Source organism: Cyprinodon variegatus, unplaced genomic scaffold (assembly GCF_000732505.1).
Source record: "Cyprinodon variegatus isolate N-32 unplaced genomic scaffold, C_variegatus-1.0 Scaffold28, whole genome shotgun sequence".
In the NCBI taxonomy this organism is placed as follows: domain Eukaryota; kingdom Metazoa; phylum Chordata; class Actinopteri; order Cyprinodontiformes; family Cyprinodontidae; genus Cyprinodon; species Cyprinodon variegatus.
The window spans coordinates 1,315,228-1,431,974 of record NW_015150481.1 but is presented as its reverse complement, the minus strand read 5'-3'; the positions used below and the strand labels follow the sequence as shown (position 1 = coordinate 1,431,974).

Genomic DNA, 116,747 nt, shown 5'->3' with positions numbered 1-116,747 from the left:
AGTACATGCGCCTTTAAAACACAATGTTACGAATGAGCGAGCTGCCTGTGGCAAGATGGCCGCCACGTGCGGACGTCGCCCCCCATTGGCCAGCAGCGCGGACGAGACATCTAGCCTTTATTATGGATATCTATGATTTAAACCACCTTCATCCATGTCACTAACCGATCCGTACCGGAACCACGATCCGTGCTATCGGGTCATTTGCACATGATATTCTTCCAGGTCGCTGTAAATAATGCAATTATGGTACTAAAATTACTTAGTTCTATCTTTAAATCACTAAAGAATGCTAATACAAATTTATTTTTATGACTTTCCTGAGACAATTTGATGCTTTTTACTATTTCTGCATTAAACAGCTTGTCTGACATCATCATCAGACATGCAAAGAGTAGTCTGGCAAAATATGATTAAACCCACCTAAATGCCACCTTTTTTGGGTTATTTCTCTCTTTACATTACGCACTATTTACCATAAAGTTAACACAAAAGGGAAAAATAAAAAGTAAAAAGACTAGATTTACGTTTAAATCCATAACCGAAAAATATAGCTCCCAGATGTTGCGTAGGATTCAATTTCGGTACAGATCCGGGCACAGATGATTGAGAAAAAAGAAAGGATTTCAATGCATTCATTTTCTCAGGAAATACATTATTAACCTTTAACACATTATAGTTTAAGTACGCTTACTATATTTTAGGAAGGAAAAACATAATTTTGGTCTTTTTTACAAAGTAAAATTGATGGTGACCTGTATGTATATGTGGTTGCACATGCATAAATGAGCTGATGGTACACTTCGGGTAGTGATAATCCATCATACCAATGTACACTTTATTTATCTTATCCTACAGTCATTTTTCTAGATTAAGGAGCCTTTCAGAACTGCCCCCTAATGGCATATAACTATTCCGACTTAATAAAGGCATGTTGCAGCCCTATCCAATTTTTGATTAACACCAGTGGTTATTTTTCACACTTTTTTCATCACTTTCAAGATGAGAGAAAAAAATATAGATGGGTCAAACCTATGTAACACATAAAAAAAAAACAATTGTCAAATTTATAGAGAAAATTACCTTTCTTAAAGAATTATTAAATTGTTGAATCTCTTCTTGGGCAGGCAGAAAATAACTTTATGCAACTGTACTGTTCATGCCAGTTTTGCCCCTTGGTATAAAAACCAACTTCACACAAACAAACTTAGTCGATAATCGAATGGTAAGGGACTGTATATTCTAGGAATAAACTGGGATATGAGCTGCCAGTGTTGGTCTGTAGGCAAGACCGTTCATGCTAATGCCTGCTTTGGGGAGTTGCGGTCTAGTGGTTAGGGCATTGTGCTAGGAATCCTGAGGTTCTGAGTTAAAGCCCCACTCCCATTGACTGCCACTCTGGGTCAGAGGCATAGCCAGAAAGGTTTTATAAGGGTGGCCAGGCAATAATCAATTTACACTAAGGGGTGGCCGAAAGTGGATAGGCGCCTGTACTGTTTAAACAGGAAAATGAATGAGCATCCATATATTTATTCTAATAATAATTTATATTCATACATATTTTCTAAACAAGCTATCCTTTCCTACAGCCTTTCCCAACAAACAGACACATATATTGAAACATCCGTGTTTTTTTAGATAAAAGGTAAAGTGAATACAATTCTTTGAGGTTTGAGTTCTTTTATTGTCATTACTTACCTATTTTTATCAATAATCATTGTGCATAAATTTGATATCTACAAGTACTAATATCTACATAAATTGATTATTTAATAAGTTTTTATTAAAATTGTTATTTATCTATGATTTCACTGAAGACACTTAGATGACTTGCAGAGACGCATAATTTACCCCATAAAACGCAAAATCTAGTTCTAAAAAAAGAGAATTAATTCTGTATTTATCACCTTTAATGTTAGTATATTTAAGTGCATAATTAACTGCAGTGCTTTTGTTGTCAATTAATTATTAATATATGAAAAATTAAAATGTTTTGAATATTCCTGTTGAGAGTATTACTGCTGCCACCGTCTGTGTCAGAGGGGAAAGCAATGGTAGGGGTGGCCAGTGATTGGCAAAGGGTGGCCATGGCCCCCCATCTAGCTCTGCCCCTGCTCTGGGTCCCTGAGCAAGACCCTTAACCCCCACGCTGCTCCCCGGTGCCACACAATGGCAGCCCACTGCTCCCCAAGGGGATGGGTTAAATGCAGAGAGTGAATTTAGTTGCTCTGTACTTGTGACAGTGTAATGACAACAAAACGCTGGAAAAAGAAAAGATATGTTAATTGGTTTAGAAATCTGGGAGTGTGTTTATTATTCTGCTGAGTGGGTTTGCTTAGTGCGGACAGGTGTGCTGACGGCACATGAACTACACTTGTGTGCACCTGGAAACTAACATTGCTCAGCAATTTTTATGTCCGTGGATCGTAAGACAGTAAAAACCGGGGCTAAAAAAAGCTGTCAGGAAGAAATACATAGGGTAGATATCATTTATAAAATGTCTGCTCACTCTCTAGATGATCTAATTGCCTGATATTTCCAGACACGTATGGAAAACACAAGAGGAGGTTCTCTTGCTTTTAATGTGTGTGTTTCTGCGTTAGTGGGAGTGTGTGAGAATCAGAGCACCATAAAGCTTGGCGTAAGTGGAAGCATTTACATAATGAAGCCATAAGTTAAACGATGAAGCATTTTACGATGGTTTCAGTCGGGTCAAGCGCATTACACTCAATGAAGCGCACCTGTGGGGGCAATGTCACCAGCTGAACACATAATGTATGTTTGCTGCGTACTGACAGTCACTCCCACTTTACCACTGCATTGTATAAAAACACTGAACCAGCTCCAGGTTCAATTCTTCACCCCTTTCAGCAAGAAGATTTATTGAAATTACAGTTTCTTCCAAAAGTATTTACACCCTTTTAACCTTTTCAGTGTTTGTTTACTTCAGTTTACTTTCATTGTTTGATCAATCAGCCCAAATTGGTAAATAATTATGAAGTGTAAGGAAGAAGACATGGTTTTTAAACTGTTTAATTATGTATAGAATATATAAAATTTGTAATGAGGTACACCTTTCAAGAGGATGAGAAAAGAGCGAGGGAAAATTTTTGTTTTTAATCTTAAAAAAAAAAAAAAAAGATGAAATTGTCCACAGAGCTGTTCCAAATGAAATTTCTTTTTGTTTAACATGTGAAAACAAAATGACAAATAAAATCTGTCTAAGTCTAAGTCTAAAAATGTAAAGGGCAAGATAAATATCAATAAAAACGTCTGCAAAGGTGTCTTAAGTTGTAGAGGTAAGTCATAACGTAATCATATTTAGGATTTGTATTTGTTGTATTTAACTGAAAGATATGTGTGCCATCATGTTTTATCTGTTAAAATACATGTTTAGGCTTTAACAATACAAGTACGTATCACAAATTTATGAGTATTACAACACTTGACGGAACTGTTAAAAAACTTACCAGGTGTTGGCAACTGCAAATAAACAATAGGAAGAGAAGAAGAGAATTGTTGGCTGTGTCCGACTGTCCGCCCTAATCACTATATAGGGGACTACAGTGGTGTGAACAGGTGTTTCCCCCCTTCCTCATTTTCTGTTATAAAGCCTCATGGCTTTATAACCCTTTCCAGACTGATAGATCTTAATTACTTTCTCAATTTTTCCTGAATTATTTGGATCTCGGCATGATGGGTAGCTTTTAAGGATCTTTTGGTGGACTTTACTGTGTCAGGCAGCTCCTATTTAAGAGATGTCTTGATTGAAAACAGGTGTGGCAATAATCAGACCTGGGTGTGGCTAGAGAAATTTAACTCAGGTGTTAAAAACCACAGTTATAGTATATTTTAACGAGGAGGGCAATCTTTTTTCACACAGGGCCATGATGGTTTGGATTTTTTTCCTCCTTTAATAATAAACACCTTCATTTACAAATTGCATTTTGTGTTTACTTGTGTTGTCCTTGACTATTGTTTAAATTGGTTTGATGTTCCGAAACCCTTAAGTGTGACAAACGTTCAAAAAAACAGGAAATGAGGAAGGGGGAAACACTTTTTCACACCACTGTACATAGTGAAGAACCTTCAGCAGAACCAGACTCAATGTGATTTGCCATCTGGGGTTGAAGAATATAGAAGCAAACATACAGAAAGAAGCAGAGATATAAAAGGTAACTTTTAAATAGCTCCACAGGTGCCCCCATGCAGGAGAGATTCTGCTAGTCGCAGTAAAGGAAACAGGACTGCACTGAAAACAAGCCAAGTTCAAATATGTACGGTATAAACAGAGATGTAGATGGCAGCAGCACAGCTGATATTTTAATGCAGGAGGGAGTCATAGCCGAATGGAGCAGACCAGATGAAGCTACTTTGACAAGGAAAAGAACATAAAGTCAGGAATGGAACTTGACAAATACTGCATAGTGGGAAAAAAGAATGAGGAAAAGTGGTTTCTACAGTATGTGATCCAGCAGCACAAACATAAAGCAGCACAATTACAGAAAATAGCTCAGGATGGTAAATGGCATGTACTTATATAGCGCCTTTCCTAAAGTCAGGAGACTTGACCAAAGCGCTTTACACTACATCTATTCACTCACACATTGATGGTGGCAAGCTACATTGTAGCCACAGCTGCACTGGGGCTCACTGACAGAAGCGGGGCTGCCGTACACTGGCGCCACCGGGCCCTCTGACCACCATCAGTAGACAATGCAGTTGAAGTGTCTTGCCCAAGGACACAACGACACTGAAAGTCGGAGCCGGGGCTGGAACCGTCAATCCTTCGATTTCACAACGCCACTGTCGCCCTACTAGGATGACCTAAATATTGTGGATGAGGTATAAGAAAGGTACAGCCACAATAGGGCAAGGTAGAGCCAATGAGCAATCTGTCCGGACTGAAAGCCTCTACCTCCACCTACCTCTCTACTCACCCAGCGATATTCTTTTTTTAACTTAACTTTTCTTAACTTGGGTTAATTTTTTTTTTACTTTATCGAAAAGGAGAATTGTAAGCCTAGCCTTAAAAGTAGACTGGGTGTTTTCCTCAGGGTAGGCCTTGGCAATAAACTAGATATGTACCTTTACCGTCACTCACTACGATAACTGGTCACAATTTTCATGTGATGTCACCATAAACAGAATGGTGGATGAGCCCAGTGAAGAAGCCATAAACAAAATGACATCAGTTAATGCTGTGGAGACATGTGAGCGTATAGATGAAGCAGAGAGCGTGCAGAGATCAAGGTGAGCGTGCAAAGATGTCAGAAACGCGGCAGCCAGGTTTTTATCGCGGGTGTGAGAGTTTAAATGATTCACATGGTTCATCGGTGGCACCAATATTACGCCATAGATGTTGAGCAATAGAACATGAAATGCAAAGTCTGTCTGAGAACTGTTGTGACCAACCAAAGTAAGACACAACCTTCTCCACCAACAATTACGCTGTTGAGATTTGCAAAAGGCTCCATTACTTTTGCACAAAAATATTTACGAGAGAGGCAACATTTTTCTCCTGTTTAATTGGACATTGCTGAATGTTTAAACTTGAATGGTTACAAGACTTTCATTTTTGTTTGAAAGTAATATGTGCTGTGATTTGGTCAATAAATAATTAAAAAATAGATCAGTTGCATTTCCTGCAAATGCCATTAATTAAAGATAAAGGAATTATTATTGTGCAATAATCGTTATTGAGATAAAACTGCCCAATTTATCATGATGTTGGTTTGAGGTCTTATCGCCCAGCCCTACTTCAGGGACTAAAATCATATTTCTTGTATAAGAGATATGATTTTATTATACGTATAAGATAAGGCTTGGTTATTTAGAGCTTTATAGGTGAGAAGGAGGATTTTAACAGAATAGAATTTGGAAATTTGGAAGCTGCCAAAACAAGTCTTCTGTAAGCCCTTCAACGATTTTATTTGGGTTAAAGAACAGCAGCTGATTTAAGTTATGCTTTTTCTGCCATTTTTTTGTTGATGTCGATGTGGCCTGTTGGTTGAACAACTTTCAATTCATTACTGCCACCAGGTGGTAAGGAGTATAACTGTGTCATCAGTTGTTGAAGATCTATATTCATGAATTTGGGATTGGTCTTGGTATTGTTACACAACTGTAACTTATCTCTAACAACTTTGAAATCGTTAAGGTCAAAACACTTGTTTTGATTTAGTCCATAAAGTCCTAGTTAAAATCCTTGATCTTCAACACTATGACAGTTGATGCTCACAGATGCTCTCTCTCAATTTTCTTTTTTTCGCTGAAAAGCTAGTTTTCAGTTATGTAAACCTGAATAACTGAGTGTTACAGAGAAAGACAATAATTTAAATCAGTTCAGAAAACCAAGGTAGTTCTAATCTTTATCTTTATCAAGTGAGTTGCCAGTACTTACTTTTTTAGTTATCGGTTATTTCAAAAGTTGCAAGCTCAGCTAAATTTGGTTCTTTTTTTGTGTTGAAAATATGAAATGTGGGAAAAACAACTGTTGGAGTGGGCCTTCTTTAGTTAGAGGCTCAATAATGTTCATTTTTAAATGAAAATTGCTGCTAAAAATATGCTGTCAATCAAAATTAAATTATATAGTTAAGTTCCCATTAATCAGAGATAGGAACTGCCATAGGGTGACCGAGCAGTTAGAAAGGTTTTCTTCTTTCAGCAAATATTAAGTTTTAAAACTTAGACTATTACTAAATTTGCTTAAGTTTCTTGTGTTAACATTTTAATTTTAAATTCTACCAAGCTTTCTTTTTTTTTTTTTTTTTTACAGTGTTTGACTGATGCTGGAGTTTGTTTTCTTTTCAAATAACTGTTGAAACTTAATTTTATTGTAATTTTTCAGCCCCAAACCAACAAATAGAAGTCTTCAACACACCTTAACTTTATTCTTTAATATTCTTGAAATTAAAGAAAAAAGCTAAAAATCTCCTGCCCTCAGTCCTTTAATATTATTACGGTGGTAACGCTTTCTTTTACAGTACACCAGTAACCATGTAATAACATGGTATTAAGATAGCAAGTCACACTAAATTACTTGGTAACAAGAATAACTTTATTTGGTAATAACCCCAAAATTAAGGTATATATGCAGGTAATTACCTGCATATTATTACAATTGTATGTTACTATATAACAATGGAGACTTTTGGTCTCCATTGATAAAGACTTGATAAAGGTTATGTTGTCACCTAATTACCATTAGGTGACAACATAACAGTTTTTATTATTGGCCACCTCCTACCAACACTTTACAAAGTAAATTGTAACTTGTGATCAGGTTGATAAAATCATTATACTGTATAACTGAACTCAAGTTACATATGAATAAGAGTTTAGTTAAGAAAATTGGCTGTGGGTGAAATGACTGAGTTACTGGTAATAACGGTTTGACATCTAAGAAGTCTGACTTTAGATTGTCGGCCTGAAATTTGAAGCACAGCACTTACCAAAATTCTCCATAAAATTTCTCGTTATCTAGTAATATAATGTTATTTGCTAAGGTATTACCATGTTATTGCATACAGTAGTTATTGATGTACTGTAAAAGAAAGCGTTACCATTACGTTTTCACTCCTTAATCTTTGTGCTTTCTTCTCCCCTTTGTAAAGCATGGTTCCCCCCACCCTGGACCCTCTGCTCGGTGGTATTTCCATATTCCCTCTTCCCCTCACTCGGAGCCTGTTGTATTCCCGTCTCTCTTCTCATCCGTTTATCACTGGCCCTTGTTCTGTTAATCCCCGAGGGTTTTGTTTATTTGTGTTCGAGCTGCTTTTACAGCTTGCAACTGACCCCACCTATTTTCTCACCAGTCATTTGAACAGCAGGGCTGCTTTGCAGCTACTCCACCAATTAACATAGCATTAGCATAATATTTGCATGTGTGCATTAGGGTGTTGATGGGGAGAGAAAATAACACTTTTACAGGGTTCTGGTTTTTAAATTTCTCAAAAAAAAAAATAAAAAAATCTATATTTCATGAAATGACGTTAAAGCGCCCACAGGCTGTTTCATCGCGTTTGATTTGCTGCTCTGCGAGCTCCGCTTCAAGTTAACTGTGAAAAGTTCTGCAGCCCACCTACACGCCAACATCTGATGATCGAATCAAATCACTTCAACTGTGTTAATTTAGGTTTTGATCGTGTTTATTTTGTGTTTGTTGTTTTTTGTTTTATAAATGCCAATACTTACACATCTTCCAAGTCATCTAAAGTATGAGGCAAAGTGATTCCGTCATCATATATAAATGATTATAGACATGTCTATAAACATGTAGAAATTGTTTAATTCCAGATGACTTGGATCACAGTGAAACATCCAGAGGAAAAAAAAAAATCTTATTAAAGCAGAAATTAAGGTACTTTGATGGAGAGAACAAAACATAATCCCAGCAGGGAGCTTCAGATTGACAAACTGTAATAAAGTTCATATATTTTGATGAAACCAGACAGCAAAAGATGGGTGAAACCAGGCCAGCTGCTGCTGCTGATGCAGCCTGCTAAGAAAGACCTGAGGGCGAGACGACATGTCTGGGGCATGGAGCCAGTTTCCCTGCGCCAATCAGGGATCAGCCTGCAGGCCTCGCTGTTCCACCGGTGTGCCACGCCTGTCCCTCATAAGCTGCCGCTCCCAGATCTGTCACATTAGGGCCGCTACTCAAACGCTGCTGCTGGTTTGGCGTCTGTTTCACTCACCAAAACCTGAGCGGCATCTACAGCCAGCTGAACGTAAAGCTAAACGCCATTGTTTTTAATCCTCCAAACCAAAAGGGGTCTCCAAAGGAAACTAGAGTTGCTGTACAAAAAAAGATGCAAAACAAAAAAAATATATATGCTTAACTAAAATATATAAAATATTTCCTAATTATGATTGTAGTGTAATTTGTACGTTTTAATTCCAAAAGCGTGTTCTCTGTTGTTCAGGTTTTTTAGTTTAGAGGAAGCGTAGAATAGCAATAAAATCTAGAGCCTTTTCTGAGCGTTACTTTATAGATTTCCTGATGTTTTGTTTGGTTTGTAATTGGAAATCTCTTTTCTTCCAGAATTTTTTCCAAAGCTCTTGAAGTGCACACAGAATCTAAAGTTAATATATATTACGAAAACTTTGTAAACGAATTGATGTGAAAGTGTTCTAATTACCACAAATTTGGTGGAAGAAAAAAGTAATAAGAAAATTTGCTTATATAAGGACACATTTTTTATATAAAAAACTTAAAATCCTTCCTATTGGAAGCCAGAGGAAATAACTGTGTATGCTCAATATCGCAACCACAGAGCCCCTCCCAAACCTGTTGCTGCACACTGACTTTAAGCTGGGCTATGTTAGAAAAAGGCAAAGGAAACTTAAAAAAAAAAAAAATGTGTAGAAACTAAAAGAGGGACACCCATCAGTCTCATTAAGGTAAAAACCCAAACAGCTGTTAAAGAAACAGCTGCAGATAGACTGACTAATGAATAAGCAAACTCTGGTTGGTATGTTTTCCTTATGAAAGAGCAGAATTTATAATTTAACTATAACTATAATTTTACTATAAAGTTTGTCTCAACAAAAACCTACAGACTTACTAAATATATTCCAGTTTCATAAATATAGGTATAAAAATCAAACTAATAATAATTATGTATAATACTGTGATTTTAGCAGTAATAGGAATAACTAACATTGCTTTTCTGTTTTTACATACACTGAGTTGAATATAAGTAATGCTGTGCATTTGGCAATCCTTTCTATTTGTCCATCATAAACAAGTTTATATTAGATACATAAACATTTAACATGGATAGTGAAGCGAAAGTATTAGTAGAGATTTAGGGACTGAAGGTAGATGAAATGCCCCCCCAACTAAAATGCATAAAAATGCACAGGGCCCTGTATAGTTTTGGACCGGCTCTGTCTATATATTAAAATAGACCAAACGTTTCTATGCTCCAAGAACAACTGCAATTTTATTCCAGGAGGAAACCAAATCTTTACATTAAATGACCTCTATTAAAAACACACTATAAAAAAAGAAAACAAAATAAAACAACAAGCTGCAAAAGTATTTTAAAATAACTTAAAATTTAGATTTAATTCTCCAAAATTTTAATGCATAAGAAACAACCTTAAAACTCCTCGCTCCAATTTTAACATAATAAAAACAAATAAGTGATGAAATATAACAGGAAAAAAAAAAGTCTTTCATAATTGCTAGAATCTTTCCCTTTGCTTTAACACTGATTTTAGGTTCTAGTGATGCTGCAGTTTGTGTATGCGATCGTACGGCGGTCCAGGGATTAGCAGAGCTGCCAGAATCAAAGATGAAAGAAAAAGAGAGAACTGCTTGGAGAAAAACACACATTCGTACTAATATCCCAGTTAGAGGCAAGAATTAATTTCTTTGAAATGTTTTCGGAACAGTTTGCAACTAGAGTCATCCAGAGAATGCAATGTTTGCACACAAAATCATAATCACAGTAAATATAAAGAAAATCAGATTTTTTTACAATTCAGCATAAATATTTTTACTGCTTCTCAAGATCTGATTCTTAGTTATTTTTAATAATAAATAAATTTATAAATTCCTTATTATTCTTTTATTATCCCCTCTGTATTTTGTGTAAGTTGAGTCCCAACTGTTATGATCTTGATCCATTTAGAAGTAAATTTTAAAACATGCATACATATCTATATATCTATATCTATATCTATATAGATATATATATAGATATATATATCTATATCTATATATATATCTATATATATATATATCTATATATATATATATATATATATATATCTATACAGTATGTATAGATATATATATATAATGATCTAGAAGGCCTTTTGGCCTTGGCCCCTGTGCTGCACTCAGCTCTAGCTGCTCTTGTCTCTGTATAATCCTCCTCCTCATGAATACATTAACGCTGCAGCCTTAACTCAGTTTAGCTGGCGGCTCAGCGTCACAGCACATCCTATTACCGACTTTAAATCATTAATGTGACATCGTTTTCACTCAATTTCCAAACACCCCCGGATGAAAGTACAAAAAAACAACCCTCGACATATTTCACCGAGCCGATGCAGGCAGAGTTGGCTGCTCTCAGAGCATGCTGTTGAGAGTGGGAATGAGTGTTTAACTCTTCTGTGCTGGTTACATTTGCAGAAAAAAAGTTCAGCTTAAATGTTCTAATGTAGAATAAAAACACCCTTTGTGGTAGTTTTCAGTTTTTGGTGTGTATCGTGATAAAAAAAAAGCCTGAAAAAATGTTTTTAGCTGAGCTAGGTCCAACAGGCCACCTTAGGGTGTGTGTGATTTAAATCAGGGTCTAACCACTGTTTGCTTCCTTCAGCGTTCCCATACTGCTGACAATAAAGAATAAAAGAATATCCATACTCCTTTTTTTACTCCTCAGCTATTCCCACACAAACCTTTTTCTCAGGTTTTCCCCTTTGGGCCGCCTGTAAAATATTAACATAACCTAGACTAACAGAGTCCTTCGCTTACTGTATTATTCTGAGTTTTTTTAATCTGCCCCCATCTTGCCTCTTTATTGCATCAAAAGGTTTTTTTTTTTTTGAGTGTGCACGTCTGTGAAGTTATGGTAATTAACAAAGCACATAAAATCTCGTCCTTGGAGTGCATTTAGCTTGTTTTTATGCGCCGAGCGTCAGGCAGGGCTGTGGGGGTTGATTGCGGAACATATGGACACAGATGGGGGACAGCATTTTAATGGGCACACTGAGTGGGGTTTGGTGTTTCTAACCCCTGAAAATGGAGGCAGGAACATCCTCAACGTCCATAAGCATGCATCTATTATACATATGCTTTTTTTTTAAACAGGTGACACTAGTTTAGTGGGAAGTAAATCTTTTTTTTCTTTTTTTTAGGGGTTTTATCAGCATTCGCTGCAGGCCCATCAGGTTCTGCAATAGCTTTTCACCCGCTGCATGTTGAACTGTTAAACTGGACTATGCATCACACATGGAATATTATTTTGCACCACCAACGTGTCTGAAAGTTTTATAATCCTTTAAAATATGACACAACTCAATGTCATACTGCATTTTGCACCATATTGCACTGCACCAAACCTTTCTAATGCACTGCAAAAACAATCTGAAATTAAGTAAAATTTCTTAAATCAACTGTATTTTCCCTTAATTTGAGCAGGTAAATAAGAGTTTGCCAATGGAATGACTATTTTTACACTTAAAATAAGTTAATTAGATAATATGCACTTGAAATAAGACAATGCAATTGCTTTTTCGTATTTTAAATGTAAATTGTCTTGTTCCTTTGGCAAAGTGTCTCATTTACCTCCTCAATTCACGAAAAAATGCACTTATTTTAAGAAAAACTTACTATAGATTTACATTTTTTGCAGTGTGAACGCCCTTTTTGCACCATTATTTTTTTTAACTGGTTTTCCTTTTCTCCTATAGTGTTTACATGATGATCCCTGCTGCATTTTAAACGCTAATGTTCATTTCACTGTTGGAAGCTGTAAGCAACGTCATTTTGTTTTGCATACACTCTGTGTATACAAAATGACAATAAAGTTTGTCTTGACTCTAAAAATGTCTCCTTCCCCCTCCCCTCTCCCACCCCCCCCTTCTTTTACTCCTTTCTCTTCCCTCATTGTGCTTAATTAGGTTACCGGGTTGCTAACGATCCATGATTCTTCTCTGCGCCTTGCAGCTGGCCCTCTGATTGGAGGTGCACGAAGGTGGACTTAGCATAATTAACATGTTGTTATGGAGATGATTGAATTACTCAGCCCCCTGTGTGATGGCCCGCATTGTTTTACAGGAGAGAAATTCTGAACAACCCAAATTAAATGTCATGTGGAAATATATTTTCATGTGCTTTGAAATGTAGAAAGTACGCATGTATGTAAACCTGTATGAAAAAAAAAATTTTGTTTTTTTTTTTGGGGGGGGGGATAAATGAGTAGGACAAGCACAAGTTTACTCAACACATTGCTGTCTTTATTAGAGCCTTGTCTGGCAGTAATACTGAAAAAAAGTGAACTTAGAACAGATGGTGGTGGCAGCCCACGGATTTTTTTTCCTGTTTTTCTTTATTTCTTTGATATTTTTTCGTCATTTTTTTGTGTGAGAGTGCTGTGACTCTTGCTTTTCTGTGGCATGGATAAACATCAATAAAAGAGACAATAGGGAGAGAGAGAGAGAGAAAAAAAAAGAAATATACAACTTATATTACACTGTGTTATGAACAAAATATAAATCTATAACTCTATGTTATATTTACATAATTATCTTTCTTGATTTTTCAAGTTGAGATGGTAAGATAGTTTTTGTTTGTAATAATTACTTTGTTTTGAGCTCCACTCGTGACTGATTGTCTTAAATAATATCATTTTCATTGTCTTGATATAGGGACAGACCTTGCCAGCAGGGATGATTGATGTCTTTAATGCCCCACATGCTCTCCTGATTCCTCTCTCCAGCATCAATGTGGCGATAAAAAAATAAAAAAAAAGGGTTGACTTTACAGCACAATTAAGACCTAGGCGCTTTTTATGTGGAACATTTATATAGTGATAAAAAAGATTGGGGATCACTAAGTGATGTCACACCTGAAGAGTAGTCATGGCTCCTGTAGCGTCGTGTGGAGCTCAAACAAAGCAAAGGGCTCCTGATGAGAAATGTTAAACATACTGCAGAGCCGCCTCACAACCAAACTCAGTGAAACACTGCTCTTCTATCACCATGACAAAAAAACACTTCTATTACTAAAGAAAAAAAAGCTTTTTATGTATTTAAAACAACAGCATATGATTTGTTTAGTTGCAACAATTTTAAGTTTTAGTATAATCAATATGAATGTCTGATTGGATGCATTAAGATGCATGTTTTTTTTTTTTCAGGGGATTCGTGTTTGAAAATAACATCATTAACTTAAAAAAAAGAAGAACTAGCTAAAGAAGTTTGGAATTTGTGCAGATTTAAGAAAAAATACATACATGTGGGTTTCAGGGATAGTCCTCATATCTTTAATACAGATAAAAAGGGAAGATAGCGGTACATAGTTTTAGGATAAAACTAGTTCTGATGAAAGTCTGGGATCATTTTCCTGGTGAACTAGGATGAAATGAAAAATGGTCACGTTCAAGTTAAGGTTCAAGAGATGGAGTGGGGTAGATCACATATCCACATGAACTTGGAGGGTTTGAAGCCACAATAGATGTCCTAAAACTTTAGAAATACCCACAGAGACTTTCATTTATCTCAAATCAACTGCTTGTTGGTTACAGAAAGATCCCAGACAGAAAAAAAAACAGACTAAGGTTAGATTTGCAGGATGAATTCAACTTTATTTAAATTAAAATATTGGGACCAAACCTTAGTGCCGTCTTTATGGTGGCAAACTAAGTATTTTAAATGCTGTCTCCCAGAGGAACAGGGATTAAACATTCTTATGGTTAAGCTTCAACCAACTAAAGAACATTTAGGAGGTGAGGCACATTTCCACCCTTTTAAATGGAGGAAAAACTTCAATAAATAGGTGTTTTAAAAGCTATTTTTTTTTGTTTAATTCAATCAAATGAAAAAAATGATCCAAATGTGTGATCAAAAGCTGAAAACTGACATGACATTCATGCTGATGAAGAGCATTTTAACGACTGATTGGGGCTGTATGTGCAAGGATCCAAGCAGATGTTGCTTCACTGCGTTTCCATGAGGCGGCTGAGCTAGTAAACAGGGACGGCTCTCTGTGTTCACAGAAATCCTTCAAATCATTTTCAAAGCACAAGAGAATCAAATGAAAAGAGGAAACCTTCACATTGTACATGGTGAAAAATGCAAATAAAATTATAACGATAATAAAAAATATTAATGTTCTTCTTTTTCTCTGACTGCAGAGAGTCTGAGTGCTTCTTAGAAATGGGCATGGACGTTAAAAAGGAGAAGTTTGCGGTCCTAACTCCGTCGCACATCCATCCGAAGGGTTAATACAAATCGAACAGATTAAGGGGGGAGGAGGAAAAAAAAAAGACAAACATAACAAAAACAAAGCAGGGTAAAAGAACAACTTCTGCTTAAATCTAAATACATACCCGCTAAATAGAATAATGTTTCAGCGGCCGTTTCGCACGGCCACAAAAACCTGATAAAGGAGAAAAAAATAAATTATACTGTACATAACTTACTAAACTCAGGAAACGCTGACCATCCTCTTAATTATGGTTAATAATATTATTAGACTAGAGGCAGTTTTAAAGAAAAATAATAATAAAATACAGAAACACTGACTGGCTGACTGCTCTCCGGCTCCACCCACTGGGTTACAGCAGGACGACGTTGATTGGAGGGAGCAGGGAAACACTTAAAAGACGCAACAATAGCTTTTTTGTGTGTGTGTGAGCGAGACGGTGTGTGTGTTACAGCGCATTAACAGCAGCAGAACAAGTTTCTTATTCTTCAAGATTTTGTTTTAGCTCCTTTCATTTGCTCTAAAATAAAAAAAAAATAAAAAAGTGCTGTAAACGACACACACTGACCCACACCTGTCGGATATTTCAGCTTTTTAAAAAATAGATGATATGGAGACGCAGACAGGAGAGATGGAGCGAGAAGAAAACTCGTGGATTGTCTCACAAACACAGTGCTTTCGATTTCGCTCCGGGGGGCGCCCCTGTTCGGGTGCCCATGCCCCCCCTCCCGTCGCCTCATCTCTGAAGGGAAGGGGGGGGGAGAAAGAGAGGCAGGTGGAGGCGCCGACAGCACGCTGCAAGGCTGGAGATTCAGTTAAAAATAAAGGTCTGATGTGTTTTAGGTGCTTTACAACAAAAGGGGAAAAAAGAAGTCTCTTTTTTCTATTATTATCCAAACTTGTAGCACAAAAACAACAAATCACATTCACAAGCCACTTATTGGCACCGTGTACCTGAGTGAGAATATTATAGAACCAAAGAACAAAAAAAGCTGTTTCTTAAAAGTGTCTCTTGATAATAAACAGGTCCGCCATCCTAAAGTGTCTTCTGTTAGCCTTTTGACAGGTCCGCTGTTTAGTGTTTCAGTTTAAAATGTCTCCTTTTCTCCAAATGGGAGCGAAAAGGGTTGATTTTTATAAATGTCTCCTCACTTGTGGCATTACACTCTTGCAGTAGTACTTGAATATTCCTCAGTGAGCTTTAAACTGGCTTCCTCCCAGACTCCAGCATGTGTAACAGTCAGTGTGAGTGACAGGTCCTGTGCTTCCATTAATTGATCCGATGCTGGTATCAGGACTCCAGTGGGAGGAGAGGGGGTTTGGCTCTGGTCAGAGAGTCCATGTTAGCCAGGAGAAGAGAGGGTGGGAGGTGTTTTTATTTTTTAAACTTGAGGTGATTGGCAAAATACAAACTCCTCTTCCTGACTGATGAGTTTAGAATCCTTAAAGATTTACCAGCAGTCACTGGCGCCCCCTTAATGGGTGATGTGGTTCTCGTTATCGCTGGTGTAGTCGGCCTCTTCGTCCTCGTAGTCGAAATCGTCGTACACATCACCGTTGCTGTCGTCTAGCCGCAGTTCTTCCTCCTTGATCCGTGGCTCGTCCCCCTTCAGTCCTTCAGGCATGTGGGGGTTCTGGTGGTTGGCGTTGGGCTCGGGGCTGCTGGACATGCTCGAGTGCTCTGAGGGCATCTGGGGGGAGGGCATCCCTGCCATGGAAAGGGCACCTGGGTAGACCATGCCTGCTGAGGATAAGGGCAGCTGGCCCTGCTGCCTGTATGCAGAAACACAGAGTCCAGTTAGGAGGATTACTACACGTTTCAATATCTACATGCTTAAATACTTCTCTTTACAGTAAAACCTGTCCAATAAAGCGGTATCTAGATTGTTTCAGCACGTGATTCAGTTTGGGGGAGTAAACATAAACGAGCATTATCAGCCCCAGACTGTTATTTTAAGGGTTAATTGCTACCTAAACATTTATAGCAGCATTAAACCCCAGGCCTGTTTAATAATAATAACTCTTCACATTATTATTTCTACCAAGCTTTGACGAGTTACCATCATTAGAGCTCCGATAAGAGACTATTACATCCTTATATTACTTACAAAAGAGAAACATTGAGAGTTTTCCGCATTTACATTAATGGAATAAAACATAAAATGTATTTGCTTTTAAATATTAACAATATATGAATGACTTTAAAGCAAAGTTAGAATATCTAGACTAGCCGTTAGCCGCTAACAATGCTAAATGTAGCATCTGCATTAAGGGATCATTGACCCTTTGTCAGTCTTTTCAATTAAAAGTTGTACGGATGTATTTTGTATTTAAAAGACATTTATATAACCATTTTTTATAATGTCTAGAAACCATAAAAAATGTCTATTTTATGGTTTTAAGAGGTAGATATGTTTCTATAATAAAGAACAATGATTATATTGTTTTGTAATGTTGAAATTTGTCATTATATTCAAAAATTATTTGGACCTATTTGGACAATTTGCTTAGCAGATCTCAGTCGGTTTGTTTCAATTGAAATTTAAAAGGACCTCACCATCTGTTTTAAAGCTTCGATCCACTAAAATTAACATCAGTTAATTACACATTCTCTCCGACTGCATTCAAAATGTTTTTCTTCTACATGTTTTACCTTGAAGCACATTTTGTTCTCGATCTAACTTCCTTTTTTTAACACCTCACTGAAAAATAGCTAAGAAAGCTTGCTCCCTTCTTACACCTTCCTCACTGAAGAGTGTTGGTGGTGGTAACGGTTAGGTATTGTTACGTTCACTGATCTTAAAAGGTCCCACAGGCTGGTTAAGTTTAAAAACCTCTTATTAGTTACCAGCCAATTATTAAAGTGCATCAGTGAGGAAAGGAAAAAAGTAATTTTTGAGAAAAATGCTCATTAAAAACATTCAGTCTCTGCTTTTAGAGCAGAAATAGAATGATGCAAAAAGTTTTATATATATATATATTTTTTTTCTCATTTATTTATTTAAAAGACAAACAAAATCCTCCTCAACCTAAAACTACCCAGTCCCTCACCCTACGCTGAAGTATTGTCTCATCTCCTGCCTGCGGGACCTCATGATGGCCTTGTACTCGCCGATGCGCAGCTTCTTGCCGTCCACCAGGCAGGTGCGTTTGGGCCGAGGTTTATACTTGTAGTCCGGGTATTTCTCCAGATGTTGTTTGCTGAGGCGAGCCTGCTCCTCGTAGTACGGCTGCTTCTCCAGGTTGGTCATGGCTTTCCACCTCGAGCCTGGACACACATGGGAACCAGTGGTTATGAACCGCTTCTCTTGGAAAAAAAAAAAAACCCAACAAAGGGCTTTTCTTTCATAGCTCTAGATCTAATTACTGATTACCACTTCTGACACATTTCTTTGAAAAACAACATGAGCATCTGCGTGCAGATCAGCCACACTGAATGATGCGCTGCGTCGGACGCTCAGCAAACCGTCTAAAGTGAAACACGCGAGGCTGCGCTTAACACACACACACACACACGATGCTGGAAGTGGCACCCGGAAAGAAAACGCAATAGAGAGCAAAAGAGGGTTAATGAGGAGCACCGCTGGGACGACAGGTACTCATCTCAACTAATGAGGACTTCACTTAACCTGCTGTCATCTCTCAGCTCGGTTCCTGCTCACAGATCTGTACCGTCATATGTGTATGTCGGGGAAAATCTTGTGCATGTCTTTCCGCTGTGTGTGCGCTTCATATCTGGTCTGAATTTGCACTCGACTACTGTATGTTTAATGGGTAAAAGCTGTCAGTGCTAGGCTGCTCTCTCCCCCTCTCTCTCTTTTTTTCTCTCTCTCTCTGTGTTCTGCGATCTGTTAGCAATCGAGAGCGCGGAGGCTTATTAAAACCAGATTTCCCTGTGTTATAAAACGCTTAGGAGCTCTTTAAAATGTCAGGGCCGATCCCAGCGGTCTGGGGGAAATGTCAGGCGGCCTCGCGCTGCTTGTTTAATGCATAATGAATTATATCATCATTTGTCGTGGCTGTGCTTCCCCCAGCCTTTCATTAACACCCGCTTACATAAACTCCGCCGTAGTAAGAAATCGGCATTAGTTTGTAATGCGCCTTTTCTGAGACGGACAGGAGGCTTGTATGACAAAGACATGGTGAGGGCCTGGAGTTGTAGAAGTGTGTGGGTTTACCGAGAATCTTGCTGATGTTGGAGTTGTGCATGTCTGGGAACGCCTGGAGGATCTTCCGCCTCTCGTCTTTGGCCCAAACCATGAAGGCGTTCATCGGCCGCTTGATGTGCGGCTCGTTGTTGTTCCGGCCGCGGGTTTCCCGAAATATTCTGGAGTCTGACACGCTGGGGGACCCTGAGGAGGATCAGGAGGGAGAAAGAAACAGATCAAGAAGAGAAAATGCAGTTCTATAAGAAATGCAGATGAGACCAGTGAAAATCTAAAGATTGTGTCTAAAGTTATGACCTTTAATAGCAGTAGCATAAGTGTTGAAATACAGAGACCATTCCTCGTTGCATTCCATAGAGCCTACTAAACCTCTCTGGTTCACCTCACAGGTTCTCTAAAAGTCTGAAAACTAAGATAAACTTTTCTTTTTTCTGGTACTGGCTATTTAAAAGTTTAAACATTCACAATGTCATGCTAACTCATAACATCCCCAAAGCCTCTGACATATAAGCAGTCCCACAGCATGATAGATCTACCTCCATACTTAAAAGAGAGCAAATGCCTTTCCACAAATGTATCCCGAATTTGATACAAAGCCCACACACAGTCCTCAAAGGGGCCAGTACGTCTATCTTAATTTAGAGGTTTCTGTTTGTGATGGCAGGACAAAAAAAAAAGGGGTTTTATTTGGGATCGCCCTCAATTAACATGTTAACATGAAAATTGAACACAATTATTTGCTGCAGTTCTCAAACAGGAAGTGTTTCAGATTTCATCCTCACTGCGTCATGCTACGAGATTAACCTGGATTAACGTCTGATGGGGATTACCCAAGTTGGGGTTGATTAAAACTTGACTGATCAGGGTTTTTTTTTATGTACATTACTAATGTTCTCTCTTTTCTAATTAAAGAATGGCAACAAGATATCAGACCTTTTTGTGCCTCAAGAAAAAAGAAAGGCAGCAATTTCCATGTAAAAAGCTCACAGAAACTGATCAAGAATATTAAGTTTAAAAAAATTTGGATTTTCTCAATTTTAGTTTAACAGATATTTTTAATTAAATTCAATGTTCAATGAAATTTTCTGTTCCATTCAATGCTCAGAGGCATTGTGAATGTGAGCATCCATCCTTGTTTTTTTTTTCTGAGTGTGTGTGAGGTTGTACCGTCAGAGTCTCCACTCATGGTGAAGTCCAGCATGGCGTGGCTAAACTTGTCGTCGGCCTGCTGCTTCAGCTGCTGACTCAAACTCTCCAAGGCAGCTTTCTCCTAAACGGCACAAACAGTTGCAGTCGGTCAGTGGCTGAGTCATATGTTGGAGTTGGAAATACATGAATGAATGAAGGAGACACGAAACCTGCACTTCTGACAAGTGGTTTCCATATGAAAAACATATGTATATGCTTTTAAGGTCTTTAGAAACTCAATGAATGAATGTTAAATCATGAAAAATATACAGAATTCCTATTTCTATTTTAAAAAAATGGCTTCTTGACATGTAAAAATGTTGCAGGCTTGAACACACATCTGTGTCTGAGTGCGCTTCCCTGTGAAAGAATGTGGGTTTTACTCTGATTCAGATATTTAACGTTAAGTGCGTGCACCGTTGGTTAAACGTGGGTGTGTGTGTGTGTGTGTAGCAGCTCCTGGCAGCCACCTGCGAGAGTGGAGAGCGGCGGCTTGCCTCTCTTGCAGATGCCCCCGAGGGTCGATGCATTAGAGGGAGAGAGAGCACGAGAGAGTGCGCCGCGGACGAGAGCGGGGCCACGCCGTGCGGCCCCCTGGGTATTTATTACAACCAATAAAAGGCTGATTTACTGAGCATTTACATGCCTAATGCAAGCAGCCGGCACACACTGCGCTGGAGCTGGGCTGACACGCACACACCGCACGGCACCAGCGCCAACGTTTTACGGTTTAATTACACGATTAGGAGCTCTACCCAAAACACGGCCGTCTTCTAAAACGACGTTCCGGAGAGTGTCCTCCTCCATTTACATGTGACCCTGGCGAGCCGGATGGCTGCATGGAGGGAGGGCAGAATGATAATGAAATGCATTTTGTCTGTTTTTAGTCCAATACAGTTTAATTGTTAGAGATAATTTTCCCTCCAGATTGGAATAAATATAGAGCAAGGGAAGAGAAAGAATAAAAGCTGGTGGCATGCAGCTCTAAATGTTTCCTTTGCAAGCCATTTCAAAAGTATGTTATTTTTAATTTCCTCCGCTTTTATAAATGCATAATAACCTTCAGTGGTTCGGAGCTACTCAGTCATTTTGTATGTAAATCAGAAATATTTTCGGAGTTTTCCCTCATTTTGCACTAATGAATGCCTCATTCAGTCCTCGTTTCAGAAACAGGGAGCACAAAGTGTCCTTCACACGTTCAGATTTTAAGATTAAATATGCGCTCTCAGATGGCTTTATGCAGCATGTGTGTGTGAGGAGGGATGAACGGGGAGACAGAGTGGATGACAGCCTAGTCTGACATTAAGCCCCGGTACAGTACATGGGAAAAGTGGATTGAATGGCTGACACGGGAGCTGAGACACAAAGTAGTGACAAAACTAATCCTCCGGGTGTGTCAGACACAACGCTGTTGTATCCGAGCGCACAGAGCCAAAAGGGGGCAGAGGAAATAAGAGAAATTATATAGACATCTAAAATCTACCACTTTGTTTAATAATATCTTGGAAAAATCTGATAGAATTTTTTTTTTTAAGCATTGGGAATATTTTTTTTTTAACATTTTATAATAAACTTTAGCAGCAAAAAGTATTTTTTTATCTTTATTTAAAGTGAATACTGCAAAAATAAGCCCTTTTTAAAAAAAAGTTAATTTTTCTTAAGTAAATGAGACACTTTGCCAATGGAATAAGACAATTAACATGTAAAAAATAATTGCATTGTCTTATTTCCAGTGCATTTTATTTAATTATCTTATTTTAGCAGTAAAATATTAATTCCATTGATAAATGATCTTATCTACTCAAATTAAGTTTAAAAACACTTAATTTAAGAAATGTTTGCCTATTTTTAGATCGCTTTTGTAGTGATAAATGTAAATAATGGTATTTCCTCTCTGATCAAACTCCGAAGCTGTTTCACATGTCATTTTTATATGACACATGATGCATATAAAGCATTTAGTTTGCATCTGTATTTAAATGGAAAAGCTCAACTTTTAAAAATTGTGAAATATTAAAATTTTCAACGATCCCATTCATCATCCGCTGTACTTAAAATTGTACAGAAGGGACTTTGTTTTTCTCCCTCACTTGTTCATATCAATCCTCCCTGAAAAGTTGGCTAACTAAAAGATAATATTTATAATAATAATGATAATAATAATAAACTTTTTGACTTATTACTAGTTTACCCTGTAAACTTAATAATAAACACTACATCCATCTAATTTCACTAATTTTAGACCGGTGTTATCCAATAATAAGCAGAAAGCGAAGCAAAATTTGCAATAAGTATATGAAAACAATATTGATTTCTTTACATTTTTTTAATGTTTAAGAAAATATAGAATAAAAAAGATCAAATGAGTTTAGATTTAGTAATCAGTTTCTATATTAATTAGCATTTCATACCCTATAAATACATAGATTTAGATATAGGGCGGCAGGAGGAATAATTGTTGCTTTGATCCCAAATAGGTTGAACAAATAATCACAGTTCAGCTGTGCTGCTGAGGAGCCGACGCCGTCGTTTCACATTAGCATCTCCCTGACGCTCCGCTGTGCCACACACACGCACACACACATCGCCCCGCAGTGTGCCTCACAGACGCACTCATTACCTCCAAGATGCCTCTGCTTTTTACCTTATCTGGCCCTCTTTAGCTTCAACACATTTTAGCGAGGCCATTGTGCGCCGATTTACCTCCTACATGGTGCGGCTGGGACGGCATATGGCAAGACAAATTATTGCACGCTGACAATGAGACGCTACAGCCTGTGATGACTTCAGAGGACTCAACTGGATTTATGCGTTTAGGTCACAGAATTTCTGAGGCCAAGATAAAAGATATTTGTTTTTTTTACGGAGCTCTGGATGATTGAGCGCAAATCATATGTCATAAAAAAATCCTACCACAATTACTGTTTTACCTACGGCAGAAAACATCTTTCTGATGTATTTATAAACACTGGATGCATGTATTTCAGGACACTTTTTTCATCTCTAGGAAATACACACTTTAGATTGAGAATTGATCTGACCATATAAATATATTAAGATATGTATGGCAATCCATTATATTAGTAAATAAATTATGTACACTGGAAGCAAGACATTCTGCCACAAGTGAAAAGAATTACAACATTCAATCCCCCGCTGACTGCATGTGAGAGGTAAGGTGTTATTTTAAACACTCGTCGGCGGTAGGAGAGAAAAAGGGCCTCACCTTGTCTGAGCGTCCGTTGTTGAGGCTGAGGTTGCTGACGGAGGCCAGCTTGGCGTCGAGGGCCTGCTGCTCCCCCTTCAGCTGCTCCTTCATCTGCCGGGCCTCGGCGAAGGCCTTGCTTACCGCCTCGTGGTCGTTCAGGTAGGCTGTTGAAGACAGCGAAGACAGCAAGTCTGCTGAGACACAGACATGAAGGTGGGGAGGAGATCTGTTAGTCGTACTGTTTCATTTTTTTTTTTTTTTGCATGAATAATCCAGGATGATGACATTAAGGGATACATTTTTTTTATTAATGGATAAACAAAAGAAAGTGTTCACTTTAGAGGTTTTCATCTAAAACAAATCTTCTGTACCATAAGGTAAAGGCATTAACATGCAGTTGATTAGTGGAGGGATTTTTTTTTTATATCTCCAACTAAAAGAACGACTAACCACTTAGCTGTGGAGTGGGGCGTGAGTCAGTGAGCCTCAAGCGAGCTCATCCACAGCCCCCCCTTTACCTGCTGCCCATCAAAGATAAATCTGTATTACAACTGAAACACATCTATTACTGTTAGATTATTTTCTGCAGCTCGGTTTGGGTGCCGCTATCTCAGCTCACTGTCAGTTGGGGTAGTTCTTAACAAAGAGCCACTGCTGCTTTATGAGTCCTTTATCTGCGCTAATCCACACCGCTAATGCCATCTCGGACCAGATTATCAGCTTCAGATTGGTAATGACAGAGCCGTGAACTCTTTCAGAAGTCAGAACCGGAAAATCTGGATGTGAGCGGAGCCCAAAGAAAAAAAAAAAAAGCAGAAAAAAAAGAGCGTGGTATGAGAGACAGGACAGAGGGGTGAGAACGGAGAGGAGGAGGTGAAGGGGGGGTGACAGAATTGGGTGGCAGTCAATTTTAATCTGCTGTAAAAAGGAGGGGGGTTGATGGAAATTCCTGCACACACATGATTGTGTGATTGCTTAAACTGACAGAGATGACAACCATCCAGACGAGCGAATGTGACCCAGATAAAAGGAGGGAAAGGTTGGAGGGTAAAGTATGTCTATTCATCTTATGCTGTAGTAAAACATCTTCTTTTCTCTGCAGATGCTGCACATCTAGAGTGAAATGGTGACACTGGGGGTGGAGGCAGAGGACTGCAGCTGGATGGATGGATGGACTTTTTCATTTTATTACAATAAAGAAGTCACAGCAGCAGATGACATCAATAATTAGCAAGAAAATATATATTTTTTAATATCCGGTCAAGACTAGAAAAAAAAAAAAAATACCTTAATAGTTTTTTCTAATATTGAAAAGAAAATTATATGGTATAGACAGTATTTATTATCTTTTTAGTTGTAGAGATAAGTTGTTTTTTGTTCAAAATAAACTACTGAATTATGATTTAGTAAAAAACTAAACTCTTATAGATATATTCAAATAACAAAAAACAACAACTCATTTAAAGTTACCTTTTATTATAATTACTTTGCAATAATTTACTGTTGGATGTTATTATGACATAAGTATCAACATGTTGCTTTTCTAAACTAAATTTGAGATTGGATCGGATTGAAAATGATGATTCTACATCCCTAGAGTTAAAATCAAATAGGTATTTAATCTTATTTTAACATATATGATGTCTGGAAAAAAACTAAAGAGGTAGGAATAATATCTGCGTTCTGCAATGAGAAGGGTTTAATCATTTATTATTCTTCCAATGTTGTTGTGATTGCGGTTTAAATATAAATAACCCAAAAAGAGCCTCATAATCTGCATCCAACCCTCCCTTCTTCCACAAACAGAATGCAAATCAAAACGACCACCACTGGACCCCTTTCCAGTTGGTCTGCCCCCGCTGTCCACTATGACTCCTAATGTAATACAGTAGGAGCTTGTGGCCAGGCTAAAACTCAGTGGTAACAGATGGAACAATGAGATCCAGCGTATCAGGGATCTAGCCTGCCCAGCGCAAATACATTCAGCATGGATCACACACAAACTTAAAACACTGTAATCCATTTTTCCCAACAAAAAACATCTGGGACTGAAAATCCACTAATCTGATATTAAATCCGCCGATTTGTTGAAAAACAGTGAGATTAGCCAGAAAGTCAGGGAAAAAAAAAAAGACAAAAAAAAAACTGCCTGCCTATTGCGTATGAGGAGGAGGTTGGAGTGTGTGTGTGTGTGTGTGAGCGTGAGCTTTTGTGTGAGTTTGAGTAAGCACTGAGTGTGTGTGCTGGTATTGTATGGTTAATGCTGGGTGTTTGCGCTGTCCTGGCTCATGTAAGAGGCTTGTCTAATCTCATTGGTGATACCTTCTGTCTGTCATGCACTCCTCTCTTTATTATTCCCCCCCACTTCATTGCTCTGGAAAAAAAAGGAAACACTAATCCTCATCTCTCTCTCCCCAATTCCCTCCTTCTCCTCAGTCCTCTGTCTCTCTCTGTCTGTTTTAGTCACTAATAAACACATAACAATGAAGCCGCCTGCAGGGAAACAGCAGCATGGAGAAAAAAACACAAACACTAATTATAGCCTCTTACATATGTGTAATATTTGAACTATCAGTGTTGCATGAAAAATGGATTAAGAGTAGAAAATAGTGATTCATTTATGTCATATTTTCTTTATGCGTGCATATGGCTGGGGAAGATTACGTTGAGGGCAGCATAGTACGGTGAGATAAACGCCACATTCTGCAGACACTTGTATTTAAAGAGGTTAAAGTTTTAAAGAGAAACATTTTTTTAGATGAAAGTATTTTTCTGCAGTAGAAATGTTGGCTTTTTGTTTAGAAAAAGACGGAGAAATTCACTTGTTACTGGAACTGCTCTATTTCCAAGCCTGTCCAGAGATAAGTGAAAAAAAAAATGTTTATCACATGAAATACACAAAAACTGCAACTATTTAGTGGAAAAACTGCAACCAATTGAAGCAAAAAGCTATAAAAACAAAAAAGTAAAAAAAAAAATAAAACATCAGATAACAGAAAGGTTAATTTGGTGCAAAAGAAAGATGCTCTGTTTTCCCTTTTCAAACTTTCAGTGACTAAGGATCGACATACTTAAAGGTATAGTGAAGGATGTTCTTTTTCTGGGTGGATCACTTAAATAAGTGGTCCTCCTAATTGTCAATCATTCTGGTGACATGTTTACGTAAGGCCGTCCTACGTGCTCGTCCCGTAAGCTATCTTTTTCTGCGGATTCGCACTTTTAGGCGTATATATGTGGTGATCTAAGTCTTCAGACAGTCATTGAAGCCTATTTCTCTCACTGTGGTGCTTTGAAAATGGATGAGGGTCGTAAGAGAAAAAGTTTCTATGAAGTGTATGAGAAGAAAAGAAATGCTTCAGAAGAGGCAGATATAGGCAGAATTCTTTGCGGAGAGCTATCCTCGCAAAGCATTATGGGATTTGCTCTCACGACGGACTGCTGTCGCCATAGGCTGTCACTAATCGACAGCGGCGACTAATAACAAAGATGGCGCTGGCACCGTGAGGTTGAGGAGGAGTTATGTGTCCAACGGGGAGCAAAAAGCAGTGATCGTCTGTCCGAACAGTAAGTTAACTGAGTTCACTATAAAGTTCACTATATAGTCACCACTGTCTATAGTGATTGAGGGATTTAGGGGTTAGGGTGTACGTTTAGGTACAGTAAGCTTGTATGAGCTATAATTGAGCCACTGTATTTCTTTAACTGTTCATTTTGACTAACATGAATAATAATAAAATAATAATAAGAATCAGTTGTAATATCATGTTACCTAAAAAATTTATTTTTAGCATAGTTTATAGGTCTAATCTAAATCTACCCTGAGAAAAGATGTTGAGTGTGTGGCTTGGTTAACTATTTTTAACTAATCCTTACTGCTGTTCTAAGTTTATATACTATCTATTATGTTGTGTTTTTTAATAAATTCCTTTACTTGGAATTAAGTGCAATCTTTGTTGAAGTATTTCATATTTAATTTCATACATCTTCTTTGCTCTGCTACTGTAAAGGTACATAAAATCTGCTTACCTATTGAGCTGACTCTGGTCGGCGGCGCTCCGATGCTGGAGGGCACTGCACTGTGCTTCAGGGAGCCAGCGGGACCCAGCTTGGTGGTGGCGGCAGCAGCAGCGGGAACCTGTGGGGAAGTTGGGGGGGAGTTGGGTGACTTGCTCTCGGATGCCTTAGGCTTGGCCGACAGGTTCAGTGGCTGTGCACCCTCACTGTCCTGCAAAAACCAAAACAGCACAGATTCGCCTGCTGTGTCCAGCGTAGAAATTTGGAGGCGGGAGGTCGAGGGGGATGCCCTCGCGTCTCCCTGATCAAGACCACGTGCTAATTCAACTGAAGCCCATGCACAGCAATCTGAGGAATAGCTGGCGGGATGAGAAGGTGACTGGGTGCATGCCACTGCCCGTCTTTATTTAACACATGATAAGCAAAGAATAACATACAAAAACCTCTGGGTGCAAACCACTGACATTTACATGCAAAACGGCCAACCACTTCTAACAGCACAGCCATTCCCCAAAACAGGGAGAACACAATACATGCACGTGCACAACCCACATGCAGGCTGCAAAAAAGCATGCATTTCAATGCCGCCTCATACAGAAATCATATGGCAAGCAGCAACACATACTCAAGGGAGAGGAACACCTTGATACCATGAACAAATATAGTTAACGCCTCCTGTCTTTCACAAAGAATAACACATCCTTTAAAGGTGTGAGAGTGCAAAGATACGGCTCCGTCTCAATGCATCAAACAGCCAGCAGAGCAGAGGACAGTCTGTCACTTCAAATCACTCCTGGTTCATCAGAAACGCAAACCTCCAAAAGGTCCAAAAAAAACAAAAGTTCATACCACAAACTCTAACGCACACGTGCGACTGCTGCAAGCAATTATTGTGGATTGTGTTGCAGCAGTTTTTATTTATATGTCAAACAGCACACTGACATTGATGCCCTGCAAAAGTTTTCACACCTGTTCAACTTTTCCACATTTTTTACAAAAAAGCAGTATTTCATTTGGGATTTAATGGAAAAGACAAAGTAGCACAAAACTATTTTGATCCAAAAATATAACAAACTGTGGTGTGCATCAGTGATTAGCTTGCTTTGCTTTCTTTAGTAGTCATCTTGATAATAAGTCACTGTGGATGTTATTTCACTGTGGATGTTCGGGGAATAACTTAAAGATTTGATTGAGAACATTATTGAACAATTATGAAGGTGAGGGGAAGTTTAAAGAAGAGTTAGCTTCAAAACACTTTCTGTTTATCTCACAATATAGGACACAGCAGGCCAGGGAATCAAAGCATTTATCAGATAAGCAGCCAAAATTGTTGTGGTAACTCTGGAGGAGCTGCAATTTAAGCGAAAGAATCTCTTAGCAAGATCTTTTTCACAGAACTGGGCTGTCCAAAAGAAAGCCGATGTTAAAAATGAAAGAAGAAGAAAAAAGCTGGTCGATTATTAGTTAAAAGACTGAAAAATTTATACATTTCTTTACGGTTTACAATAATGTGCTCTCTTATAAGACAGATTTTTTTTTTTGTTACAAAATAAAACGTGGAAAATTTGACAGGACATGAAAAGATGCATCCAGGTCTAAATCTCTGCAGCCTTCAGGTGCATCGACATGTGGACCACCACATGGTATCTGGTAAACCGTCATAGCAACATGACCCCTGCTGATGACCTAATCCAATCAGGGGCAACCTAGGAGCGTCACATGACAGGAAGCGGGGAATTAGATCAGAGACAGAGCAGATGTACAAAAACCACTCTGTTTGATTAAAACACCTCAATTAAAAACCCTGATGCAAAAATAGGACAATGATGACGATGGGGGCAGTAAAGGACAAACTGGCATAGTGTACAAATAATGGCTCAGAAATACAGTCAGGGTGTATTTAAAGGGTATCTGTTATTTAACATAATTAGAGATAACTTTCAGAATTGCAGGTGTGGTTCTATTGTAGGCTTTAACCTGATGTGGAAACGACATTATTTGTATTTTCTGGTCATTAGTCTAATTGCAGCTTAGGCAGTATAGAAATAAGGATATAGTAGGATTCAACAAAAAGAGAAAGTATTGTGTGTGTGTTGTATATTCACTCATTAAGGGCGACTTTCCCTGATTCCCTCTCCTTGAGTCACACTAAGCCTTATGAGCCCCTCACAACTCAATTAAGCCCTTCCAATTAAGCCCTTGCAATGTGTGTGTGCACATGTACGCTAGTAGTTGTGAGGCATCCTCATTGTGTGTGTGTGTGTGCGTGCAATGAGTCCTAACCGGATTGTCCTTCATTAGGGAGGTCTTTCTAAATAGACGGAGGACCCCCAAAGATGCCTTCAGCGAGACAATGGGCCGAAGAAGAAGAGGAGAGAAAAGAGAAAACTGAGCGGGATCTTCTCAATCCTGACCCATATTATGGCGGGCTTTGGCTGCGAAGGCATTTGAATATTTATTACAAATAGATAATGCCTCTTCCTCTTGTACAGTGGATGGGGGAGTTTCCTCTTTGCGCCAAGCCAAATCCTGTAGTGGGAAGGTGGCCAACCTGCATTATGCCAGTGTGGAGGAATTAGTTTATAGAGTGGAGCTGAGACGCTTGGACAGACTTGATGTGTGTGTGTGTTTCTGTGTGTGTAAGAGAGTGAGACAGACATTGTTCAACAAGCTCTAAACCTCATAAAAGTGTGTGTGTGTGTGTGTGTGTGTGGTTGGACTCTAAAGGCTCTGAATCTTCAATTAATACAATTGCTTTTGTGTCTCTCTTGGCTGATGGAACAGTCTCCAGCTTTGCGACAGAAAACATGCAGAGTGACAGCGAGAGCCAGAGGGACACGGAGATGGAGAGGAAGCAGAAGGGGAGAGATAATCTATGTGCGTGCGTTTGTGTGTGTGGGCTGCTTCTGCGGATGCCGGCATGTGCGAGTGACATCAGTGTTCTGCATCTTATTGCCGGTGCTGACGGTTCAATTAAAACGACATGTGCTGTGCCACCACCGTTTATCCCTGTCAGGTCTAAAGCAGAGTGTTCGTGCCGAGGTGTGCTACATTGGCCGTGTCAAGACCCTTAAATCCAACTTCTTCGTCATCCGCTTCTTTCCTCCGCTTTCCTATTCCTTGCAGCAATAAGTGTCTATTCATATTAATTATACTGTCATATCAAAACTTTATTAGAAAGCAAAGTTGAAGACACAAAAAGACATGAATCTAAATTGGATATGCAGTGCTTAATGCATGCTCATTTAATTTGTATACGGGAGAATCGATCGGTTGTTTTTTTAACTGGCTTAGTTTTTCTTAGAACAGCACAGTGTCAAGCTTGATTAAATAATATGGTAATGTGAATGAGGGTGAACAGCCTTGGTATGTTAGGTGGACGGTGAAGAAAGACGGCATTACAACAGCCTCCAACATCTACAGCACCTTAAAGTACAATCTTTGGTTATTTTGTGATGTTAGAGTAAAAACACATGCTTTCAGCACGTTTCCTCGCCTCCTATGGGTGATCAACAGTACTACAGCTCTCAGGGCGAGATTTATGCAAACAAAAATGGCAGTGCCCATAACATTTAGGAACCTATGTACCTGGTTATCGTCCTCCACCCAAATTTCAATGAGAGTGTCAGTCTTGGCGTAATCTCAGGTCGCACCACGCTCTTTTAATGCCATTTATTGTTAATAAGTCATTTACAAAGCTGGGGATGACGGACAACCAGCAGAATGAGTCAGCTGACTGTAAATAGGAGATGACGCCTGCTCATGCGCTCTTTGTTATCAGAGAACTGTGCCACAACCGAACCATGCTGAGCCCTGCTGTTGAACTACTAGATTTAGCGCGGCTCGGTTGTGTCTTGCACGGTCCAGTTCAGTTGCGTTCCATTTACACTCAACAGTTATCTTGGTTACCGTCCTCTGACCGTTATCGCCACGGTTTCAATAGGGTAGTTTAAATGGGGCTACTGTGTCTGTCTTCTGTTTTGGGTTTTCCTCTAATTTGAGGATGATAATACAAAAAAGTTTGCATTAAGTTGAAAAAAACAGCAGCTGTCAATTCAAAGACTAAACTGATCAACTACAACACTTGACGTGTGCTTTGGCTCACTGTGTGAATCTGTTTCATGTTCATGAAGGGCTGCATATGGTAAACTATTGTGTGAGCGTGCATGCCTGCATCTCGAGATCCTCTCGAGGATAAGAAAGCGCTATGCAGCCTGCAGTGATTGGAGCACTGAGGGTGTGCATGTGCTGGTGTCGTGGTCCACACCTGGACCAGTGCATTTTATAGTGTGCGTATGTGTCTGTGTCTCACCCGAGGGTAAAGCACTTAAGCGGTGTGTGCCTGAGTCCAAACAGCTGTGAGCATAGCAAGGCATTGAGTTTCTAAATGACTGGAGACCTGACATAGAGCCCACATGGGGAGGACACCAATGAAATATACATGTCACTTGACTAAAGAGAGAATGACAAAGAGAAAAAGTTTCTTGAGGAAGCAGTGAGGGGGTTAAAATGAGTGGGGGAAAAAAAAACAAATCAGAATGTCTCGTAAATAGACTTTATGGTCTGTTAGCAAATTTTAGTTTTGTGGAAACTGTCAAAGTCCATACTGGTCAACTCAACAGTCAGCCACTCCTGCTGGACAGGGGAGACCATTACGACTCCCCCCGTCCTCCTACACCACAGGCCAGGACTCTTGCTGTCAGCCTGACTCTATATATATGGTAATAAGTGTGTGGGACAGCAGGGTATGATGGTGCTGTGTGTGATGGAGATATAGAGGAGTGTACAGTCAAGGTTGTAGGGAACAAAATCAGGAACTATGAGCTGTTATTAAGAAACAAGACAATGGGAGTGATCAGGAATCTGAAAACCAGATGGATAGGATAAAAAGTGAAGGACAATGTGAAATGTTTTATTTCTTCTATGTGTGTCCTTGTGTCTGTTTGCCTGATTGACCAGAGGTCATGTGAACACTGGGGAGTGAGGTTGTGTGATTGTGCAGAAGGACGACCAGATATTCATAGAATTCCAGCTGGATGGACACGAAGCTTCACTCTCATCACACCTATGAGGCAGCCAGCCAAGAAAACGACACAAACTCCAACAGATCCCCAAATGGAGGCGCAATGAGAGACCAGCTGGGAATCGGTGATAAAGTTACTCTGTTTGATTTTCAGACACCAAGTGGCTGAGAATTGTCGGGGAGCAAGTTTATCCGAGGCAAATGTTTTTAAAGAAAGTAAACTCTTGGATTTGAGGAGAAAGTGGACTGGGAGACTGGAACTAATGTGTTTACTAATCATTCATAGTCATGAGACACCATGAAACTATTTTAGTTCAAAAATCCTTTTAGTAATGGATCATAGATTCAAACTTTTATTCATTTCTGGAATAGAAACATTTTTTTTCTAAAAATGATGGTGGTAATAAGTGCTTAGGAACACTGATATAAATGTTTAATTTATACTTAAAGTTGGTTTTATGCACAATTTACCAGATTTTATTTTAGTTATCACAATTGTATACAGCTCCCATCAACACAGCATAATGCTGCCATCTCCACTGTGTTTTACTATGAAGATGATGTGTTTTGATTAATATATACCAAAACACACCCTTCTGATTGACTACTGTACCTGTTAGGCCACACCCCCTCCCATATATGATTAAAGATGGATTTGTGTTCGGTGTTTGAGGACAGAAACATGCACATTCACAAGCGCAAACACAAGGCCTTTTTATGATTTTCCTCTTCTTACCTTGTTCTTGTGTGAGGATGGCGAATTGCGGTTCTTGTCCCCCTGTGGATGCGAGTTGGTGGGTGGGGAGTGTGCGCCCAGGTTGGATTGTGGCGCGAGGCTGCCACTGTGCTGCTTCGCTCCCGGGGAAACCTGCATGGCCGCCAGCTGAGCTGCATACAACTGCTGCGAGGTCAGAGACACAGGGGTGGGGGGTGGACAGTAAGAAGGAAGACGATCGAGGTGAAAAGAGGGGAGGGGAGGAAAGAAAAGGATGACATGAATAAATGAATACTTAAGAGCACACACAAAAAAAGGAAGAAGGCAACTAAAAAGCTCTAGAAGAGGAGGCCATTAGTGGCCCGGTCTCTGTTTGTGTGACAGAGGGAGATAGAGAGGGACATTTCTACTGTCACCCCCCCTCCCTCACCCCATGGGAGAAACGCTAACAGCCTCTCTGACAGGCCCAGAGATGGGCATATCCCCTCCAGGTGCATCGTGGGAGAAAGGCAAACATTCTGGCTATCGAGGTCACGCTGGAGAGCCCGGCTCTGGGATAAGGTGGAAAAAAAAAAAGATAATACAAGGAAACTGGGTCTGTTATTGTACTAACGACAATTGTAATATTGTTCGATAAAGATTTATCAATTCAATAAACTTTTATGGGAAACAAAACCCTGCTTTCTTCATCTTAATTTTGTGTTCCATTAGTTTCTAATGAATTTAAGGCATTATGGTTCTGTTGGTAAATCAAGTTTTTCCAAGTCAACAGACACACTAGAATTATTACATCTTGGAAGAGGCTTCAGTATTCCCACAACCCTCCTTTCTGTCTCAATCAAACTCATTCTGCAAAGCTCAGCTGCTTTCATGTGCTCTAATACAAATCTCCCAGACGCTGTCTTCTCACGAATTGTTATTCCTCCCTCAGAGGAGCAACAGAATGCTTAGTTTAGAGAGAAGTCACTCATGTGTTGTTTCTTTTTTTGAATAGTTATAATTGTTATTTATTTCTTGTGGAATCATTTTCTGGATGAAGATCATCGTCTTTTCTCTTTTATTTTTTTTACTTTAACTTCCGTCCTTCTGTTGGCGCTTGGCTGCTGGCCACCGGCGTCAAACAAATGCTGCTTTATGCAAATGGACAAGGAAGAGATGCTGTCACCGCTATTTCTTCTCTTCATCATGCTTTCTTTCTGCGTGCACCTCTTCCTGTCTCTCCTGACAGCCACGCTGCCTCCTGCTCTCCTTTGCTATCTTAAATAAAGAGATTAATCTCTAGGAAGAAACACAAAGACATATTTCTGGGGAGGAATCTACCTCTGACTGTCAGTCATAAGGCAGCGACAACAAACACTCTATTAACACAACTGCTGCATAAAAGAAAAACTTTTCTTTTCTCTCTTTTCAATAGCTTTTGTTGGATTCCTGCTGTAACTTCTTAATAAAAGACACTAGCCGTTCCATGAAAGTGAATTATTTTCTCAAGGAAGAATCAAAATAAGTAACATACTTTGGCTAGCTCAGATAAACACCTTGAGACTTTGCACTTGAAGAAGACAGAACTGTGAAACTGAGTTTATGCCGGAAGAAAACGTTTTTTTTATGTTTCTGTGTTGTACAACCTTTTTTTTTCTAAGTGATCTTGTGGACCTGAGTGGGTCATGTTTTTTTTTTTTTTTTTTTACAAGGAAAGCATAACTAAACAAGAAACCTGCAATTATTTATACCATTATATCATTTCTATATCATATTACCATCAGTGAGGCAAAATAGTTAATTTATTTATTTTCCCAAGGAAAACAGAATCTCTAGGAACCTTTAAATAGTAATCCAGAATAAATAGGACGTATAAATATGTAGCAACACAGAGGTATGCAGGCTTTGAATGGGAACGATTTTCGGCCCTGGCATTTTTCCATCTACACCGGCCCACTTATGAACGCCACTCCGAAAAACAAAAATTCCCAAATGTAAAACGAATATACGAATACAAATTGTGGATTAACCGATCTATCTTCAAGCATCACCAAGACTTCTATGATGCGGTTTTACTGGCTTTGGTTATTAACACAGATGCGACAGTGTCTGCTGCTGCGTAACGTCCAGCAGGGCTGCCAGATTTCACTGACTCATGTTTTCCAGCCCAAAAAAATTTCATAAACCGCCTGGATATACAAAATCTCGCCCAATTTAGACCAAAATCTATTGATCTCTTAGGCCATAAATCAAAAGAAATTTTTTTTTTACCCACACACGGTCATCCTAAACTGCCAGATTGGGAAACATCCTAACCTGGCAACAATGCACGTAAGACGGGAGAGGTTAGCCTTTAGATGCAAAACCCCATCATGCACCGCAACATGTTTTTTGCAAAATATTCAAATATAAATTCGCCAAATATAAGAGGAACATCATAGTTTGGTTTAAAAAAAGGACTTTGGTTTTATTATAATTTAGTTTGTTGCAAGGATTTTACAGTTTGAAGAAAAAGAAAATCACACCATATGCCGTCACAAGGATATGCATGACAGGGAAGGTCTATATAGACTGCATATGCACCATTTAGGTAGTTAACATTGTATTACTTCTTGAGCTCCTTGAGTTGTTTACTGTCACAGGTTGTCACCGTTATGATTTAAGGAGGGCCGGCCCTCCCATGCAATTAGGACCGGCCCACTGGACAAATGCCCAGTATCACAGATTACCAGTCCAAGCCTGGAAGTATGTGTCTATTATGACTGCAGTACAGTCAAGCAACATGGTCATTTTTCAAAAGTTATACATCCACAGAACATCAGGAATGTGGAGAACAGAAGTATCACCTTTACTAAAAATATGATAAAGTATACAAATAATTGTATTAGAAATTTGGACAGGTCCTAAATATATAAATATTTACTTATGGTTAGGATGCTAACAAGCTAAGTAGAACCATTATAAAGCTCATAAAAGACTTTTTCCTTAAGAGTTACATTTCTCAAATTCAAGCCAAAAAAAAACAAAACAAAAAAGAGGTGAAACAAAGTTGAACATCATTCCTGCTTTTTAACATTTATGTGGCTGGTGCTTTATTCTAAGCAGTTGATTTAAATGTTTGTTAATGTCAAGCAAAGGTTAGCAGTAGCATTAGCATAGTGGACATGGAAGGCGGGCAAATTTTGCGGGAGGACTCAAACTTAAGGGAAGATTATACTTGTGCAACCACACACATCAAATGTCGCTTGCGTCGGGTCGCAAACCAGTTTTGCTGGTGTGCTTCTGCAACGTTGGTCTGGAATTTCTACGGATGCACAGCAGTTTCCCGCCAAAGAACAAGGGGGAGCCTATTCGAGAACTTCGGGGGATGGTAACAAGAACTTCTTCGGCGGCGCCGGCAGGAGTGTTTATTTTCCAAAACAACATGTTTGAGGCATCCTACAAGTGGTTATACTTCCGAACCTCCTCGACCAACCTTTCGTCGAGGTTATCCATTGTTATTATCCTCGGTTATTAAAAATGGTGCACCCCGGCACCGAATCGAGAAAGACGACCCCACAGACAGCTGGAAAGGCATACTAAGGACCAATCACAGCTGCTTTTTGTCTCTTGAGGTCTGTGCAGGTTTGCGACCGTCCGACGCGTAGTCAGGATTTTTTTGAGGTGCACAGACACAGATTTGATGGTTGCAGAGGCTATGCGCCAGAAGTATAATTGGTCTTTAGAGCTTTAAATAAAAGCTCCTCCTGTAAAGCATGGTGGAGGATGGTATGCTGGAAACATTGTCTGCTAATTAACTCTGAATTTCCAGATTTCCAAATATGATATGATGGATCTTTGAGTAACGTGACATGACAACATATCAGACCAAAAGAAAACAAACATATTACACAAAAAATGTAACCTTTATTTTTAACTTCTATTTCTTTGCGTGTATTATTTATTACTAGCTAAAAAGCATTCAAATAAAAGGTTTAATTTCTGTTATTTTTTTCAGTATGTATTTCAGTACACCATTCAAATAAAAGATGAATTTATTTCATTATGTGCACATTGTGTGGACTGGGTGTGGTGCTGCAGTTGCTTTTTTTGGTATTTCACCAGGAGATCAGTCATGAGTCATTGAAAGTGTTGACCAGCTAGCTAAAATCAGATCAGCTCCTTCTTGCTCATTTCTCTTCAATTAGCTGCACTGTAGCTCCTGGAAAAGAGGTGGAGGGAAGCGCAGCCAAGCGTGAACCCCCCCCTCTCACCACTAGCTAAACTCCCCCAGCCTGTGCACCACAGGCAGTGTGCACACATTTCTGTATCCTTCATTTTGTGTATGTGTGCGTGTGTTTGAGTCCTGCCATATTCGGACCACTGGTTCAAAAGCCTCTTTATTTGCGGACTGAATCGAGTTCCATTACAAGGCCAGCCCGCGTCACTCAAAGGCTGCTCAATGGGCCGGCGAGAAATGACGTGCACGCACCCGCTCCTGTGCACACATGGACACACGCACGCACATGGCGCAGAGGGCAGCGGCACTGTGGAGCGTGCCCAGAGCGTAGCCACAACGACATGCATGTCAACAAACAGGAAGTGACAGCGCAAAGCCCCCTGGGGTGACTGGAGGAGTGAACGCACACTGGCACAAACATACACACAAACATACACACACAGACTTACACATAAACAATGAGTGGAAGGGGGGTCTGAAAATTCAATTGAAGTTGCTGGATGAGACCAAGGAATTTAAAATGTCACTCTTTGGTCAGGCTACTGCTGCGTTTTGTGTGTGTGGGCTTCCATTAAGACCTGCTTCTCACTCCTCCTGTCCTTAATCCCCTAATGTGAGACCAGAAACATCTGCATGTTTGTGTAAGCTCATGTTAACGCGGTTAGTGGTCAGTGAGTGCTTCTTGCTCTCGCTGACACGCAGCCGTCAATCTTTTAGTGTGTGTGTGTGTGTGTGTGAGCCTGTGCTGCCAGAGCTCTATTGATGGACAATGTGAGACTATTGCAGATCCCAGACTCAAGACATACGGCGATTGTTTGGGCTCAAAGCTATTGACACGGCGCTGAAAACAATAAGGTGTTTGTAAGGGGGGATCTGTTTCTGTTTTTGAGTCATTGTCAATATCTGCAGCTTTAGACAGATTACAGGCCGGCTTTATCCCTGCGGTCCACGTTAGCAGAGGTTCAGGGCAATGCGAGTGCTATTGTTTACATGGACAAAAGGAGAAGCGTATTGATCTGAAAGGATTGTCCTCCATCATGTTTTTGTGACTCAATGATTAGGTGTTCTAGTACTTTAGGAAACAGGAAAAAAGCATTTAGAGCCTGATGCAGCCATGTGACGAAAACCTTTTAATAGTTTTCTTCTGATTCGCATCAATTTTAAAACCTTTCAACTTTTTCTTGTCTTGGTAGCCCTCATGTTACAGAGAACCTTACAAAGCGCCAAAATGTTGCCTCTTTTTCTTTGCCAAAAGCTCTAACTCTTTCCGATCTGAGCAGAGCTTTAAACAGCAATTTTTGAGTCTTCCAAAATATCCTGAACTTGATTTTGTTGCTCATAGAAACATTCACTAAGAAATAAGACCTGATGTAGCATGTTGTAGAAAGAGCTATCGGCTACTTTCTTACGTCCATCTTATTGTTGACTTTTATCATACCGTCCTGTCAATACCTGAGCGGTGTATCTCTGCAGCTCCTCCAGAGTAACCAGCTTTTCCCTCGGATGCATCAAATGACCCCTATAGCTTAATCCTTGACTTGTCAAATGGTTGTTCACTAATTGTCTACAAGTCACATAAAATACAGCTATTGCTGTTATTTGTGACTTAAACGAACAATCACTAAGATTGTTTGATTTGTTATCAAGGCTTTAATAGGAAACATAAAAACCTGGCAACAAAGCAAATACAGGGGCAAGAATTTCCCTAACATACCAGCTATCTCTACAGCCTTGATTGATTTCCCATTTGTTCCTGCTTATCACATAAATTTCTAGGAATCAATTATCGCCTCTAGTAGGAGAGATACCAACACAGACAGAATTCCCATGTCCTGGAAAACTGCTTTGCTGTTATTCCTCTGCTTGCCTGATAAGGGGGTTTTTCGTGCAGAAACAAGTCACTCCATTGATTTCTCCTCTACCTTTTCTCATCTGTTCCTTCCTCCTCCCCCCTCCCTCTCTCTCTCCTGCCTCTATCCGCCTGCCCGTTGTTCGTCCATCTATGTCTCCGGAGTACAGTGCGATAATCCAGGACAATATGTTCCAACATCTGCCTCTCCATATGATGCCTGACCCACGCTGTTGACCCTCTTTTAAACGCACGCATGCATTTTCTTCTCACACATCCACCTACCACCTTCCCCTCTGTTTAGTGTGTTCCTCCTTTTAACTGATCCTCTGGTTCCTTTCCAGCATTATCAACATTTCCTAGTCTCATTTTCCATTTGTTTGATGTGAATAATGCCGTATCAATGGTATGAAGGGTCAATAGGAAGTCAGATTAATATGCTCTAATGCACAATGTCCCACTCATCCCCGAGATTAACACGCTAAATGCCAACCTAGCACCCTCCAAAGCCGCTACTGCCATGAAAAACCCTCTGTTAAGCCACCATTGACTGGAAGAGCTACTCTGCACATTTCTATGGAAGACGTTAGAAAAGAAGATGACGGAGAAAGCTTTAAATCATTGAGATTAAACATTTTTTTCAAAGAAATGCACTTATCGCAGAGCTTTTGAGAGATCTGCTCTTAGTCGTCTTTTATCCCGCGAATTCACTTGTTATGGCGTGTCAGCAGGTCAAAAGCTATGGTTTCTAAGCATGATTTCTTGCCTCTTATCTAAAGTATGCATCAGTTGAAGAGGAGAATATTTTCCAAGTGCGCACAACGCTATGGGAAAATACAATATGTGATACCATCAGGGTAGCGTATAATAATCAGCATTAACCTATGATAATCAACAAAGGGGTCTGAGAAGATCTTAAGAGCAGCACAACTACGTACACTTAAAACTTAATCGAGTGTCAGAATTTGATCAGTCCCACACATAAGGTGCATAAGAATAACTATAATGTTACCCTTAATATATATAAAAAAGGTTTCAAGAGAAAGATCATACAGTATTTGCTTGTTTCCCACTTCTAAAAAGCTGATGATTTCATCTCAAAAGAAGGAACGAGGTTTGCTACTTACAGTATTTCCCTATAGATGACGTATTGTTACTTTTGTTTCTGGCATTATGCAAACTAACTGGTTTTACAACGAATATAGATAGCTTTATAAAACCAATCCAGCTCACTTCAGCTACAGTATAGCCAAATGAATGATTTATTATTTAATTGTATAAAGTAATCAGGAGTCACCACCCATGTGAACGTGTCTCTGACGTGTCATTTTTGCATTAAATGAGTGATCAAAGTTTTGCAAAAGTTTTGGTTGATTGGACTTTTTTTATATTCCCCAATGCAATTTTTTCCACTAATTGAAACGTCTTTAAATACAAATTAACATGAATTCAACACACTGTAGTAAACACATAAATGGAGGGAGAAGATCTCTTTCAGTCATCAATGCACACATTAAGGATACACAGGAACTCTTTCAAGCTGGACACCGTTTCATTCACAACACCTGTCCCATCAATGAGGAATCAGAATCAGAAATACTTTAATAATCCCAGGGAGAAATTATTTTAGTTACATTACTCCATATGTAATAGCGTGACTATAGCACCAGTTTGATATAACGCAATTTCATACAATATGTATAATTAGGGGGTCCCTGCTCCATTTCTCCAACAGTTACAGTAGGGGGTCCTTGGCCTAGAAAACATTGAAGACCCCTGCTTTAGGGGTTAAGCCAGATATCTGAGCTTTGTTTCTAAACCATATACATATAAGGAACGTTAGAAACAATAAAACACTCAGCAGGAGTGTGGAGGACTGAGCAGACTGGAATGCTTCGAGTCTATAAAATCTCACAATTAATCTGTTATATCATCGACCCAAATACGCACAAATTTTAAGGGAAGTGGTGGCCTAAAGTTTAAGACATTGTTCTTGGATCCCAGAGTTTTCAAGTTCAACTCCCTCTTCTACGGACTGCCACTCTGGGTCCCTGAGCAAGACCCTTAACCCCACACTGCTCCCTAGGTGCCACACAATGGCAGCCCATTTCTCCACAAGGGGATGGGTTAAATGCAGAAAGTGAATTTAATTGCCTTTTTAATTGTAAAAATGTAATGGCAATAGAGTTGAATTCTGTCTCTTCTTTGCTGTCCGTGGACATTTGCAAGAGTAAAATGCAAACACAGAAATGCACATTTTCAGTGAAAATTCATAGAATAAACTAAGCTGGTTCCTGATTATACCTGCCGCCATGTCTTACTTAGAGATTTGGTCCTTTAATGTTACTGTAGCTTCTGAAAAAAACAGTACATCTTCATAGCTACCAAGGACATTCAAGCTCCATTTGATCTTCACCTTATGAACTCCTGACTTATCCTAATAAAGATCATTAACAGCTTTTGCTGAAAAGACATCAAAAGGTTGAGAAGGAGAAGTCTTAGTGTGCCAATGATCTTAATGAAGATTGTAATTTATAACATCTCGGTTTTAAAAGGTTAACACTGCTTGCTTAGTGGCACTTATTTGCTTTTTATCTACTTTTCAATGTCTTATATAAAGGTTAATTACGAATTAGTGAAAATTTAAACAGTTGGTAGCCCTTTGTTCTCAGCAGCAGGGTGCTTTCAACAGCTTCAGAACTTATATTGTGTCAGTAGGGGTCTAGGATGCCCTTCAGTAGTGATATTACGCCCGTTTCATGCTCCCTTAGTGGAAGTACCTAAAGCATTGTAGCATTAATAATACTTTCACGTGTCTTTGCATGCTAAAGCAGACTGTAGCTACATTTTAGTTTTTTTGCAGAGCCATAATTTAGTGAAGGTTATCTCAGAGTCTCGTCTCAGCAAGAGAAACACCTCCTTATCAAATGAGGGCGCCATGACAGCCCCGGAGGAAATCCTTCCACACTGAGACATCTGCACTCGTGTTAGCCTGGGCAAATCTGTTCCTCTCTGACAAAGCCTTAATCTCATCAGCCAACTCTGTCAGTGTGAGGACAAAATCTGTTACTGAGATGATTTGTTTTTTTCTGCTTCTTATGGGTCTTTTTTTAACTCCTCAATTCTGGCTAAAAACAAAACAAAAACTAATCTAAGGTGGACAAAGCTGCTCAAGCTGGAGGTTTTAAGTGAACACAAGCAAACATATGGACGGCTAGATTGAAGCAGCGATATAAGACAGAGAACATTATTCTCGGCCTAAACACACACACATAATAATGAAATCAGAGTGGACAGCGGGGTCCGTCCTCCGTGGTCGAGTTACAGTTCTGTTTCATTCTCCCTGTTGTGTCTAGCATATGGGGCGTCACGTTTCTCTGACAGGTGCAAATGTATTACGCGCGCACTGTGGCAAACCCCTTAACCCGTTTCTTACCCCCATCGTTCCCTTTGTTTGTGTTAGCGGTCAGCAAAAAACATGTTAATGTACGTGACAAGCTGCGTGTGTCAAAGCAGCTGCTCCATCTAGACATCTGTGCATGTTTGTGTGTGTGTTACACTTAATAATTATTCACATTCAGGAGGCAGAGGTGGCGAGCCCAATACTGGAGATTAATGCCTTTCAGAAAGGCAGCTGATGGGACGCCCGTATGGGCTCTTAACCTCTAACAGTCAGGGCCAGGATGCCCATGTGATTTCTAGTGGAAGAGTCTAATGTTCTGCCTGAAAATGGACAAAACACAAAGTTGTCGTCTCATGTTTTTGCCCTCCACTTCTGGTGTTAAAGCGCATGTATATTAGAAATACGTTTTTTAGAATACCATCATAGGAATCTCATTCTACAGTCATGATAAACATGATAAAGTCTGGGCCTGCATGGGGAAAAATGCTGTACAAGCTTAAATCTAGGATGACTCAGAAGAAGAAAAAAAGGTAAAATATCAAACGATAGCTCCTTATTTATGAAAATTAGCATTTGTAGTTCTTTTTTTTCTTTGAATAGAGACCCAAAATCCATGATTAATCATTATGATTTATCAGAATAGGTCTCCCCTATGTGTGCTGACACCCACTGTCAACATCTCTGCAGGAGAACATCAATCGGCTAAGGTTGCATTGGATAAATCCATGTGATTTTTTGAGCTCTGATCATACAGTTCACGTTCTCGCTGTATCTTTCTGATGTCCACACTTTGGCTGAAAGTGACAGCTGCGCGGCCCCTCCTGCCCGGGACTGAGCGCGGAGCAGCGGGCGGCATGTGTTGTGTGAAAGCTGCTGGGCTTTAGGGATTTGTTCACAATGATAGCGTTCACGAAGGAAGAGAGAATCTGGGAAGGTGTTTTCTTGAACGTGTTGTTTAATAGATGATGGAGACTTACTTGGAGCTGCAAGGGACCCAGGCCCGGCGTGGCGGCGGCAGCGGCAGCCATTGTTGTGGGGATGAGCTGGAGAGGGTAAGGGTCACCTAAGGAGGGCAGAGGAGGTTTGCTTTTAGACATTTTGCTGCCTTAAATTTAAACATCATTTAAAACATTCCATCAGGGGAATTAACACACCAGTTGCTCCTTAGTCTCGACCATATCTCTGTACGGTTAGCGAATACTCTTTATTTCAAATGATTCTTACTTCATTACAATGCCCCCCACTGTTTCTATGCATCTTTTGATTGTATCCATACCACCTTCATTCCTCGCTCGTCATGAATCCCCTCTTCCCTTCCTCCACTACCACCTGAGTCCCTTTCTGCAGCTGTTAAAGCCCTCCTTTGTGTGCTCTGCCGGTTGGGCCCTAATGAAAAGCCTGATTGTGTGTCCTCCTCCTTAATACCCCCTGACAAAGAGCAGTGAGGTGAGGGGATTCTGATAAAGCCATCCCCAGCTCCATAATTAAGAGCTGTGAACACCAATTTTGGATGCCCCTCCTGTTATTTCTGTCTACTGTACCTTTAGATGTTTCTTATCAAGTCTCATATTCCTAGATCACTTTGTCTTTTTAACTTTCACTTTTCTTAAGTTGGTCACTTCTTCTTTACTCCTACTTTCTTTAATCTACATGCATGCCCTCTTGCAGGGATAAAAAAATGAGAAATAGACGGACTAGACAGGGGAAGGACATTAAAGTTCAGGAAGAGTGAATTAAAGAAAACAGAGGAAAAAGAGATGAGTGGGTGATTAGTAAGAAGAGACAGGGGATAAAAGAGGCCAGAGATGAGGGGGAAAGAGGATATGGAAGACAGCGAGACACACTGAGAGAGGATATTGTGTTTAATTATCATCATGTTGTATAAACATAGTGTTTGACAGCCCTGATTTGCACTTGGACATGCCCACTAACCACGGTTGCACCTTTTGGAAGAGGTCAGCCGTTATTTCATCCAGGAAACTTTACTCCTCATGGAGGAAACTTGAGAATGTTCTCTGGGCTTGAACTTGTATCTTTGACCTAAACCTTCTGCACAGGGGTCAGCCTCTTGGCTCCATCAGAAGCTCCCATTGTGTGTACGTGCCTATGCAAATTTGTGTGTAAGCATGCACCCTAGCGTGGCATAAGCCAGACTTTCCTTGCAACATATTTTCCCATCTAACTTGGCTCTTTGGAGGAAAAAAAACAAAAAACAACAAAAAGCGAAGTGGAGACATTCTTTTTTCCAGTGGGGAGAGGGCAGGAGGGATTAACGAATTATTTCAGGACTGTGTATTCTAGGAGATTGGTCTTTTCTACTGGCTTCTTAAGCAAACATGAGTCCAGTGGATATTTATGCTCCTCCTGGGGGTCGCTGTAACAAAAGGGAGAGGGACAGGGAAAAGCAAACATGTTGCTCTTGGCTCTGGGACAGAGGCGAACCAGTCTGAGATTTCTCACCAACAAAGAGACGAAAGACGAATTCGAATGGAGGAACGAGCAAGAAATACACCAGAGATTAGCTGCTCTGACCTGGTGTCATGTTTCACTGTTTAGGATTCAGTCAAATCTTTAAGGTACATGTTACCAAGTCCGGTTTGATTGTTAAACACTCTAGGAAAGTTTTGATAACACCAGAATTTCATTTCATCTAAACTAATAAAGCTTTTAAAGTTAAACGCTTGAATTATAACATTATAATTGCCACCTTTAAGAGGAGGACTTCCACCCAAAAACACCTAAAAGATGCACTCCTCTTTGCACAACCTCACTAGAACCTTCAGAGTCCCAGGTCCTTTCTTTCGCACACGCTTTAGCAATCTTCCCAAGATCTTTGGAAAATAAATTTGCCCACAGCCTCACAAATCCTCCTCCAAACATAAGAGTGGGTACCAAACCCACTTCAAATGTTTGCCAGAAATCTTTATTTAATCTAAACCTGAGCATTTTAAATACCAATAGAGTTAATTTAACTTTTCATAGTTACATTTGTGATGGTAGGAGAGACCTTTTTTAGGCTACAGGCATCCTGACTAGTCATACGACTTGTAAATAGCGTTTGAAGGTTGTTATGGTAACACTGTGAATTATTTTTTGCTGTAGATCTCCAACAGAAAGCTTTAGAGATTAATATTAACCTTACATTCCCTGGGGGCAAGAAGGGTAACATAATCTCCCACATTTGGTTTACTTGACAAATATGGATTCTCATCCCACTTAGGAACAAAAAAACATAAAACAAGTGATCTGTGTCCCCTTGTGGCAGCGATACCCCTAACATACCTTTCCTGCTATTGTATCTTTTCTTTCACCTCAGACAAACCTTCAGTGTCTGTTTCTCACTCTATAATAATGTATTCAATTCCAAGGTTATATTTTCTGAATGTGATCATTTTTAACTCTTATAAAAGAAGCAACCTTAAGCATCTTTAGTAGAAGAATCAATACATTTGACTTTAAAAAATTCATAATTGCTCTCAAGGTGTTGAAATGTCTCGCAATGAGAATAAAACCAGTTTTCTTGTGTTTATTTTTGCATGTTTAGTCCTAATATTAAGGCTTGTAATCACAGAGGATCCTGCTGATGCTGTGCAAACATGGATGCTTAGAAATCCATCCTGCGTGCAAAATGAAAGAAAATCTATTCATATCTTAGACAAAATGCCATGAGAATATGTCAGAGCACAATGCTACACATGTCCTATTTAGAGCTGCGGCACCAAACCCCATCGCTTCACAACAACTTCGAAAGTTGCCAGAGAGTTTTCTCAGGGGCGGCTTGGCCTGCAACAGTGTGCCAGTCCGGTTGGAGTTGGCTGAGGCAGCGAAAAGACAGGCCCACTACTTGTTAGGGTATTTACGTGGGCCGTGGGTGTGGGTGAAGATGGCACTAATTAAAATGGAGTGGACTTGTTTGGGAAGCTGTGAAACTCTGAGCCGGGTGGGGTTTGGGGTGGGGATGCGGTGTGTGTTGTTTTTTTTTTTGTGCGTTATCATTGAAGTTTTTTTAGAACATTTCATTTGCTGGAGTCGGGTCTAGACGTGAGTGCGTGTGTGTGGGTGTGTGTGGTAGTGCAAGTGGGCTTTGTTGGAAAAGCATTTTGGCTGCGTTCTGTGTTAATGTGAGGAGAACCTGGGGCAGGTCACATTACCACCAATTCCCCCCACCCCCCCTTCTGCTAACCCCCCCACTGTGCATTTATTCCCAGCATCCCCTGGCAAGCTACAGTCCCTTTTTCCTACAGTACGTCCCTCTCTCTCTCTCTCTCTCGCTATCATGGTAAACAACACATTGCCACACAGCCGGAGTGTAATGGCCAAGGAAAGAAAAAAAAAAAGTCCTGAAGAACGCCTTCATTTTGTTGCTTTTATATGTCAAAAAATAGACAAGACAAAAGGAAGGAGCCAAAAGGACTGAGTGAAAGCGGGAGAGATACTGAGAGTGTAAACAGGAAGGCTGTATTTGGACTGCTTTTTCTATTAAGAGGGAGATGTTGTTGTAAGGCCGAGCTCGCCTTTTGGGAAGCAACCAGATTCGTCATGTGGGAGAACGCTCAGCCTCTACCTTTCTTAGTGGATAACATATGAAGCATTCCACATGAAAGTTATTTTCCTGAAAGATACCTCTCCTCCTAAACACAAACACAGTTTATACGCCCATCTTGAGCCTGCATGTAATATTTACCCAAGATTTCTGAACACCTCCTCTTTCCAGCATGGCATTGATCATTCAACGGACAATTTCATCAAAATTTTTGTCATCAGATATGGAGGTGTTTGTTTAAACTCGTTGGTCTCCTGGCACCAGGCAGGAAATTTCCTTAAAATGGGTTGAAGGGTTAAGCTTTTCCAACTGCTAGCTGCTTCATTTATTCAAACATCAGTTTTGATGATTAACACCCAACTTTTAAGCACATAGCTGTTGATTTAAAGTGAAACAAAAGGTACCTCTTCATTTTGCTTTGACAACACCCCAGGCAGTAAAACAGACCCACTGCTTAAGGTTGAACCAAAGTTCCTCAGTTTAAAGTCCCACCCTAACTTTACTAAATATACTTTAGACGATTTAGTCCAATTAGCGAAACTGGAAGGTTATTATTTCTTGGTTGATAATCTCTAAGTTCACAGTGATCTAACTCACTTCACTATTAAAAGGGATGCTGATTTTCCAGGATTTTCTAACAATGGGCTATTCTAACTTCCTTTTCCTGAATGGCCAAGAAGTTGATCTTAAAAAGCCACCTCCATGCTAGGAAACCATCTATTTTCCTTCACGCTTATCCCAAGTGAGGTTGCAAGGGGTGCTGGTGTCTATCTCCAGCTGTCTACGAGTGAGAGGCAGGGTACACCCTCTACAGGTCACTAGTATATCGCAGGGCAACGCAGAGACCAACAACCATTCATGTACACACTAACACCTAAAGAGAATTTAGAGAAGCCAATTAACCTAACAGTTATGTTTTGGACTGTGGGAGGAAGCTGGAGTACCCAGAAAGAACACATGCATGCTCAGGGAGAACATGCAAAGTCCATGCAGAAAGACCAGGATCTTTCTGCATGGAGAGACTCAAACCCGGAACCTTCTCGGTGCGGGGCAGCAGTGCTACCTCATGCGCCACTGAGTAGCCCTGCTAGGAAACCAACATATCAAAATAAACATCAGTTTCATGCACTCACTGCAGCCAGGCTTGTAGTTGAACCCGGGGGGCATCAAAAAGCCCTGCTGGGCTGCGGCGGCGGCCAGGGTCCGCTGGTCAGGAGGAAACACTGGAATCATCAGTGGAGGGAGTTGGCCCTGGACCTGCTGAGGAAGGAGGGAGAAAACGGGGGGGAGGGGTAAAAATGGAAAAGAAATATGGGAGATAGAAGAAGAGAGGATGGAAAGAAAACATTTAGAAACATTGTACAGGTCAACAAGTCTACATGAACGAACTTCAAGGCTGAAATGCTTGAATCAAAAGAACATTGTTATAAATAAAGTATTTTTATGTTGAAATAAAAGCTGAAACTTTTGAAATATTGCGAGGTACAAAATGGAAGTAGAAAAAAAGAAAAGAAAATAAACCCTGTCACCCAGTCATTTCAAGCCACAAGGACAGTTCACTAAACTGTAACAACAGCTGGGCTTTTTACTCTTATTTGGACGATGATGTTCTCTCTCTTCTCTCCGCACCAAACCTAAAAGCCTGCAAACTCGCAGACGCCACCCTCTCTGCGTGCCTGTCGGCAGGAAGCCATACGACTTCATAAGGTTTCCAAGATTTTAAAAGAAGATTCAGGAACAGAAAGACAGAAAGAAAAAAAGTCTCCTCCGTTGGGTGACTTTGGCAAAGACGACAGGAGAGAGAGAGAGAGGAGGAGACAGATGGTTGCACTAAACAGCGTTCTGCCAAGAACAACACACAAAAGCTTGCATGTGATGGACTGAGTGACAGCTAGGATGAGGAGGAAAGTGGGGGAAAAGGTGCATTTAAACAGATCTTATCTCGATGGGAGCTGGGATGAGCCAGACAGTCAGAGGCCTCAAAGTCGCGTTAAAGGAAAGTACATCGTGGTTTTATAATAAATAAATCTTTTTTAAGATATAATGCAGTGCTGTCATTGGCAAACTGTTTCGCTTTTGAACATTTCGGAATGCCAACATTACAATGCACGCCTACAACACTCTGAAATAAATGAGAAGAAGCAGGCCCTTCAACATGACCACTTATCCAACACATTACGCCTGTACCTTTTCTCCCTGCACCTGGGATTAAACCAGACAAGTCTGCAAGGATTAGAGTGAAAAACTTGTAAAAAGGCCCCTTTAAATTCAATCCTTTAAAGTCTTGAAGCCTTTGACCTGTATGTGTGGCTACAAAAGCACTCTTCCCTCTTTGCAGCTCATCTCCTTTCCTCTCTCTCCATTCTGTCGCTTTTATTTTGCCAGGAGGCCAGAGAGGTAATGGCTGAATAGGATAATAGGCAGATAAAAGCTGACTGATGTGGAAAATTGATCTGGAATGATTGAAACGGCTGCACAATCATAAGGAAGGTGGTGCTGGTGGTGCCTCGGTACAATCAGGTAATATCTCAGCACTTGAAGTGGTTAGTGTTTGAGACGGTGTCGCTCAGTGCTAACAGCGCTTTTACAGCGTGCTGTAAACCCTCCCCTCCCGATCCTTTCCTGCAGCTCCTACGTATTGGCATGCGACTGCCAGCAGCACTGTAATCAAACTATCACAGCGCAGAGGGAATAGTGCCGCTCTCTTCAAGCAACTTCTCTACCCCGCCTTTTTTCCCCCCCTTACACCAAAAACAGTAATTACTCTACCGTTTTTGGTTAACCATAAACCGCCGGGCTGCCTGTGCGCCGTGCGATCAGGCAGCGGACGGGACCCCCGCAGGGACGAATCACAGACAGAACTGTTCTGCTTTGCCTTTCAGGCCTAATTGGACATATGCTGGAGTAGAGCTGGCTAGCAAAACTGAAATGTACCAAAGGGAGGAGAGAAAAGAAGGACGATAAGTTCGAGACGGCCAAAACACGTGCGCTCAGAGCATAGATGCACTGTGTGACGTCAGCGTGTGCACAAGGCTATGCTTCTTTCTTTCTGCAATTGAAATTATCACAGAAACCCCTTCAAAGCATCCAAGGCTTCTCCCTTCTCTTATCTTTTCTTCTCTTTTGATCTCATAACAAAAAGCCTGCACACAATGGAAAGACATTAATCAGCCTACAGGACTGTTGCATAACATATTCAGGTCTGAAAAAAACACAACAAAAGGACAAGAAAAAGACACAAAAGCCGAAAAGAAGATACAGATCAACATTAGGAAAGGTTTCTAGTAAAAAACTCATTTCCATATGTTGATATTGCAGATATTTCCGCTTATGAGCAGCAACACCAGCCTTGGATGCTGTCTAGAATAAATGCGTCTTGGCTATGGAAGAGGCTAGACTCCCATGTATTAAAGAGAATATATGCTCCTGATTTAGAAACCAAGTTTTATGCGTTTCTGCTCAGAAAATTATTCCCACATCCTTATGCTGCAACTTCTGTGATGTGGAATATGTTTTAAACTTTTATAGGATGATTACAGTGCTTTGCATAAAGGCAAAACATTAAATCTGTCTCATCTGATCAGAACACATTCTCCCACGTTTGCTGTGTCCCCTGTATGACTTTAGCTTTCTGTCAACATTGACTTTCCTCCTGCCACAGCCCCACAAAGACTTGATTTAGGGAATGCACCTCTCCAAAACCTTTATCCCGGACTTGTTTTCTCACTTTTGTTCTCTAATGTACATCTAATGCCTTTACAGAACAGTTGGATTTCTATTAAAACGAGGGACTGTTTACTCTTCAAGAATTTAAATTTACCGGTAGTAGATATGTAGTTATATACTTAAGGTTAGGCAATATATTAATTTAAATATGATACTTTTGAGCTTGTGTTTGTTGCAATGGTGCAATAAGTCCTTAAATGTATTTGCCCTGATATGGGATTTAAATTTTGTCTTAATCTTTTGTCTTGCCTTAATCAGTACTTTATTTAATACCTTAAAATGAGCTGGAAGTTCAGCCTCATCATATGTCAACTTTGCAAGTGAGAAAAAAACAACAGAAAGGGTTTTCTAAAACAGAGGAGAGTACAGAAATCAGAGACAAAGGGACTAAGAAAAGAAAAATGATATTTAGAGGAACAAAGAAAGAGGCAGGCCAGGTCTTTGAGACAATCTGCAGATTTCACATAAAGGAAGAGGGAGATCTGAAACAGTTGGCACTATGGAGAATAATGCATTCCTCAGCTTTTCTTTCTCATCAGGCCTAAAGCGAACATGAAAACCTACAAAACACACAGACAAAAGACCACACTACTGCTTCTGTAGTCTGCTGATGTGGAGAACAAGAAGCTCTGCACCCTCCTCCATGTCTGAAGGAGAAACCTGAAGCAAACGCGACTGTAACTCGTCTGCAAAATTCCTCTAATCAGTGATAACCCAAAGAGAAAACAAAGAAAGACACTCTTAGTAAAGGGGGGAATCACAAATACATGACAAACAAATGTGAGACTTTATCTTGAGAAGTTTCACAGGGCCAAAGTGGACGGAAAGAGAAAAATTACTTTGGCAAAACAAATTCTGAGGAAAATGTTCAAAAAAAAAAAAAAAATAGTAGTAGATAGAAACAACAGAAAGATCGGCAGAAGGAGCGCGAGGAAAACTCAGAGAGGGGAGCAGGAGTTGGATAATTGGCAGCGAGATGAGGCTGCGTTCACCACGCGCCAGGCGGCACAGCTTGAACTTAAAGCGCCGCTGCGGCATAATGAAGATGTGGCCGCTAATTAACATATGGGGTGCGAAACAGGTTGGTTGGCACGCGGCGCGCTGAAAAACTCCAAGGTAAAGTTATTATTGGGGAGTAATTAGCTCTATGAAGTTAATGCGCCGAACAATAGCTGCCAGCGCCGCACAATATGGCTCGCCTCTGAGCGCGCGAAAAAATAGCCCCCACTAAAGTGCGAGTCCCACAGCTAAAATCTGTTGGCGACCATATGTTATGGCAATTAATGCAAGACCTGGATGACCTATTGCAGGAGAGGTGACGTACGAGCATTAGAACCAATAATTAATTTGGGCAGAGAGAGAAAGAGAAGCAGAGATACGGCTGCTTTTTAATATTAGTCCATTAACTTTCTATGGACGGCGCTATTAGGCCAGTCTCCTGTGAATGCAGGGCCATGGTTCAGGAGGAAATAACTCCCTGATGGCTTGGATGCACAGACCAGAGTGTGTTAGTGTGTGTTAAAGGCTCTGATAGGCTGGGTGAGTCTCAGTGGTAAAGGGGTGTGTGTGAGTGTGTGTGCCCACGTACGGACACGCAGGCGTACAGTGTGAACGGAAAGCACAAATTACTCGGGCTGCTGTGTAATGGTGGTGATTAAACAATTACACAGGCAATTGGGCTAGGTGCAGCTATGCAAAGGATACAGAGGTGCTGCTGGGGTTTTGAGCGCTACAAAAGGTGTTTTCTCTGTTGTTCTCTCCATCTGACATCATGAGCTGAAGAGTTGCCACCAAAGTTGATAACAAGCTTGTTAGCGACTGTCCTCTGCGGTTGTAAACCTTTTGAAAGCATCAAGTGGTTTCACTTTGCTCTGAATTTCATCTCATTTTTTTGATTGGGAACCTATAGTGCCAGGGAGTCTTGATGAGATGAAAGATGACACACAGAGTGGGCTTGACCGTGCAAGTGTGTTTCGGTTGACTAACGTTTGATTCATTAGCCTAAAAAACAAGCTCGCATATTCTCATCCCTCTGTTTCAGACTGCATTGTCTGTTTGCGCTGCTGTTCTCTGAACATGCGAGCGCTCGCTCTCAAGGTAAGCCCTGAGCCGCTCGGCAGGTGAGCTCCTTTCATCCCCGTCGCGCTTCCCTGCGCGGCTGCAGCAGTCGTCCCCCGGCGGCTCTGGGGGGGGCCTCGCGGACAAGACGTTTAATTAGAATGAGACGGAAAGTAAAGGGAGCTGGAGGTAAATGTGCTCACCTCTTCCAGTTTAACAAGATGGCCCCCAGCAGGGGGGTAGTGTGTTAGGGAAAGTGCATGTGTGTGTTCTTTTGTGTTTTTGCATGTTGTGATTGGGAATTCTTAGCTTAACAAAAAGTTCCCTAGGATTCGACAAAAACGAAGGTCAGTTTTGCTTGCCCTGCAAAGCCTAAAAATAACTTGTCCCATGTGTTTTGAAGACTCATTCATCTTAAGGCAGGGGTTAAGGTGGAGCTAAGATGCTGGTTAAAAATATGGACTTTCTAACGCACACAAATGCGGTGATCTAAAACTTTCCTTATAGCTCTGGTTGCATGTTTATGGCAGTTTGAGGGTGTTTTTCGCAATTTTCTGCAAAATTGCATTGCCTTTTACTTCATTCGTCACCCAAACGATTCCGAGCAGCTTCCCTCTCTCCAGTCAAGCAAAGGAAATTCAAATCGTCCCACAGCATAATGCTGCCACCACTTACCTCGTTTTTTGTTGTGAGCATCATCTAAAAAAATCAGAGTAAATGCTACATTTCTAATAAAAGGACAGAATTTACTGGCTTCTGAACCCTACAGAGTGATATAAGCAGGTTTAGCTGAACATCACCAACTTGTGCTGCTATTATAACCGCCTCTGTGTGCAAACTCTGCCTTTGGCCTAAATAAGAGCTAAAACTGAAAGCTTGACTTGGGGTTTCAGGGTGAGAAATAAAATAGAAAACCCAACACAAGGACAATAAATAATTTGTTTTCTTTTTGCATGAGGGATGTGTGTCAAACTCTTCTCTTTTTCATGAGCTTTAGAATTCGTTTCATTTCATCACCTCTTCCAAGTGGACGCTTGAAAGCATTCTTTGCAGGCCTTTGGGGGTTCGAGTCTAACAAAGCCAAGGACGAGATGCACACGGACCAAGGCGCGCAAACGGAGGGACAGCTGAACTCAGCCTCGTTAGGGGGAAACGCAATCACAAGGGGCTTATCATACGGGCACAAACACACACACATACACCGCAGCACACTGAACCTTGTGCTCTGGCCCTGGCAGGCCATTGTATTGTGGGATTGTGCGGACAATCTCTTCATGAATGATTAAGCAGTGTGTTTCTCGACCAAGTCTTTGATGATGAGTGCGTGTTTGATCGTCAGCTCTCCCTGACTATGTTTGCGCCAGCAAACGATGGCGAGTATTTTACGTTTTTTTTGTCCCATTTTATTATTTTTGTGTGTGTGTGTCTGAGATCCATGCAAAAAAAAGTGAGATTTTGGAGCTCCTGCGATGAGCCCCTGTTGATTGTTTCCCTCCCTTAACGAGGCTGCCTACAGCTGCCCCTGCTTGTGAGAAACTATTGTTGGGCGCGTTCAATGGAGAGACGCTTGTTTGGGAAAAGGTTGCAAAGTCATGGGAAAAGAGAGCTTTGTCTCGGCGGGGTCGTGAGGGAGTGAATCATGAGCGGACGTGTTTATAGCTTAACACACACACAGCTGCAGCAAACGCACACACACACACACACACGTGAAGAAATGAAAGCATCAAGACGGCACAGAGGAACCCTAAGAAACAAACATGTGTTCTCTTCTTTCTTTTTCTTGTCAAGGGAGACAAAACGTGAACAATGCCGACTTTAAGTCAAACAAAGCAAATAAACTGCTTCGCAAAGAATAATGGACAGACAGACAAATGTCCAACGCACATGCAATCACAAGGTCTCTTATCACACAAACTGTGTGTGGCTACACTCTTGGGGGAAGGAGAATGTGTGTGTGCGCTCCTTCTAGGACAGAGTGTCTCTTTATGGTACAAAGCCCCGCTTTCTCAGCTTAAAATTCAGTGTCATCTGCCTTTACAAAGGCCTGGGCTCTTCGTTCCAAGCCACCTGGACCAAAATAGAGGCTCCAGTGTAGCATCCTAAAGTACAATACTTCTATTTTTAAGTGTTAGAGAGATACCCAACCCTTTCTAAAGCTGGAGACAAAGATTCCCATTGAAAAGGACGTCTTAAATTGAATAACTTTGCCAGTCTATTTAAAGTTTGTCATTATATTCTTCCTAATTAGATTTGGACATTGCAAATATGTGGAAAGAAAATGGAAATTGAGTTTGCAGTCTGTGTTTAGGATTAAAGGAGTTCCACCTGGATGTGTTACTATAATAGTGAAAAATGTGAAAGAAAGGATCTCACACAATGCAGCCAAGGCCAAAAATCTAACACTTTCAAATAATATTACTATATGGTATCATGGCAGCCATATACAGCAAAGTATCTGAATTTGATTTTACGAAATTAAGTATTATTTTTACATCTTCAACCCTGATCAGTTTCCATCTGCCGATTGCAGAAAAGGACTACCGCAGCATGATTCTGCCACCACCCTGTTTGTACATGTTAGCCGTGCTTCCATTGAATTAAAATGGAAATTTGGAGGGAAATTTTTCAAGTGTCAGAAAAAGAAAATGCAGATTAAATCTTTTATTCCATTCAATAGAGTAAAATGAATCAAGTGATGCAAGGCGCAATGTCTTCATACGTTTAGGTTACACCTGGCTGTGATCAACAGGAAGTAGAGGTAGCAAGTTAATGCAGACCATAGAGCATAATGGACCAGGTTTATGATTAATGAGTTGCAATCAGGCAAGTTATATAAACTGTATCGTCTCAGCTAGCAGTAGCGATGGTACATGCCAGATGCAGACGTAGAGAGAGAGAGAAGTGCATGTCAAAGGCCGCATTCAAGACAGCGGCAGCGGAAACAACTGATCTGTCATGGGATCTAATTGTTAACTACATGAGAACAGTCAGTAACCATTTACTCTTTTGCAAAAAAATAAATAACCTTAAAAAAAACAACTAAAGAGAGCGTATAGACCTTTTGTAAACTTTATTAAGTTGATTTGAGTCTTTTTACATTAAGCTCTGCTTATGCAGATTCCAAAATGGGCATACAAAATCAGTTGGAAACATTTTTAATTGTGTGTTGAGGACATACTTAAGGACTTTATTCATGGAAATCGGAATAAGGTAAATTAAAGACATAAGACTCAAGTTAAAGTGTTTTTTTTGCCAAAAATGTTTAAAAATCATATGTATAGGCTACTGTAGGCTCCATACAAAACTCATTACTAATACACCTAATACTCTTCTACTTCTCCTGTTCTTCTGCTAAGAAAAGACACTGAATGTTTATTTATTTAATCTGCAAAACTCATCCTTTTATTTAAAAAATACCAATTAAATGTTATATGTCCTAAATATCTGGCGGTATTTTCTACTTTTTTTCCACTAAAGGTGTCAGCAGAACAGCACAAACCACTCCATTTTCTTCCCTCGCCTCCTTAGAGCAGCTGCATAGTGGAAACTTGCTTTTTCAGTCATTTTTTTTTTTTTTTTGGGGGAAACACAGCCCAAACTATTCTTAGACATAATTAGGTTTTTCCTACACAGAAATTAAAAGTACAAGTGGCCTGCTATGATGAACTGGTATGCAGCTCTGGTGAGATTTCTGTTCCTGTGACTTAAAATGCAAAGCTTTATACTTGCTAAAACATTAGCTGTAATCCATCACAGAACACAGGCCAGTTTTAGGTGATTGCATGAGTTGTGTACATCTGTGAGCGTGTTGAGGAGCTGCTATAAAAGTCAATGTTGATTCAGGCCCCTGAGTGCTGATGACAGAGCAAAGCTGCAACGATTACAATCACAAAACTGCCTTTGTGGGCCACTCTGACACACAACTGAAAGCCACGTTCACACAAAACACACACTCACTCGCACTGCCCGACACGACTGGGCCTCACCTGGATTTGTTGCTGCAGGAGGTTGATTTTGTGTTGCTGCTGCAGGAGCTGCTGCTGTTGCCGGGCAATCTGGGAACAGAGCACACAGCGGTGTTTTAGAGGGTACATGCACATGCGTGTATGCGCGTACGGCCGAGCTTGTGGGAGAGGCAGCACATCTGCGGGTCTCTGAGGCTCTGGTTGCACGACAGAGGGTCGATGCCCTTTCATGAAATATTAAAGCTCGTCTGATCTGGACTCAGCAGTAAACAAACAGTTATGGACAGACTCAAAAGAAATGCTAACTTTACTGCATGTACAGAGAACTGTTTTTTTTTAAGATTATACTAAATTTCTCAGCTTTCATTGTGTGTTTTCTCTAAGATAGTCCTGGCAAAATGTTAAAAGCTCATTGTAGAGAAAACATACAGTGCAGTAACAAGGATGTGCTAAAGAGTCCAGTTAGGACCTGCTGTAAGATGCAGCTCAGGGCTTTGTAATGCATTGTGTCAGTCACAGGTGATTTGTCCTTACAGCTGTGCGTCTATGTGTGGGTTTGGATAAGCCAAAGTTTTCCAGAAGGGGAAAAAAAAGCAAAAACAAAATAGGGAAACCCTTCAATATGCAAATACCTGGCAGAGCCTTGCCTAGAAGCCTCAACTGTGTATGTGTGTGAGAGAAAGAGGAAAAAAAAGTGTGTGCCTCTGTTACTTCTGCTGCAGTACTAAATGCCCTCAGCATGTTTCTCTGGTTGCATCAATGTTCTGTATGATTTGAAAATAGGTGCATTAAAAAAAGCTTGGATTTAAAGTAAGTTTTTAATGAAATTTTAAAGTAATGGCAGAAAATCAAATGAAGAAACCTATTGTTTACACATCCAGGTGCAGCAGTTAAATTAAATTAAATTAAATTAAATTTTTATGCAGACTTGGAAAAAGAAAATGTTAAAATTAGAGTTTTCATGAAAATTCAAGAGATTTTAATTTAAGCCAGGAAAATAAACACGTCTTAAATAAACTAGTGTGCTTTTTCTCTAGGAATGCTATGTGCTACTCAGAGTTTCTAGTTCATTTATTTCTGTTTGTCTGCATTTAAATTGATTTGAACTAAATAAAAGGTGCACTATTTTGTGCTTTTGCTCTTTTATTGTTTTAGCTTAAAAATGATTTTAGACTGAATTGAAGTTCTGAGAGTTTTCCGCTGCTGTGGAATATTACACACAGATCCTTCACATGCAGTGGGCTCCTCTACCTGGTCCTGCTGCTGCTTGGCCAGCTCCATCTGCTGCCTCTGCTTCTCCATTTGTGAGGCGGCCAGCTTCTTCTGCTCCTCATGCGCCGCCAGAAGCTGCTCCCTCAGGCTGCTCAACTGGCCAATCATGCCCATGAGCTGGCGCTCCTTCTCCGCCAGGCTGTCTGGGGTACCTAAAGGGCAGAGAAAAAAAAAAAAGGGAGGAGGGGGGCAGGTCAAAGGTGAAATGTTAGCACTTTGAAGAGGAGTAAAAGACCCAGCTAAGGTTACCTTTTCCTGTTTAAATGGAGAATATAAATTAAACCAACAAGTCGCCTTTGTGTAGTTAGAAAGTCATCCATACAATGGATCCGCCGACAAGCATGTGGTGCATCCGTAAACCGATATTGCCTTTGAAAAATAGCAATACCTCATAAACTTTCACACATTTTGACGCAACTTCAAACATCTCTGTGATTTATTGGTAGTTGACGGGATAGAGAAACTCAAAGCTCTGCAGAAAAATACGACAAAGGTCATTCCCTCTTTATGAAGAAAACTTCCCCACAGCATGATGGTTCGTCCCTCCTCCCTTACAGTTAGTACGCTGGACCAGAAAGAAGATCAAAGCTTGAGATGAATCTGTTTTCAGATGCGCCAAAGCTTTATCCCTGACCTCTCTAGACCTTACAATGCTGGTTCCTCATACAGTTAAGAATAAAAAGACAGAGAAAGTAGGAACCCAGAGTTTCTTTCTCCTTCTTCTTGCTCATTAATCATCCATTTATGTTGGTCTATCTCATAAAATCAAAATAAAATATGATGAGGTTTGTGGAAAAAGTCTAATAATTAGGACTACTTTTGCAACATGGACATTTAAAGCATTAAGAAACAAACAAAACCTTTGTTGGTTAGTGTTATATATGAGTGGTATGAAGGTTTTAACTGCAGGAGGGGAGCAGTGTAGTAGATTTGCTTTGTTAAAGAGCACCAGTGTCGCATAGCCAGATGTTAACTGGTTTCCCTGGGAGGGAGAGGCAGGCATCAATTAATCAAGTCCTATCCATCATCATTATCATCATCACCATCAGCTTTAGTGCCTTATTGAAAGAAGGAAAAATAAATCTGGCTGGGGAAATATTTGTAAACAGGCGAAATGTGGTGGGGAGCAGGAGCAGGAGGAAAAAAAAAAAAAAGCAAATGTAATATCTGAGCCAGATTCATACGTTTCACAAACAAAAACCAATCCTCGGCCAGGTTTGGAAATTTACATTTCTCGCTTAAAAAAAAGCTGGGAGCCAAACGGAAACGTATTTGGTTTTCCAGAGAATTACGAGGACATTTGGAGACTGATCTGCAGCGACGAAGCTGTATTTCTGTGTGATCAAGCTTTAGGAGAGAGAAAGAAGAGGGAGAAACCAGCAAAAAGAGAGTGTGTCTGGTCTGTGTTTACTCTGCAGTCAGCCAACCTCCTTCTCACATTTAGCATGGCCTGACCTTTGACTCCTTGGATCCTGACATACCAGCTCCATTACACACACACACACACACACACACACACACCCTTCCACACAAGGCCTAAATCATTCAACAGGATGTAGTTATAGGGAGGCACACTGAGGCCCAATCAGCACAAGTGTGTGAGTTCTTGTCTGGTCATATGTACTCATGTTTGCCTACATGCCTTTGTTCAGCCTTTGCGTGTGCGTGTGCACGTGTGGAGCAGCACAATCCCTCATTGTTCCTCAGCTGCTACCTTTAACAGGACCACATTCCTGCGCCAGCCGAACCAGATGAGGAAGAAAAAGGGGGAAGAAAGACGACGTAGCGGGCGTGAGGGATGGAGACGTGGCAGCTGATCCGCCCTTTGACCGCTCGGGAAGGTGGGAGTCGTCCATTTGTCCACTCAGCTTGTAACCTCCTCTGCTGCCCACCGGCCAACCCTGCGCCTCCTCCTCCCTGACTTCCCCCCCTGCACTCCATCCATCCGCCAACAATGAACAATAAAGGCAACTGTCGGGAGCACTGGCCGCTGGAAAAATAAACACGCCGCTGTCCTAACTCACAGACCCACCTTTGTAGAGCCAGAGCAGGAGTGTGTGTTCTTGTGTGTATCTGTGGAGGGGGGGGCTGCTTGTGTGTGTGTGTTGAGCCAAAGCTGACGAGACAAGAAAGAGCCTTGTGTTAAAAACGTTAGGCTGTTCAAACGCGGGGTGAAGGGGTTTGGAGGAAAAGGCCGGTGGGGCGAAGGGGGGAGTCGCTAAGGTGAAAGGATGGATCAAAGGAGGCTTTTTTGTAGGGGTTAACCGCCCTTCTAACACAGACACGAAACACACACGCTGTGAAAGCTTTAAGGCTTCGGTGGGTTCTGAAACAAAAAACATGTATAGTTTTTAAGATCTGATCTCTTCTTTTACCATTTATCTTTAGATAAACTAATGTTTGGAGTATTAAGTGAGGAGTGAGACCAGATTTTCGGAGCTACATCTCTTGCTTCTTGTTCCCTTTCCTTCTGAGATCCAGAGCTCCTTTAGTCGGCCCATAAATCAGCCTGCATCGCCTTGTTTCCCTCACTGCTCCGAGGCAGGCAGGCAGCCAGGGCGATCGATAACTGGTTTCCTCCACGGGTTAACGCACATTCTTCCTTAGGCAGATTACTCCATCCTGTGATTATCAGAACCAAGACGAACTTTCTCTCTTTCTCCTCGTTCTCACACTCACAGCTTCGCTCATGTATAGGGTAATTAACCAATTTCTAACAATGTAGTGCTTGTCACCGCGCTCCTACGGCTAATTAATGACTCCGGCTGCGTTGAAAACTCCTTGCGGGCGAGACGAATGAAAGGAAGAGGAGCAGGCAATAGATGGAGGAGACAGTGATGGGAAAAAGTCACAAAGCAATGGAGGAGAGGAAGGAAAGAAGTGGAGATTCAGTGAACAGGCTTTTTTCTGTCCAGTATCCATTTTCTATTAACTATGATCTTGCAAATTCTACTTTGACTTATCCAAATATTAATGCTAAGGACTATTATCAAAAAGATAACTTACAGATGTATTGATATAATAGAGAGGAATGACAAAATTAACTATATATAGGCTTCAAAGCAAAGTTTACATTCAACTCAAAATCTAGATTCCTGTGGGAATAATTAATTTTTCTATATATTTAATTTGTGAAAAAATTTCCTCTGAATCTCATTAATCAGACATTTTCAGTACCTGACTGATTTATTGGTGCATCTTTATTAAAAGGGCCATTCACCAACAAGTTCTTTAGCTTCTCATTGCAACTATAAGGCTAACAAAACGTAAAGTTTGTAGAAATAATAATAAAAAGTTGAATGCAGTTTTCCACCAATACTATTATAACTGATTGTCTTTAATGAAATAACTAATCCCATTGTTATTTTATAGAGCTTTATAAAACGGCCTTCATTGGAAATAAAAAATGTTTTTAGTTTGTGCAGTTTGCTGAATAGAAAAGAGGAATAATAGATTGCATCATCAATTCATTCATTAAAAAATAAATATTCTAATTCCTCTTAGATTAACGATCATTTATGATTATATTTTATTTAATGTGTGACAAGAGGAGAGCATTTTAAAGTGAGATTAGGAGGACAGTGGTCAGATGACCTACATATGTATAGTAATCTCTTACTAACAACAGCTTTAGGCTAACTATTGGTTATGTTATTAAAATCAAAACACAATAAATTGATTTTTCCATCCTTCAAATGTTGTTTTTTATGATGGTGTTTGGTTTTAAAATGTTGAAAACATCAACTACTGTTTAAACTGACCTTGCCTCATCATCCAAAGCAAAGAAACCACGGCCATCGGTTTGCATTAGGTGGTTCTTATATGTTCGTAAATGTTCCAGTTAAAACAGCTGTTTTTAACCTAACCATCCCTAACGCCAGGAGGCCTTCAGTTTCTTCTCATCAGGTTGAAAAGTAAAACTTGAGCAGCGTGGTTATAGGTCAGGTAAATCAAAGCCAGGACAGACACCTCGTTTTTGACTCTTCTTCATCCACTGAGACACGTTTGATGTTAATGAGGCTCCACTATGGGAGCTTTTATTCTATCTCTGGGCTTCCATAAAGGTGAGTATATATACTTATCTATGTGAACCGCATGGGGCCTTTTAACAACGCCTCAAAAGCGGGGGGTGGCAGCTCAGAAGTACTTTGTTCCTGGGCAAAATACTTTTCGAGGAAATTCGACGTGGCGGGAAAAAAATGGTAAAGGATGCACAGAAAGTGGGAGAACAGCACAAACCCTTTTTGTTTTCCACACATTATTTAGGTACTAAGAAACGCTTATGGCTTCAACAGATATAAGAACTTAGAGGCATGCATATATTGCTCCCCAGCTGCTGGTGTGCAGCGCGCCAAGCGGGATGCCCCTACACGGAAATGTCAACGCGACAGGGAGCTGGGAAAAGGGGTTTGATCAATGGAGCTCTGCTCTCGATGGCCACGCTGCTCAGTGAAGCTCTTTGATTATATATTGCTTGGCTTCCTAATGAAGTTCAATTACTGGAGGAGAATGACAGCTTTGCCTTAAAGTTACAGTGAATCCAAACTGCTCTCCCCTGCCTCTTTAAACTGCCTTTCTCAGTCAAAAATTCTTACATAAATCTTTCTTGGACGTTAAGTAGAGGTGAATTCTATAAACACATAGCCTCATAGAACTGTAGTTCATGTTTTGACAACGGAAAGCGATGTTGAATTGTATTTTTACACAAAAAGTCAGTAATTGAAGAGCAAATGAACAAAAAGTTATTCTTTTTTGCAATTGTCCTAAGGTAATTGATTCCAATAATTGCCATAGAACTTCAAACTTAATACCCTTTAAAGGTGAAATTTACATCAAAACTATACTCAGTTACAGGACTATTAAAAACTCTGTTAATAAGAGTATCTCAAATAGTTTGCTGCAAAAGGCTGAGGAAGAGAAGAAGAGATAGAAGAACCACCAAAGACTTTGAAGCCTTTAGGTCAGGCTGTGAACAGTGTTATGCTGTGAACAGGCCAGCCAAAATCTTTATTCAAAGACATAAATGACCATGAACTCAGATCCTTAAGCTTAAATGACATGAACTAGAACATTCTTTATTCCAACTGATGTTATTACATCTAGTTTATCCATCCATTCATTTTCCATCATGCTTATCCCAGTTGGGGTCACGAGAGTTGCTGGTGCCCATCTCCAGCTGTTAGTGGCCAATAAGCGGGGTACACCCTGGACAGGTCGCCAATCTATCAGTATATCTACGTTATATAGATTCCAAAGCATATTTTAAGCTTCAAAACAGATATTCACCACTGATTTTATACAGCTACATTGACTATTCACTTTCTATTGTGTAGGAGGAGTTGGTGAACTTGACTATAAAAACCTAAACATACAATAAGTAATTTCAAAGGCACTAACCTAAAGTTTCAGATGGAGGAACCTGATTGTCTAGAGAATAAAGTCAGGCAGTATTTACTCATGCATCATGGGATTTGCAGTTTTATCACATGATAAGAACCGCTCTATCATTCAGAAGAAGAGATTGTGGACAAAGAAAGCTCCGAACCCACGTTAGTCAAATAAAAAAGGATTTAAAAAAATAGAAGCAGCAAATAAAGTATTTTGAAATATATAACTCACTAAATTATAATACAGTTCCCATAAAAATCTGGTCGTCAAACTTTTAGGCTTCAATTTGAGTCAATTAAACCAAAGACTTTTGATATTAGAAGAGATATTTTGACAACATGTCAATACCACAGATAAACTGAGACAGAAATTCCTCCAAACCTTCAAAATAAGAGCCTAGCACATGTATACTGGCAGGCTGAATAACGTATACAAATATTTATTTAAAAAATGTAGCCTACTTCACATCAAATTAAAAGTCTAATTTATAATTGCTGGCTTATTGCATGTCAAGGCTGCAGACTGATATTTGTCTGTGTCATAATTGCGATGGACAGGCGACTTGTCCCAGGTGTACGCCACCTCTCGCCCGTAGATAGCTGTAGATAGGCACCAGCACCCCTCGCAACCCCGCTTGGGATAATCGCAACTGAATTTGATCGCCATGCTTTTAATGCATCATAAGGGAAGCTCTGAAGTTGGAAACTAGGTGCCTACATACCTGCTTAATAATACACACTATTTAGAAAAGTAAAGCATTGCACAGTTCTACCTGGTAGATGGTCTAACTGTAGATAACTGGAGTTCTCATCCACGTCTTCAAACAACTAATGGAGACCAGTCTGGCAAATCTGTTAGTTATGCTATTGCTTTTATTAATATATTTATTGTTTAACTGCATCTCACTCTGAGGAGAAAACATATAGTTTAGAAGACAGTCTGTGTGTAGGTGAGGTTCAATATGTTACTGAGTAAAATAATAGAAAAAAACAGTACTGTTACTACGACTGGTAACAGTATTAATGATATTGGTATAAGATTTTTGGCTGTGACTACTTTCACTACAATCACTGTGGTTAATTTGTGTAAAAAAAAAAAAAAAGCTAAGATCATTCTGGATTTTTTTTGGGGATCAGGCACCAATTTAAGAGCCAGACTTTTTTTTTTTTTTTCGAATATTGATTCAGTTTTTAGCACTTATTCCTGTTATATAAGAGTCGTTTAGTGCTGTTGCTCTTTCCTTTTGCCGTACCTTTAATTTCTCCGATGTGCCCTGAGCCCATGGCCAAAAGTTTATCCTTCCAGTCCTTTGACAACAGCCTCTCAATGCTGGGGGGCTCTGTTTAGGGGAGGAGGGAGGGTTTGGGGTGGGTGGGGGTTCAGAGGAGAGGGAGGGAGAGAGAGAGGGATTCAGTTGGCTGGCCAACATGACAATAAAGCTCATTTAAAGTCCATTTGCTGTAATAAAGGCAGCGGCGGCTCAGCCTAATGGCCGCATCAGCAGGAGAGAGAGGGAGAGAGAGAGGAGCGGAAGGAGAGAAGCTGATAATCGAAAAGAGAGCAAATCTGAAAAACAAAAACAAGCAAGCAAAAGGGAACGAGTGAGAGAGGCAACGCAAGAGGAAGAGAGAGACGAGTGGAGGACAGAGAGAGGCTTTTTTCCCCTCTCACCTGCTGCTAGAGAATCATTAGCCCTGTGGGCCCTGAGACAAAGAGGGCCTTAATGCACCCGCCACAATGGACACATTATCAGCTAGCGCTTTGTTTTCAACACACACTTCACACAGTCTCTTACACACATGAAAAAAAAAAAAAAAAAGCACTGCACGAGCACACACACTTGCAGAATCCCTAATTACGATTCTCACTGTGGTCACATTTGTGCACAGATGTACACACTCGCACACAGCGGGAGGAGTGGAAATGTCACACAGGAGAGCATACGCATGGAGAGAGTCAGTCCTTAATGTGTGCACACGGACCGCACACACACATCAAAAAGTTACACACCGCGGTGGGGATTAGGTTTTAATGCAACGTATTGTATTTCTAAATAACTTAGAGAGAAATACACAGTTTTAAACTAAAAGCAAAGTGTTTAAATCAACCATGTTTTTTAACTTTGGAAAGCACCACACCCAGCAGCCTGAGCAGAAAACACCCTATTTACATGCTGACACATAAAGTATTCATCACCTAATGGGAATTACAGAAACAAAATGCTTGATTTACTTCAACTCTAAGTTTGTTCCTATGTTTACTCATCTAACTGATTCTTACAAAACACCTTGATGGTTGTTATTTATGTGAATCACCGATGGATTCAGCGGCACTTATTATGAATAAAAAAAAAAAAAAAAAGTATACCTTCTACACTCACTCTTAACCAAGCTTGTTCTTAACAAGATGAGTTCGAACTAGTTTTATATGCAGATCAAGATGTTTTTTTAATATTCAGCGGAAATGGCAAACTGTCCAGGGTTACATCTATTGGCGGGGGCATCCTTTAGTGGCACTGCAGGCAGGTTTCTATCGCCAATCATCTTGGAAATATTCAGCTAAATAATAAAATTGATGAAGTTGCATTTTTTTTCCGCAATATAAAAGAATATCTTTAAAATCAAGCCTGAAATTTATACATTTTAATTTTATATATGTGAATACGCACAAAAAAGTGAAAAAAAAACACTAAGGGGGTAAAAGGGGGCTAGAGAGGGGGACTCGCCCGGGATGCTATTTATCGAAGAACCACCCCTGTGCAGATGTGCACATTCTGAGATGAAAGGCAAAAATAAATCCAGGTATACAGTATCTAATGCAATGAGCTAAACAATACTGAATAAAACAATTTTTTCATATGGTGCTCTAAAAGCTCTTAAATTTTTTTCACGCTGCAGTGAAAATAGCGTAAACAGACAAGGATGGCAGAAAACCAGAGATTTTCAAGATTCAATAATTCCTTCAATCACAACTGCACAAAAACACAAGGGATTGAAGACGGTAAAAGTTGGCAAACTACACACAAGTCCACATCCACACACTGTACCTCAACTGTGTGCCTCCAGCTTCCCCTGAGGGTTCAGCATGGTCCCATCCTTTGGCTTTGAGACAAGTGCATTCACGCCCTGCTGATTACCGTGGCCGCACTCACCCAAAACACCCCCCCTGCCCCCACAGAGTCAAAGATCAATGCTGAAGTTCAAACTCTGACTTTTCCTGTTCATCTCGCCTTCGTCCTTGTCCTGACCTGTCCTTGTGTTTGCTGCGCTGGCAGAGATTCGGTCCCTGACGCGCCCCCTGTGCTTTTTGTCTCAAACTCTCTCTCAGGGGGGTCGACTGGCAGAGAGCTGAAGGTATGAAGGAGGAGGAGAATGGCAGGGAGAGATGGAGAATGTTCAGCTAAAATGGGAAACGGTGAACGACTACATGAGCAGAAGAAGGAGCAGACTCCTGCAGTTCTCCCCATGACAGCTGTCTTAGCATCACCCCAACAGGTGCTATTAGCCTCCTTCTCTCTCTCTGTCTCTGACTCCATCCCCCCCCACCATCCCTCCTTCCCTCAACAATGACAGAGGCTTTTAAGCCAAAGAGCTTTGACAAGTGAGAGGGAACAACAAATGGCAGTGTCGCCAGTTCTCTCTCCATCTCCCTCGCTCTCCGTCTCCATCTCCTAGTTATTATTTTTATTTATTAACAGGGCTGCAGCCATTGTCCCCAGTGACAGGCCGGGGCCACTTTAACTATTAATAAAAGCCAAGAGGCTCTTTCATTGTGTGGTGGATGGTGAAAAGGAACGAAATGGGCAGGAGGAGCTGGGAGGAAGACCAGAGAAAAGAGGTGCAGGCGTGCTGAATCTTTTAGTGAGATGCTGAATGCTGTGGGGAGCCTCCACTGTCACCCAAAACTGCCCTACAAACACAAACACAAACTGCTGAATAGGTTGGACCTGTCACCTTATAAATGTCACCCTGACTCCCCTCTATTAGTTTCTCATCACCGCCGTTTTGGCACGTTAGAATCCTGTCAACCTCTCAGAGCACTTCCATAGCTGCTTCCAGACTTCCCAGCACAACAATAACATCATGTCTGGCACACATCCCTTCTAGAAAGCCGCCTTTTTACTTCGGCCACATTCAAAGATTTACTACTTCTCTACTAAGTAGATAGAAAACACTTAATTTACTTTACCCTTTGTTGGAGCTGGGCAAGAGAGCAAGCATTCGCTCAAGACGCCTGATAAAAATAACTCTTACAACTTTCAATATCCCTGTTAAAGATGTGTAAATAAAGGCCGTGTTGATTTGGGAATATATTTTGGGTCACTTCCTTGTTTAAAGATCTAATTTAAGGTTTTTTTTTGTTTTTGTTTTTTATCTTCAGGAAGGTTTCTCCAAGTTTCTGCTAAAAATGTTTGACTCTCTGCACACTAATTGACCTTGAGAGAAAAAAACCACCCCACAGCATGACTAACCCTACGCTGTGCTTACTGTATCACTATACCATGATAGTTGGTCCTTTTTTTAACCTTTTAATAGCTATTTGATGGTTTTGATATGAAAGTTGAGGCACATACTTCTTAATATTGTGATTTTATTGCTTATAATAAAAATAATAACATGAAAATAGTGTTTTCTTGTCTTTCCCTCTTTGATACACATCTATAAATGCCACATGATGTCATATACATCCTACAGTCATGAATTACTAAATAGAGGAATCTTCACTGGTTATTTTCATAAATGCAGTTGAGTCAAATAAAAAGCTCATAAAGGCAGACCACTACTTTGTGTCGTTATGTGAAATAAAGACTGCACAAGTCTTTCCATGGAATTCACTAGCTACTCCCTGATCTCCTTGCTGCCTGTTAGTGTGTGTGACGGATGGGTGTATTTTGGCAGCGAGGTGAGGTAAGTGTGCAGAGCCTGGTACCCACGCAGGGGCGTGAGCTGCATATTTTGCAGGGTGGGGTCCTTCGAGCTGAGGGCGGAGACGGACACCCACCCACCCCCAAAACAAAACTAATGCCAATGCAATCAAGTTCACGCTAATTTATTAAAGAACAATCTCGCTATTGAGTTTCTCTGTGTTTCTGCAGAATCTGTTTGTTTCAACCGCCTGAAAGTTTAATGATGTTTACACTGAATAAAATATCGCAACCGTAGATGTTTAGATTACTTTTTCTTAGAAATTCATATTTGCCGTCTTTCTTATAATTGTTTTGTTTAGTTTTTCATAGCCGTTGATGATCAGGATCCCACTCAGCTGAGGGGGGTTCTAGGAAAAGCATACAAGAGGAAAAAAAGCTGACAATAACTCTGGAGTCGTCTTCTATTATTTTGGCTCATTGGCTCAAACGGAGTCAAGCTGCCGCCCTGCAGCTGAGCCAAAACAACCTCGTCCACCTGCAGAGAGAGCGAAACTGTGCGTATATGCAACGGAGAGCTCCACCAACCCAGCTTTTGGATCCGTGGTGGGCTTTTGGTTTGGAAGCTGCTGGAGAGGGGACGCAACCTCTGTCCATCTCCCAAACAATATCCTCCCCCTGGCTTTTCTCACTCACTTTCTATTTCTCCCTCAGGCGTTCTGCCCCGAGTCACCACAAGATGCCAGCTCCATTTTTCCTATTATCTCATATTTGTGAAGACTGGAGACTTTTAGAGGAAAAAGGGAGGGAACAGAGGAGGAAAAGGAGGTGGAGAGGGAAAGTAAGACAGACAGAAAGCTCGCAACAAAGGGACCTCTGTACGAGAGCCAGGTCCAGCCAGGCTAAGGAGAGGGTGGAGGGTAGAGGAGGAGAAAGAAGCAAAAAGGAGGAGGAGGAGGGTCGACAGGAAAGGGCCCCTGTTTGAGATCCCCGAAAACAGTCTCCACATTGACTCGAGCTTTGGCAGAGATGGAAAGACGCTCCAGCTACTCCACCTTCCCTCATCACGCTCCTCCCTAACAAACCCAGCAAGGGTCAGCCTTCAATAAGCAGCTATACGAACACTGGTGGAACTGCTCATCTCAGTAACAGGAGATATGGAGAAAACATTGACTCAAAACTCACTATTGGTCATAAAAAATCTAATTAAGATAATTCAAACAAACATCAGACAATCAAAAATAATAAGTGTAGTTTATTGGCAGGAAACAGACTAATATTTACTACGTCACATGTTAACTGTCTCAAACGCCAGCCCAAAAAGCTAATTGGATTTTTTTACATTTTAAAAAGTAAAAAAAGGGAGAAAATATGTTTGAAAACAAGGTAATAATAAAAGACTAGATGTATAATAAAAGGTGTTTTTGATTTTTATAGCAAATTAAAAGCTTCTCATTTATTGACAACCTCAGGCTGGCTGTTCCCCCCCTAGCAACGACGCCAGTGCGCTCCATTATGAAATGATGATGTTGATATTTTGATGATCAATTCATGTCTGGTTGAGCTGGGCCATGTGTCTGGACACATTTTTCAGCGATTCCCTCTAAAGACCGTCCAATTTTTTCCAAGGAGGCGCCGGGCCCTGCCAAGATTATGGGCGTTCTTTGGTAAGAGAACATAAAAATAAATAAATTATAATGCAAAAAGACATTAAAAAAAAGAAGTCGTTTCGGAGGTTTGAGAGCAAATAGAGAGATGTATCAAAAAGCTTTTTGTCCAAGCCCACCCTCACACCACCACCTCCACAAGGTTAGCAGCTAAAAGTACCAATTACTGGCTTGTTGATGGGGAGAACAGCGCTTGGCAACGGTGGCTTCGGTGTAAACATTAAAATCCTTCTCCTTACTCTGTAACCCCTTCATGGTGCTCCCTGAAGCGGGGGACTGGAGCAAGAAAGGGAGGAGAAGAGGCGGAACACATGTGTGGCTCTCTGTCCACTGTGACTTTTTCATTCAGAAGCAGCTCCAACTTCAGTTATTAATAACCCCCCCCGACCACACACAGAATGAAAGAATCTGGCTCAAGCATACAGCATGACATGACACCAACTTCTGAGATTTGATCACCTTTTTGGGCGAAGCGACGCGGGACATATGGTTCACCCAGGAAGTACATTTTACAAACACATTTAGGGGCGGAACACCTGTTAGCAGAAAACTGCAAGCGTTCACACATAAAACACACTTGCCAAAACACCTGAAGTGTCTGGGAGGAAGGTTTGAGTTAATTTAAAAACGAACCACCCCCCCAACCTCTCCATGCTAAATCCCAATCATGCTAATACGAGGCGACTGTGGTGTAAAAATGGATTTTAAAAATAATGTCATTTAGCTATCACAAAACAACAGATGTAGCGGGATATTTTTTTACACCCTAATATTAGGGATTGTATGGATGTATAGCAACATGTTTGTATGAAATCCGGCGCTCTAAGAATAGGCCGCAACACATAAAGCGAAAATTTACAAGGGTGTCAGTCAACAATTTAATAAATTGAAAATCCATTTATGTGAATGCAGAGTTCTGCCCTTCACTCCGCTGCCTTTTCCCTAACAGATGGTGTTGTGGGTGCTTATGTCCAATTTGATTTGAACCAAACCCTCAGCCAATTTTTACACTGGCATGAAATCTCAGCGAGCCAGATCCACACACTGGCAGTCAGAAATAGCAGCGGAGAGGGCGCGACATTGTGAAAGAACGATGAAGGGCAAAATCTGGAGCGACATTTGAGAAAGTCGCAGTAAAACTTTCCCCGTTGTTTCACTCTGGTTGTTTGTTTTCCGTCTCCCTCCTTTTGCATGTTTCTCTTTTTCTTTTTTTTCTGTAGGGCTGGTGAAATTAGCGATGCTATCTTAATGTTTTTATTTTTTGCAGGAGACAGAGAAATGTTCCTTTCACACACGCAAGCGCACCATTTTCCCAATTGCCTCTATGACCTCCATTATCATTAAATGGTGTTTGATAGCATCTAGACATTTGAATCCGCTGTGGACTAATTCTGCTCAGGCCTTGATAGCCGCTGCCACAGCACCTTATTAGGGACAAGTTATGGGAGCAGAAGCAGAAGCCATTTCCATTTTACTGCCTCATACTTCACAGGCTGAGGTGTGAGCTCTGGTACTGTTAGCCACAGAACACGGTCTACTAATTGCCCAGTTAACAAACAGGGCCTCATGAGAGACTTTTGAATAGATAATAGAGACTCCCATGCCACAATGGGACATGCTGTTTCTTAAAAGGATTCATAAAGCACAGTTTAAAGAGCTGCTCTAACAAGTATATAAAAAACTTAAGCATTTTATTTTGAGGTGGGTAACTTTTTAGGTGTGAATCTTTTTGTTGTATTGCTTCATCAACAGCTTTTTTTCTTTTTACTTTAGTCCATTAATTTACCAGTATACTCCAACGTCCAACAAAGCATGATGTTGCCATCACCATGCTTTAGTATGTTGAACAGAACTGTGGATAGCTATATATTCATACTGTAAGTTTGCAGTTGGGGCATTTTCCTTCCTTCCTAAGAGAATAGGATAGACAGGTGGTCTGCTTAAAACTCCCCAACTGCTTTGCTGTTTGATAGTTTAGGTGACTTTTGAAAGCAATTTTTTTGCACTTTATTTAGGTATATATAAAAAAACTAGGTAAAAACTAGCTAAATCCATTTTCAGTTGTAGTGCGACACAATACGAAAACATGAAAGAGGTAAGAATACTCTACAAAGCACCGCAGGAGGTCAAACACAGGATCACTATGGTATCATTCAACAAATCCATGAAAATCTCTAAAATTAAATTTGAGGTAATTATTGACTTGTTTGCAAAGCAAAACATGATTTGCTGTTTACTCAATACTTAAATTTAATGGAAGAAGAAAACCTTGATTTATATCACTGAGATGTACATGTGCAGCCGATCAGATAAGCCATAAAAAAATGAAATTTGTCAAGAAGGGGTCAGGGTAAGGAGAGGGTTAACAAGTCAGGGGGGCGATGCTATGTTTTTAATCCCTGCACATCTCTCCCTGTCAAAAGCATCCCGTTAAAGTCGGCCAGAGAGTGTACACCGGTGTGTAAAGTGTGTGTCGTCCACAGTGGGCTCAGGCTGCTGTAATGGAAAATGACACTTGCAATCTGTCTCGTGGCAATAACCCCTCTTCAGCGCTCTTGTCTCCACTCAGCACACACAGACGTGCACGTGCACCCACCCTGAATGGTTCTGTCACTGCCGTAGCCCTCGGGCCGTCCTTGTCACAGAACAGCTTTATTGCATCATTTTAACGTGACAACAAAAGAACATATTGTGTATTGGGCCTACTGTGTAGAGACAGGGAATGGACCCACGCATTAACCACGCTAGTGTCACGCGCGCACACACACATCGCAGTGTTTTCACTCGCGAGACATGACATTTTTCGTCTGCCTGTCAAATCAATGACAGAGAGACAGGCAGAACAGCAAGGCACTCCTGACACACTAATGCTACTTTGCATGTTGGAAGTCTTTTCAAACTGCTGAGCTGGGACTTTAACCTCCATGTGTATTGTGAGTGTGTGTGCGTGTGTGTTTGTTCATGCAAGGCTGATGGATGAAGACTGTTATTTCTGATGCTATCATAGTTTTGGCCTCGTCTTTGCAGTTTGATTGACAGTTGGCTTGGCTTTAGAGTGGCTTTGCCTTGGTGGACGGCGGAGGCGTGGCCCGCCTATTTCAGTTCATGCAAACGTCGTTGACAAGCGCACACAGACACGCATGCACACACTTCTCCCTCTGTTTATCTGCCTTGATATCCCACTCTGTCTCCTTTTTCTTCTTTTCTTCTCTCTGTGCGAATGTTTGTTCCATCTGTGCTATTGATCGGAGTGAGACAGAGCGCGTTGTAAAGTCTTAAGAATAGCCAACATTGTCCCATGTGCTGCCTTAAAGACAGGAGGACGGGACATGTGAGAGCCATTAGACCGATGGCAACAACGGCCCAAAGAGTGCTGGAATGCTCCTCTGACTAACATGTGTGTGTTTGTGTTTGCGAACGGTTGGAGCATTACGAGTCACTGTGCTCCAATTATTCACTCACGTCAATGTCTCTTCTTGTAAGTCTTTTCCTACTCCCAAGTTTTCCTGGCAAAGATCTCACCGCTTTTAGGCGAAAAGAGAAAGAAGGAGAAAAAAAAGTTTGATTGGTTGAGGAGATCTGCCTCGTCGATATCGGGTGATGCTGCTGGTTAGGTCACATTCGGATCACTTAGCCATCTGTGGCTAACAAATTGGAAGGGAACTCAGACAAAATTAAATGACAATATCCGACTTGGTAAAATAACTTTTTTTTCGCTCTTTTTGGCATAATTTCCTTAATTTGACAGAGAACAGAAGACAGAAAGACAAACAGGAAAAACAGAATGCAAGTGAAATGCTGTAGAGGTTCAGTTGGCTCGACTTGAACATGGAACTCGACTGGATGAAAGATCAGAGCTTATTGGAAAGACAGATGGAACCTTCGGCAGGTTGACATGTTTTACTCTACTATAAAATGGAAATGCTATTTCGAAAGAGGCTTAGAAGTTCTGAAGAAATTAAAAATATCGCAATGTCTGTCAAGTGGAGACAGCATGTTGGAGAAAACTTAAATTTGAAATAAAAAAAAAACACTAAACTTTATGGTACTTTTGCATTTGGTCCATTTACAGATATTTTTTCTAATAATTTCCATTTTTTCAATTTCAGTTTTATGCCTTAATTGTTTACTTCTTTTCCTCCTTTACATAGTTGACTAGATTTGACACTTCCTCCTCCTCACTCTATCATTCCTCTCACGAGACACCCATGACTCTTTGAGTGGGCTAATGGTCTAACACAATTTGTCTCATTGGAGAGTGAAGCCCACAGTGCAGTTTGATAATCTCAGAAATAACTTAGTTACTGTAATTGAACAAACCAACAAACTGGACAAGGAAGGCAGGATTCACAACAAACTGGGATAAAAAAATTATTCAGTAGATGAGATAAAGGAGGACTAATATCCCTGCTTTTGCCAGAGTGGTAAAAAATGTTTTGGTTTATAGAATAAGAAGGCACTTTCCCCTAACCTTGCAGTAGCCAGATTGATATGCCTAGAACTGAGTTGAGTTCTACGATAAAAATCTGGGAAAGCTCTCACTCAGTCTGTCCGTGATGTGCCAGCTAGTACCCGCCTTCCATAATACGCTTTCAGCCAATCATAGCCGCGAATTGTGACGCTTCAGACGTGCTCCAGGAATGACAGGTGGACAGTCAATCCTACATGTCCCACCCCAAAAACCACTGCTGGCATGTCATTGGTCCAACTCACTGGTTGTTACAAGACGGACGAATTTGCGGGAGTCTTTCAAGATGAATTTGAGAGAGAGAAAACTCACGACAATCCAGCTTGTAACGCAACGTTACTGCCCTCTATATACTTTGATCTCATTACAGCTATCTGAAAATATTTTGGTAGGGAAAAACATGAATGGTCATGGTTAGAAACTAACAGAAGAGTTAGATTTTCTCCATGACAAGGGAGCCATGAACCCCTACCCTCTGCAGTCCATTTGGAAATATTTTACTAAAGGAGCCTATCCAATCACTCTAATTAAGATAATTTGGTTCAGTTTTATTTATATAGCACCATTTCAAACACCTCCAGCAAAAGAATACAAATGAAAGCTGGATTCTGGAAGAGCAGGTTTCATGAAAAATAAAACAAGCCAGCAGATAGCTTGAGTAATTTATCAGATAATACCATATTAATAAACCCATAACTCTTTAGAGAGCAGAATGACACAAACGTGCAGAACTTCAATATGTCATTTAGCCTGTTTGTTGTTTGTTATAAACAAGTGCAAATTACTATCCAAAAGTTAGTTTTAGTGAAATACCTGTTACATTTTGGTTTTAAAATAAAAGTAAACTACTTTGGCTACATTAATTCCACTGATATTGTGGTGTTCCTACTCAATGTGTTCATGAGGATGCAGGGGTTTGTGAACAGCTATGATTAAATAAGTCAAGTTTGAATAAAATCCATGAAACAATATCCAGTTTGTAAATGTTCTTTGTAATTTGCATTTGTCTGTCATGTGCGAGTATAAATTTGGTTGCGCCACCAGCATGACCACTCAGTAGCCCGCTACCTACCATCTGACAGGCGGGAGCCTGTAGACTCTATCCACATCTGAAGGAGACATAAATAGCACTGCTGAAAACCACTTATACGCCAACGAGCATTTATAATCATAGTTAATCATCATTACTCGAATCATATTTACAACAAAGATCCACTTTCTAAATTTAAACCTCTGACTGGCCGAACAGGCATGCGAGTGTAGGAGGGGGGAAAAGGGGATACTGCCAATAGAAACGGTGACGCAGGCACACATTAAACACATTACACTAACATGTACTGGCACAAGTTTATGGTAAAACTTCAAGTCTTTCTTTCTTTTCCTTAAACTTCATATTGCATGAAAGTTTAAGGAATGAAAGCAAAACTTTTCCTCAGATTCCTGACATCTCAACTAAAACGGTAAACCCCAAAATCATTATGACAAGGGTTCACCTATTTTATAGCCAATATAAACTAATAGAAATATGGAAGATCTGGAAGATTTGTAGCATCTCATATTTTAAAGTTTGGTTTGGGGTCATAAAGTTTCTCATACCATTTAACAAATACCAAATTTGGGAAAGTATGCAAAAAAAAAAAAAAAAAAAAAAGAAAAAATCAATCTGTCCTGCTCTTATAAGACTTGTTCATAAAAAAAAAAACAGCTAAATGCCTTTGGGTCCATTCACTTCAAGTGTTACAAATGTTATTAAAGCAAAGGAATTCTGGCAATCAAGTCAGAGAGTGTAAATAGATTTCACAAAGTTAGGCAACACTTGCTTTTACCAAGTTTGCTTTTGGCCAAACGCCTACCTTTTGGCTTAAAGTTTATGCCATAGACTTTCTTTTATCAAATGTAGGTGTTCATAAACCCTGCAAAAATCCACATATGATCCGTCCTATCATGTCAGCTTAGGCAAACACTATGGGTCGACTGCCTGAGTGGCAGATATTTGTCGACAATTCATGCATGACATACATTTAAAAGCCAAAAAAGAATTTACTAATTTTATTTTTCAAAAAGACCACAATTGACTTGATTACTGACTAGTCTGACACGCGGCAGCTGAGTTTCTTCTTCTTCCCCACAAACCCCTAGGTCAGGTGTACGTACGGTTACATCCAAGTCTATTTGGGTGTTTGAACATGTGCGTGTGTTTGTGCGAGTTTATGTGTAGGTGACAACTCCAGCCCAAACTGACTGGCATCTGGCGGTGGCAGTTGTTTTAACAGCTGAGCTGACAGCATTAATCCAAACGCACCCAAATCAAAAGGAGACAACACCTGTTCACTGCTCCTGAGCCCAGCTGAGGAGGAGACAGGAGGGAGGGGAGGGGAGGGGGGCGTTTGAATGAGCGCAAGAGATGGAGGGGGAGTGATTAGGAGCAGGTGGAGAGAGTGATGGAGACAAAGGAAGGCAGAGGGGGGAAGATGGAGGGAAGGTAAAAGAAGAGAGAAATGTAGATCATTGATGGTAAGAAGGGGATGAAATGAATGGAGAAAAAAGGATGAGAGTGGGCAGGATGCCAGGCGGCACACACGCTTCTTTTTCCCTGGAGCGAAGCGGAAAGCGGCAGTGGGCCAAATGAGAAAGGAGGAGAAAAAGGTAAAAAAATAAAAGTAAGGAAGTATGGGACATACTGTGATAAGCAAAAGGATGCCTGTACTGCTGGCCGAGCAATGGTGAAGGAAAAGAATGTGGCCAAGGGAGAGGATGGGGTGGCGGGGCGGGGAGGGAAGCTCTTGAGATGCTTGTCTCCCAACATCTGGCTCAAATAAGCCAGGGTCATGCTGTGGGCTCTGCTCATGACCCCTGAGGCTGACAACATAGACAGCGCCACTTCATCTACCGCAGCCGCCCTCTGACCAGCCAGCCAGAGGTTAATTAATAAAGACCGTGTGGCTTCAAAGACTGACACACTGACTGGCTGATGGAGCAGATGAGTGACCAGCTCGCTGGCTGGCTGAAAGGATATCTCACCAGTGGGGTGGTTCTTTCTTGATGCTTAATGACTGAGAGACTGAATGACTTGTTGCTCCCTGGCAGTGCTCTAAATAGTGCCACTATATGCACACTGTGTTTTCCAAATGCTGTTCTAAACAGTTCGATGTTTAAAATATAAGAAGTGCATGCTTACATGTTTTTTTGTGTTTAAGCTAAAACGTAAAAATTACGAGCAGATCAGATAAATTGGACTGTTGATTTTATTTTAGACAAATATTAAAAGGAAAGGAAATAATAATTCCTAAGTACCTTTTAAAAGACATCCTTGGCCTTAGATTCCTATTTTGCCATCTTACAACCACGGATTTCAAATTTCATTGGTATTATATGATGAACCAAAACCGGCTATAAAATCGTGAAAGAAAATGTGCGCCTTTTATTTAGCTCTTCCAAATACATCATTTAATGATGGAGTAGGTTTGCTTTTTCGTGTTGTGCATTTTTCAGTTGCAATGTTTTCAAAAAAATCAATGAAGTTTGCAAAACGGCGCAATTGTTACCGATTTTAAATTACATAAAATGGACTAGAGGGTCATGCTGGATTTTATTCAAGGGTTTCAGATTAAGGACTTCCAAGTACAAATATATGACCATTTTACTTTAGTGCAGAGAAAATGGTTCACAGTAATGCACTGCTATATGAAAAATAAATATGCTTTTAACACAGAGTGGAAGTATATATATATTATATAGATGCACTACAGGAATATTATTAGTAAATATAAAAAAAACAACAACAAAAAAACACCCGTTTTAAACTATATTTCAAAAGCTGAATCTAAATTGCACACAAAGTTTGACACAGTTTACATACATCATGTTGGGTGTTGCAGCATCAGACTAATCCGCATATCGTTTAGAGTTAGCTTATAAACCCACTTCTGTTCACGCGCATTAAATAAAATAAGCATGTAACGGAGATGTCTGGAAGCCTTGCAGCAAAGCTTTTTATTAGTTTGCCATGGCGCAGTGTCAAAATCAAAGCCAAACCTTTTTTTTTATTTATTATTTCAAAATAAAACTTTCACCTACCACCAGAATAAGTGCTGGTTTGTGCTCCTAATGGAAGATGGTTGTTGGCTGACTTGATAATTTTTTGCAGTGAATAAAAGTGTTTCGGCTGCAGTCATTTGGCCTTTAAAAAAAAAAAACAGCTACGATTTCAAACGGCAATTTCTTTCAATATGTTCCTTGGAGTGTTTTTGTTGCTTAAGTGTCTCGTTTGAAAAGTTTTGAGATTTTTTTTTTCTTTTCCAAGCATTTCACGTCCTTTTTTTGATACAGTAATTGAGGGACAAATGAAAGTCAGCGCACTCTGCTCAAAACTCATTAATCTTGCAGGCATTTTAGTGTATAAAAACATTCCTTCGACTCTCCATGGGAATGGAAGAAAGGACAGAGAAAGGGAAAGAACAGAAACAGAAGAAAAGCAGCAACAGAGTGGGGTTTAACAGAGAGTTACATAGATAGGTTATGGATTCCACAGATTTAGTGACTGAATATGATGCTGAATGAGTTGAAAACGGTGCAATCAGTCAAATATTTGGGCGCCTGGAAACTAAAAGAAGCAAATAAACAGTTCTAAGGAGAGCTGACAAATACTGCTTGATCATCTAATATGCACAAATACTGTAGGAAAGTTGGAGCAGGAGAAGGTCGTAGCTAATAATCTATGGAAACCCTGAGTAAATCAGGAACTCTAGCTTTTGATAATACACAAACACACACACACACACACACACACACACACACAACTACACCTTTAGGAGAACCACAGGACCTTCTCTCCTCTGTCTAAGCCCCTTTATGTGCACGAATCGGACAAAAGCTCGGGCACTGTTTTCCCCCAGAAAACACACACACACACACACATGAATGCAGATACACACACTTGCATACTATTCATCTCCTTAATATCGCTCATCTGAACTGGGAAGAATGGCAGAAAGGAGTTTCATCCCCACCGATTGTCTCCTGCAAGACTGGGGAGAGAATGGGACGTTGAAAAGCAGACGCAAAACAATTCAATACGGAAAAAAGTGACTTGAATGCGCCTTTCATCAACCCAACAATGGCAAGCCCCACAATAGGCCTCAGGTTCGCCCCATGACGTTGCCTGTTTCTCATGCCACAAAGGAAGAGAAGAAGAAAAAAGCCCCGAATTAACTCGTATTGAATTGTGAGCCATGTCGGTGATGATCCCCCCTCCATCTACAACGAATCCTGTGAAGTTAACTGACACAATGACAACCGGATAACGAGGAAGAGCGATAAATAAAAAAAGGACGAATTGTTTTATGTGAATAAGCAACTTGAAGCAAGAGCTTCTTTCAAGCTTTCCCCTTTCATGAGGATGCCATTTTTTTTATTTTTCGTCTTTAAGAGGGATCTTTTAAGTGTCTACTGTTTTAGTTTCTGCACTGGGTCAGAAGGTTCGTGGTTAGGCAGACAAATCAAATCATGGAGTTCAAATTCTATCAGAAAAGAGGTCAAGGGAGAGCTTAGGCTCACCAAGCTAAAGTCAAACGTCTGTTTAGGAAATGTCAGCAGTGAATTTAAAAGCTCTTTATATAATAAGAACTATTTTATTCAGTCAAAAGTCCTCTCTTTCTTTCTTTTTGTTTAATTGTTATACGACAAAAGTCTGTTTTTTAGACCCCCTTGTGAATAATCTCACTCACCATCATTTTCCCAGCGCCAGATGACTCTCTGGAAACAACGGCAAGGAGAGTCCTTCCCCACTTAATGTTAATTAATACAACTAACTAATTACCAACAAAGGGTAAAAATCCCATAAAGACATCCTCCTGCTCCCACGCTAGGTCTCTCAACCTGCTGTGTGTGTATTTGTGTTCCTGTAACTGCCAAGTTTTCCCTCGAGGATATGTGCATAAAAATACTAGGCACTGACTCAAAAGAAGTGTATATGCCATTGTGGATGTTCATAGAGTGTGAGCATGTTGTGAGTGTTTGACATAACCCCCCAGATAGCAGAGGAGAAGGATTAAGCAAAGTGAAGAGGGGAGGGGGGTGTTGCCTGGACTGATGGATGGATGAACGAGAGACTGCCCTGATCCCTTCACTTCTAGGGCTCTTTCTTTTTCTCTCTTCTCTTTCTTGGCAGTACTTGTCCGCCCTTACCATTGTCACCCATTGGAGTGTATGGAGGCGTGAGGGAGCTCCAGCCACTGCGTGCTTGTGTGGCAACAATGGCTTCTCCTAAGTGCTGTCCTATAAAATGCCTCAATGCTCACTAAAAGCAAGCCGAGAGATACCTCCATTCCTTAAGAATAGACGCAGTGGCATGGCATACGTGTACGAGTGCGTATCCGTGAGTGTGTGGCTGGTCAACAACTTCATTGAGGAATCTTGTCTTTTGGAAGCGTATGGAAGTATCAGGCTCCATACGATCTAAAACCCCATTTTGATGGACCTCATGGTTGTTGCCAACCGTAAAACTTCTCTTGAGAGGACTAAATGGACAGCAATGCCATAACCAGACATCTCGGACAACCAAAAAACTCACCTCAGTTTTTCCAATACAAGTATTTAGCTATTTAGAGCCCCCATTTTAAAGAAGGGTTAAGATCTAAAGCATGTTGCAATGTTTCATCCAACACCTGGAGATGGAAGATCATGCCAATAGAAAATGTAGACATGGCGAGCCATATTAACTGGAAGGCTGGGCAGGGACAACATTAGTTACAGTAGTAGAGAAAAGGGCCGAGATCCAGAGCAAATGTAGGAAAATCTATCAATTTGACAAATATCAGTTGTCTACCCTAGAGATATGGAAAAAGAAAACCAGCCACTATTGAAAGAAAGCCAGATGTAATATTTGGAGTTAGTCACAAGGTTTGTTCAAGGCAAGGCAGACGTGTGTTTGGGTAAGATGACACAAAAATGGCCTAAATGAAATAACAAAATAAAAAAACATGGCGATAAAATGAATCATGCAAGCTACATGGAGTTCTTGAGTAGGGGTAGATAAAACCCAAAATAACTTGCTGTGGTAAATGTACTGAAAGATGGTCCTACCAAAAGAAAATAATGTAAGGTTAATACAAATGCCGGTCTCATCATTTTCATTTGTAAAATATTTAAAATGCAAGTATTATATTTTGTCCACTTCAACAGGCTCAACGAATGCCTGTTGCAAGGTGTTTAAAAGAAAAAAACTGCTAGAATTTCTGTATCTACTGCTGGCAATGTTTGTAGGCTTATCTAAATAAACAAGAACAAAAAAGCAAGTCTAAAATACACAAACTTATCTTTGTTCATCCTTTCTTCCAGCTGAGGCTACAGTAAAAAGAAGAAGAGCTGAACGAGCCCCAGAGGCTGTGAAACCCCAGTGACGGGTAGCTGTAGCTGGGTAGCAGAGGGTCAACAGACGGGTCCAGAGATGGAGCTCAGCTGGCACTTAGTGTGTGTGAGCCACTTACAGTTGATACCGCCATATAGCGAGAGGAGGAGAGACGAGAGGAGGAATGAGGCTGAGAGTCTGGTAAAAGTCCAGGGCAGTGGAGGCACCACTCCAGGGGCCGAGAGGAACATCTGTGCCCCATTTAGCATTTTGTGATGTTCTATCCATTTAATACCCCATTTGACTCTATCTATCCATCTATCTATCCATCTATCCATCCATCCATTCATCCATCCATCCCTAGCGCTCCTTACAGGCTGTTAAAGGGCGTTGCCCTATGCCACAGAGGTCTCAACAGGCTAAACGGTGAGTTCAAGGATCCTGACCAGGTGTTCCCTTCCGCAGTCAAATCCCTTGGGTTTAAAATGCTCACCCTGCAATCGACCCCACACCTTTCTTCAACGCCCTGTACTTGCCCATTACGCCACATAACCACACAGAGACACACTCGTACATGAGCCTCTCAGCCGCCAAGCGACCTCCGACTCCAGAAAATCGCTGGCAGCCGGCGTCAAGGCATCCTTATCGTCTCCCTGTTGCTTCTGAAGAATTTAATAAAGAAAGTAAGCGATGTCGTGCGAATGTGTGTGCATCTCTCGGGTAGCAGGTGGCCAGTGAAGCGAGACAAGAAGATGAATGGAGGGAGCAGAAGAGCAGTGAAGCCTGGTTGGGCCAGGCCATGGGGGACAGGATGCCAAGTCATTTATTAGAGGCCAAACACACACCTTACCTTCCATAAATGCAAGCAAATGCAATTTTTTCCCGCCAACAAGCACACTCATCCGCACACTTTCTGTCACATAGATGTACACACATACACACGTCTTCACGCTCCCAAAGGCTTTAACAGCACAAACACACACACTGACCTAGTATCTACCACTCGCCATTCATCTAGCCTAAGTAGAGCAACACTAGCCACAGACTAAATCTTTCAAACTTAGTGCGGGTGACTTTCTGTGCGTGTGTGATGTCTAGCTCAAGGCCTGCCTACGATAGGCTGAGCCCCTCTTTCTGTTTCAAGATGTTTATGGTTTTCTGACCCATTTTGTGCCTTTGTCCTCTCTTTCACATCCCTCCTGGTGTTAATGTTCCGACGCTATGAATGTGTGTGTGTCATTGATCCAGCTGGAAGCAGTGTGTCTGTGTGTATGAGCAGTAATATTCCAGGCCTTTCATAATGATTAAAGCCTTCATTAAATTTTCATCCCAACCTGCTGTTTGCAGCTAATGGCCTTTGTGAGCCATACAGCCAAACAATAGCTAGCCGGGCAAAGAAAAGGGATTTCTATCAGGGGTTCAATACCGGCCCCCTCATCATTTCTCTCCCCTCCAACCCGTCCATTTCCCCTTTGCCACTCGTCTTCTTTTCTCTTGCTTCCCTTTTCTCTCTTGCTTGGCCTGGGTTTGTATTTTTTTTTTTGTTGTTGTTTTATTTTTCTGCCTGCTTGTTGGGTCTGGAGGATCTTTTATTAGCGCGTTTCATTTAATCGTGCGGCTGATAATGCTCTGGCTTGGTTTTGATGCCACACTGCTGTGGCACTGTGCTAATGGGGTCTGTGAAGACAGTGCTCTTTCTCTCCATCGCTTTCCTCTCCTTTTCACTCTTTTTCTTTCCCCTCGCACTGCCCTGGCTGAGTCATAAAGATCCATTATTGTTGTTTTTTCCCTTTGCAGCCAGTTCACGAGGTCCAGCGAAGCAGCGAACAACCCAAAACACACCTCAATTACAGTTCAGCTCAACAAACAGACCATTTTTTTTATTTTATTTTCTTTTTTTGTAAAATGTGCCACAACAGGGTTCTTTATCGGCTGGAATAAAAACAACCAGACGGCAAAAGCTCACCAGCTGCTTTGAGAGCCTTACAAAAACAGAGCAAAACAATGTTACGACATCACAGCTTGAAATAAAAGCCTGTTGATGTAGTGGGGGGCATAACGCGTATAAAATGCACCTACCCTCACTGCACTGCAGTGCTGTTCTTTCACCTTTTGGGCTTGATGTCATTTGAGCTTGAAGCTGTGTGTTAGAGGATGCTTGAGCGCAGCACAACAGTGGCTTTGAAAGTAAAGGGAAAGTCTAGCTGCTTAGAGTATAAGAAGGAAAATCAATTTTTAAATCGTTTTTTTTGTTTGTTTTTTTATTAGGTCTTTGTAGGTCTGCTTCCTTTTTAGGAAACTAGATTCTTAGATGAAGCTGTAGCCGTAGTAGCCGAGCTTGTACCTTGTCTTTGCTGTTGCAGGAGCTGTTTAGTTTATTCATAAGCTGGTTCCCTTGGGTCTCCAGGCTCTATAGCATGGATTTAACTGTCAAGTTTTAGTAGGATTTATGGCCTTTTGAACTTTTGAGCAGTTGAAATCACAAATCTCCCTGTATCATATTAAATGTATGGGGTTACAGATCAACAGAAAGTTGTGCATAAAATATCTCTACATAATATTGCAATCATAAAAATTACTTTCCAACCTTGTTATAGAAACTATATTAGATTTGACCTTTAAACACATATATATGCTCTAAATTGGGGCTTTACTAACAATTATTTGTCAGATTGATTAATCTCTCAAATATTTTTTCAATTAATAATCGGATAGAAAAATGATCCCTAAAGAAAGTTTTTTTACGAAATGAAATCAGGTGAAACTTAAACTTTTCCACTTGGAGAGTTATGAATAGAGCATATTGAGCGATGAAAAAGTTTATCTTAAATGCAAAATATATATATATTTTTTTACATTTTTGACATAATTACTGATCTAAATGGTTTACTCTGTCAGCTAAAGTCATGTTTTACAGTGTCTATACTACAGTTGATTAATCAATTATTATATTGATTATTTCAATAATCAGTTAATCACAATTAAATGTTTTAGCCCTAGTATAAATTAAACAATTTTAATATATTTCTGCTTTATATTCTAGTTTTTTTTTTTTTTTTTTACTTTTGCAGCCTCTGTTATGCTCTGTGACTTTAAAGAAAAACTGGATTCAAACACTGCCAGAGGATAGTTGAAAAGCAGATATTTTCTTAGAATATGTCCCAAGAGGTAGCATGGTGTCATAAAGCGGTCTTCCTAAAAGAGAAAGACACCCATTGCCGAGATTTATATCACATTCCGATTGTAAGATGCATTCCAGGGATTTTAACACCATTTATCCACTCGTTATAAATGAGCATTAGCCATGGGCTAAATTTATCTCTTTGCATGACTCCAACTAGTAGCCTGAGGCTCTGCTTGGGAATAAATTGTGGAGGCTACGGGAGCAAAGCTCCGTGGGCCCCTGCCAGAATTCTGGTTCCACTTTCCAAGAAATCTTTATCTAAGTGCTTTAAATCAATCATCACCAATGTTGGGGAATGGGAGGGGGCTTGAGGTGAGATGCTTTTATTTCTGCAAGATGAGTCAATCAGACAAACTCATTTATGAATGTCTGTTGTTGTAAAAGCAGGAAGCATTTGGAGAGTTGTTAACACATCCAAGTATTTTTCAAGTGGCCAGCGTTCGCACATGAACACATGCATGCGAGTGCACATCTTACTTGTCAGGTTTTGATAAATATGCAAAGCATAGCGGACAATAGACCCAAGCAGCTGAAGCTGTCACTTCGTATTCCGGATAAACAAAGGCTCTACTCTTTTCTGAACACGAGTGGGTTCAGTGCAGAGTATATGATGAGGAAGCACAGAGAAGACAGAAGAAGAGGGAAGGGACAGCAGAGGGTGATAAAAAGCGTGGCGCCGGGCCAGAGAAGCTGAAACATCTGGGCTTTCATCACTGACCTTCTGGCTCGTTTTTGATCAGTTCTTCCATCTTGCGCTGTTTCAGTGTGTCCACAACATCTGCCAGGCTGCCCTTGCGTCTCTCAGGGGTCCCCAGGGTACCGGTCGCCGTGCCCCCATCGTTGCAGGGCCGCCCCCCACCTCCGCTCTCCTCTTTGCCTGGTGAGGTAGCATTATGCTGTGGGTAAGGGCTCAGGGAGCTCCCCTTCATGCCCTCATGCTCCTGCAGGAAAGAGAGGATCAAAAATGAAGACATTTAATCAGTTTAGAAATACCCCAAACTTGAAGATGTAAAGCAACTGTAGATAAAGAACATGATGATGAGATTGGGGAGGAGCTGGAGCGGACAAACTCATTATCTCCACCCTTCTTTCCATCTCTTTATTCCCCCATCTCCTGTTCTTATATCCCAATGTAGCAACTTTCATCTCCTGCCAGTTATCTCAAGTTAGGGCACATTTTTACTGTCTCTCTCGCCTCCTCTGGAATCTGCATTTGACTGATTTGGAGGTAGTTGACAGAACGGGCACATGAAACAACAGCGAGACACTGATTGCGCTCTAAACTGTCAACGCTAACTCTTAATCACAAAGCTTTCCATGGCGCCGTTTGAGGGACGTCCAGAGGCACGCAGCTTCCACATCGCGAGCCCAACTTTTCGTCACTAAGATTCATCATAGCGAATGCTGAGGCTGCATCCCCGGCAAACAGAGAGAACGGCAAACAACGGTTTCCTTTTGAAAGAACAAAACTTTGGAGAGGTGTCAAATGATTTCCATAAAAAAAAAAAAAAAACTTTCATGTACACAGTGCGGGCTAAAGTAAAGCTCTTTGCCTTTTTCCAAGTTTTCACCAGGACTAATTATCCGTCAGTGTTGTTTCTTTCACATTTGAAGTACAATGACCTCTTAAATTTCAAGAACATTTTCTAACTGAGCATCTGTGCAGTTTGTAGCCAGATATTCTATTATAATGACTTAATATATAACAACAACTTTGTTTCCTTTTAAAAGAAAAACTTGGACAAAGTTAGATCATTAGCATGTTTATTTGATTTTTGCAATTCAACAAACTTCAATCAACATTTGGGGACTTTATGCAGTTGATCAATTTACATTACAGCTAAATTTTGATTTTATGCTGCATTGGTATTGAGCATCATTTATTCTGATACCCATAGAAAAAAAAAACTATTTCCGTGTGATAAAATTTAACCTCAGTATAAAAACTAAGAACTGACCATTAAGAGCACCAAGAAATACACTTTAGGAGACAGATCAGAGAGAAGCAATGATCCACAGACCATAAGCCATGAAAGAATTTAAAACAAACATATGGAGAAAAGGTGATCATTGGAGACACAAATTCATTATTTTTTTAGCATACTACAAAAACTATATGTGAAAAAGAAAATCTAACTCTGGCCGACAAAAACCCTACATTGAAACACGGTGTTGGAAGCATGTTGTGTGGATCCATTTTTTTTCAGCAGTTACAGAGACGCTGAGCAGAATCAATGTATGGGATGGAGCTTTAACATTGCAGCCATGAAACTGGTGCTTTATTTGCCTGCTCTTCACAATTAGGTAAAGCTTCCTTCTGCTGTGTTGCAATACATCCTCACAAACATTACATAGAACTTTTGCTGCTGTCAATTTTGAGGCATTGTTGTACAATTCATTGTTGAACCCTTGCTGTTCTTATGTTTGCTTTCCTTATTTAAGTATTCGTTTTTCTAACAATTTATTTTTAATTATATTAATGTTTGTCTATTTTGGTTTTATTTAAAATATTAGACATTTAATGCACATTTGCAAATAATCTATTTAATAGGTTTGTATTCAAAAGGTTTAAAAAAAGAAAGTATTGTAAGTACTGTTTATTTATTTATTTTGTATTAATACATTACCATAGTGTATTCATTTATAATATTCACTATAACATTAGAGTGTGACATTTGTGTCAGTAATGTTCTAGTATAGGTGATTCTGCATGGTGGGAGAGGGAATCAAATTCAAAACCAAATCAAATTCTGCTTAGGGCCCCCAAGAGGCTCGGGTTGGATCTTTCAGTCACAATGTGTTTGCCTGAAGTCGCTACGAACTTTGAAGCTTGAACCAATCAACAGCAGGTGAAGGCAACGGTAAGTAACTATTAGCAGGTTAATCTTCGGCCTGGTAAAACCTGTGTTTGTTTCTACAGCCGGCATTATGGGCTTAAGGCCGGCTCAGGCCAATTAAGGGCGACACCAAGAGGGAGGACGCTGCTGCACACACGCAACTAGAACAATGCAGTTTTCTGGTGTAAATGGGTACTAAACACACAGAGCGCCCTCACTCTTGAACTCTGACACGTGAAGGTGTGCGCTGGAATTCCAACTACAAATGAGTCAGTAAGTCAATCAGACAGCCAGTCTGTCAGCTCAGCTCTTTGTGATCACGAGGGTCAATGGTCCACAGGGTTAATCTTTGGCTAATCTTGCTACAGTATAGGGCATGCCATCTGAGACAGCAGCACAGAGACTCTGTTTAATGCCTTGGTTGGATTTTGTGCATTGGCTTTCCAGGTGTATGAAATATAATTTGACGGATAAACTAATTATTAACTAAGAGTGCAGGTGGATCACAGTCAAATATGAGGTCATCCAGACTGCATCTTTACAATGAATTCTTCTACTTCTTATATAAGAAAATATATATATATTTAAAGAAGGGAATAAGTATTTCTTTTCTCACTGGCTTTCAACAATGACAATGCTTTCATTGTCTATGGCAGGGCTCCATAAGAGAGGTCCAGAAGAGCATTATCACTTGGCATTTTCCACACCTCACTGACTCTCTCACTTTAGTTCGTTGTGTTTCCACACTCTGAATAAGTCAGCACGTTCAATAATTCCTCCATCCTCCCCTTGACGTTCTTGCACATGCATCGTCACAGATGGACAGATTGTGACTGCAGCTATAAGGATGCAGGAGTTATGTACGATCTACAGAGAACTTGTTGGCACCCCTGCTAAGAATGTGCAAAAGCTTAAATGCAAATGGTTCTATAATTTCAATGCATTTATTCAGTGGTAAGAAATTCACAATAAAGGAAATACATTGTTTAACAAAATCACAAGTGGCACAGTCATTAATGTCAAGAAAAAAACAGTTATTACCTGAAGCATTTCTGTTAGTATCTAAAATTAAGATGTAAAATGTATACCCTGATCAGAACTTTCTGATATATTAATGTAAAATTATCTTTCACTATAGCTCTTAATCGTCTGCAGCTACGACAAAAAACAGAACCCCACTACTTTAAGCCACAGGGCTCCAAACTGGCTGCATCTGGTTTTTCCTATATGAACGATAAAACAGATGATAAAAGGTTTGAAAATAACTTTGCTGTTGCAGGACAGGAGCAAAAAAAAGTTACACCCAGGGATCGTCAGGTCTAAACAGCAACCAATAGACATTATCCAATTTTTGGAGATGGTGTAAGTAAAGGGACCTTTATGTCCTACAATCGCAAATGTAAACATTTAGAGATTAATTAAACTGTAAATGCACAGACTGAGGTTGAAATAGAGCAAAATGACTTCAGCTTAAAGCAAAGAACAATCATCTCATGCCTTTGATTAAGCAGGTTTTGAGGATATGTAAAGCTGTAATCCAACTGCCATGAGAATTTTATAAGAGTTATTATAATGAACCCTTGATCTAAAACATTGACATGGCTTGTAAACATAAAACAAACCATATTTTACATCCAAATAATGCCTCAGTCTTCAAGAAAACCAGTAGATCTAAGTAAACAGAGAGACTGAATGATCCATACTTCAGAGGAAACGTCAGAGATCGCTTTTTCTGTATGTTTTAATCATGTGAAATGTTATACAGTAGGAGACTAAACCCTAAGCTATTTAGAAGAAGTAATTGGTAGGAGTATTACCAGTAGTTGTACTAATATTTCCGGAGACAAAAAACAAACAAAAAACTATTGTTTCTGTTTTTAACTACTGTAGGAATGACTCTACGGATGACCCGAGGTAAACTAAAGCACTGGAGGTCTCTTCCATCGGTTCATTTCAATCCTCAACATTCATGTTTAGAACTGCCTCCAAATGCTTAAAAACACACTGATATTAGAGCTTTGGGCTGTCCTAGTTAAAGTCCAAATCTTCTGAGATAACAAGAGGCTGTTGATGTGGGAGTGGTGGCTCAATAATTAGAGCATTGCGCTTGGATCCCAGAGGTTCTGAGTTCAAGCCCTACTCCCACCGACTGCTACTCTGGGTCCCTGAGCCAGACGCTTAACCCCCACACTGCATCGTTGGCGCTGTACAGTGGCAGCCCACTGCTCCCTGAAGTGATGGGTCAAATGCAGAGAGTGAATTTCATTGCTTTGTACTTGTGACAGTGTAATGACAATAAAGTTGGATTCTATTCTTCCATGTGTGTCGAATTTACAAATTTCTGCAAAGAAAAGTGGGCCAAAATCTCCCCCATGTGACTTTATCATAGCTGTTATTAGGTTTTAGAAGGGTTACTTTTCACACAAGTGTCCAGGTTGGTTCGGGTAACATCCATCTTTAATACCATTATTTCATCACTTCTTTTGTTAAATGACCCTCAAGCAAAACCTCTAATCAGAATCTATCAGCAGGTAAATCCCTTTTTACTCTGTACATTTCCTAAGGTTTTTAACAGCTCTACCAAGCGGAAAACAAGTTTGTATCTGAATATAATAGAAACACAAGGCTGTTAAGGCCATAAACACTGCAGCAGTCTTGTGATTTTAAAGCCTAAATGATTTTATACTTTCTCTCTAACCACCTGACCAGGTGGCTGCTCTAGACTCTCTTCTTTGCTGCCGTTTCTTCTATATGTACCAGATTAGAAGAGGAATCTGACTTAAAAAAGCGGATTTCTTTGGGATTAAGAGTTGCATCAGCAGCGGCTCGACATGCAAATCGAACAAAACAGAAGGAAGAAGCGTGTAAAAGTCAAAGAAAGAGAAACATCCAAAAACAAGAAGGAAAGAGAGAGAGAAACGCAGTGTTATTAGAGGAAAGGAGAGAGGTGCAAGTTGAAAGAGAGTGAGGGAGAGAGATACAGGCAGACGGGAAGCAGGCGTCTTGAAGGCAACGGTCACACCTGTCACATCCCATTTATCTAATCCAGTGCCTGCTTAAAAGAGCCGCACTCTTTCTTTCGAGAAAGATGTTTCGCAAAACAAAACAAACAGAACAAGAATATGGAGGGGAGATGGAAAGCTGGGGGTTGAAGGGTTGTCGGATCTCTTTGCTCTGCTGTAAAAGCTGCCAGGGAGAAGTCATCAGGCAGCGTCCAACAATAAAGGTCATTTCCCAATCAAGCGGAATTAGCAGGGGAGCCGTGGCTCCTTCAAAGACTCGGTGCGTCAGGGCCCGAACTCTGACAGACAGCCTGATCCTGGAGGCATCCTAACATGCTTATGCTTCTCTGCATATAATCTATGCACCTCGCATAGACTAAACAGAGCCATCAAATATAAAAACAGACAGAAAGAGAGGTTTCTGATGTAAAGGGGTGTCATTCAGATGGGGTGAGCTCCACTCCTGCAGGTTGCAAAAACTTTTCTCATCAACATGCATTTATGCATGAGTACAAACAGAAATTTGGAGAACTGTAAGTGTTCATGCCCTCTGCTCAGTGCATGTGTGCGAGCAGCCTTTTTTTGCCATTCCTCTTGCTATATGTGTGACACCGGCAGTGCACATAGCCTGTAGGTGTGTGTGTGCATATATGTATTTATATGCACTGGAAGAGGCAGGCTGGCAGTGTGGGCGGTTCTGCCTTTAGTTTGCAGATGTCAATTCTCTTCCAAATGACTGGAACAAAGTAAAAATTGCGGCTCACTCTCTTTATCCTTTTACTGCCTCTGCAATGGAACCGAATTAAACAACTTTTGTCTTCTTAAGCTCATCTGAGAGGGGAGGATGGTTTAAAAACACTTTGCTCTTGCCAAAAAAAAAAAAAGGGAAGTCAAAAAAAATAATTTAAATGCTATTTTTTCCAGCAGCTAGCACATATGCTGTTATTTATTCTTTAAAACTCCCTCAGTTTGTTACCCTTCCTCTTTTTCTGTTGCCCGACTTCTATTTATTTTTTTTTTGGAACCACAGCCTGACATGTCTCGGGCTGTGAAAGGTGTACGCGTGAAAAACCATTTAATGCTTGGCGCGTCGCTGCGGATCAAGGCATGGACAATGTGGCAAGTAGGAAGAGCTGGAAACAGCTGCTCGTCTAAAACACACACACACGCTCACACTGAGCATGTCACTGATCGCTCCCTGCAGGGGGGTGAGACTCAGGTCTGCGCCAGGCCTGCCAATCTCCACGATAGACTACTTAACCTTCTCCAAAAATGCTGCTAACACACACATACGCACACGCAGAAAATCCTTTTACATGCCATGGCTAAACACAGACACTGTTAGGTTTGACTTTGGGGACCCTCCGGCTGGTACAACTGAGTAAACAGGCAGTACAGTACTTTACTTATGGTTTTGAAGCATTATCACAACCAAAAATCATATATTGGAAAAAAAGTTATCTCTATTCACTTGCTTTTAAATAAAGATAATAAAGATTCTATTGCCTGTTTTCATCCGACAGCTGTTTTAAATAGCAGTTGGACTAAAAATCTACGCCAGTATATTTTACCACGACCCCTCGCTGTTGACAGGCAAGCGTGTGTTGATTCATTAGTGCATCACTGGCATGAGAAATTAAGTGTGACCACTGTGTCTCAAGACTGCTCAATGGCTGTGTAAAATCTGTCGTACTCGCATGAACACACACATGTAATCACACATCGAAACGATAGGAGGGAAGAAAAAAAAAGAGAGGAAAAGGAGCGTTTGAATAAGAAATAACGCTCGATGAAAGATCGTCATAGTTCTCCGCTGTGTAAGCAGGCGTCTCGGCTGTTAATGAAAAATTTGCGCTCGTCCATTAGCACGTTTATGAAAGAAGATGCTCGCCTCTGCCTGATGTGACAACAATTTTTTTGCAAAGATTTGCAAACATAAACATAAAAGGAATGGAGCAAGATGTCAAAACCTCCAAAAAGCTGCACCCAGGAGTGACTAGGGAAGAATAATTATCGGTTTCTTTCAAATGCAGCTATTTTGTCTTCATCAGTACAGTTGTGTTCTATCTGGGCTGATTTGCTGACCTACCTGAGCTGGTAAAGTAATCAATAAGATTCCTTTTTAGCTTTTTAACTGCGCTCTAAGCAATGACCAGTAAGGGATTCCACTTTTAAGATAACTTTAAGCCAAAATTCCATGATTTTATGGTATGTACATAAATGTTTTTTAGAAAAGCATACATAGGGCACTGCTTTTATTTAAAAAAAAAAAATTGGTTTTAGCTTTCACATCAAGACTATCCAAGACTTTTAGGATAGGAAACATTTTCAAAAAGCAACATTTGTCTAATTTTTGAGATAAGTATCCAAGTGTATGTATGCCTTTTAGCACAACAGGTGGGGGAGGGGCTAACTTATGCAGCTTAATCTACGGAATGAACTTTATACCATTTGAACAATGGTATAACTTCATACAGGTATAGCAAATCTCCTGGTCCTATTTGTCTTTTTTGTATTTTGCAACCAATATTTTTTGTATTTTGTAAATGTACCTACACCAGCCAACAGGAAACAGTCGGTTTGATGTTATATTTAATTGTTTTCGGAAAAATCGTAAAGTCCATTCTTCTTATATTCATTAGCAGAACCACAGCGGTAGAAACCCAATTTTCCTTTAAATCTAGAGTTTGTAGAAAACATTTAAAATGCCATCAAAGTGAAAGGGTTTTATTTATTTTTTTTGCCTTTTTATATGAGTATGAGTAGTATACAGGTAAAGCAGCGGAGCTAAAGGCCAACAGGCAGGCAGAATGAAGAGGTCAGTGTGTAGCTGAGCGCATCTCCACCACCGCGCTAATTCACTATGACAAGATAAAGCTGTGATCTCACCCCCCTCCCCTTCCCACTCCCCTCTTACTGTCCCACTGCTGCCTCACTTTCAAGTCAACCAGCGGCAGATGAACCATTTACCCCCCCTTCAATCACTCACAACAACTGCTTTAGAGAGCAAGAGACTCCCATTCTCATCCCTCAGGGTACTGCCCCCCCAATCAGCAATTGGAAATCTCTTCACTTTCATTTCCTTCTCACTCCCATCCACTGACAGAAAACATGGGATTGGCACTGTTAACCTCATAAAAAAAAAATCCCAACACCCTCAACAGCAACTCGCTACATCAGCCGCCGGTCCCCTACCATCCAAAAATGACACAGTTGTGGATCCCTCTGAAATCTCCTCTTTCCAATCCAAGATCAAACATATATAAACTATAAATGAACCTGGACTAATCTAACTGTTGGCTTCAACAACAGCAGATAACCCAGTGTGTGTGCAGAGTTCCTCCCCAGGCCAGGACTTTGGTTTACAGTCAGCACCTGCCACACAGGCAGAGTCCATGGAGCCTGGGAGGGGCCCATCTAATCAGAGGGCTAATTAAAGAATTAGCTTTCCATTACAACTCCTAAACACTGTTTATTGTTTTATAGCACGTAAGTGTTTATTGTCCGGATAGGGGGGAAAGGTTGACAACCCTTATCTGAGTGTGTGTGACAAGGTGTGCATTTGGCCAAGGGAGGTAAAGTTGGCTCACAATTGATTTCATAAAAATGGTTGGATTTCTTCCATGCAGAGTGTTCTAAAAATACACACGGTTTAGCCAAAGGTGTCATAAATGACATGAACCACAATTGAATTATATAAAAGTTGAATTCTAATGCCAAAATTTGCTGTGTCAAGATGTTTAGAATATCATGACAATCTAAACCACTTTTACTACTGTACTGCTTTAAAATGAAAATGTGTAAAGCAGCAGAGCGCAGGCTAGCTTCCCTACCAGCTATCTGAGCAATTAACCAGCTAATATGAGCTTGATATACTTCTGTTCAGGCATTGATTTGTGATTCGTAAGACTAAGTTATTGTATCATAGTACTATCTATACCTAACCTTTAACCTATATATATATATTCTTGGTCAGTTTGATAACTAGAAATAAAGCCGTTGGGCGAGGGGAGTGCTACAAACTGACACCAACTTTGGCATCTTAATAAAATTCTTTAAGCCATGAGAATAGTTTGTTAGATGATTGTATTGCTATCAAGAGTTCGATTTGATTAAAACCTTGACAGATAGATTGATACCTACTGCCACCCTATTGTACATCAAATGGACTTAAAGGAATGGTACACAAACATCAATAAATAAATAAATCTTGACTGTAATCAACTCCCATCTACAAATTGCTGTTTGTAAAAAAAAGAGTAATTTTCTTCCTTTTTGAGTCCCTATGTGAAGCATAAAGTAATAATTTGCTGGGTGTTTTTCTTGTTGTGTCCCATGTTGGTGTTTGAGTAGTAAATATGTGTTGGACATCCTAAACAACATCCTGAAAGTAAAACTAGCTTCTGAAATCCACAACCCTCCATTATATGCAAATAAATGAATATGAAATTCCCCAAAACTTCATCTCTTTTCAATAAAATCCCTTTAAACTATGACAAACATGCAAGGTCAGGGAGGTAGATTTCTAGCTGAATAGAGCCACAAATGAAAACATTTTTCCATCCAAGTTTATTTGCCCTTATTTCTTTTTTTTCTCCCTCTTTTAACCTCGCAGAGGAGGTGCTTAATGAAACAGAAGGCACCACATCTTAGTGGTCTGAACCGAGGTGTGTCGCCTCAGGTCCAGGTTAAACCCAAACTTTTAGAGACGGAGATGAGCTGATAATCAGGACCGTGGCTTTTTGGAAAAGCAACATCGGCTCTAGTCACCTTTTGATGCCGGCGTCTCCCATGGGTGCACACTTAACCTCCCAAAACCCAAACGAAAACTCCACTGGTGCCCTTACCGTGCTGGGGGGGCTGTCCAAGTGGCGGCTGGGGGGCGAGCGAGGGGACACCTTTCCGCAGTAGGAGGCCAGAGGGAGGTGGATGACACCGCCCAGTCCCTCGCTCTCCTCGTCCTCCACTCGCTGTCTGCTGGTTGCCATGGTTACCTCTCCATCTGTCCCCCCATATGGAGAGGCTGGTCGCTTGGAAGACATCCTGGAAAAGAGTAGGAGATAGAAAGACAAGGGAGAGGAGGGAAAACAAGAGGAAGAGTGAGCAATATTCGAAAGACGATATGAGAGGCAGACACATGTAACATGGAAGCAGTCCCTGTAGATACAACTGGTCTTCTTAAACTCCCCAATGGTATCAGAACAAGACTCGTTTTTAGCCCTTTTGTCTTCAGGTTCGAGCTCCCTCAACAGTCTCAAACTGCTCTAACTTCTTCTCTTCGGTATTTCAATAAATCCCCTCCAGTCAGCTTGTAAATCGCCCAACCGCCTGGCAGACCTTCAAACCTGCTCTCAGGTCTTACAGTATGTTTACCATGGGGGCCATTCAACATTCACTTTTCCAAAGGACAAGGCCATTACTGCAAAATGGAGCCATGTTGCACCGGCATTGTGGAGGAAATGACCACGTCTTGACAATAGCTCTTTTCACAGAGAAACACAGGTTGAGGAAGAAAGGGAGAAAAAGGAGTGAGGGCAGAATGTACAGTGACGATAATATGTATTTATGAAAACCTGTGGACAATGGAGGAACCGGAGGAAAATAGCTGGCAATATGACAGCCCCGCTGTTTGCATTTGTTATCGTGGCTTTGTTCCCTTGAAAAGAGGGAAAGGATATAAAGCCACATCTATTAGATGAACTCTCTCTCGCAAGGTAAATTTGCCTCCCTGTACTTCAGCTGAATAGGGATGAAGTGACTATGCGGCAATAATAGAATTTAATGTGGTTCTCAGCGTCGCCTGAGTGCTTTCAGATGCACTTGTCAGCCTTGAAGCCACTGCGACTATGACCCTGGGTAACAGGCTGCTAACGCTCAGCCGTATGGAGCCAACACATGACAGGAGATGCAGGAACTCTGGGAAACTGATTGTGTTGTTAAAAACAAGTAATAAGCAACAGGCGCTCAAGCTTCAAACTTCTCTAATTCTTTATTTCCTTTGAATTAAAAGGCTTTTTTTGCCCTCATCTGCGCATGTCTCTACCCTGCATTCATACTGCGCCGGTCTCTAATTGGCTCTGTCGTCCTCCTCAGCCTTTCTCTCTCAAATTCTTCCCGTGCTCCCTGCTTGTCTCCGGTAAACTGATTACACTCTTGACTCTATTGGATTTCCTCCGGACTGTACATCTGGCATTCTTCCTAGGAGCAGCCCAGCCCCTAATTCATTGCTTATTTACCTTATGACAGTGGAAACGCAAACAATATTGAGTGCTGCTCACTAGAGTCGATGTAAAGCAGAACTTTATCACATCTCAGGAAGGTTAGTCAAAATAAATAAACTCCAACTTTTTTTTTTCTTATAAAAGGCTGCAGTTTAACAACTTTCAATGTTTCCAAAGAGACTTTTACTGCAAAACTGATTGATGACAGATGAAATCTGTGGATAATATCAGATATTCACAGCAGTTTTAAATCATTTGCAGTCTCTAACAGGTTTTCTTCTTGCTTAATAGTAGCCTCCTCCCATCATAATGCTGCCATCGTCATGTTTCAAAGTGGTTTATTAAGGTTGTATTTAAAGAGTTCTGAACACCTTCTGTCATGTTTGCAGTGGCCTTTGTACGGCAATGGGATCTTAATTTCCATTGTTAAAAATTTACAACATATTTAAAAAGGTAAAGGGAGGAAAAAAAACTGATGGTAAATTTCCCCAGGCCTCAATATACCTGTTTGATGGATTTTTATGCATCATATAAGGCCATCTGAGGCACGCATGCTTAGAGGTTAAGTTAAGTGACGATTTATAACAATTATTAAAACAGTAGAATAAAAGAGAAACTAAATCAGAAGAGACGTGATTGACTTTACAGAAAGAGTCTGGGTAGCAGCTTTAACTGTTAAGATAATAACAACTTTTTATCATTAATTAGAATGTTCCTTTCATTTAAATCCTTCTTTTATGACTTTATATGACTGGATTCCAGCTTCTTTAAACAACATGATGCTGGACTTGGAGTGATTGCACTCATAAAAGGACAGCATGTCCAGAAAAAGTACAAGTGTAGCAAGAAAACACATCAACAGGAACAGCTGATTTCTTTATCTCTTCTGGACGCTCCGCCTAGCTCAGCGAAAACCGCAGCCATAAAGGGCCGCTGGTGATTTTCCTTTGTCTTCATGACAATCAAAGCCGTATCTCTAGATCTGATTGACATGAAAAACTGAAAATGACTTGCACAAACAGTTATGATACTTGGGCTGTAAAGGGCGCGTGTGCTGGCGCCGGTGTTATGTGGCGTTTCCAATGCAAGCGGCAGACCCAGCTGTACAAACTGCCTTTTGAGCCACGCGGCACTCACACACACAGAGAGACACACATGTGTGAGCTCACATAGAACAGAGACCTGAACACTGCTGGTCTGTCTTCATCGCTACCTGTTTACTTTACCTCCTTTCACTCACTCACACTAAGGCCTTTTGTACGGGACACAAACACACAGCCCCTTGTGCCCCTGCATACACCTCTGTCTGGCCATGAGCTGACACGCAGACCTGAGGTCAGCTCTGAATCCTCTAACCTTCCCTAGAGTTCCTCATGTTTGCTACAGAATGTCCTCCGCAAAGGTGGGAGGCTTTTAATTTGGGTTTTATAATTTTACTATCCATCATCTTACCACAGTAGCTCCCCTGGCTTATCCAAATGAACTGGAAATCCAAAGTTAAACATTAACACAAAAAAACACACGCATATACAGGGAAGGCAAGAACTGGCTACCAGTGTCAAGGTTTAAAACGTTGCGGTTTGCAAAACTGCAAAGATTTCCCGTCTTACTGCTTCAGGGGTTTAAAGAACTTTTTTATGGGAAGCCAGAGAAAATAAAGGACAGATTTAAGTTTTCAATGTTTTTTTTTTTAAGAAAAGAGAAAAAAGCAGCGCAGCCCCTCCCTTACCTGTTGCTTAACACAACCGGTTAGCTTTCTCGTTAACTTTGCTTTGGTTTACAAGAAAGATAAATTCAGCTGTTAAGAGACATGGCAATAAAAAAAGAGACGTTTGTAATGCTAAACTTAACAGTTTTTTCACTATAGTCTACAGCCTATATGTCCATCCCTGATCTATTGCTGTGCACTGCAGGTTATCCAGCTCAAGTAGGCAAAAAAAAATATATATATCTAGCTGTTTTAAAACTTGTCTGATCTACTCAGTGTAAGGCTCTCACATAAAGAGAAAAAAAGGGAAGAATTGCTAAAGTTCTTGTCTGCATCGTCTATCCCACCATCAGATGCTACAGATTGGTAGTAAACTGAACTTAAGCTGGGTTCTTAGAGTCCAAACATCACTCCTAAAAGGGCTGAATAGTGAAAACGGTTAATAATCTGCATGAAAAACGTTCATATGTTTAGTTTTTTTTACTTAATACATGTTTAACTGTAGAAGCAAAAAAAAAGTTCTGACATCTTAGCAGTATAAGGAATAATTGTTGGATTAGCAAAGTATCAAAGATCAGATCTTCTTCCCCTCCCTTAGCATCGCCACCTCTGCATTGGGGTACAGCCTGAAACGCTGAGGCCTTTCACAGCTCCTTTCTAACCGCACCCCCCCCTTCCTAATTTTTCCTTTGAAGTGGAATTACTACACAATTGAGCACAGCGGGTGTGCAGGTTACGCCAACTACTTCATTTAAAGTTTGGCAGGCCTGTCACACTGATGGAGGCCTGTAGAGAAAGCTGTGAGGATTTACTAAAATAAAAAAAAAAGGATGCAGCTTTATTAAGCCGATAAATCAACATAGTTGTTCAGGTTATAATTGCAGCATATTTGCATAATTTTAGGTCTTGTTCTGCATTATAAATGCCCCCTGAAAAAAAAACTCTTACACCACGCACACACATGAAACGGCGCACACAGCGAGACGCTAAGCTGAGATTAAAACGCCACTTCCCCTTGGCTTTTTGATGATTAGTGGCTCCTCAACTAAGTCTCTCTCATAACGCATATGTCGTCCGCCGCTAAGTCAGTAATCGGACAGCGACGGACGTCCATTAACGGCCCAAGTAATCGGCATAGGCTGTGGTTAACCACTCACAGCGATCAACGCACACACTTTCTGTTGGCAAGAAGTGAGGTTCGAGAACAGCAGTAAGAGAAAACGTCAAAGAGAATGAATCAGGCAGGAGAGAAAGATTTGTTTAAGCATCACTGAGGGTGAGGGGGGGAGAAAAGACAATGCAATCGATGTAAAGATGTCTCACACACATACAGTACACACATGGTGTGTTTTGCTCAGCGTGTCTGGCTGCTAACATAATCATAGCGCTAACTGCTCTTGTTAACTCCTCTACTCTGAACAGGCTTTCAGGGAGCGTGGGAGCCTCCTCTGGAGAATTCCACAGTGGAGAGAGTGTGTGTTTTCTTCTTTTAAAATTAACACTGATTGTTTTAGCCAGAAAAAAAAAAAAAAAGTCAATCCCATCCATCGCCTGCCCTTAAAATCATTAAAAAAAAAAGATGCAAGGAGGCTTAAAAGAAAAAATCTTTTGTGTGCTGAGAACTGTCACTCAGGTGTGGGTCTATCTCCGTGGAAATGTGAGCCATCTTTTGAAATTGCTCTCTGAGGGAAATTGGAAAGGGGATATCAAAAATAGTTGAGCAGAATGTGCCTTTTTAGATAAGGCGCCCTGGGTGCCTTTTTTGCCTTCGAGGAGCCAACCGCAGCATTTACATCCATATGACACCTCAGGCAGGAATTTAAACAAATGTTTCCCCCACGCGTGTCGCGATACCGCTCCCTTTATTGCTGTCATTTTTCCTCTTCAACTTCCGCTTCTCTTTAAGCTTTAAAACCAAAACATAAATCCCTATCTCTTTCAATCCTGCATCCCTCCGTTACCTTGTTGAACTTCTGCTATCATGTCTTTTCCTCTTCATCCTCTCTGGTGCCATCATACTCAATGATCTCTCTTCAAGCAATCAGCCGGTTGTAAGAATGTCTCTCCAGACTCTTAAGGATATTGCCTAATATCTATTTATAGATTATCCTATTGAAAAATGGGAAGAGTGGAGGGGGAAAAAAGTTTGAATTAGTGATTTCAAACTTTTAAAACATGCACGTATTTGTTTCTAACACTTTTGAACATCAAGACTTTCTGAATCGTAAAGGAAAAATAACATTATGTCACTGAGTGTAGGTTTTCTGCTAGCCAGAGATGAAGTAAAAGCTAAGAAATGCCAGTAGAACACTCACAGGTTGAACACAGACACACCCACAGAGGCGCAGACACACACTCAGCCTAACAAACACAAAGCGGCCTCTGTGTGGTGCCCTAAATCGCCGGCCGGCAGCCCAAACCGTGTTTCCTGTCCAGCTTAACCACAAAAGGCAATAACACACAACCCTAATGTCACCGCTGTTAATCACACACACACACAAATGCATGGAGGGGAAAAAAAAAAAGTCAAGACGTAGGCTAACTCATGCGGCCTCTGGGAGAACCATCCTCTCCTTCTCTGCTCTCTTCATCCACCCAAAGATTTAGTCATCGCTCCTCATACTTTCCTCTTTATATTTATGCTTTAACACTGAGTCAGTGGACATCACGACTGTCGCTGGCATTCTGGCAAAGAAAGCATGGGGGGCGGAGGGGGGAAAGAAAAGTCTGCTGCACTCTGCTTGTCTGGCTCTTGAAGCCCAAACAGCTCGTGGGAAAAAAACTTGAGTGTTGCTTTAGAAAAAAAAAGAGAAATAAGAAGCAGAAAGACAACGATGGGGGAGAAAAGGGGGGGAGAGGAGAAGTGCATCCGGCGGATGCTGACCACCGGGCGCCCCTGGTGTTTTCCCCAGAAGGATAATATTCATTGAGCAAGAGTATGGAGTTTTTACTATTGTCGAGCGGGGCCTCTGTTTTTGCCGCGTTTGTTAAGCAATCCATAAAGGAGTCGCAGCATTTGTCTCAGTGTCAGCGACTTGGCCTGCTCTCACAACACACACACATCCACAGTGTCCCAGCTGGCTCCTTCCTATTGTCCCACACTTTGAAAGTGTCCCACCTCACCCTAAACCATCCTGGCACTTTTCTCCCTCACTACCTTGGGAGACAGCAGTACCCTTATAACGCTTGAAGACCTGGACACCGTCTCCTATTGTTTGTGGAAGGACAGGGAATGGAATGACTGGAATCAAGAGTTAAAAGGAGGATGGATGAAGAAGGAGCAGAGATTAAAATACACTACTTTCATATCCAGGTGCACACAACAGGAACGGCCTTTTATAATATTATCAACATTTGGTAGCCTTGAAAAAGAATACCATAGTTTCATGGTATTCATACAAAAATGTATAAACCCTTTGTATCTAAAGCAGAGTGCAAACAATATCACCCTCTGCTGTTTAAATATTTGGATATAAAATATGACTGTTAAAATGTAATTTTTTGCTTGTTAATATGATTTCAATACATCCTTTCTTTAGCAAACTAAAGCAAAAAGCCTTGACCTGACTGTCGTTTTAGAGGAGCGATACACCTTTTTATGCACGCATCTGTTTTTTTTGTTAGGAGACGCACCTCCAAAAACAGATAAAAACTGTCCCTCTTTGAATTTGGCATGAAAGTGTAGCTTACTTTCAGTCGGCTTAGCAACAGGTGTGGGAGGGGCAGTGATAAATTACCTGCTGATCTACACAGCTAGAGATACTCTGGATACAGGATCCCTCTCGCAGACCGGGTATCTCTCGAAGGCGGTAAGCGGGAGCTGTTGGTGTTTCCCCTGCTCTGCTGACACTGGAATTCACCCAGCTGACATCTGACCTCCACCCAATGACCCTGTGTCATATGACCCAACACTAGTTAGCCAGGAAGGGTTGGGGGGGGGACACCTTTGTCTGCTCACACACTTTCCTTCTCCTACGCGGTCACTTCTGACACTCTGAAGCTCTTGTCATCACTCTCGCTTTCTTTCATCCTGTCCTCTCTCATCCAGATCTAACCACAACGAGAAGAACAAATGCCGCCTATGCAGAACCCCCCCTCTGCCCCCTCAGAGGGTCAGCTGATCAAACTGAGTTGGGGCACTTTAGCATTCTCCTTTGGTATTTTTCTGTCTGTCTCTCCATTGCTTTTTCCTTCTCTCTGCCCCCCTGAAAACTGCTCTGCGGATGGAGACACGGTTATCAAGGCTCTCTGGGGACAGACAATATGGCCCAGACAATGGACTCCAACCCAAGGTGGTGGTAGCGGTGGTGGGTGGATGGGGAGGAGGGGGAGAATAGGGCCACAGGGGAAGACAAGAGAAGAACGGCGCATTAGTTTGCAGAGCACGGACATTCGGCTCAATTACTCCACTCTCACAAATTCTCTGTCTTCCCCCCAAACCGCTTTAATCTCACCCCCCCACACACACACTTTTACATGAAGTACAGCAACACTTAAGCTGGAAGCAGAAGCGCTCGCGCAAATTAGAAACAATTGATCAACAGCTGCAAAAACGGCTTTCAGATACGGAAAAAAGTCAAATGAAAAGTGAAGAGACACCGACTGGAGGAGTTTTACACAAAAACATTCAGGCTCTATAGCAATCAGTGAGAATTTCAACTTTTTATTTCCCTTTTTAAATCATCTACGATATCAAACTAATGCTATTTAGTCATATGCATCAACGCGCCTCATTTTATGAAGTGCTAATTGTCCGTTTGAGTTAGGATCCGAATCTTAAAAGCAAATAAAGCTGCAGCTGTGGAGCACATCCACATTTTAATTACTAATAATGTTTTTTGTTTCAGTGCAACCCAGACTATTCCTCCTAACTGCGCTCTGATGTCAGATTGCATCCTACAGCGTCCTGCTTAAACTGTTCAAAGTGTTGACATGTCAACTACTGACACACACACACACTCATAAAGCGAGGGGACAAATGGAGGGGTGTGAAAATCCACTGCCGCCTTAACACCACCCTGACAGAGACCTCTTCCTCTCCTCCTCATAAACCCCCACGCCCACCCTGCCTTCTTTTCGCTTCATCTCTGGGACTCTCACTTTTCTGTAAAAACCTGCTTCTGTCTGCAGGTGAGGAATGTGTCAGTTTGACCACATTGTCCCTTTATTTCATTTCGTTTAGCTAGTCTAAAAAAAATTACTTTTTTTTTTTTATTTATCATCTCCTCGTTTCTTTGGTTTTTCCTCCTTTTCTTTCCGCACGTGGAAAAATGCGGGGCCATATTTACAGATTTGACTAAATTGAACCGTGCATTAAAGTTCTGCAACAAAGCAGAACCGTAAGAAAAGTAAATATTAAATAAAATAACAAATAAAATAATTTAAAGGCAAATCCTTAAAATGAAGTCAAATTAATTTGATTTTTTCCCTCTTTTAAGCCAAAAATAATTTCCAAAGTGAGTTAAAATTTAGTGGATTTAACAGGAAAATTAACAATAAGAGAACCAAAAGTCTGAAGAGGAAGTATGATGAAGAGGCGGCATGGGTGAAGGAGGCAAGCGGACACTTACTGTAGAGCATCATTGCAAACCTTTGGGGCTGGAAAACACACTCATACACACACATATACAGGAGTACAGTGCAAGATACCCCCCCTCTTTCAATCTTGTGTGAACACATCCAAATATGAACATGCAGAAAGTCTGAAACCCGGCCGGAGCCTCGGTGATGGAGTGCATTACTGGAAAGCAAGAGTTTTAAGCGCTCTCCTCCTAAGTCATTGTAATCCCTGCATTTATCTCCATACATTCTGCTTTTTTTATGTAATCCCTTAAATGTTTAATTCCTTCTAGCTGTTGTTATCACCCCCCTTCTCTCCCCCTCTCTTTTCTCACCCACTTTGCATGGATTGAACGGTTTATTAAAAACACATTAAAACGAAGGGCCCCACAATCCAACTCAGGAGACCCAAGTTTATCTCAGAACAAAACATTAGTTTCACTGGTGCAAAGACAGAGACTTTGATGCAATAAAAGTCAAGTGGGTAAGAGGAGAGAGGAGTGTTAACCCACGTTATGATATGTGTGAGTTAGAATTTAAATGTATTAGAGTATAATCTGCCTCTTGCGGCATGAGGATCAAACAGGCATTATTTCAGGGGGTGAAAGCCACTTGTGTTGACAGTGCAGGGTTAGAGGGTTCACACCTCTAAATGAAGGCAGGCCTGCACAAACAACAGAGGAGCACAGTGAGATTAGTATTAGCATAAGGAATAACAACAAGAGGAGTGTAGAGATTGAAATAGGGATTAATATTTTTTTTTCATGCGTTTAATTTGGATTATGAAGAAAAAAAAGAAATGTATTGGAAGAGGCTTTATAAATACTGATTGGAGAAAAAAAAAGATGGATTTTCTTCTAAAGCGTCAGAGAGCATCTAAATTTACCAGGCTGTTAGAGAAAGAGCTGACGGGGAAGCAGAAGTAAATAAAGTTGCGGTGAAAAGCGGAGATGAGATGATCAGAGGAGATGATCACACATTCTGACCGACACATTTCGCCTCTCCTTTCCAGACTGGTGCGCGCGCGCTGTTTGTAGTTAGTCTATGGAAGAATTGATCTGAAGGAAGTTTTAGTCAGGACAGGGGGGTGCCATCTGTTATTGAAGCTTCAACAAACACATCCTCAAAACGTTTAGAGCTGGATTTGCCCCAGATTTGCATATGTTATCAGAACTAAAAGGAGAGGAGTGAATCATCAACTCTATCTTAACATTTCATCTCAGCCACAGTTGGAGTTAAACTCCGCTCAGTTACTCAACACAAACACACGACAACAACACTAACTCAAGTCTTTTCTTCACACACTTTTACACATTTGCTTCTTTTTATCCTCCGATCTCCCACTTGTGTCCACTTTGCTTCCCCTGTCATCTCCATGCGCGCGTATGGAGCGCAAAGCGCAGCGCAGCGCACCGCGGCGCGTCACGTACCTGTTACACTCCTGAGGTAGCTCAGGCTCAGTGAGCATGCTGGAGTAAGGGTCCGTCTCTCTCGACAACAACAACATAAAACAGTCCGACAATGCTTCAGATGAACAAGGTTAGTCTCCCCCAAAACAAGACGGGATTGAAGTGATCCTTCAACCTCTCACACACACTGCTGTTTCTCTCTCTCTCTCTCTTCTCACACACTTCCAGCCTCACACCCTCCCTCTCTGTCTCTCTCTCAGCCTCTGTCCCTCCTCTTCTCCCTCCCTCGCTGTAAGCTGTGAGATCTGGGCTCAGCTCTTAAAGCGACAGAGGCAGAGTCTCCCTCGCTCAGAGGAAAGAGAGAGAGAGAGAGAAAGCAGAAGGGAGGGTCTACTTGACCAGAGGTTCTGTTGGTCCATCAGTGTAAATGCACAGCAGTGCTGCCCCCTTCCTCAGCTCCATCCTTCATTCCCTTTTTCCTCCCTAACATTTTTTTTTCACACTTTGATGTAAATTTGCCAGAGGAGTGTTTTCTTTCCCATAACCATACTTTTTTGTTTTAGAAACAAAACAAAAAAATATGAATTTGCCATGGAAACACGCTGAAAAATATAATCCAAGAAAACAAAAATAGTGTTTCTGTCACTAAAGTTAATCCCAAGTCATTTAAGGTTACAAAGCTAGAGAGCTGAAGGCTGGAATATTCTCAGCAATCCATGTTTGATTACCAACTCTTAGCACTTTTTAAATGTGGATTCTGAGGCAGTACATCTTTATAAGAGGACGCATTTTTACATTAGAGCAGGAGTAACCAATTAAAAATCAACGGGGTCCGAATAAAGAAAATCATCAACCAGTAAAGGTCCGGAGACATTTTTAATTATAATCTGTTACTTTAAACCAAACTTAACACTGAAATAAAATGAGGTGTTTATGCATCCATGTTATAAATTAACTTTTAAGATAAATAAATAAATATATATATATATATATATATATATATATATATATATATATATATATATATATATATATATATANATATATAGATAGATAGATAGATAGATAGATAGATAGATAGATAGATAGATAGATAGATAGATAGATAGATATAAATAAATAAAAATTCCCATTTTAAAATCTAAAGTGTTTTTTTTAAGCAGAGAATAACAATCTTTCAGTTTGGTATAATGACAATTTCCTGATTCACATTTTTATAAAACACCTGAACTGACCGTTGTTTGTTATTGTTATTTTTTTTTTTTGCTTTCTTGTTTTATGGCTTAATGAGAGCAGTGGGTTTTAGGCTGCCCTGCAAGACTAATAAACCTGGGTTTAAAAGCCATTCCAAAGCGCATACCAAGGTGCTCATTCGTGAGCCTGGATCCATGTTTATTTTTGATAATGTTCATGGTGGAGAATCCTGCCTCACAGCAGCAGGTTGAGCCAAACATATTCAAAATGTGCAGGGTCATCGTAGAGCACACCATTTAGCTTGTCTGTTACCAATTCACAGCAGTTCTTCCAGCAGTCCACACTTTCTTTCACTTTTTCTCATCATCTTCTCCGTCTTTCCCATCGCCCGGCTTGCCACAGGTTTGGCTGCTGTGTCTAAAAGCAGCTAGCAGCAGCGACCCAGACTGGACCGCCCATTGAGTAATTTGTATGACGTGTAGCCTGGTGCCGGCCGCCATGGAGGAAGGGGCGGAGCTAGATGGGGGACCAGGGGTGGCCATGGCCACCCTTAGCCAATCATTGGCCACCCCTGTGGCCACCCTACCATTTTTAATACACTACTCAAAAAAATTAAAGGGGCAACAACGAGACGACCATCAAAACAGGAATGGCCACCCCTCAGTGTACATTGGTTATGGCCTGGCCACCCTTATAAAATTTTCTGGCTACGCCTCTGTATGGAGGGCTTTACCGTACAAACAGGAGAAGCGGCGCAAATTAATTTAGACACTGCCGCCAGACAACATGCGGTATTTTATAAATGTTTTAAATCAGGCTGGGTCCGGATTTGCCAGCAAGTGGGTAAGGATCCGGACCCCGGTCCGCTAATCTGTGACGTCTGCATTAGAGTCACAATCTGACTGTGATGAAACATGTAGTAGATGTAACATTGGTACAGATGAGGATCACGACTGTGTTCACAGTCCAAATGTGTTTGAATTAACTCTGATGATTTTTATGTCCTATGCTGCTAGAGACACATCCTAAAGATGACATAAATTGACAATACTTTAAAAGAGTTAAAGTCGGGTGCAGGGCGTTTCCTTGAATTCCGCAAAAGCTGAATCAGAACCTCCGATTGCTTCTAATAAATGAGAGCAAAGCTAAAAAAAAAAAAAAAGAAAAGAAAAACATTGCAAAAGGTAAACTCAATGAAAGATTGAAAGTTTTATTTATTGTTCGAGGAAAGCAAATCAGCCCCGGCAAAAAAACGTTTCAATAATATGTGAAAAGGACATTAGCAGCTCGTAGGGGTGAAATGGTAAAGGAATATTTACTGGAAATGTTCCATACAGCTCTCTCCTTTTGGAACGCACGTGTACCAAATGAATACAGCGTTGTTTTAGTTCTAAACACACTGAGAATACTTCTGTACAGCACTAAGTGTATAGAGGTGCGCTCTGTCGCACAGCTTTACAGTCTGCAATTCATGGAAAGTTAGGGTTTAACCAGCGAAAATGACAACAGAGAAAGAAAGAACTAAAGCAAAGGTTTTTCAACATAGTTTTTTTTTTTTTTTTTTACTGAACTTCAGTAATATCACTGGTATAGTAAAAAAAAGAATCACCTTAGGTACAAATCCTTTTGCCTGAACTGCAAAAACGATCTAGAAATAAGTCAAAATTTCTTTAATTAAGTGTATTTAGCCTTAATTCGAGTAGGTGAATAAGATGATTTTCCAATGGAATGAGTATTTTTAATCTTAAAATAAGATAATTAGATAATATGCACTTGTAATAAGACAATGCAGTTGCTTTTTCATGTTTTACCTGTAAATTATCTTGTTTGATTGGCAAAGTGTCTCCTTTATCTTCTCAATTCAAGAACAAATACATTTATTTTAAGAAAAATTACTTATGTAGATTTAGATTATTTTTCCAGTGTGTTGTAGTATTTAAAGAGCCTAAATTGCTGCAGAGCAGCAATTTCCTTTTGAGGAGGGGAGAATATCCCAGCAACCTTTAAGGAGCTTTAAAAGGGATGAAAATATTTTGTTTTCTTGAATATGTGTGCCATCATGGTTCAAACATTCTTAAGTAGTTTTATTGTTCAACAATAAAAACAAATTCGTGTTTCACTGTTGATTTGAAGTAAGAAAAATTATTCTCCTAAACAGAGCCTCCCCAACATGCACAGTACGTATTACATTTGTGAACCGTTTTACACCTACTGATGCAAAATAGAGATATTTCTCTGAATGTTTTCACCCAAAAACTGTGAAAAATTTTTTGCACTGAGCAAAGTTCTATATAGAACATAAAAAAAAAAAAAAAATAATGTTGAACATTTGGAATGCTTTTGCTAAATTTTACATTTTTATGCCGCAATCAATCTATCATGATGACAATAATGTGCTTCAGACAGTGAGCTCTTCACATTTTGGTTCCTCGTGCCTTAAATCAGATACGCCCAAAGCAGAGATGAAAGAGCAGCAGCACGTGTGACATCGGACCGTTGATGAAGTGAGCATAGCAAATGAGGCTGAACATCTCAGACAACTGGAGTGAACTGTTTAAACCCTTTTAGTCTGTTTTCTTTTATTTTACATCACTGCCTCTTAGCTGCCTGTTGGAAAGTGTCCTCAGTCAGGTGAAAAATTATCTTAAAGTAGTTCATGAATAAAATGTATAAAAGAACAATCTCATTATGAAAACATAAATTGGATGGATGGATCATTTCAAAGGTATATGTTATCTCTGGTAATGCCTTAGACTAACCCATGCTTAATTGGTTAACTTGTGTTGTTCCTTTCTCTTTCACTGTCCCTTTGGTTCCGGAGCGTTAGCAAACCAAAGCCGTTTTAGCTCAACTTTGATACACATCATGCTTTTCATATGATTGGCTATGCTAACAGAATAGAGCAGCAGAACAGTGGTTGTGAAACAAACCTTGAAACAAGATTAATATAAGGTATCCTGAGGTTGAGGCCTTTGAATACCTTTAATGGCTGCTGAATTCCTAACAATGCCATCTAAAAAAGGTCATGTTGCTTTGTTAGAATAATTTCTTTATTTTCTTTCAGTTTAAGCTTGAAGGGTTGGTTATAATAAAGAAAAGAGGATATGGTAGCTGTAAAATGAAAGAGGCGGGATGAAAGATGGTGATCACAGTTTGCTTTATCTCTGCCTCCAACCTTATATGTTTTAGTTGTACGGTACTGTGCATGCTTAGATGCTTTAAAATCTCCTAAATGGAATTTCTAATGCATTTAAGAGAATTAATAATGGACCTCTGCGTGTTATTACGTTCCTGTCATTACGATTTAGCACTGATGTGAACGTGAAGGGGGGAAGCCCCTCTTATACCATGGCTACTTGCCAAATACCAAATGTAATGAACCTGAATTCATGTTCTCTTGAGGCAGTCTTGAGATAAATGTCATTTTATTACTGCACCAGCATTAATGTCAACATATTTGAGCAATCAATCTCCATCTCTTTATGCAGTCACTTCTGCACTGCTGTGTTTAAGCATAGCTCTAATATTTGTTACCGTCTTTTCAAACAGAAGGGGGGAAAATTCTTCTATTCACTAAAAAAGATATAAATACACAATATCTTCCTTTTTATAACCCTTTGAATTGAACACTGTGACTTGCAGGGTATAACCTACCAGGACTCAGCTGAACTCTCCCAGCTGGGATTAAGCTGAAGATATCTATAAACTCACACAGACAGCACACATATGCAACCTGACTGAAACCTTGACCAATCCGCCACGCCCTTCATGTCCTCAGGTGTGTGTGCTACGTGCATGTGTTTGCCTTAGCAGTGCATGCTGCTTCTAGCCCTTAGAGCTGTCAGTCACTATTAAGGGTGTGTGGTCTGGGTGTCACACATATGGCCGATCCAGCTATTGTTCTGGAGAGCTCAGAGAAAAGCGGAGCTGACGGGCTGCCACTTCTGCCGTTCTTTAACACAGACACACACACTCAGAAAGTACCACACACAAATGAAGCACAGATAATCAGTCTTGTTCCTAACATGCGTTTGCATGAACTAGATGCTCTACACATTCATGGGTGATATCTGAAATGTATTTGTGAATTTATATTCAGGTATAACACTGAATGTGAAGCATGCTGTTTTTCAAGAATTTCTATTTTGATTATTTTTCTCATGCAATCGCTTTGAGATTGTTTTTAATTGCAAGTGTACGCATCAGAATTTGACCTGTGCGCGTTTATGTGGATGTAGCTTTAGCATCATTAGCAGTTTAACATAGTTTGGATAACATAGGGTGACCAGACGTCCTCTTTTTCCCGAACATGTCCTACTTTTCATACCTAAAAAATTGTCTGGGGGAATTTCAAAATCATCTGGGATTTTGGTCGACTACAGTGCAGCAGAACCGAGCTGTGAGCACCGAGGCTGGACTGGGAACAGAGTGACCAAACCCAACCTGACACCGGCGGCCCCTGCGTAAGTCAGGTGGAGGGAAGCATACCGTCACCGGGTCTGGTGCGGTCCAGGCAGCGGCCCAGCAATCGTTGGAATGGTAGTGAAAGCAAGTTGGACTGATGTTAGTACAAATAATGCAAATCAAGGAGGGACACCAAAATGAAGGTCTGTGGAGATCAAGCCTTTGTGAGCTTTTCTGGTTTGAACAAAGAGCCACTTTCAAACCTCATACAGTCTGTCAGGTTTTACTTGAGGTACAACACCAGTACGGAAGAAATCAGATTTCTGACAGCTTTAAAATCCAACAAAATGTGACTAAAAGGCTATCATACCGTAACAGGTTACTGACCACGATAATCAGAGGACCGGGAGAATGAATTTGGACTACACCCAGCATGGTGCACTGTAGGAGGTGTTCCAGGAGTACAGAGCTGGGGCTATCTGGTCTCTGTACAAACAGAGCAGGAGTTTGGTCCGCATTGCCGATATTTAGTGGGACCTGTTCTTGGGGCATGTTGGGTTCAGTTGGGCTGCCCACTGTCAGCGTTCCTGTTCGTACTGTATTTTTATGGACAGGACTTCTAGACACAGCCAAGGGACAGAGGGGGGATGTTTTTTTTTTTCTGGATCACATGGTTCTGCGTCAAAGGAGCCAGCTGAGGTGGCTCGGGCATCTATTCAAGATCCCTCCTAGTCGCCTCCCTCAGGTGGTGTTCCAGGTATGTCCTATTGTGAAGAGGCCTTTTCCGGAAGGCCCAGGACAAGCTGAAAGGACTTCTCTGAGCTGGCCTGGTGTCAGCTTGAGGTCCCCCCATAGAAGCTGGAGGAGGTGTGTGTGGATCGGAAAGTCTGGGCATCTCCGCTTAGACTGCTGCGTCTGCAACCCGACCTTGGATAAAGCGGAAGAAAATGGATGGACATGGTTCTGCTGGCTCCTTCCTGCAAAGACCTACAGCCTGCAGTGGAGCGGTTTGCAGCTGAATGCAAAGGGGGCCATGTTGAGAGTCATCTCCTCCAAGTCCGAGAATATGGTTCTCTTCAGGTTGGAGGGGTGGTCTTGCCTCCACTGGAGGAATTAAAATTCTTTGGGTTTTGTTGACAAGTAAGGGGAGAATTGAACCGGAAATTGATACATAGACTGGTGAGGTTGCCGCCATAATGCAAACGCTGCACTAGTCTGTTGAACACAGAAATAAGCCAAAAGCAAAGCTCCCAGTTTACTGCTCAGTCTATATTCCTACCCTCACCTATGGTGATGAAATCTGGATGATGAATTAAAAGACAAGATCCCGGGCACAAGTGGCTGAAAAGAGCTTTCTGCGCATGGTGACTGGGCGTTCCCCTAGAGATTGGCTGAGGAGCTCTGAGTAGCTACTTCTACACCACATTGAGAGGGGTCAATTGAGGTGGCTTTGACAATTGTTCTGGATGCCCTCTGGATGCCCCTCAGGGGAGGTGTTCCAGGCAGATATCCCTGGGGGAAGGCCCAGGGGATGACCCGGCAAATTATATGCTGGAGGGACTATGTCTCTGGGCCGGCACTGGAACGGTAAGGCTTCCCGGGAGGAGCTGGAGAGGGTATCTGCAGAGAGGAAAGTGTGGGCCCCCCAGGTGAGACTGCTGCCCCCGGTCCAGGATAAGCGGAAAACAATGAGTTGAGTATGAGATATAAACTATTAAATTCCAAGTCCTTTCATAGAATAGAATAAAATAGAATAGAAATGTTCATTTAAACTATTACTATCTATTTTCCCCAAATGAAGACATTCATAAAACTCATCAGGTGTTGAAATCAAATAAATACGACAAAGTTATATCACTGTAGACTATTGTCTGATCTGCTGCAACTTGAAAATAAAGATTTTAAATTCATCTTCAACAGAAGTTTTGCTATTTACTTGTATATTGCAACAAAAGTAATGATTAATTAATTCAGAAATTGTTATTAATTCAGTTCTATTCAGTTTATTATATAGAGTCAGTTCACAACACGTCATCTCGAGACACTTTATAGAGGTAATTGTTTTAAGCTATGCATTTCTAAAATACAGAAAACAGAGCCTCACAATCATATATCCTTCTCTAAGGAGTAAATATACCTGCAATTAAATGTTACTTAATTCATAACGGGAATTAGCCAATTATTCAATAAGATTTACAAATGCTTTCAAAGAATTATGTGTGAAATTTTAAAAGATTCAAACACATAATTTCAGTCTAAAGAAATTGAAAAACAATTGACAAAGTGGTGATAACTGGCAATATAGTAAGGGTTACAAACGCATAGGGTTTTTGAGGCCAGGAAACCTCCAAGAATGCATCAACAAATAATCAGCAAAAACTACTAAAGCACTGCAGACCTTTCTTATCTTCGGAAATATGAAATTGCTGAGTCAGTAATCGTGACCCAGCAATTTAATATAAAACGGAGGATTCCAAGGCAAAAACTATCGCTAACCATGAGGTGCACTGATGAGTAAACATCTGAACCATCAAGATTACTGCCAAAAATTTTTGGAAAATATTGTTTGTCCTGATGAAGATTAAGCAAAACATTTGAAATGATGCATATTTTGTCACATCCACAGTTAAAAGCAAAACAAAACAAAAGCATTTTAGAAAGTGATCATACTTAAAGAAAAACATTGTGGTGGTACCAAAAGGGTGCTCTGCTTCTTCACAAACCAAAAGACTCACAGTTAATGTTGAAACCTTGAAATCTACCTCCAATAAAACAATTAGCTTTTAAACTATATAATAAGAAAACATGCTATTCCATGTTGACAGAAAAGAAAGATTTTCCTCTTATGCTTTATGTTTGGATACTTTATGCAAAACCTCAGCAAAGCATGAAATCCATCATCAAATCCACCGTCTTAATTTTATAATTTTTCAATCACCATTTTCCAATTAAAGCCCAAGTTCTTGACTTGTATTGGCACAATAGCATATCTACAAAATCTAATCATGTCAACCATGAGTCTAAGTCAATGTTTATGCCAGATTCAATGAAACCCTATCAAGCCATTCTTTGTTGACAAGACGGGAATATCAGGAGAGCAAAAAAACAAATGCATATTCCAGCTGCTTCCTGTGTCAGCTCTTCTTGAATTAAAACATTTCATAGCAGCTTAATGAAATTACAGTACATTTAATGGATAACACGTCAGTTGACCTGTTAAATCATTGAACAAATTGGTATTGCACAGTTAAGTTATTGTCATAAATGTTTAAATACTTGGACAAAATGTGAAGAATTGCTGAGAAGCAGAGAGCAATCCAAAGTTCTATCAAAGGACAATTTCCACCAGTGTGAGCTTAATGAACATGTCTTGGTCTGAATGCACTTTATTGTCACACTAATAACAGGATAAAGGTACAACTTGGTTTGTACAATAGTCAGACAGATTCTATAGAACTCTCACATACCCATGGGAAAGGGACAAATCCATACCAACTCCACGCTCATGCTTTCTGTAATATGAACAGAACAGCGTCAACCACAATCAGTGGCATTAGTTTTCTATTTACCTAATCTAATTCATGGCCAAATGGAGAGAATACACTGGAAGGGCTAAATCTAATCGCATTCCCGACTAAATTGAGCCCCGATTGAACACAGCATCTCTCCTTGACCCTGTAAACAGCTGCAAAACCAATGATAACCTCATTTGTGCATTACAGAAACTTAATTTCTCCATTATGCGGCTGAGACGGCCGCGATCGGTCAACATAACGGAGCAGGCCTGACCTGGGCACACCCCTCGCCCTGCTCCCTCCCTTCTTATATAAAGACAGCTGGAAGAATGGGCACGAGGCTCGTGTTCATATTTTGAATAGCTCTTTATGAGATTACCATTCACACAATAGAAAAAGCTAATAGCGTCTCCAACATTATACCTGCCAAGAACTTAGTGAAGATTAATTTTGACTTGACAGTAGATGTTAAGGCACACAGAAAACCATGCAGACTATAATGCAAATGTACAAAAATCAATATAGCTCAATGTGTTCAAATAAAATATTGTTTTAATCCTAAAAGTGGCAAAATGCCACATATTCAAGATCCTAAGCAAGTCAAATTAAGAATAAACATTGAGAAAATACACATTTAACTAATTATGAAAGGTTTTACTGCGATTGACTGGCGACTTGTCCAGGGTGTACCCCGCCTCTCACCCATTGACAGCTGGAGATAGGCACCAGCACCCCTAGCGACCCCCATTGGGAGAAGCTTGTCAGATAATAGATGGGTGGATGAAAGGTTTTACTTGTTTAAGGTGTTGACTAACAGAATATTATAAACCATGTGAGTAGTAAAATATAAAAAGGAATAGAACAGAAAGAACAGCAGGTTCAATCAAAACCTTTTTTGACAAAGGATCAATTGATCCTATGTCAAGATCCTCACAGCTGTACTGTATTAGGTTTTGACCTTAAGAGAGAACAAACATATAACAGAAGTAAACAGTCCTAAAGCTGGAAGATACTCAAATATAGATACTCCTGAACATTTTCACCCAAATTTACACATCATGCACATTAGGAAATAAAGACAAATGATTATGAAGTCATGAGGACAGTTGTCTGTTAAAGTGCAAGATTACTTCTCAAAAAACAAAATATTGGTTATTGGTATTTGAAAAAGCCGAGAAATGAGGATGCAAACATTTGTTAAACAATGGTTTCCTGTACCAAGACACAGCAGCTCGAAATCAAATATTTTCTCCTTCATCACTGTTTATTAAGCTTTGTATTCCAGTACATGTGATCATGGTATCATTGTTACAACAATAACAAAGTTCATATAAGCATAAGCATATTTAAGGGCCCAAACCCAGTATCTTTGTCGGAGAGAGATGATGAATTTATAACTTCAATGAATTCCTAACTGGACGCAGATAGTGTAGAAAGAAATAATTAAGTTAACCCTGAAAAAAATAATTGACAAACACTTTCATTTAGAGCTCCTGATTAAATGTTTAGTTGGTTACATTATCCCACACAACACGGTGTTTACACCAAGAATCAATTTCAATGCTGAGCCAGGTTACATTTGATCCTGCCATGTTCTGTACAGTGTAAAACTTACACTGATCTCAGTGTCAGAATTTCAGAATTAATAGGTGTTAAACCAGTGGTTCCCAAAGATTTTCTTCTGGGCCCCCCTTTGGATTACAATAA

At 40.5% G+C, this 116,747-nt stretch overlaps 1 protein-coding gene across 8 annotated transcripts; it reads right to left on the bottom strand.

Moving 5' to 3' along the window:
* Positions 1 to 12,953: 12,953 nt before the first annotated feature.
* sox5 (SRY-box 5) lies at positions 12,954 to 106,212 on the bottom strand. Of its 8 annotated transcripts, none has more exons than XM_015397567.1 (15): positions 105,949 to 106,212; positions 95,878 to 96,073; positions 85,910 to 86,132; positions 64,913 to 64,999; positions 58,252 to 58,424; positions 57,022 to 57,090; positions 48,385 to 48,511; positions 43,686 to 43,771; positions 33,280 to 33,444; positions 27,533 to 27,731; positions 23,525 to 23,700; positions 20,278 to 20,380; positions 19,123 to 19,296; positions 17,996 to 18,212; positions 12,954 to 16,717 (listed from the first exon to the last, which is right to left on the bottom strand). In XM_015397567.1, exons 1-15 carry the CDS (start codon positions 106,023 to 106,025, stop codon positions 16,420 to 16,422), a joined length of 2,370 nt encoding a protein of 789 aa, XP_015253053.1. In that variant the 5' UTR covers positions 106,026 to 106,212; the 3' UTR covers positions 12,954 to 16,419. The 8 variants fall into 8 exon arrangements, with proteins under 8 accessions (XP_015253053.1, XP_015253111.1, XP_015253080.1 ...); XM_015397625.1 differs by having other exon boundaries at positions 18,057 to 18,212; XM_015397594.1 differs by having other exon boundaries at positions 33,280 to 33,441.
* Positions 106,213 to 116,747: the final 10,535 nt, after the last annotated feature.

Excerpts from the sequence above, each read along its gene's own strand:
- sox5 (XM_015397567.1), bottom strand. The coding sequence starts at position 106,025 with ATGTTGTTGTTGTCGAGAGAGACGGACCCTTACTCCAGCATGCTCACT. Across the intron at positions 86,133-95,877 it reads TGGACAGCCCCCCCAGCACG|GAGCATGAGGGCATGAAGGG; the intron begins GTAAGGGCACCA and ends TCTTTCCTGCAG. Across the intron at positions 48,512-57,021 it reads TCCTGCAGCAACAAATCCAG|CAGGTCCAGGGCCAACTCCC; the intron begins GTGAGGCCCAGT and ends CTCCTTCCTCAG.